Source organism: Heteronotia binoei, chromosome 14 (genome assembly GCF_032191835.1).
Source record: "Heteronotia binoei isolate CCM8104 ecotype False Entrance Well chromosome 14, APGP_CSIRO_Hbin_v1, whole genome shotgun sequence".
NCBI lineage: Eukaryota > Metazoa > Chordata > Lepidosauria > Squamata > Gekkonidae > Heteronotia > Heteronotia binoei.
In genome coordinates, this window is record NC_083236.1 from 33,912,521 (window position 1) to 34,034,416 (window position 121,896).

A 121,896-nucleotide genomic window follows, 5' to 3' on the forward strand; every position below is an offset into this window, starting at 1 on the left:
GACCCTGGGTCCATCAAAGTCAGTATTGTCTACTCAGACTGGCAGCTGCTCTCCAGGGTCTCAAGCTGAGGTTTTTCACACCTATTTGCCTGGGCCCTTTTTAGTTGGAGATGCTGGGGATTGAACCTGGAACCTCCTGCTTGCCAAGCAGATGCTCTACCAGTGAGCCACCATCCCTCCCCTTAAAGAAATCAGCTTTGTCAGAAGTGGGATTTGAACCCATGTCTCCAGGGGAGACTGCGACCTGAACACAGCACCTTAGACCACTCGGCCGTCCTGACTGGCTAAGGATTTCCTAATCCAACCCACTGCACTACACTAGCCTTCAAGAGCCAGTTGTGGTGATAGGATTACCAGGTCTGTACTGGAAAATACCTGGAGACTTTGGGAATGGATCTGGGAGAGGGCAGGGTTTAGTGAAGGGAGGGGCCAAAGCATAGTACAATGCCATAGAGTCCACCCTTCAAAGCAACCATTTTCTCCAGGGGAGCTGATCTCTGCCAGCTGGAGATCAGTTGTAAAAGTAGGAGATCTCCAGGTCTCACCTGAAGATTGGCAACTCTACATGGTTAAGAGTTGTGGACTCTAATCTAGAGAACTGGGTCTGATTCCCCACTCCTCCTCCACATAGGCTTGCCAATCCCCAGGTCCCAGCGGGAGTTCTTCTGCTTTCCCAGACTCCTTCCCACACCCAGTCAGCTGGCCAGCGGGGGGAAGCCCCGCCCCCAGAGGACCATTTACCTTTGTACCTCTGGAGGCTTCAGTCTCCAATTGAAAGGCTTCCTCTTGGGATGGTGTGTCTGTGCTGCTGTGAAGAAGTTTGCAGCAACTCGTGAGTAGAGAGGCCAATCCCCTGCTTCAGATTCGCCAGAAACGGGGTGTGGGGGAGAGGGAAACGTCTGCTGAGCACTTCATTATTCCCTATGTGAAGATCGATTCTCATAGGGTATAATGGGGAATTGATCTGGAGGTTTCGGGGGCTCTGGGGGAGCTGTTTTTTGAGGTAGAGGCACCAAATTTTCAGTATAGTATCTAGTGCCTCTCCCCAAAGTACCCCCCAAGTTTCAAAATGATTGGACCAGGGGGTCCAATTCTATGAGCCCCAAAAGAAGGTGCCCCTATCCTTCATTATTTCCTATAGAAGGAAGACATTTAAAAAGGTGTGCTGTCCCTTTAAATGTGATGGCCAGAACTCTCTTGGAGTTCAATTATGCTTGTCACACCCTTGTTCCTGGCTCTGCCCCAATGTCTCCTGGCTCCACCCCCAAAGTCTCCTAGCTCCACCCCCAAAGTCACCAGATATTTCTTGAATTGGACTTGGCAACCCTACCTCCACATGCAGCCAGCTGGGTGACCTTGGGCAAGCCACGGTCCTCTCACAGTTTTCTCAGCCCCATCTACCTCACAGTGTCTGTTGCAGGGAGAAGGGAAGGAGATTGTAAGCCACTCTGAGACTCCTTCGGGTATTGAAGGGTGAGGTATAAAACCAACTCTCTCCTTCTCCTCCTCCTCTTTTCTCTCTTCTCACTGCTTGCAATGGCTTCTGACAGTCAGTAAAGGTGGAGTAGGGATGCCATCCTCCAGGTAGGACTTGGGGATCTCCCCAAATTACAGCTCATTCCCACACTACAAGAATCAGCTCCCCTGGAGAAAATGGATGCTTTGGATGGTGGGCTCTATGGCTTTGTACCCCACTGAGATCCCTGTCCTTTCCATGCTCCATCCCCAAAACTCCAGGAGTTTCCCAACCTGATGGTGGCAACCCTCAACCCCCCCCCCCATCCGCAGCCTGTGGCTAGGGGGGACCTGGTGACCCTAGTGCTTTATATTGCTCACCCTATCCAGAGGATAAAAATCTTAGTTCCCAGATTTCTTCCCAAGATCTTCAAAAGGCAACACACAGCAATTGAACCTAGCATTAAGAAATAGGCGGGTAGCCATCAGGCACAGACTGACTGGATTTATTTATTTGTGTGGGCATTTTTTGACTGTTTATCTCTCTGAAGAAACCCAAAGGGGTTTACAAAAAAGGAAAAAAGAACCAAATTACAAAAATAAATAGGCAGATATCCTCCCCTCACCGCCGCACAAAGAAATCTGCCAAGGTGTTTCTGAAGGTCTGAGGCTTCAAACAATGAGCTAAGAGCCAAATGGTCAATTTATAGCTTGCCATGCTGTTAATATTCCTGGTTTTTCCAAGACCGTAGGACACAAATTGTTTGTTCAAAATGGCCACTTTGCAAATATACCGGAGATGGACTCCCACCATCTTAGATGAAAAGGGAGCATAGATTTGAACAGCTGCCTTTCTTGGAGCATTACAGAATGCTGTTCCTCAGATATTTCCAACCACATCATCAAAAACTCCTCTCCCTTAACTTCATTCTCAGATATATCTCATGAATCTACCCAGGTGCTGGATCAAAAACACTTGTTCAGAAAACAGCAATGTGCCTTCTTCTAGAATGGGCATCATTTATTTAAGTTTGGCTTCCCAGTTTTGCCATCTGCGTTGTTCTCTATCTACCCACCCAACTTAATAAAGATAAGTATTGGAGTGAGGGTCATATTTTCATACATTTGTTTTTCATGCTTTCATCTGACATCAAGAATCACAAAACTGAAAAACCTGTAGGAGAACATTTCAGCCTTCCAGGACATAAAATGAGGGAACTCAAAGTAGCTGTTTTATTGAAAAGAAATTTCAGGAACAGACTAGAATAGGAGATTACTAAATTATGAATTATTACAACACTCAGGATGATGGAACTTTGGGGCTTAACAGAGATATTGGGTTTTTTATCTCACTACACATGCTAACATTATCCAGTTCTCTTCTGTTTGAATACTCTTTTATGTTGTATGCTTTGCTGCTATTCACAGGTTTTGTCAATTGCCTTAATTCAATTTTAGCTATATTTACTGCTCATTTACTTATACTTCTTGGCTCTAATTAGCCTTTCCTGGCAGCACCCTTTACCTATATGTAATGGCTAGTGACTTCTGTGTATCTGAAGAAACTTGTATGCACACAAAAGGCTTATACCTGCTCATGCTGCCCAAATGTTTTTTGAGCTTATACCTGAAATAAAACATTGTTGGTCTTAATGGTGTCACTGGACTCAAACTTTGTTCTGCTGCAACACACCAACATGGTCACCCATCTGAGTACATTACTGAGCTAGACATCAATAATCCTGTGACCAGGGCTTTTTTTAAGCAGGAACAAACAGGAGTGCAGTTCCAGCTGGTGTTGCCTAAAATGCAAATAAGTTCCTGCAGGGCTTTTTCTACAAAAAAAGCCCTGTGTGAAACAATGGTGACATCAGGGGGTGTAGCCTAATATGCAAATGAGTTCCTGTTGGGCTTTTTCTACAAAAAAGGCCTGCGCAAAACAATAGTGATAGCAGGGGTGTGGCAAATGAGTTCCTGCTGGGCATTTTCTACCAAAAAAAGCCCTGCCTATGACTTTTTTGAAGCAGGATCATTTGCTGAGATTATCCCTGAACAAGTATTTTTCATCATTTCTCTGTTAGGCTTTAACTGGGTTTGATTCAATTGACTCTGTTTTAAGTGTCATCTTTACTTCGATATAATAATGCTCTACCCTGAGGTGGTATTGTTGTTGAAAAGCAAGGGTGGTGTGGGGAGACACATAAAATGTGGAATAATCCAATGAAGGTTTAACAAGCACTAAAAGAAAAAAGAAGGAAAGAAAGATCAATCCAAAATGGATTTCCTTTCTGGAATGGAAAATGGGCCTTGACTACAGAACCTTTTGTTTTAAACTTGTGTGACAGCCTGCAATAAGTAACTCTTTAATTCTGCCTTTGCAGGAGAATTGCTATTTCATTTAAGTGACCCAAACATGCTGCAATAACTAGCTGATAAAATGGGAAATTTAGATGGCATATATGATGGTATTGCATTTTAAGGCACTAACTTCAACAGCTGTGCCTTCAGGGCTTTTTTTGAGCAGGAATGCACAGGAACACAGTTCCGGCTGACTTGGTGTCAGGGGGTGTGGCCTAATAGGCAAAAAAGTTCCTGCTGGGCTTTTTCTACAAAAAAAAAATTCCGGCTTGTGTTCCAGCTGTTTCCTCCACTATGATGAGAAGGCAGGAGCCCTACTCATAGGTTACCATGAATGGATGGTGTACATTCTGTATGTACACATATATGAATATATACTTTTTCATAATGTGTAGTCACTTTACAAAGGAAATCAGGGACTAGCACCTGGATAAATACAGAACTTAAATCACACATTCAGCTGTACATGCATTGAATGTAACACAGGAATTACTCAGCACACGTATAAAGAAAAACCAAGTGTGTGCTGTACACAGATTGTATGTGCATTCACTGGTAACTTGTGAATAGGGCACACAATAAATAATAATTGCAAGATGCAGGAAACGCTTTGGGAGTATTCACAGACATTGTCTCAGTAATCATTTCAGCAACCCTTTTCTATATCATTTGCAAATTGTCAATGAGTAAAAATAAATTTAATGTGCACAGGTTTTACCCCCATACAACATGGATAGGATCCCACAGAACCTGTCCACTCACTCAGGAGCTCTGATGCCAACTAGAAAGACAAGGAAGCCCTTCCAAGTAGCCCTTTGCTTTCTGGCATCTTGACTGCATCCCATCTTGGTTTTTCGCTTGTACATGACAAATTGCAAATCATGACCTTTCTTCGATCGAATCATAGCACATTTCCAAACGGGTTTGTAATGCCCTCATCAAAAGGACCTTCTGTCTTTCGTACACGGTGACATTGATTTGAAATTTAAAGATCTATGCCTGATCTTACAGGCAGGGCTTTTTTTGAGCAGGAACACACAGAAATGCAGTTATGGCTGGTTTGCTGTCAGGGGTGTGTGGCCTAATATGCAAATGAGTTCCTGCTGGGCTTTTTCTACAAAAAAAAAAGCCCTGCTTACAGGAATGCATTCTTGGACAAATACAACATGGTGAGGGGAGTGTGACTCATTGCCTGGATTAACAAGGGTGAAAATAAGATAATATTCATTCATGTGGTCTCCTGACGACAGTACTGTTAAGAAATGTACATTTCTTTCTCTCCGACTTATGATTTTTAAAAGTTATTGTCAGTTCTGCTAAACATGCTGTCCCCTGCCTCATCTCATAAAACTCCTTGTCTCTCCCTCATTACTAATTATGACCAATGCAACTTGCTAGTAGAAGCCGGTGGATACCAGAAAACAGTGTGAGGGCACATTCCTTGGTTGGGTTGGATCCAACCAAATTTTTTGCTGGTAAAAAAAGAGAATATAATGGTCCCCCACAGGGTTGCCAACCTCCAAGTAATGGCTGGAGATGTCCCACTATTATATCTGATCTCCAGGCAACTGAGATCAGTCCACCTGGAGAAAATGGCTGCTTAAGACAGTGGACTCTATGGCATTTTATCCTGTTGAAGTCCCTCCCCTCCACAGGTCCCACCCTCTGGAGGCTCTGCCCCCAAAATTTCCAAATATTTCCCAACCTGGAGCAGGCAATTCTTGTCCCCTGTGTCCACCCAAAAAGGCTATACTGGAGATCATGGGAAGAAGAAGATGGTAGATTTATACCCCATCCTTCTCTCTAAATCAGGGTCTCAGAGTGGCTTACAATCTCCTTTATCTTCTTCCCCCACAACAGACACCCTGTGAGGTGGGTGGGGCTGAGAGAGCTCTCACAATAGCAACCCTTTCAAGGACAACCTCTTCCAGCGCTATGGTTGACCCAAGGCCATTCTAGCAGCTGCAAGTGGAGAACTGGGGAATCAAACCCGGATCTCCCAGATAAGAGTCCACACGCTTAACCACTACACCAAACGGGCTCTCCTGCATGGAGAATAGCCACATGGAACAGGTAAGGAGGAGAATGGGATGAAACTGACTAAAAAAGCTGACTGGATCCAGCCCCTTTCCCTGTCCCTCCAGTACAGCCATCTCAGAACTATGTAAAAGAGATGGATTTGTCCAATGACCATGGACAGGGTGCATTCCTACGGAAAGTACCCAACATCCAGCTTGGCATTGCAGTGCTTATGAGCCTCGGCTTCCATTTTAAGTCCCTTGGCGTTGTCCAATAAACATGCCTATTTGATGTTGCTTTAGTTGAAAATGCAGACAGAAAGGCGTATGCAACATTTATAGGCTGCCTATAAAATCCTTGGAGGCAGCTATGCCAAAATCCATTCAAGGCCACATCCAATCCATTTAATAAACACCTTGACAAGCTGGATGGATGAGCAGTTGCAGAAAAGCGCATTTACCTGATGTTCATCAACTTTGTTTCTAATTTCTCAGGGAAATTACTTTAATTAGTGGCACGAAAGCTTAAAGGGCTGCTGTTTGAGATTCCCCCTTTTAATGTTGTTAAGCAATGAATAAAATTCCATTTTTTAAAAATGAAAAAGCACATGGATACTGCAAAGTGGGTCTGAATGGTTCCTTTCTTGATGATATTAATTGTGCAGAATATTGATGAACACCTGGGAATTAATAGAGGTTATAGAAACCTTGAATGCATTGCTCTCATCAACACGGAACTGTTTCAGCAATTTCATAACTTTACGGGCTGGATAGGGGGGTGCAATCAGATACTGCTGATCCAGTAAAATGCCAGGTATCTTGGTACTGGATTGGATTACTGGTTCTGATATTACCAGTCCTGATCATATCAGAACTGGAAATACTATTGGGGAGGCAGGAGCGGTTAGGGAGGAGGAAGTGTTCCTCAGCTGGGTTCTATAGCTCTGCCCTTTAAAGTGTCATTATTTCCTACAGGTAGTAGACTTAGCCTTTGGGAACTGCTGTATTTGAGCCAGCACTCTGGGAACAGTGAGCAATATGGGTGTGCATGGAACTTATAATTACACTCATTTTTTTTAATTAATTTTGTCCTGTAATAATTTTGCCCGGTATTTTCTTTTAGTTTTGTGATTACACTTATTTAAAGACCTTCTTTCCTGTATTCCTCTGGTTTCAATGACAAACCTATCTCTGGCTGTCTTGGGACGAGGATTATAAACCACACATACCCATGGGATCCTGCCCACCAAACAGACAGGTTAAAGAATGCATCAAAAGCACACAAACAAAGGGCTTTGCTCCTGTGGTAGACTATCTGCTTTGCATGTAAAAGGTCCCAGGTTTGGTTTAGCATCTCTAGTTAAAAGAACTGGCTAGTGGGTGATGTGAAAAAAACCTTTGTTCAAGAGTCTGGAGTGCGAGTAAACAATACTGACTTTGATAGCCCAATGGACTAACTCAGTAGAAGGCAACTGTATGTATGTGTCCATTCTTGTTATATACTGTAGGTGCTTTGTTGGAAGGAATGTGGACAGTGCAATGTCACTTAATGCTAGCACGGACTTTGGAGTCTCAGGGGAGGGCAGCAGAGAGTTAGTAAAATGCTAGATAGGGTGTTCCCTGACCTTTCTTGGTTTTGGGTCTGCTCTGGCTGCTATCCCTTGGTTACCCAGAATGCTACTTCCAAGGGGTTTCTTTCCAGTCACTTCCCTTCTCTGTCTCTTTCTCTGTCTCTGTCTCTCTCTGTCTCTCTCTCTCCATCATGAGGGCTGGAGACACTTTCAACAACCTCTCTCCATCCTAGCTAGATAGTTAGAAGCATGTACTCTGTTTTCCCTATCTAGTATAGATTTTTCTTACAATAAAGAACTTCTATTTTTTTTCTAAGTAACTAGACCTAAGGCTGCACTCACGCATGCTACGTAATGCAGTTTCAATAATACAAAGAAAGTATTTAACATATTCAAAGTATTTTACTACATTTTGTGGTTGCTGGATACTTTGCACTTATGGGAACATTCAAGTATCTTCCCCACTCCTCCATCCAATGTATAATGTGACATTGCTAATTGTGTCTTTTTGTTCCTGACCTGGAGAACTTACAAATGTTCCTCAGATGGGAACATTCTCACTCTTCCTGCAAAACTATGACCCTGTTGACTGAACTCTCATATGCTTTCCCATCATGCTTAGACCTTTGCCTCAACAGCAGTCTCAGCACCAAACATGGGAGGGAAATTGTGGCAGAATTTGGTTTAAGGGAGACTTGGCCATTTATGTATCTTTTAGCAAAAGCAGACTGGTTTCTTCCCATGAAGTACTGCAGTATGTCTAATGCCTGTGTCTTAGCAGCAAAGCAGTGCCTGGCTGTGAACTCTTTCCCACACTTAGTTTGTATTTCTTGATTCAAAATGTATCAGCCTCAAGGTTGAACATCTAGAGATTACTGTGGTAATCTCTCCTGCTGTGGCCAGAGGCTTTTCACCTAACTGATCATCACTATCCAATGTATTTCTCTTTTGGCTGTACTGACATACTCAAATAGGGATATTGGCTGGTTATCTCATTATGTATACTAAACCCATCTTCCACTGTATGTTATTGTATTTTTCTTCTAATGGCAAACTATATGTATGTTACATGTTAAAAGGTAAATTAGTTGGATGGGGAAAAACTTCTGAGAAAGAAATGCCCTCATTTTGGCCCAGGCTTACAACAATAGAGTGATTAACAGACATTCTCACAATTTGACATGTTACTGTTTTATTGGCTTCTCACGCTCATGTTACCCAGGTCAAAGGTTTGCTCTATTTGTTAATTTTACTATTCTGTCATTGGATCTTAACTTTGTACCATTTTGCATTCTAAACCACTGCCTATGTAGCTCTGCTCACTGTACCTGATTCCTCGTCCGATGAAGTGTGCTAAGAGCACATGAAAGCTTACATTCTGGATAAAACTTTGTTGATCTTAAAGGTGCAACAACTACTTTGTTCTACTGCTTCAGACCAACACAGCTGCACACTTGGATCTATCTGATAACTTGTTGGTGAGTGAAGTTTATGGTCTTATGGTGCCATTAAGGTGAAGGGTCTGGCTATTGGAGCACTCATGACATTGCTATGGGATATTTGATGTATGTCTTTTTATCTTGCAAAAAGGTATTAATATTGTCAATGTTCCATTGTATGGGACTGCCTGTCCCAAAGGGGGGGGGGGAGCCTTGAAAGGCAGTCAAGAGATATCTCTTTCTTATTTGGCAAATCATGTACACTGCCTTTTAGGTAAATGTGCTGAGCTTTTCTGATATTTTGCTTAAGGTTCAATAAAATAGATCATAGTGCATGCTTGTGTCGTCTTCTCTTCCTACCTAGACTTGGTGTCCAGCCAGATTACAAAAGGTGAAGCTGGTACCCCAGCGGAAGCCTGGTGACCAGGTGACATTTTTTTCCCCTGAAACAAAAACAGGCTGCAAACCCATTGCCATAATGTAGTTTTTTAATGTAGTTTCAGATATAATTTTCTTTCATCACTCAAAGGGAGAAGAGATGATGTTACAACAGCCATTAATATGATGCTCGGACCCTGAAAAGTTCACCTGGCTGGGTGGACAAAAGACACTTTGCTTTGCCCCAGCAACCCTGGATAGCTTTGAACGAAGGAGGAGGAGGAGGTGATGATATTCAATTTATACTCCACCCTTCACTCTAAATCTCAGAGTCTCAGAGCGGCTTACAGTCTCCTTTACCTTACTCCCCCATAACAGACACCCTGTGAGGTCGGTGGGGCTGAGAGAGTTCTCACAGAAGCTGTCTTTTCCAGGACAGCTCTGCGAGAGCTATGGCTGACTCAAGGCCATTCCAGCAGCTACAAGTGGAGGAGTGGGACTTTGAAGTAAATGTACATAGTTTTGAAATAAATAGCATATATCTAAAGTTTTAAAATGTATTCAGAGAATTTCCCAAACATTAACTGGTTTTAAGTGCAATATGGCCTTCACCAAGATAACCAGGCTAGTCCGATCTCGTCAGATCTTGGAAGCTAAGCAGTAGTTGTATGGGGGACCACCAAGGAAGTCCAGGGCTGCTACACAGAGGCAGGAAATGGCAAACCTCCTTTGTTTGTCTCTCACATTGAAAACCAGACAGGGTCACCGAAGTCAGCTGTGACTTGATAGCACCTTCCCCCGCCAACTGTGAAAGGCACATCACTATTTATTGTCCCAATATGAGAGATGGGGAGCAGAGTCAGAGGCAGACATTCTTGCTCAAGGCTAGCTAAGTTCAGGACAGAGCTGCCAACTCTTAGAAGGCAATAACCTAGAAAGGGGAAGAGTCTGGCCCACTGCTCACTCACCTAGGGGCAGGATCATTGGGGTCAGGGGGTGAAACACAATGGGGTCAAAGGGCACAGGGAAAGAGTCAAGGACACAGTGAAAGAATCCAGTGGGTGAGCTAAGAGAAAATACTAATACTAATTCGTCTCAGGTGCACAGCTCTTCTTTTCTCTCTCTGGATGAAGAGATGTCAGGAGGGAAAGGGAGCAGAAGAGGCAGCCGGATACAGCTGTATCATCTAAAGAAGCTGCTTTTGAAGCACAGAAAGGCTTCCATAGAAAGTGAACATTAAAATTGGCGGCAAGCCTAGTGCTGCAGTGGTATTAAGGGCACAATGCAGCAAATTCCTTTGCTTTAAAAAGGGCTAAACTGTTGAAAACTGTTATCTCCCCCTATGCCCTCTGTTCTGTGAACAAACTTCATCAGGCAGAAATATGAAAAACTGTAAGGGGGAAACTGGCCAATGGGCAATTTTCTCTTTGTCCTTTGGCTACATGAATGGAATTGAGCATGAATGGAAGCAAGGGCATGAAGCTGAAGTTGGATCTGACATCTAACTGTGGGTCCTCTATCTGGGGAGGGGTTAAAAACTCCAAGGCAGTTGTCCTACTATGACAGAGAGCACATAAGTTGTTCCTGGCTGCTAGGACTGAGCAACTGAATGACCCGTCTACGCCCAGTGAATACATTTGATAAGGTCAGCAGTGCAGAACCTGTAAGCAAATAAGGGAGTGTGAGGAAACAGACTGGAGAGAAAGCTGTTGCCAGAGTCACCCAAACAAAGATATTTTGTCTGATTCTTGGATAGCTTTAAAGGCACAATATAGCCACACATACACACACACAAAAAGAGGAATCAGTACAGAGAAGCTGAACTTTACTTTATTTGATTTATATCCCGCCCTCCCCGCCAAAGCAGGCTCAGGGCGGTTCACAGCATAAAACCACAACAATTAAAATCCATACAATATTATAAAATTTCACATTCAATAATTAAAACAGTCAAAAAATGATTTGGTGCTAGCCTCTTTGATGTATAATTTCAATGGGGACAGTATTTCTTCAATTTCCCTACAGTACAAGGCTCAGCGTCAGTTAAAAGCCAACTGGAAGAGAGTGGTCTTGCAGGCCTTGCAGAACTGGGCAAGGTCCCACAAGGCCCTCACTTCCTCCGGCATTTGATTCCACCAGTAGGGGGCTGCTATCGAGAAGGAAGAAACAGGATGTTATGCATCCTATTTTCTTAATATGCCGGCATTTCTCTCTTGCCTTGGGTTGCCCATGACCTGGAGAAAAGATGGCCAGTCACCTTAACAAACACTGAATGAGATGTTATTTACTGGGTAATGCTGGATGCTTCCATGCTGTGAAAAGCTCCTTTTCCCCCTCTGCATTGTTGGCATCCCTAGCCTTGCCTCGTCTAGTTCTGCAATGAAGTGCTAAAAACCAAACACAGCGTTGTTGTTATTGTTGTTTTGAAAAAGCAGAATTAACCCCTGAATAAAATCTTTTTAATTCAGCCTCTGCAAGATGAAATGGCTGAAAACTGGTGTCATTTCTGAACATTTGTTCTGGCTGTTTTTATACCTCGAAACAATCATAGCAAGGTCACCCACAGCAGAGTCCACATGCCCATCCCTTCTTGTTAAAGGGTATGGTGCTTTTAATATGCATTCCTTGGACAAGTGCCCATTTAATTTTTTTTTTATAGATCAAGACCAATACTCCCTCTAAGCTGTGGAGTCTTGTGAGCAAAAATTCTACTTTGTGAGCTACTGGCATTAAAGTTGTAAGCGAGCAATTTGGCTACTACATCAATTAGTTTGCTTTGGGGGCATTTTTCCTGAGCTAAGGTAAAAATGTGTGAGCCGGAGGTTAAAAAACTGTGAGCTCACACTAACTCAGCTTAGAAGGAACATTGATCAAGACTCAAGCTGGCACAAATGTTAAATACACCAGACTGAAAATCACTCAGGCTTAGATCCAGCTTTAATTTCCACTGGTGGAAAGAATTTTCACCAATGGACTTCACTGCTTGCCCACCTTCTGTGGTAGCCCAGGATGCCCTCTGAATGCTCCCACGGGACAGGAGAACCCTAGAAACAGCGCGAAGGGACAGTCAGAGGGAGGGATGTGATAGAAACCCCCAAAACCTACTAAGGCTCAAGAATGTCACCCGATGAAAGATCATGAAACCCAGGAGAATTACATTAGAATGATCCTCTCTCTCTCTCTCTCTCTCAGCTTGGCTTCACGAACGAAGATTTAAGAAAGATGCAGTAGTCCACGTCTGCTGCAGGCTCGCTGGTGGCTGACAAGCCCAGTGGCTGCAGGGAAAAGTCTGATTTGGGGTTGGTGCTGTAGCAGCAGAATGATCCACTCAGTTCCATTTCACACCGGACCATCTTGGCAAACTTAATCCCTTTTAGACAAAGAACAACCCATTCAGCACCAGACCACCTATTTGTCATGGAAGCTGAGAGCCATTACCAGATGCTTGATGGAGTTGGGACTATATTGTATACAACTCTGATTGGTCAACTAGACTTTGACATCAGAGAACAAGCTTTGTACGTCATTTGCTAAAGCAGGTTGTCACTCTTAAGGAGGCTGGCTTAGATCCAATTCCATTGACCATAAATATTGGGGCCTCCCTTTGGGACTTTCCCTCATCTTCAGTTTTCAGTGGAAACTCAGTTCATAGGAGGTCCAACTGTATTGCTTTTCATTTGGACACCTCTGTGCTGCTGTTGTGTGTTTTCCCTGTTTTGTGTTTTTGCCCTTTTCCCACCACATTTTGTATCCAACCACCCTTTCACCTTTCCCCCCTTTTCTTCTATAATATTTTAATTTCCTTTTTTTGCTTTGTTTAGTATTATTTACTTCTCTGGGATATTTCTTCCCTGCATGCTAGACTGCATGGGTGCTACTGCTTTGTTATATGGTGTTTTCTAGGGTTTCTACCTTGTCCGTTTGCTATTGCTCCTGTTCTTCAGTGGAACAGTGCCTTCTCAGTGGGTCAGTCTAAATCAGGGGTATCAAACGTGCGACCCAGGGGCCAAATCAGGCCCCCGGAGGGCTCCTATCAGGCCCCTGAGCAACTAGCTGTCATCTGCTTCCTTCTCCCTCTCTCTCGTTTTCTTCTGCATCACAGCTTGCTTTGGACATGAACTACAATTGCACACGAGCTACAGAGCAAAGCCTCTATTTTCTCCATTGGCTAAGCTTCCTCCCTTGGAGAGGGAGGGGGGAGGGATAGCTTGCTTTGCCAGGCTCTCTCAATCACACAGCAGAGCTACTGAGCCGAGCCTCTCTTCCTTCTATTGGCTGAGGCTCCTCCCCCCCTCTTGGTCCCCTGGGGAAGGAAGGAAAGAGCCAGAGCTTTCTTTGTCCAGTTCCCTGGATTGCACATGAGAAATACAAAGAAAGCACCTTTAACACCAATGAGTACTAATGCTTTAAGCAGTTTTATTTTAAGGGGTTTTTTTTAAAAAAATCTTTAGTCGTGTTTGTCTTTAAAAAGTTTATATCTCTGCTACCTAATCTTAAATAGGTACACACATGGCCCAGCCCAAAATGGCCCAGCCCAACAAGGTCTCATTTATGTCAGATCTGGCCCTCATAACAAATGGGTTTGACACCCCTGACGATTTTCGCAGGCGGGCCTGAGTGGTGGCAGCTGGTTACCAGGGTACTTTCCATAGAGCCCTTGGACTAAGGATGTTTCCCAGCAAAGAAAGACACCATTCCCCCTGCCATTCTGTAACAGGAGGAACTAGCAAAAATCTCCGTTTTCCATTCTTGAAAATCCCTTCCCGGATCCTTCCCCCAGGGTCTGAAGTTACAGCGCAAGAGGAGGACTGTTCCCAAACAGTGCCCTTACCCCCATCGCTGCTTGATTCTGGTTAATTAGGAGCCAGCCAGAATAGCAGCAAAAATTACAGTGCTCCTGGAAAATACTTAGACCTCATTCAGTCATCACAAGAGTGATGTGGTTGCCACCGAAAACTACTTCCACGTGTTGGGGCTCCATGTGCCTGCCTTAATTTCAGGCCTGCTGGAAGTTTGGCCTTAGGAATCAAGCATTATATGCCCAATTTTTACTGCTGGAATGAGCATCGGCAGCTGGGAATATCCTCCAAGCACAGCAATGTCCCACCCCAAACCCGTTATTACCCTCTCCCTGCTGCAGCTAATTAAGAACATATTTTCATCTCTGTTCTCCTTTCCACATTTCCCTCTCCCTCCCCCTCCCTCCCCTATGCCCTGTGGAAGAGACACAGACCAAATGATGAGATAACATTTCATTGCCCAGACATTGCCAGTTAAATTGGAGATGACTTTCTCAAGCCGCAGAGAAACCTTGAATCGCTGCCTGCCTTTTCTTATGTTTCTGGCACCTTCTGTAGGCGCTCCAGTGCTTTGGCTTTCTCGGCCGACAACAACAAAGCTTCTGTCCAGCAGTTTCAAACCAGTACGGAAAATATTTACAGGAAACATCCCCCCTGGGACCTTGGAGCATTGAGTCACCGTGTCCCTCAAAGCAGAGTCTGCTGGAGACAGCCGCAGGAGTGCCACAGCCCAACTGATTTATTGCCAAAGGTCTTTAAAAATATATTTAAAAGCATAAACAGGCAGTGAAGTTACACTCAGAGACAAGGGCTGACATTCATGATGCTTGTCTTTGGTAAGAGACCACCCCGTTTGACTTGCAGAGATGTGCTTGACAGGAGGAAAAGGCATTGAAGGATGACCACCCCCATTTGCGGGTGACTAATGAATGAAAGCATTCACATGGACAGTTATTTTGGAATTGCCCTCCTGGAGACAGCCCATCAGATATAATTACAACCCTCCTCTTCCTCCCCCCCCACCGCCTAATGTCATTGGATCATAAGGTGCTACTGCCATGCTCAGTGCTAGAACTCATGTTTCACAGGCAGAAGAGTTCAGGTGCGACCCCCTTAATCTCACCACTTAAATCCCAAAGGGAAAGTCACATCTTCACTTTTAAGAGTAACCAAAGAACACAAATCAGTATGCACGTTTTCAAGCCCTCCAGAAATCTTTGTCAGGCTTTTTCCAGAGGACTTGAAAGCCTGCACACGGCTTCGTGTTATTTCTGTTGGTCTGATGAAGGCTATGATGTGGCTTTCACCCTTTTGGAATTTGCTTTGGTCCAAGATGGCTACTGGCATGTGCTCTGGATTTAAAGAATGCCAGGTATCTTGTACCGGAAAGAAGGGGCTTGGGAGAGCTGCTGCCAATCAGAGTAGCAATACTGACAGGCAGTGTGGTGTATTGGTTAGGATATCAGACAAAGATCTGGAAGACCCAGGTTCAAATCCCCATTCTGCTATGGAAGCTTGCTGGGTGAGCTGGGACCAGTCACACACTCTCAACCTAACCTATCTTACGGGGTTGCTGTGAGGATAAAATGGAGGAGGGCCTGCAAGACAGAGCTGCTCTGCCGGGCCTATGGTTGAGGTAGTGGGCATCCTACTATTCCATCATTCAGCCACATTGGCGTCCCAACTAGGGAGAAAAGTGGGATATAAATGAAGGGAAGAAAGAAATGTTGGCCCAAGTAGAACAATTGTTTGATATGTTGATTTCACCAAAAATATTGACAAGGGCAGATGGATTTTATGAATCCCAAAAAAGTTGATGTATACAAGAGGGGGAATCCACAAGATTCCTTCCCTCCAGTCCCCATTTCTCACCCTGTTGCTCAGTTTTTCGTCTTGATTCTGCTTCCCCTCACTTTCTGCTTCCTCATCTTTATGCCTGCACTCCTTCTTTCCCCCCACTTACCATCTCTCACATTCCTTGTGGAATAAATGACCACTGAAAATTCGATACAGCTACCTCACAATAGCTTGGCAGAGATTTTAGGTTAAGAGACAACCACAGATGCCAAGGCTGGGGTGCCCCTCCTTGCTTCTATTGGGACCATTCTAAAGCTACCAGAGATGTGTTCACCAGTCCCTCAGTGTCAAATCTAATTTGGCTCCTTCCATCTGAAGGCAGGAGAGAGTGAAGAATAACAACAAAGTGGCATAGTCCTCTATGAATTTTCATCTCTTGTTGTTATTGATTGACTTATATCTAACAGCCAAAGGCTCATCACCAGGGCTTTTTTTGAGCAGGAACGTACAGGAACACAGTTCCAGCTGGCATGGCACCGGGGGTGTGGCCTTATATGCAAATGAGTTCCTGCTGGGCTTTTTCTACAAAAAGAGCCCTGCTCATCACCATATGGATCAGAAAATCCACACAACAGGGGCAGGCACAGCTAGATATTATAGTTGTAAAAACTCAAGAAAAACCTGGGTCTGTAGGAAAAGATGACTTTTAAAAGCAATGTCATTGCATGCACAAACATAAGAGGAAGTGGGGTATATTGTGTTATTGTAGTACCCCAAAATGGCACACAGAGAAAGAGGAAGAGAGAAGGGTAGAGGGAAGCCGAACCAAGCGGAGGAAAGAAATCCAAAGTAAAGGGAGATCAGGGACCCCTACAGGGGGAAATAGTTTCTCTATAGTAATATGTGGATGAAAACAGATTTTTTAGAAGATAGAGAAAGTTCCTCCTATCAACCCCCCCCCACCCCCCACCCAGTGCCGCACTGAACAGGACAACCCTGTCTGCACATGTCAGGAACTAGGCTCCTATGCGTACTTAATAATTCAGCTGCTCTTGCTGGATGCATCCGCTCTGCCTCTCGATTAAGGGTAGTCCCCCTCCTTCTTTGTTAGGCATAAGTCGTCTGTACAGACAAAGAGGCACCATATGTAGAAAAACTTGCTGCGTCTTGTCTTAAGGCAGAAAATTTAACTCACAGAGCCTGACAGCCAGCTTGGCACACTTCAGTGAACTCAGTCTGAAGTAGCCCCATTGGTGTGTATTCCATTCCTGGCTCCCAAATAAACATACACAGGTGAAGCAACAGCTGGAAATTTCCTAGGTGCAGGGGGGAGGGTTGTGAGAAGTGGAGTGCCAGTGCACTGGAGTATGGGAGGAAGGGGGGAAATCAAAGAAGGAGGACTGCATACTTCTATGAGGCACAGTTGGATGACGTTGGGGGATTTCAAGGTCCAGGAAATTGCCTGGGGACCCCCCCCCCCTTCTATGGATTGGATTAAGACTGGCAAGAGAGTTTTTACAGAGAGAAACCCAAGAGAGTGGCTTTACCTTAAGCATCTATTTGTTGAATCATGAAGACCATAATGCAGAAACTTTTAATCATATAACATTCAAGTATGCAGCATACAGAATTAATCCAATTAATCGAATACCAAATTTTCTATAAAGGATATGTTTTGGTTATTCTGTCAAGACCAAATTAGTCCAGATCAAGAATGACTAAAAGAAAATCCAAACGTTTTTGTTAGAGGTTTTGTTCTGTAGCTCCTGTGTGATTGAGCAAGCCTCGTAAAGCAAGCTGTTACACAGGTGGAAGCAAGAGAGTGGGAGGAGGAAGCAGATGACAGCCAGTCACTCAGGGGCCTGATAGGAGCCCTCTGAGGGCCTGATTCGACCCCCAGGCCACATGTTTGACACCCCTGCTTTATAGGATTGTTGTGAACATAAAATGAAGAGGACCATCTTTTTCCTCCTAAGAACAATGGGATAAAAATCCACAAAGAGAAATAAAATAATTCAACAATATGTAATTGGACTGTATATCAAACCCTTGACTTATGTATCCAGGGTGGCTTACAAAATATGAAAGCAAATATTTTGTGTAAAAAAAGTATATTAATATCTTAGTTTGTTTAAACAGTTTGCATGCCTTCCTTTCAGCAGGCAAGAAAAATACAAATGACATTCGATGTGAAATTTCAGTTCTCAAAACCAAAAGCTGGGGATTTGAGGACCATTGTGTTTTGAGAAGTTAAATTTCATTGCATTTCGTATCTTCCCTTTTCATTTCACTTTTACAGCTTTTACTTATAATGATTCAGATCTGCTGATGCTTCCTAGCTCATCTTCTCCCTCTACTAAATGGAGGGATGTGAGTGTGCCAGTAACGCACCAGTTAGATCATTTGGTCCACCAGACATCTATACATGGACTAGGGCAGGAGTTCCCAAACCCCGGGGTCACGGATGGATCCTGGTCCATGGTCTGTTAGCAACTGGGCCGCCACTCCTGGCCCTCCGCCCCCTGCTGCCACTGCCCCCCACCTGTCCTTTGCAGCACCACAATGTGGTGCTGCTAGGGTTGCCAAGTCCCATTTAAAAAATATCTGGGGACTTTGGGGGCGGAGCCAGGAGACTTTGGGGGTGGAGCCAGGAGACACTGGGGTGGAGCTAGGGGGAAGGGGGGAAATGGCGCCGGGGAGCATGGCTGCTCCTCCGAGATGGGCTCAAGTTGGGCCCATCTCGGAAGAGCAGCTGCGGGGGGGGGGGGCAGCGGCGCAGCGGCGTCGCGCGCTCCGCCTCTGGGTTGGAATCGGGGGCTGCTGCAGGAGGGAGACGTGCCGGCCTACCGCGACCTGCTGGCCCAGTGCCTCGTGGGGCTGCCTGCCCCGCCGCCGGCGGCCGCTGAGCGCATGTCCCGCTTCCGTCCCTTGCAGGTTTCCAGCCCCCGCGAGGGGGTCGGGAGGGTGGTGGGGCGGATGTGCGCGCAGGGCAAGAAGAACATGCTGGCCTCCGGCTACGCCCTGCTGGCTGAGAGCAGAGCCCCCTTGTCCGGCTTGCCCGCCCTCGGCAGCCTTTGGCCCAACAGCGCCACGGAGGAGCAGCTGCGGGGGGAGGGGGTGTCGTCGCCCGCTCCGGGATGGGGCGGCTCGCCATGTTCGTGGCACCGTTTCCCCCCTCCCCCCGCTTCCGTTTTTTGGGGGAGCGGGGGAAGAGGGTGGAAATCCTGGCGTCCCCCACCAGAGCGGGAGGGTTGGGAAGCCTAGGTGCTGCACTCCATCGCCCCCCTCCCAATGAGGCTCAGCTCCCTGTCACTGCCATGGCCCATCCCCTCCCTTCCTTTCCCCAGCGCCACACTTTGCCCCCCTCCCCCATTCACGTGATCAGAGGAGCAATGAGGCTCAGAGTCGACCCTACCCACTTCGACAGGACCCGAGCTGATTCTAGGTTGTTTGAAGAGCAGGCTGGAGGAGGAGGAGGAGGAGTTTCACCCCTCCCTCACTTCACCTCCTTCAGCGCACTCTTCAAATATCTTAGAATCAGCCCAGGCCCTGTTGAAGCGGGTAGAGCTGAGCCCCATCACCCCCTCCCCCCTCAGCACCATCAGAGGGGTGCCACGACGAGGCTTGGGCCGCTTTGACAGGGCCCAGGCTGATTCTAAACCTAAACCTTGAGATTTCATCCTATTCCACATTTCACATGAATGTTCTATTCAAATGTTGCACCTATGCCTGGCATGAATTGAGAGGGATGCATGGGGGATGAGGTAGGAAGCTGCCAATGTAGGGAGCAGATCAGGAAGAAAACACTGCCCAGCCTGGGTGCTATGTTCCCTGTAATTTCCCCCCCCCCTCTACTGAGCAGAGTAGTTTACATCCTGGGCAGAATATAACAGCTGTAATCTTGCAGTGCAGCTCCAGATTGCTCCTGAGTAGGGCGTCCTGTGTTAATGAGCAGCTGCACACGCACACCACTTAGCGGAACAGTGCCTGGATAGACGTTGTTCTATAGCAACTACTAAGCAGATGTGAAGGGAAATGAAAGGAGGAGATGAGAGTTGTACTTGGCCAAGCGTACTGCATTTGTCATAATATAGATCTAGGAGTAAGGCCAGGCTACTCCAGAAATGCCAGCATCGTTTTGCTTTCAATGCACACACTTAGGAATGTCACTGCAAGGGATGAAAATAATACCTGCACAACATCTGCTCTGTGAGCAAGGGGGATCTAGTGGGCCACAAGGCATCAATAGGGGAATTTTCACTCCCTTTCCCTCTACCATACTTCAGTCTCTGCTTTTAAACAAATGCTGCTCTGTAGAAGGGGTCCCCTTATCAGTGTCTTGATGGTTTCCAGCCTGCACCTCAAGCCACAACCTGTATCTGAACTTGGGTCTCCCACCCTCTCGCCCAGTCTTCCGCCACCCTCCCTTCCAGGTGCATGTTCAGCCAAAGAAGAGAACTGGGAAAGATAGTGCCATAGGGAACACTCCATCTGCTCTATACTTTGGAGGTGGAGTGTTGAGGCTATATTTTCTCCAGTGGTTCAGGTGAATTATACTAGATAAGCAAAGGTGATGGGACAAAAGATCTTGGGTCCATCCAGCACTCAGCATCAAGCAGCCCTATGCCCTACTGGCCATAGTGGTGGCCTCCCTGTGATTTCATGACACCATCTTCTGCTCCTCAATGAAGCAGCAGTGCCATACATGCAGTTAGCAATGTACAGCATCCATTGTACACTAAGAGCACTGCTGTAGTGCTTCTGTGTAGAACAGCGCCAACCATTGGTACATCTGGCACTCAATGAGGTGGGCATTCACTGTTCACATTTTCAAGGGAGTCACTCTCAACAGGCAAACCTGGGGAAAGAGCTGGTTGTCTGCTTTTGTTTTCTGATCTCTTGACTCTCATCTTTTTCAGAGAAAGAGTGTGATAAAAATGAGATAGATAAGATTGATGCCCATTGCCATGGTATACCAGCCTCAAGAGATGAGAGTGATGCTGATACGGCATTTCAGGTATCACGGCCAACCACAGTTATGCTTTGCAAACCCACTTCCACTATCTATTTTGCCCGTCATTTACAAACCTGACCTCTCTCCATCTGTCCAGCCAACCCCTGGAGAAGAGGACCTCCTAACTAAACTAAGCCCCACCCCTCTGTATTAATTTCCCTCCCACTCCAAGCCTTTATGATTGCTGATTGGGTATGGCTGTTGATGGTTTCTCTGAGCTGCCAGCTGTTGTCAGCTTGAGCTTCTGTGCCTCTTTTCTCCATATCATCTTGCCCCTTCCAAGCCTCAGCAAGGCAGAGGAGAGCTTCTCTCCAGCAAGTGAGAGTCTCCTGAACATTGCAGGATGGGATGTTGACTTCATTTCAGGATGGGATGTTGTCTTCAGTGCCTCAGTCACAATGCCACCTGGAGATCTTTGGAAGAAAGATGGGATAGAAAACTAATACATATTAACTATGTTACAATTTTTTAAACACACACACACCAATTTGCAGGATTTCTGAACACACTTGCTTGTGTCATATGATAAGTTATATGGAGCAAAAGGATATTTCTTTCAAGGAGTGCAGCTTTCAATATTGTAATGCTGTGCTTGCACCAATTGCCAGATGTTTTCAATGCAGATCAAATGTTCGCTGCATGTCCCTGAAATCAGCACAGACACATGGTGCTCGGTTCCAGGAAAAGCTTATAGACAGTTCACTTACTGTTTTCTTTATGGCCAAATGCTGTTTCTGGAATGCGAGGCAGCTAGCCAAGACTTGGAGCTCGGCAAAAACCTTAAGAAGCACATGGCACGGGGTTGCCACATTGCATGCACTCTGGGGGAGAACCTGGAACAAGCCTGTGATTTTCCTACAGCTACTGTTGTGTGGATCAGCCCCATTAGAGAGGCATTCACGGAAATACATACAGGCCAGTTCTCGCATCCGAGTGCATCATTTGATTTCTATTATGACGGCTGTGACTGCTGGGATTGTTGATTTTAATCTAAGTTGTATTTAATGGTGATGTTAATTTTAAGCATTGTGACTCACCCTGAGCCCTACTATGTAGGAAAGGGTGGGCTATAAATAAATAATCTCTTTGACTGTTGAACGGCCACTGACCAGCATAAAAATTCAGCCTACGCAGAGTGGATATGTGGAGGCACTCATTCACACGTGCAAGCTAAGCAAGTGACGAGACTATGCAGGCCCCAGATTCAGCAGGAGCTCACAGGAGCACAGCTCCTGAACCTTTATGAGGGTTCCCCCTCTTCGTGCCCACCTCATCCATTGAATAGTAGGTGCAGCTGCATAACAATCCCTGGATGAGCTCCACCACCTATTTTTCTACAAAACGACCCCTGAGACTATGTATCCATGTGCTAGCCTAGAGGCTGAGTTCTTATTGAGGGAACAACTGGTTTGAGCTGCACTGCTTCAGTACGCAGGACGAAGCTGAGAGCCTCACGCATATAAAAGAGAGCATTCCTGCCCATGGAAAACTGGCTAATAAACTGGCCAGGGTGGAATCATCCACCTTTCAAAAGCCTAGTGCGGGAGACAGCATGATGTAGTGATTAGAGTGTGAGACAAGGATCTGGCAGACTTTTAAAAGCATCGTGGCAAGCCATGCATGCCTCCTTCCAGCTTTTCCTGGGAGAAGACCTGTTGCAAGAGGCTAAGAGTCACTCCACTTGTTCACAGGATTCCACCCTCCTCCTTGGTCTGCTCCAATATGCTACCAGCTGTGACGGCTTCAGTGTCCCTTTAAAGGAAGTGTTCCCACAGCAGCAGCACCTGAAGGTCAGCAACCTCTCTTTCCCCCTACAATGGCTTGCCCATTGGTCCAGAGAGATTCCACTAAAAAAGAAAAGGTAGTCCCTTGTGAAAGCACCAAGTGGCTACTGACCCATGGGGTGACATCACATCATTATGTTTTTTGGCAGACTTTTTACCAGGTGGTTTGCCATTGCCTTCCCCAGTCATCTACACTTTACCCCCAGCAAGCTGGGTACTCATTTTACCAACCTCGAAAGGATGGAAGGCTGTCAACCTTGAGCCAGCTACTGAACCCAGCTTCCACCGGGATCAAACTCAGGTCATGAGCAGAGCTTGGACTGCAGTACTGCAGCTTACCACTCTGTGCCATGGGGCTCTTTCACTTTCCACTACCAGACATTTAAATAACACAGTGAGGTTGAGGCATACGCCACGGTCAATATTAGATATTACTTCTAGCCTGGCTGATCGCAATGTGGTATGACTCGTAAGTCTCCAGTGGCCTGGCATTTTATGCCGGGAGACCGAGGACATGAGAACTCAATGGAACCTCCATATCCAGAGGCAGTATACCCTCAGCATACCAGGCACTGCCAAGGGGAGGGCCACTGCCTTCATTCTCAGTCTGTTGTCTTCCTACGGCGGAAAGAGAGCACTAGACTAGCCAGCCCTTTGCTATGATCGACCAGGAGTTGTCTCAGAGTGAAACAAGCACTTTGTGTACAGTTGGAAAATCTGGAGTAAGTGCTTTAAGGATTGCATCCCTCAGAGCCTTTTGTCTGCCAGCTTTAACTGCCAGAGCTTGGAAGTAGCAAACAAGAGTGCAATCGACTCGTGACTTGAGTTATTTGCACATAATTTTCTGTTCATTTACCAGCATGGCATGTCCAGAAGCCTCCCAATTTTGCTTTTAACATGTTGGATCTGTGTCAGGGGCTTTTTCTCTTGCTTTTAAAATGATCTTTCTCATGTGATGCTTGCGAGGCTCTGCCGGCCCCGCTGCGGCCCAGCCCTTTAGCTCAAAGAAGCCTGGAGAGAGCCAGACAGGAGCTGTAAGAGACGGCTCAGCCAAAGCTGTCTTTCTGAAAATTACAGCAGATGCAGACAAAGGAGGCTTGGGTAGCCTACTGGGGGAAAAGATAAAAACAGAGCTCTCAGGATCTCGGCAAACACTCATTAAGATGATTAGGCATGTTTGCTCATGCTTTCCACCAAAGGCAATTCCCTAGAACTTCACAGTTGGGCCCAGTTCTCTCCTTCGCAGCCATCCAGATAAAAATCCCAGGCGGCTCCTCCTTTGAGCCGACACCTCCGAAAGACGCAGGATGGGCTTCCTTGGGATGGAGCGCTCAGCAGCCACACCCCGCTGAAGCTGGCAGCTGGCCAGTTAGATTAACATCAACCCATCAACGGTGGAGTCTCCAAAATTACAGACAACCTTCTGAAAGAGGTACCAGCATGGCGTGTTCCCAGCAAGAGATATCACCAGTGATGCTCCCACTGACTTGAAGAAGGATTCTAATGAAGATTCTTTTCTTTGTGATGTCCTGACCTGGGTAGTTCAGGCTAGCCTGATCCCATCAGATCTCAGAAGCTAAGCAGGGTCATCCTTGGCTAGCATTTGGAAGGGCGACTTCTAAGGAATACCAGGGCCGTGACGTCAAGGCAGGCAAAAGCAAACCAGCTCTGAAATGTCTCTTGCCTTAAAAACAAGTCTAGCTTGCCACCCAGTAGTGCATAACGCTAAAAAAGAGCTAGAACCTCTGGCTGCCAGACAATTTAAAGATCTCCAAGCTATTCGACACACAATGCCATATGATAATTAATTCCTTTTGATTAAAAACAGCTCTCTCTTTTCCTCCCTGTTAAGAGTGGTTCGCTGCCCTTGGGGAGGGAGGATTCTGGAGACATCTTCCACTTTCCCCGCTACACAGTTCAGCTGCTGAACATCTTTTTCTGATCCATCCTGATGCAACTGAAGTTTCATAAAACAGATACCATTTTCGCACACAGCTTACCTCTCAGTCACAATCCTGTTCCCTCCGCAGCGTCCGGTCGGATTTTCCACCATCTGCACCGGAGTTACAGGAAGTGCCGCAGCTTTTGCGTAGCAAATGTAAACTGGGTTTTAGTGGTTTACATTTGCTACGCAAAAGCCGCGGCACTTCCTGTAACTCTGGTGCAGATGGTGGGAAATCCAACTGGATGCTGCGGAGGGAACAGGATTGTGACTACGAGGTAAGCTGTGTGCAAAAACGGTCAGAGTTAAATGGGTGAGGGATGTCAAGAGCATCAGATGCTGAATCCTTTGCCTCCCTCTCTTCATCTTTGAAACAAAATGGTTTGTTAAGGTCTGGGAACAGGTTCTCTGTGTCTTCCCCACTCTGGTACCATTGTTAAATATCCCTGTGTATTGGGGAACTGGGAGACTAAAATGTACTGGGTTCAAAGCATGAGGACGCCCAAGAGATAGTGAGTTCAGCTCTTTATTCAGTGATTCAGCATAGTGAGATAGGAATAGAACTGTCTGGCAGGACCAACAGCCCTGCTTATATGCATGCAAACCTCCCCATCCAAAAACCCATTACCATCACACAACTATAGGTTAATAGCTGGCCTAACAATCCCTGATGGAACTCCTTCCTGAATCCAGGTGGCTTTTGTTTTAGGGTCTCAGGCTCAGCCAAGTCTCTGCTGGCTCTAAGGCCAAACTCCAGTTCCAATACATAACAGAGATCTTGATCAATCAATGTTCTATCTCAGTATAAGGAAAATTCATTTATTTGTATACAAGACAGACCTTGGTCTATGAAGGTCACTCTTCTCCCCTCCAACCTGCAGCAACTTTCTGGGATCTCAGGTAGAGGTCTTCCAGATCCCCTAATACCTGATCCCTTAACGTGGAAATGCTGGGACCTTCTACATGCAATGATCCATGGATCTGCCACTGATCCATGGTCCATCCCTGAAGTATTTTAATGAGTCAGGTCCAGGTTTATGTAGCAACTCCAAAGGGCAAATAATTCCCCTTGGGTGATGGGAGCTTGAGAAAACAGCATGGAGTAGGAAGGCAGGAGCCCCTTCTCTCACCACACTGTTGTCCCAAGCTGAATCAGCCCTCCCTCCAGTTTTAAATTGATGTTCCTCAAAGCTGCTTGTCCTCTGAACCTGACTTGTCAAAAATTGTCTCTTGTGGTTTGGTTCTGGCCATGCGAAAGAAGCATCAGCCCTCAAGACACAGTGCTCTCCCTCTCTCCCTCCTTGTTCACATTTTTTATTCTTTTTTGAATAAAGTAGTAGGTCTTCAGCAAGCAGGTGTGTGTGTGTGTGTGTGTGTGTATTTGGTGGGGGGAGCAGAATCAAGGGATCCTGAAATTCAGGTGATGCAAGGTGAGGTGCTAAAACAGCACAGACTCCATTTGCACAAGAAACAATTGGCCATTTATCTAATTTTTATTAAACTAGGATGTGGTAGCAGAGGAAGATATATTCACTGTTGTGTGCTCTGCCATAGAGGCTTGCTGGGTGACGTTGGCTCAGTCAGATTCTCTCTCTCTCTTTCTCTCTCTCTCTCAGCCTAACTTACCTGGAAGGATTGTTGTGAGGAAATGGAGGAGGAGAGAACAGTGTTGTAAGTCACTTTGGATCCCTACTGGGGAGAAAAGTGGGTTGTAAAACCAAATTAAAAAAATAGAAAGTAGAGTGATTATTGCAAAGCCCACGCTGCCAGACAGGATCCTCCAGATAGCTCCCTTTCCCCATCTCACTCACTAAACTGATGGGGGCAGGGTGGAAATTCCATCCTCTTGAACAAATCTCTTTCTGTCCTCTCTGACTCAACCCACAGCTGTTTTGCTACAACACCGATGCCTGGCATGTCAAATATTTTTGGAGCTCAGATTTAGCCATGGACTCAATAAGCTCCTTGAAGGAATCGAGTGTCCCAATGAGGTCCGCATTCCCCATGGCCTTCCCCCAGCTCCTCCCTCGTTGCCTGGGGCTGTCTGAGTCCAGGAGTTTGGATGCCCATCATTTTGAAGTCTCCCTTTGTTCCCTCCCTGCTGGTGGTTGCAGGTGTGGAAGGCCCCAACCTTGACCTCTGCCCAGGACCCCAGCATCCACTAGGAAGGCCACAGTTGCTCAAAGTGTGGATCAGTAAGACACCATGTGCTCTGAAAGAACTCTCAGACAGTTGCTGTTAGGATAGGAATGTCTTTATTTACCGATGCCTCATCAGCTTGTGGTTTCGGGAATCAGAAACTGGAACTCATAAAGAGTTATTATACTATGCATTGAAATAAATAGATCACACATGGAGGCAGAGGACACCCAGTCCCGGATTCTTTGCCCTGGGCAGAGTCTCTCTAAGGTGTAGGTGGGCTAAAGCCACTCCGTCCATACTCAGGGATCAGCCGCATGCTAGGATCTGATTGCTGAAAAGAAGAGCCACTGCTCTGGGCTGCCTTGCTAGCTGCTGGGTGATGGAAAGGTTTGCGCTTATGTGGAGGACTCACGTTGGACAAGGCCTGCTGGAACCCCGTTGCGTATTTCTTCAGATCATTGCTGAGCCAGTTCACCATGTTAGATTCTTCAGAGGAGCCCTGTTTGAAAAGGCAAACCGTGTTGATCATGTTGCTTCTCTCATTGTCCTTGATCACAATTATGTCTTTCTCTTTCATGGTCTTTAAAGCCAGATCAAACTCATTGGAAGTGGGGGAGTCGATGCCGGACTCGCCTCCAGACTTCTTGGTGGTCAGCTCAATGTCCTTCAGTTTGGAGACATCGACGAAGCAGACCACCTCATAGTCCTTGTCTTTCGGGTGGTCCCGATCGTACAGGTCAACTTTGCACAAGCCTGCCTGGCTGTTTAGCCAATCGATATCCTGAGCCATTTTTGTGGAATGAGAGCTGTCACGGGCCCCACAGTGGTCTTTCTTTTTGTTGACTGGCGTGGGTGACCCTGCCAGACACACAGATACTTCCTCCTTCCGTCTACTTCCTCTGCTCCTTTGACAGAAAGCAATTTTTCCCCTCCTATGGACACTTAGTTTCTAGGGTAGCGGTGACATCACAAACCAACAGTAGCTTTCACCAACCAATCATGAGCTAGCCCTGTTTACACAAGTGGTTGCCACACAACCTCTTCCAGGAAAAATGATCAAACCAGGAAAACAACCCACGTATGCATATGAAAAAGTATGTTGCCTAATTATCTTCTAAACTAAGTAAAAACAATAAAGTATAATTATCGAAACAGTAACTTAAGAATTCTCAGTAATACAAGCCACAAAAACAGCATCAAACAACATCCATCAGCTTAATATCCATAAAGCAGTTCTCAAGTTAGAAGCAGACCATAAAAATAGCTTTAAACATGTAACCTCTCAGTTAAAGACCTGAGGGAAAAAGATGTGTCTTGGGGGGAAAAGATATGACTTAAAGAAGCAAAGGTGGGCACCAGGAAAACCTCAAGGGGTAGAGCGTCAAAGGATAGAGTGTCAAAAGGGGAGGTGCCACCACTGAAAAAGACTTGTCTCTTGATCATCACCTGCCTAACCTCTGCTGGCGGGGGTACAGAGAACAGGATTTGAAAAGAACTCTCAGACAGACTATAAGAGCCTCTGCTTGTGGAAAGGAGGACCAAGATCAGCCTTGCTTACATATAAAAGATGCTTATTTCTGTTTTCATTGTACTTTTTTGTCTGCTTGAGTGTAACTTCCTCTGGGCTGCCTTGGGTCCCTCTTTGCAGGATAGAAGCATTTGAAAATAAATAAAATTGGTAGGTGACAGGGGAAAGCCCATAGGCTATCATAAGGCAGCACCAGGCAACATGAACTCTTGGCTGGAAAACAGAAAGCCAGGAATTATTAAGAAAGGGATTGAAATACAGTGGATGATATTGTCACGTCCTTGTCTGGAGCTAAGGTGCAGCCTCATTTGGAGTACTGCGTACAGTCCTGATATCTCAAAATATATATTGCAGGGCTGGGGAGAGTACAGAAGGAGGCTGTGAGGATCTGTCTCTGTAAAAGAAGCTTGTCAGAAGTGGTCTCATCCCATTTAACTTGGCGTTAAATTACTTATGGACAGCTTACTTATGATTTAGACCCCCATCGTTCTCAACAAATTGCTTCCGTGAGTTTTATAGAAAAATGGCGTCCCTTTATAGACAAAGTGTTAGCTGATAACAATATTCCTAGTAACTCATACCATGCTATACTGATGTCATGTCAATTGTTGTTGTAATTTTGCTCTAAGATGGCCTATGGTGTACGCACCTACTTCCCTGTTCTGTATTGGTACTTGGTGCACACTTACTGATTTGTTGATGTATTTGTACCATGTTTCTCGATTCAATAAAGCATTTAAAAAAAAATTAAAAAAACTTGGTGTTGTTTTACTCTTTAGTTTACAAGGGCCTAGATCCATGTTTTGAGACGTGGTGTAGGAGAAGAATCTTGAGAGTCCCTTGGACTGCAAGAAGATCAAACCAGTCAGTCCTAAGGGAAATTAACCCAGACTGTTCCCTGGAAGGTCAGATGGTGAAGCTGAAGCTCAAATACTTTGGCCACCAAATGAGAAGGGAGCACTCACTGGAGAAGATCCTGATGCTGGAAAAGACAGAAGGCAAAAGAAGAAGAGGATGGCAAAAGATGAGATGGCTGGACGGTGTTACTGAAGTAACAAACACGAATTTGAGCAGACTTCGGAGGACAGTGGAAGACAGAAGGGCCTGGTGTGACTTTGTCCATGGGGTCGCAAAGAGTCAGACTCGACTGTGCAACTGAACAACAACAGATCCATGTTGCAATGGCTGCATAATAAACCAATAGTGTTGTAAAAATATGTTATTGAGAATACATGACCGCCGTATGGGAATGGGAGAACATTTAAATAGGGGGCAAGAAACACTTTATATGGGCCCTAGATCAGGAATGGCCAAACTTGCTTAACATAGAATAAATGTCAGGTGTTTGAGAGCCACGAGACCTGAGCAAATATTACATGCATGTCTTTATTAAAACTCTTTAATTCTTTATATAGAAAAATAAAATACATATATATGCACTTTACAATATGACCATGCTAGAAAAAGACTTTTTAAAAACAAAAGCTGGGAATAACAGTCCCTATAAGACCAGATAGGGAAAGAATAGGGAATTATTTTTAGCACCAGTGGGAGAAGGAAACAAATATACCCAGGGCTTTTTTTGAGCAGGAATGCACAGGAACACAGTTCTGGCTGGCTTGGTGTCAGGCGGTATGACCTGATATGCAAATAGGTTCCTGCTGGGCTTTTTCTACAAAAAAACCCCCTGCATGTACCATTTAAATCACTGGTCACCATTTGCATCATTATACATCTCTCTTCACCTTGACACCAAGGTTAGTAAATACAGCTCCTACGAGGCCTATGAAACTAAGGGGGAACCCTGCACCACCTTCTTTAATTGCATCCTCCTCCAAGTGGTTCCCTCGGCTCTTGCGCTCTCTCCCCCTGCTCTAGGTCTTCAGGCAACCTTTGTGGTGGAGGAGAAGAGCTTGCAAGCCTGTCTATTTTCCTTTCTTTCCCCACTTTATACACAGCAGAAATAGTCACCTACCGATGGGTCAGAGGCTGGCTGAGGTCCCAATGCTAAGCATGCTTACTTGAGAGTAAGCCTACATTAGGGTCTTCTGATTCTTCTTTGACCTCAGGGAGCCAAATAATATGTGTGAAAGAGCCACATGTAGCTCCCAAGCTGCAGTTTGGCCATCACTGCATTAGGCTAGATGATTACTGATAACTGAGGACACTGTTAATTCTTATCTATTAGCAGCATCAACCAAGTTAACCAGAACACCCCATGGTTATATCAAGAGATCACTTGACTTCCTAGAGAAAAGTAGGTGCTGGTTTATTTACATATGCTGGGTGCAACTACATGCTTGTTCCTGATTATTATTCACATTTTCTAGGGATGGCCATGCTAAAATACAACGTATTTAAAAAGTGATCACATGCATAAAATCTATTGTTGCTAGGCATGGCATATGTGAGACTGTTATGTCTAATAATGCACTACAATTCACAGCAAATGACTTCAAACAAGTTGCAGTCAGATTTAAGCATGTAACTTCCTCATTATCTATAATCTAATGGATTGATAGAAATGAATACCATCGATAAAGCAGATGCTACAAAAGGCTGCATAGCCTGAAGCTGATCCTCCACCCTTTTTGGCCTCCTGAATTACAGAGTAGCGGCACTAAAACATGGGCTATCTTAAATTGAACTTTTCTACAACAGGGCAGCAGAAATTAGGATCCTGCTGCCCATTTTTCCCTAGTCCCCAAGCTCCAATGAGCCCAGCAGAACAACCCAATTCAGTTCTCACATGAGTCCGCATACATAACAGCATCCCTAAATCCTAGCAGATACAGATGAAGAAAAATCAGCTCCAACAAAAAAATGGTATTATGAAGACTCTAAAGACCTTGCACCTCTATGTAAAAAAATGATAATGTACATATTTATGATGGGAAACTGTGGTCACAGTGTTGTGTACTGCCTCTATAAGAGGCTATCCCAGTAATCCTGGGAGCAAACAGGAGAGCAGAAGGCACTCTTCTCAGGCTCCCTGCTAGCAGCCTGCAGGAGTACATGGACTATTAAGAATCAGCAGAACCAGGTCAGGACAACCCTGGCCTAGAGCTCTAGAAACAGCTTAGTTAAGTGCTGTTATTCCTTATTCCAATAGCCAAGTTACCTGCCCTACAGCTACTGCTCATAAAGAGGCCTTCAGCCAAACAGAACTGGGTGTAGAGCAAAGTTGGAGTCCAGTAACATCCTCAAATAATACAGAAGGCATTTGCTGTAAATTCTAAGAGGAAACCAGATGGGACAGTTATTCAGCAATCTCAACGGAGGAAGATATGGAAGAAGAACTGGATGAACCAGATATTGTAGACTGTCAGGAACCAAATCAACTTGTACATCTAAGGGATGTCACCTAAAAAGCTCAGAAGAGACTACCAAGACACTGTGCCATTTATTACGAAACTGTAGAAAGCCTACTAGGTTAACCAAAGAATGTGCTGAAATGAACAATGATTTCCTGAGTACATTATTTAGGGGGGTTTTTTGCTATATTATTGTGATTTATGCATTTATTGATTTCAAGGAAAAGGAGATGGGAAGAGCTCTCTTTAAGAGAAGCTCATCAGAGTAATCTCATCCAGTTTTATTTGGTGGTGTTTCACTTTCCAGTTTGTAGGCCTAGGCCAAACTTTAACAGCAGCTGAATAAACCAGTTGTGTTGCAAAGTCACTCTGTGAGTACTCTGTGCTATAATGGACATTATGAGGGCAACCCATATGATTAAGGGGATCTTTCTTGTGAGGAAAGGCTGAAGACTCTGGTGTTCTTCAATTTAGAATAAAAGACAATGGGGGCACAACAGAGGGTTGCAAAATTGTTCCGGGACACCAAAAGGAGATAAAAAGAACTTTCCCCTCTTCTCCCTTAACCCTAGAATTCTGTCATACGCCATAAAGTTAATGATCAATAGATTTTGGACAGATAAAAGAAAGTACTTCACTCCATGAATAATTAAGTTGTAACGTTAGCTGTCAGTGGACATATTGGGTGCCACAAGTATAGATGGCTTTAAAGGGGGACTAGATGGGTTCATGAAAGAGAGGTCTCTGAATAGCTGCTAGCAAGTTATGGAACCTCCATATCAGAGACAACAGATCTTTGAATATTTGTGTTAGGAGGCAACATCAGGAGGAGGCTTTTGCTTGATGACCCTCAAGGGCACCTGGTTGCCCACTGTGTAAAGTAGGATGCAGGAGAAAAGGAGCCATTGGTCCAATCAATCCATTTTACGTTTTTAAGCTGCTAGTCTCAGGGTACCAAACTGGCAAAATCTTTACTTGTTTCTTAAAACCATGCGCCTGCATTTGGTAACCACAGAGCTACATATAAAGAACCATGTACATGTGATAGGACACTGGGGAGAGGCTTTCCCCTAGCTACACCCCCTGAAAAGCTGTGCCTGAGGGCTGAAACACCCTCTGAAATGGCATACAATGCACATGAGGGACTGTAGCTAGAAGCAAAAAAAAAAAAATCAGTCTTCTTTAGCAAGAAAACACTATGGTGTGCAGAGCAAGCTTTTTGGATCCTGGCCAGAGAGTGGCTACGTGCGGGAATTCAATCTTGCCCCTTAATAGGAGAAATGCTCATAAGAGTTTTTCTTCATCAAAAAATCATGTTTGCATTAGGGGTTCTTTAATAATCCATCAACAGGTCTCAGAGCTCCAAAGTAAAACGAGGGCCGGTTGCAACTCAGTTGCTAGCCAAAACTACAAAGATTTTTTTTTTTAAGTGAAAATGCATTTCTTAAATTACATCCAGTGGGCAAAAAGAAATCTCAGAAACACTCTTCTCTGGGGAGTCATTTACTTTTGGTACAAAGGCAATAAATGTATATCATTTTGATTTTGCTCTGGCTTTCCAAAGATATATCATTTCTCTCCTCTCCCCTTCCACTTAAATGTTATTAATTACCTCCCCACCCCTGCTGAAAATAACAGTATCCCTTTGCTTTGTGAGCTGGAGACAGAGAATGTCTTTAAGACAGCAGCAGCAAAACAAAAAAAGAAAGTGTTTCTGTTATTTCTAGGCTAAAGAATGTGACTCTCAAAATAATTCGGTACCTCTGAGTCTGGAGAGTTTTAAAAAACAAATTAAAACGTTATTTATTTATTTGATTAATTTATACGCAGCTTACTAGAGATGAGCATAAATCGAGAAACGAACTGCAGTTTGAGCACAAACCAGGCCGGTTCATGGTTCATTTTGGAACCAGTTCATTTGGTTGTTTCATTCCCAAACCAAAAAACGATCCGCCTTTTTCCCACGGTGATTCATTTGGGGTTTTTTGGGGGGTTTGTTTTCCAGACAGCCTGGTGCTGATCAATTCCTAGGCAACACTGGGGGTGATCTTGTGGAGAACCCTAGAAACATTCAAAGCACTTGTCCATAGCTTGATTGGCAGCTCTGAAAGCCAATCACGAGACTCCCATTCTGCTCTATGGGAGCAAAATTATATACCAGTATAACGCCACACCCTACCTCTGCTGTTTTCACTTTGCAGCACAAAGAGAGAAGAGTTCGTTCAGTTGTTGTTTGCTGCATGGCTGATTTAAGGGAAACTTTGTGGGGCACCTTTCCCCTCCCCCCCCCATACAGTGGGACAATTTTTTAAACACGTCTCCAGGCTGGGGAGGTGTTCCTTGCTGTGGCTTCAGGGTCCAAACCTTAAGCTAGAGCTGAGCTTTCCTGGGGGCACCTGTTTTTTTTGGGGGGGGGGCTATAACTCAGACATCCCAAACCCACTATTCGCCAGACTTGGAAGGCTGATGGAGGAGAGCTTGCTGAAGACTTCTTGTGAGTTTGGTGTCTCTAACTCATGAGGGGGCTGTTTTACCACCTCCCAAACCAAACAAGCCATGGACCATTTCAGGAAATCAAATGAATCATAAACCAACATAAATCATTGGTTTGGGCAATCAAGCAAACCATGATGAACCAATACGAACCATCATTTTTCTGGTTCGAGCCCTCCCCTACAGCTTATATTATTCTCCTTCATTATATTGTTACAACTACCCTGTAGTTTTGATGGTCAAGCAGGTCTTCTCTTTCAACCAGCTGATCTTCTGGTCATCTCTGAGCTATATCGCTAGGCTATGAGATGAAAGGCAACAGCCATTGGGCTCATGCCTCTGGGTATGCCCAGGTGTTATATACAGAGAGGAGTCCCAACTTGGCAAAGTGTTCTTCAGCTGCTGCTAACTAGCAGCATCCTCCCTTGGTCCTCCTCTCTCTTCTGCTTTGAAAGGCTGCCCCACAGAAAGAAATGAAACAGTGACTCTTCTTCAGTCACTTTATCTCCCTACTCAGAAAAGCTCATCCAGTGTCTTCAATAAAATAAGCTTTGTAGAATCATAAGAGTCAGAAGGTACCTCCAGGGTCATCTAGTCCAACCCCTGCACAATGCAGGAAATTCATAAATACCTCCCTGCCCATACCCCCAGTGACAGGATGCTGGACTACATGAACCATTGGTCTGATCCATGAGGGCTGTTCTGATGTGTTTATTTCTGTTGGGGTTTTTTTGAAAGGCAGCAGCACAGCAGTAATTGAACAGCTAACTCCAAGGTCTGCCCTGCAGCTTCTACTGAGAAGAAAAGTGACAAACTTCTCTGAAATATTAATTAAATCAAGGTGACAAACCACATATTGAAAGCAGAAGAAAGAGAATGAAGAAAAGAAGAGCTGGTTTTCATATCCTGATTTTCTCTGCCATAAGGAGTCTCAAAGAGGCTTGGAATCACCTTCCTTTCCTCTCTTCACAATAGGCACCTTGTAAGATAAGTGGAGCTGAGAGAGTTCTGAAACAACATTGGACTGGCTCAAGGTCACCCAGCAGGCTTCATGTGGAGGAGGGGGGAGTAAAACCTGGTTCTCCAAATTAGAATCTGCCACTCTTACCCAGGAGAGGGAGAGGGTGGAGAAAGCGGTAGAAGTTCTCTTTCAAGATGAACAATAGCTGAATATTGCCAATCAGGTGGAAATAAATGTAAGATGGGCTTGAATCCAATACCTCTAGGAAACAAGCAGCCTTCTCAAGTACAAAGCTTAGCTAAAGGCAAAGTGGGGGAAAATTGGAGACGGAGCACAAATTAATTGCCGTACAGGAGACTGTGTGGTTTTGAGCCACATCTGAAGGTAACTACCTAAAGGTGGAGCCAATTCTGACGGGAGGGCTACTTCACATATTAAAAAGACATTTAAAAGCAGTCTCCAAGAGAGCCCTACATTTTGAAAGCTTTCATTCCATGGCAGAAAAATACTTTCCTTAACTTTTTTTTTTTTAGCTGTGGAAACGGCTGCAGGAAAATTGCCGGTTTGGGGATATGCTCTTAATGATGTGCTGGCATATGAAGACTTGTCAGCATTTTGTTTTCTTCCAAACTCTGAAGTGAACAACAGCTCAGAGGTCCGTTTTGATGGGCCCACATGGCATTTGATCAATTGGGGCAATAGTCATATACAAAAAAGTAGGTTACCATGTTGGTTCAGATCAAAATCCAAAAACAAAAGCCATATAATACTTTTTATCAAGACCAATGGAAATAAGAACACAGTGTGCAAGCTTTCTAGCACCCCAGAACTCTTCACCCAGATGGAAGTTAAAAAACAGAGGAAGAGGGAGGAGGAGGTTGGATTTACACCCTGTCCACTCAGAAACCGTTTTCACACACAGCTTACCACGCGGTCACGTTCCTGTTCTCTCTGCAGCATCCATCAGATTTCCCACTATCTGTGCTGGAGTTACTGGAAGTGCCGCGGCTTTTGCATAGCAAACGTAAACCACTAAAACCCATTTTACGTTTGCTAAGCAAAAGCCGTGGCACTTCCTGTAACTCCGGAGCAGATAGTGGGAAATCCGACAGACGCTGCGGAGAGAACAGGAATGTGACCGCGTGGTAAGCTGTGTGTGAAAACGGTAAGAGTCTCATAGCAGCTTACAATCTCCTTTCCCTTCCCTTCCCCGGAACAGACACTCTGTGAGGTAAGTGGAGCTGAGAGAGCTCTGAGAGAACTGTGACTGGCTCAAGGTCACCCAGCTGGCTTCATGTGGAGGAGGAAGGGGGAATTAAAAATGCTTCTCCAGATTAGAGTCCATGTACACCACTCTTAACCACCACATCACTCTGGATTCAGGATTTCCCTGAATCTATTAAACCACACATTGAACACATGACACTGCCTTTTCCCAAGTCAGATGGTGGTTTACCAAGTCAGTATTTCCTACTCTGAATGGCACCTGCTCTCCAGTAGAGGTCTATCATATCGATATGCTATTTGATACTTTTAACTGGGGATGTGGAGGACTGAACCTGGGACCTTCTGCATGCAAAGAGGGTGCTCTGCCACTGAGCCATGGTCATTCAAGAAGCAGCTCACCTACACAAAGTCTACCCCCTGGTGTCTCAGGGTCAGCGCTGTGTCTGCTTTGACCAGCAAAGTGTCTCCAGCAGAAGTCTTTCACATCACCTGCTACTTGATCCTTTTAACTAGCAATGCTGGAGGTTCAACCTGGGCCCTTTTGCTGCCAAGCTAATGCTCTGCCATTGGGCCACAGCCCTTCCTCAATGTGTTGGTGCTCCACGCTATCCTTAATTAAAATTCTAATTATACTCAATGCCCTGAAGGTTTCTTTTTTTATAAGTCTCCTGTAAATGGAATTATTTTATCATCTGATCCAGGAGGAAAAGAAATATAAAGTGAAGAGAGCTTGGATCTTTATGAATTTCTGACACCCAGCCCTTGCCTCTTACCTACCTCTCAGGTATTAGCCACAAGTTTAGTTTGGACCACTGTCTTCAGACCAGAGAATATTTTTAGACACCGGTGATTGACAGATATTTGCAAACAGCCAGGGGGCAAGAGAAGCAAAAAACAAGGCAAAAATATTTCTTTTAAAGGAACACCAGGAAAATGTTTGCTGCTAGATCTGTTGGTCACACAAAACTACAAAATCTGTGCAAGTTGTGTTTTACTGCTTACAAATATATTTGAAGACAGCATGTGTCTGCCATGGGCCCTATCTGGCTGGCAGACTATCCAGCCCTGATGAAATGGAGACTTTCTGCATCTCCTGGAAACTGTCCAGCTCTCTGAATTTACGGCAGACTACTGATCACCTCTTTCCTGGCAAGACAGAGGAGGGGAAATCTATGGTTTCTTATCCCTGTTGCATTTGAAATGCCTCCAAATTACTAATTCAATATGGGTTCGGAAAAGCATGGGTGAGGAGACGGTGGCTGGAAAGAAACGTTTCTTCCCCTTTTGTAACCCTACAGTCCAATGAAATTGAGTAGATGGAACTTTGAGGCTGAAGAAATGCCCCCCCCCACACACACACACTGCATAATTTACTGACGGCATTCAGTAGAGTGTTGTGCTGTTCATTTGAGAGCCCGTTTTTAAAAAGGTGAGACAAATTTATCATGGACGGGTCCATTGATGGGCATAATACTTACATGTTCAGAAGTAGAATAATTTTGAATACAAGATGCTGGGGACAAACAACACGGGAAGCCTGTTGCCTTCATGCCTTGCTTGGACCTGGCCGGCCACTGTTGGAAGGCCGAACTATTGACAGCTTGAGGAACAGAGAATGGCAACAGCAGCTTCTGGAGTTGGTTCCACAAGAGGCTTGAGGAGAGGACTTCACTCATCGCTGTACCACCAAAGCTTGCTTTCTGCTGGCAGAAGGGAGAATGAGCAAGGAACAGAAAGCAAGAGCTGTCTGTCAACAGCATGGCTTGAGGGTGGAACCCTCAACCCTCCTCCTAAATGCCAACACTTGGGAGACTCGAAAGGCCAGAAGCTGTCACTGCAGCATCTGGATCAGCAGAAGGTATGGTGACAGAAATAAAACCTTTGGTGGTGGTGTTTTTTTTTTAAATTTGGGGTGGAGCTGTGGTTCAGTGGTGGTCCCTCTGCTTAGAAGACAAAAGTTCCCAGGTTCAATCCCCTGCATCTCCAGCTAAAAGGACTGGGTAATAGGTGATGTGCCCTGACCTGGATGGCCCAGGCTAGTTTGATCTCATCAAATCTCAAAGCTAAGCAGGGTCAGCCCTGGTTAGTATTCGAATGGAGATCACCAAGAAAGTGAAGCAGAGGCAGGCAATGGCAAACCACCGCTGAAGGTCTCTTGCCTTGAAAACCCTGCAGGGTTGTCATGTCAGCTGTGATGACAGCAAGAGAGAGAAAGAGAAGATATGCGAAGGCCTCTGCCTGAGACCCGGTAAAGCCACTGCCAATCTGAGTAGACAATACTGCCCAGGTCTTTTTTTGTAGAAAAAGTCCAGTAGGAACTAATTTGCATATTAGGCCACACCCCCTGATGCCAAGCCAGCCAGCCAGAACTGTGTTCCTGCTAAAAAAAAAAGCCCTGATATTAACTTCAGTATAAAGTAGCTTCATGTGTAGGGGAAAAACATCCTTCTGCCCTCATTGCCAGTGCATCAACCCCCTGAAGAATGCCACCATGCCAGATGAGAGGAGGATTCTCTTCTTTCCAAAAACAATATTCTCCTGTTCTACCATTCTGACTTGTGCAACATGCTCACCACCTCAGCCAAAGGCCTGGTGGAACAGCTCTGCTTTTCAGGCCCTACAGAATGAGAAAAGGACCTGCAGGGCCCTGATCTCCAATGGAAGCTGATTCAAGAAAGACCTAGCCTTGGTAGAGGCTAGACAGGTGTCCCTTGGACCGGGGGTAACCAGTAGGTGTTAGTCTTGTGAGCACAAGGCTCTTTAGGGCACATATGGGGAGAGGCAGTCCTTCAGATACGTTGGTCCCAGGCCGCATAAGTCTTTAAAGGTTAATACCAACACCATGAGGTGGATCTAGTACTCCATTGGTAGCCAGCATAAGTGGCACAATACCAGCCAAATGCATGCCCACACAGGCAATGCCATCAGTAGACATGTCATTGCATTCTGTACCACTGGGAATTTCCAGATCAATCTCAAGGGTAAGCCCACATAGAGCTAGTTACAGTAATCAAGCCTGGAAGTGACCATTGCATGGGTCATTGAAGCCAAGTCCTGGAGGGTGGGGAGGGAGAGGTAAGGAACCAATTGCCTGATCTGTTGAAGACAGAAAAAGGCAGACCTGTAGGATTGCCAAGTCCAAATCAAGAAATATCTGGGGACTTTGGGGATGGAGCCAGGAGACATTGGAGGTGGAGCCAGGAGCAAGGGTGTGACAAACATAATTGAACTCCAAAGGGAGTTCTGGCCATCACATTTAAAGGGACCACACACCTTTTAATGCCTCCCTTCCATAGGAAATAATGAAGGATGGGACACCCTCTTTTGGGGCTCATAGAATTGGACCTGGTCCAATCATTTTGAAACTTGAGGGGCGGTATTTTGGGGAGAGACATGGAATGCTATACTGAAAATTTGGTGCTTCTACCTCAAACAACAGCCCGCCCCCCAGAGCCCCAGATACCTGCGGATCAATTCTCCATTATTTTCTATAGGAATAAGTCTCCATGGGGAATAATAGAGTTCCCAGCGGACATTTTCCTCCCCTCCCCCAGCTTTCTGATGACTCTGAAGTGGGGGGAGGGTATCCAAACTGGGGGATCCCCACCTGGGGATTGGCAACCCTACAGACCTGGCAACTGTGATGACCTGGGCCTCCCTAGAAAGTGAGGCATCTAGGACCACCTCCAGGCTCTGCACCTTCTGACAGTCAGCCCCATCCCCCCCCCCCCCAACACTCACTCTGTCTTCGATGCATTGAGTTTCAGCCTGCTCTGCCACAATCAACCAGCTACAGCCTCCAATGCTCTGGTCAAATTCTCTGGGGCAGAGTCCAGGCAGCCATCTAATAACAGATAGAATTGGGTGTCATCCACAATACTGATGACATCCCAACCCAAACCCCTGGACCAAGTGGGTGCAGGGATGCATATAAATGTTAAACAACATTGGCAAGAGGATCGCCCCCAGTGGCACATCACATTTGTCAAGTGCCACCCTCTCTCCTAGGGTCGCCAGATCTGTGTTGGAAAATACCTTGACACTTTGGGGGTAGATCTGAGTGAGGGTGGGGTTTGGGGAAGAGAGGTGCTTAAGCATGGTACAATGCCATAAAGTCCACCCTCCAAAGCAGCCATTTTCTCCAGGGGAGCTGATTTCTGCCAGCTGGAGATCAATTGTAAAATCAGGAGATCTCCAGGCCCCATGTCTAGGCTGACAACGCTACTCAACCACGGAGGAAGGATGAAAACCATTGAAGGGCAGACAGAAGAAGAAGATGGTGATGATATTGGATTTATATCCCGCCCTATGCTCTGAATCTCAGAGTCCCAGAGCGGTCACAATCTCTTTTACCACCCCTGTACAACAGACACCCTGTGAGGTAGGTGGGGCTGAGAGCTCTTACAGCAGCTGCCCTTTCAAGGACAACTCCTACAAGAGCTATGGATGACCCAAGGTCATTCCAGCAGCTGCAAAATGGAGGAGTGGGGAATCAAACCCGGTTCTCCCAGATAAGAGCCCGTGCACTTAACCACTGCACCCAACTGGTTCCCTATGTCAATGAGGCAGTGGGTCATGAGCTCATAGCTGACCATGTTGAATGCCACCATTAAATCTAACAATAATAGCAATTCTTTGTATTTCTCCCATTGGATCTAGGGACCAGGAAGGAGAGGAGCTCAACCGATGGAGAAAATCAAGGTTTTGCTCTGTAGCTCCTGTGCGATTGAGCAAGCGTTGCAAAGCAAACTGAGATGCAGAAGGAAGCAAGAGAGGGAAAAGGAAGCAGACAAGAGCCAGTTGCTTGGGGGCCTGATAGGAATCCTCCGGGGGCCTAATTTGGCCCCTGGGCTGCATGTTTGACATTCCTCCTCTACAGGGTTGCCATTAATTAGTCTGCTGAGACTTGACAGCACTTTCCACTACCAAGCTCATTGACTACAATGAACTTTGAAGGATATAGCTGTTCTTAGGATTACAGACTGGACTAATACACTGAAACCTGATCTTCATGGCTTGCCTTGCTGGATCCTATTTATACTGGCAGCATGATCAGGGAATGTTCACTACTCCCAAATTAGTCAAGATATGCCCCCCTCATTTCATTTTAATTAAGATTTGTAAGCCGCCTTGAGCCCTGAGGAAAACTGGGATATAAATACTTGCATAAAAAAATACCAATAAATATATCCCCTCATTGCACTGGAGCCTAGAATCTTGCAGATGGGTTTTTTATTTACCTTTTTGCCACTTCCAAGAGCAAATGACTGGAAGAGTCCAGTAGCTTGTTTGGAACATCTGTTAACATACACTGCAGTGTTCATTCCATATTACATCATTGGGATGAATAGCCAGTTCTGACAGGATCCAGGCTGCATTCCATCTTGATTTCTGGTAGGACTGCTTGGCTTGCATTGATGAATGACTGCAATTCATTGAGGCTACTTTGTACAACATACCTGTTAATTCACTATTGTTGTGAATGAACTTGGCATTCCCCAAAGGAGCAGCCCAGAAGTTTGGGCTTCAATGAGTAAGGAAAGCAAGAGAGAGGAATGGTTTTCTGAAGAGAATCACACAATTGCCACAGGCAAAACTACAAGGAATCCGGAGATGGTACAAGCCGCAGGTTCTGTTGTGGATGCCCTGAAGACACCAGAGACCACTAAAGCAGAGGAAGGGCCCAGATCCATCCTCCATATCTCATCACCAGATTCACCACCACTGCTGTCACTGAAGAACACCTCTTGTTTGCAGCAAAAGGAAGGGGCAAAACCAGACTCCATTTATCTTCATCAACCAGCAAAGAACATCAACAGGTAGAAACTGGGGGTGAGGCCAAGAACAGTCATCCAGTTTCCCATGATTTCTTATGTTTCCAGTAATGTTTGTATTGGTTAGTTTACAACCTATTGGTGTTGCCACTATTTTGAGAGAGCCAAAGGAAGGAAGGAAGGCCCATTGCTGTTCTTGCCTAGCCCTTTAGCCCTTTGCTGAATCCTTCTCGTTCAGCCGAAAGGGCCCCCGCAACCTCCTGGCAGGGGAAGGGTTGCCATCTGTATCTCAGTAGGGCTGATGAACAATGATCTTGCCCCTGACTAGAGATATTATGGCCTCACCTGCCACCCTGCCTGGCTGTCTTTGCATTGGACAGAAGGAACAGATGCCCTGTCTGCACCAACCTTGACATCATTAGGCAGACCAGCTGCTGCCCAAGCACCCCCAATGTCTTCTGCAAGTACCTGCTTGCTTCCCTGGCCCTTTGGCCAGTGAGGCACCAAGACCTCCATGCACATTGTTGCTGAACTGGTTTGCTGAAACCCAGCCTTGGAAGCCAAAAGACAGAGCTCCACTTTGCTCTGCTGAGCTGCCAACTTTGCTCAGACTGGTGGCTGCTCTCCCAAGAGAACCTCTGTGCTTATGCACACAAATACCCACCCCCTCTGGATGGGTCTTTGACCAAACAATATTCTTTCATGCCTCCATGAGGACCAAGGGCTCTGGGCTTTTGACACAAGTTTGTGTGGCCATCCATGAGCTGGGGGGAAATGTTCAGATTCCAAGCAAGAGGCTGTCTTGTCGATTCATTTCACAATGGAGGGGAGGGAAGTACAGGAAAAACTAGTATAGGAAAGAATGGAGGGGGCAAAGAAAGACCGGGAGAACATAGGGATGCTAATGAACTTATCTGGACACAATTTTTTTTTAAAAAAAACCCGGTAGCATAAGGGAATGCAAATGGAACATTAAGGCAATCTGGAAAATACCACTGACTATAGCTTTCTGGGACTAGAAGAAGTTAATCAAAGTCCTGGGGGGTAGGAGGAGGAGGAGGAGGAAGAAGAAGACGAGATGATGATATCAGATTTATAACTCACCCTCCACTCTGAATCTCAGAGTAGCATACAATCTCCTTTACCTTCTTCCCCCACAACAGACACCCTGTGAGGTAGATGGGGCTGAGAGAGCTCTCACAGAAACTGCCCTTTCAAGGACAGCTCTGCCACCAGAGCTATGGTTGACCCAAGGCCATTCCAGCAGCTGCAAGTGGAGGAGTGGGGAATCAAACCCGGTTCTCCTAGATAAGAGTCCACACACTTAACCACTGTACCAAACTGGCTCTCACTACACTGTCCAGTGCTGATCCTATGCATTTGGGGCCTGCTTACCTTTACCTCATTTTGACCAGCCCCATTCCTTCAAGGAATCCTAAAAGAATACAGGATGTGAGTGTGATGGATAGGTGAATATTCCACTCTCTTTTCTCCTCTGTCAGCATTGACCAATTGGATTTAAATAGGCTGAATGGAACACTGAGTGGGGGGGAAAAACCTAAAGGGAGTTGAACTGCAACTGACAAACAAACAGGAGCTGGTTTGGGTGGGAGAAGGGATAAGAAGTATCCTGGACTAGGCAGAGAGTCCACTAGGAGGGACTGTGACTTTAGACAGGCCAGGTTGGGTGCTGTCTCTGGATAAAAACAGGAAATTGTAAAAGCTCCCTAGTTACTTTCTTTAAGTTTGACTTGCTAAAAGAACCAGCTATGTCAGCTAGAGAGGGAAGGCATTAGAGACTGTGATTACAAACAAAATAAGATTTTGCATTTTGTTCTTTATGTGCGTCCTGTGTTATCTTTCAACTATATAAGCTGCTATATACTCTGCAGGCCCCAGGGAAAGGGGATCTTAATCTGTAGGCGATGGGCTTTCTAGTACAGGATTAAGGAATCCTGTATGCAAACAAAATAAGAAACACTAATAAAAGAAATGCACTTTGCCTCACACACCTCAAGTTAACACTGGACCAGATACAATAACATAACAGGAGTGAGGGAGTGATGAGGTGGGTCACAACCAGCTGTTCCCTCTAAATTGAGTTAGCGTGAGCTAGCTCACAGTTTTTTAGCCTCTGGCTCACACATTTGTGTCTTAGCTCAGGAAAAACGGCCCCAGAGAAAAATTTATGCAGTAGCTCACAACTTTAATGCCAGTAGCTCACAAAGCAGAATGTTTGCTCACAAGACTCCACAGAGGGAGTATTGATCACAGCTCTCCAACCCAAGCGACTTATTATTGGCAAAGTGGTATAAAATAATACAAAGGTGGTATAAAATAATAAGGAAAAACCTAAAGTAGAGTTGCCAACCTCCAGGTGATAGCTGGAGATCTTCTGGCATTACTACTGATCTCCAGGTGACAGAGATAAGTTTCCCTGGAGAAAATAGCTATTTTGGAAGGTGGACTGCATGGTGCTATACCCAGCTGAAGTCCCTCCCTCCCCAAACCCTTCCCTCCTCAGGCTCCACCCCCCCCCCAAAAAAAATCTCGCAAGTATTTCCCAACCTGGAGCTGCCAACCTTACCAGATCAGGGGGTTGTCACAGTAGGCCATAGCAAAGCCCTTATCTGGGTAGGTTTTCCACATTCTTCCTACCACATTGAAATCAACCCCTGAGGCTGTCGTCAACTGAGTCAAAGCACTGGCAGCACTCTGCCCCTCTGACTGGCAGTGGCTTGGCCTCATCTTCTTCACAGGGTAGTTGCGAGGACTAAATGGAAAAGGTGAGATCCCTGTGCATGGCCCTGAGCTCCGTGGAGGAATCGCAGGATTAAACTGACAAGAGATTAAACTGGGGTCACAGTCAGGGGAGGGTGTGGTGCTTTCACCTTTTGCATGATCTACTGATTGAACTCAAAAGACCCAGGCTTGAGGTGGGTGGAATACATTTCACACTTACAGAACAACATTGTGCTTTGCAAATAGCCTCTTGCGTTCCACTTGATCTGAGAGTTGCTTGTGTATACATGCCACAGGGATTGGACTCTGCTTCAAATGTCACACATCAGTGGCTGAAAGCATACAGAGAGACGCCTTGTTGATTTTTCTTTCTTTTCATTCATATATGCCATCCATGGTATGTCAACAAAACATGACCATGCCTGTACCAAGTAGTTCAAATAAAGGCATCTAGACCTGCTGCTAGAAAGACTGACTACCCTTTTTGGAAATGCATTAAGTAAACATAGAAAATGTAAAAGGCCACATCAAGCTGTTTCATACTGGGTGGTTCTTCACTTGCTGTTTTATCTGAAACTGCCTATTATTCATTCAGTGCTTAAGGAGTATGCAGAGGATATTTTTGTCAGTCAGCTGCATTCCAGTGTTTTCTGATTTATTTATTTATTTAGATTTGTGGGGGTTTTACAAACTTTAAATGCAATTGCAGCACCAGCCTGTTCCACAGTGTGGAAAGTGAAAATGACACAAACATGTCCCAGAGTCCCTGACCTTTTCAGTTTTCCTCTTTTCTCTTTTCTTCCTACTTGTTGGGGTCAGGGCAGAGTTTTTTGGGGTTGGTTTTTTTTTTTTTACTTTGTAGCTGGCTGAAGTGACGTCACTTCTCATTTAATTTTTTTCATAATTGTTCTTTCATAAGCATATTGTTACAATCATAAATAATAGCACAAAGAAGTAGCAGTGACTTCGGCTATAAAGTAAAAAGCAGTACTTGTCGCAGGATTTAACAAGAACGGATAACTAATCACTGTGTAATGAGTGCCACACGAGAAATAGTCAATCTCAAAGTAAGGAGAAATAAATTAATTAGGCTGAAAATAACAGAACAGGAAGATACAGAACTTTTGCCGAATGGGACTTACTTCCAAGGAGACAAACAGTAGGATCTTGCTGTGATGACTGATTTTGTGTGCGACATAATGCTATTTTAAGTACCACTGAACAACTCTCATGTTGATGGACCCACTGAGTTAGATTGTGGTTCTCCAAAGTTTTGAGCAGAGTATTTCTCAGCCCTGGTTCCTGAGAACTGGTTTTATTGAGGATACTAAAAACTGAAACAGGGGGTCTTCTGAACACAAAGCTGAAGCATCATTTTTTTAAAAAAATGTTTAGGAATATATTGAAAGCTGGAACCTGTCACCTGCTGTCAGAAGTGGAACACAGGATTTTTCCACCTTGTTCTCCAGCATGTATTAACAAGGGCTTATATGGAAGGTGATAATAGCACCCTTTTCTGCTGGCTATATACTGGTCTTACTTGAGTTAGTCTTCCTGGACTCTGCAAAAAAATAGATCAGCATGAAATCACCTCCCCTGGGAGCCCCTTGTCTGTAACTGTTTGAAAACTACTTTTGCTTCTATTGCAAAGTTAGATGCATGGCAAATACTTATGGGTACTCTATTAAAAGGCAAGCTTTCTCTGGGGAAAAATTCAAGGCAAATAATGTCAACGCTCCGTGGGTGTGTTTGCATGTACCTTTTAATCCAGAACTAATTAGTGTTGTATTTTAATTGCTATACTGACTTGCTTATATCTGCACTGTAGCTCTTTGCTGGAGATATTCCTCATACTTTATCCTGTCTTTGAACTAATTTATGTGAAACTATCCCATAGCCTCTGGAAGCAAGAGGGCACATGAGGCAAAAGAAAGGTTTAATTTTGTGATTACAGTGGTTCAATTCAAAAGTAGAATGTCTTTTATGTTTTTGCAGCACGCAGGACAAAACTGCAGACATTGTTTTTTTCCTGATCAATATTTGGTTGTAAAGTTGATGCCTCTCACTGTATATCAATGGCATAAAAATGGTATCATTTTGAAGTCAGGCAAAGAACATCCAGCTGGAGCCATTTTGGCTCACGAAAAGTGGCATGGAAGAGAAGTTAGGAGGCCATCACTCCACCCTGCTGTTCTGAGCAGAATCAGGCTCCTGAGGAATTTTAAAAATACCTTTCCCAGCTGCTGCTGTGTGACTGTGAGGAAAGTATGTTGGGCCTGGAGAACCAACAAATATAACACGTGGTTTGATCCTCAGATATGCAGAACTGTTGTGAATTTTAAATGGAAGAAACAATTGTATACTCTGCTTGAGAACCTTGAAGGATGCGCAAGATAAATACCTGAAGGACTGTCTTTTCTAGCATAATCCCAACTGCCGGTTTAGGGCCTCTGATGCACATCTCCTAATATCTGACATGCAGGATTGCTAACCACCAGGAGTTTGGGTCAAGGGATGGGCAATGATGTGATGTCACTTCTGAGGAAAACCTGGAAATGATGTCATGCCTCTCTAGGGGTCACCTCAACTTTATGGTAAAACTCTATGGCAAAACAGAGCATTTTCAGGGATTCCTAGAGTGTACTGATATCACTCCCCAGAAGTGACATCATGCTGTTGCCCAACAGTGATTTTTCCTCTCACTGCCAGTAGAGCAGCAGCAAAAAAACAGGAGCAGAACCTTGTAACCCTGCCAATAGGTGAAGATTTCTTCAGTAACAAATAGAATTTTCTGGCCTAGAGTAATTCTGGCCTCTGGAAGAAACTGTCTAAGTTTGTTGGACCTCTAGGTGCTTGTTTGTAGAAACACAAAAGGCTGTGGTCTTTTGTAACCAGTTGGAGGAACATGATGCTGCTGACCATCTCTGGAGTGTGTTGACTGGGGCTGTATATTTCATATGGTTTTTTTCCCAGCTACTTCTGTCGTACATTAATGTATGTTTGAAATCACTTGGTTGTTTAGCTGCCTCAGCCTTAGGGGGGGACGGGATATAATTTTTCAAATAATCATATAGTACACAACATAGAAATGGCATAAAATTAATAGGACTTCAGCAAAGAGGTGGGCAGGATGAAAAGGCTCTTAACAAATATGTTGGGGAAAACCACCCCAGAACTGGCATATCTACCCATAGACAGTGCTTGCTGCTATAACTCTGCTACCATCCCTAAATATGTTCCTTTTCCTGAGAATGTCACATGAAAGATCCTTGAGTGATTAACATTCCAGGAGTAGACAAACTAGTTGTGGAAGAGCATTAAAAGTGTTAACAGGCCAGCTCATTGGTTATGGAGTACAGCTCATTGGTTATGGAGCCTGACCAACTTAGCTCCTAGGTTGAACATATGCCCACAATGGCACAAGAACCATGATAGGAGCTGGCACAGAAAAGAGAATAAGCATTGCTAAAAGAGCAGCTAATATGCAACCACTAAAACTGAGTTCCAGTGAATATTGTCACATGGGTGAAAGACTGGAAATCCACAGTCTGAAAACTGCGGAAACTGCGATGCCCATTTCCCACCATTCTGCCCTTTCAGTGCTTATCTCTGGATCTTTCAAGTTAACAGGACAAACTAAGAGTAGGGGTTCCACTATGGAAGCCATTAAATGGTGCCACCTAGCGGCACTTGCTAGAAGATAATTTATGTCCATTTGATGTACAAGATCATGAAGACTCTTCCAGGCTGAAGTGCATAAGGTATGGGTCTTTATTAATGATAACATTAATTCAGAAGGAGAGAAAGGCTGGGCTTATGAGAGAAGATTCCCATCCGTCCATCCTGGTGCATTTGTCACAAATCACTAAAAGGAAGGTATGCTTTTTAGAAAACCTATAGCGAGCCTGTCTTAAAGTAATATCACCAGAACTGGCCCATCCATTAAGCGTACCTATGCAATCACCTATGCTACCTTTCTGGAGAACTGTAGGTACACCATGCCAGCCTTCCTGGGGTGTCAGTGAGTGGCTCTGACAGGGCCAGCCCCAGACTGTCTGGCACTCTAGGCGAGGCTAACTTCTGCCCCCCCCTGCACTGATAATGTCACCGAGTCACATGGGGAGCGCCCATTTTGGCACTTCCAGAAGGTTGGCGCCCTAGGCAATTGCCTAGTTTGCCTAGTGGCAGGGCTGGTCCTGGGCACCGAACTCTATCGTTGGGTCTGGGGTGGGATCAGGAGACATGGCACTGCCACACTGATGCACCTGCACGACAGCTGGGTTTTCCCCTGTTGCCAGACCTGTGGCAGAATAGGGAGGCAAGCTGCACCACTCTGATGCCCTCTGGTGCAGACCCGGTTTGGTGGATTGTGCAAATTGGATAGGAGAACAAAGAGGGATGAAGGATTACCAGCAACAGAGATCTCCAGGAGACAGACAGATGGGCAGATCTCATACAAACTCCCGCTACTGGCAGATAATGATCATCCCATGAAGGCTGGATGTGTCTGTATTTTCTATTTTGAATGCATTCTTTGTTCCATGAAAATGCAAATCTGATTATGATCTTCAGGGCTGAAATAGTTACCAAATTTCCCCAGCTACTGAGCAATGTTAAGACAAGAATCTGTGGCCAGGACTATTCATAATGAAAGCAAAATTGGGATTTCCAAAACCAAGTTTTCAAAGCTCCTGGTCCATACATTCTATACGCACAAAGGAAAGTTCTATGAGAGAGGCCATTGTTCAGTTGTAAACAGGGGTCGTTTTATAGGGGGAAAAGGTGCAGCTCAGTAGTATATCTCATTTGCATATGTCCCAGGATCTGTGTGCAGCAGGGAGAGAACTCCCCACTGCATGCAAACCCTGGCTGGAGGTTCAGGAGCTGTGCTTCTGGGAGCTCCTGCTGAATTCGAGGCCTGGTTGCAAAGCATCTGCTCGGCACGCATAAGGCTTCAGATTCAATCTCTGGCATCTCCAGTTATAGGATCTTGGGTGGCAAATGTATTTTGGCCGAGACTTTTCTTTGCCTGAAATTCTCATGTGCTCTGAGTCAGCAGGGCAATGATCTGACTCAGGGTGCATTCACACTGCACTAAATAGTGTGTTTTGCAACTGGATTGTTACTGTGTAAGAATAGCAAAAATCCAGTTGCAAAACACATTTAGTGTAGTGAGAACACACCCTCCATGCTGATTTCCATGTTGCAAAGTCCACGTGGCAGACAAGCGGCTCCCACAAGCAATTTGCATCTGGCATGTACCTGGAGTCCATGCTGTGAACAATTCCCAGGTGCACATGGGTCCAGCTTGGATCAGGCCCCAGGGCCGGATCTAGGGGGGGGGCAGAGGGGGGTGCTTGCCCTGGGCGCCAACAGTGGAGGGGCGCCAAATTGGGTATGGAGTCCATTGTATTCTATGGGACCATAAGACAGAATGGCCCAAAAGGGGGCGTCATTTTTTAATCCCCCCCCCTCAAAAAACATGTTGATCCGGTCCTGTCAGGATCATGCAAGGAGCAGGGGCTTCAGCTTTCTCTCCTGTGCTGCTTTCCTCATCCAAAACACTCTGGGAGAGCCCCCATTTGCCCCATTGGGGAAAACCTACGTGTAACCATCATTAGACTGAAAGCCAGCATGGTGTAGTGCAGGGGTGGCCAAACCGTGGCTCAGGAGCCACATGTGGCTCTTTCACACATATTGTGTGGCTCTCGAAGCCTCCACCACTGCATTGGCCAGCTTGGAGAAGGCATTTGTCTCTCTCAATCACTCCTCCAAGCCAAGCCAGCCAGTGGCTTGGAGAATGCATTTAAAGTTAAAGTTGCTTTCTTTCTACCTCTCTCCATTTTCCTTCCTGCCGTCCTTGCAGCTCTCAAACATCTGGCGTTCATGTCTTGTGGCTCTCAAACATCTGATGTTTATTCTATGTGGCTCTTACATTAAGCAGCTTTGGCCACCCCTGGTGTAGTGTTTGAGTGGGATCTGGGAGATCCAGGTTTGAATCCCCACTCTGCCATGGAAGCTCGCTGTGTGACCTTGGGCCAGTCACACACTCTTAGCCAGGGCCGGCCCTAGACTATCCGGCACCCCAGGCAAGGCTAACTTCTGGCGGACCCCGCCCTCCCACACTGATAACCAATTTTCAAAAAACAGATGGATTGTGGGGGAAATGTGCATCCAATTTGGTGCCCCCCAAAGGCTGCGCCCTAGGCGATTGCCTATTTTGCCTAGTGGCAGAGTTGGCCCTTCTCTTAGCATAACCTACCTTGCAGGATTGTTGTGAGGAGAAAATACAGAAGAGGAGAATGGTAGAAGCCACTGATGAGAAAGGTGGGGTACAAATGAAGTAAATAAGTAAACGATGCCCCAGAGAGCAAATAGCTCACCCCGCCCCCCCCCCCCCCAGGCTGCTTCAAGTTGTCGAAACAGTGTGGATGGGAAAGCTGTGTGTTGAAGTCCTGACCCAAATCAGGCTGAAAGTAATAAATCGCTAGGAAAAAACAAAACCCCACTTCCGATATTGGCAGAAAGTTTTGCAGCCATTATGCAGAGACAATGTTAAATCGAGTCAATTATGTAAATTGGACTAGAGAACAGAGAGTGATGAAAGATTACTGGCAATGGAGACCTGGATGGATCTCCAAGATGATAGAGAGATTGGCAGATCTCCAGTGAACCCTCGCTGTTAGTGGATAATGTAGATCCTATAAAGTTGGACATGTCTGTATCTGCTGCTTTAAATATCAGATAATCCCTTCTAAAACAGGGCAAATCTGAGTGTGACTGAACTTTAGGTTAGAAATATGTACCAAAATCCCCAAAACTGCTACGCAATTTTACAACGAGAATCTATGACCAGAACTACATATAATGAAAGCAAACTTGGGCTTTCCAAAACCCTATTTGCATAAATTTTATGAACATTTCAGGATTTTTGTCAGTCTGTAGATTTATAGGCTGTTGCTGGCTTTTGACTGCATTGGTTTTATTTTTTTAAAAAATGTGTGCCAGTTGGTTGTTAATACCACATTATTTTTATTTTATGCCACATTATTTTTTATTTTTCACAATTTGATTGGTTGATGTATTGATAACAGGCTTTTATTTTATTTTTTATTACGATTGATTTCAGCATCCTGCCTCATGCAGTGGCCAACCACTCGTTTTGGAGGGCTAACCACAGGGCAGAGGAGTCAAGGCCTTCCCCGAAGATGCCTCCTAGCACTAGTATGCAGAGGTTTGATGACTCTCGTCATGGAAGTTCCCTTTAGTCACCATGGCTAATAAGCCACTGACAGACCTATCCTCCATGAATCTGTCTCATCTCCTACATCTTCTAGCAATGAATTCCGCATTTAAATCTGTCATTGACTAAATCATCTTGCAGGCCAACATTGGCTATCTCTGATCAAAAGCATTCTTCATTAAATTTTTTTGGGGAGCGGGGAATGGATGAAATGGGGTACAGCGCCACAATTTCTTTCCAAACCATTTCAAATGTTCACCTGCAAAGGCAGGGGTGGCCAAACTGTGGCTCTTTCACACGTATTGTGTGGCTCTTGAAGCCCCTACCACCCCATTGGCCAGCTTGAAGAAGCATTTCTGTCTTTAAATCACTTCTCTAAGCCTAGCCAGTTGGCGGTTTGGAGAATGCATTAAATTTGCTTTCTTTTCATCTCTCCCTCCCCATCTATTTTCCTTCTTTCCTTCCTCTCTCAAGCATCTGATGTCCATGTCTTGTGGCTCTCAAACATCTAATATTTGTTCTGTGTGGCTCTTACATTAAGCAAGTGGGCCACCCCTGTGCAAAGGGAACAAGTACTCCCATTTCTTGCATTGAGACCCCTGCACCTTGGCGGTGATGCAGGACCATTCCTTCCCAGCCTACTCAACCCCACTTGTATTATCCAGCTAAAGCTGACAGGTCATTTTTTGAATCAGAGGAGACTGAGCTCTTTAAATTTCTTGAATTATCTCAAATCACTCCCACGAGGACTGCGGTGGTCACTTGAGCCCATGAGGCTGTCTTATTACTGAATCAGATCACTGATCCTTCTGGGTTAGGACTGTCTCTTCAGACTGGCAGTGGCTCCCCAGGGTCTCAGGTTAGAGGTTTTTTGGGGTCAAATACTACCCTTTTAAGCTGTAGATGCTGTGGATTGAACCAGGGACCTTCCGCATGCAAAGTCATAGCTGCATCCCATCCTGGTCTTTGTAGTTCAGGCTGCTTTAGATTATAAAGGAGCTGTTAGTAGTTATCTAAGTGTTAGAAAATTGGATGGGTGTGATTGCACAATGCAAAGGGCTAAATTAGGTACCTCTTTCACAGGCATCAACCAGTCTAAATTCTGGAACAGCACACCAGTTAAGGTTTATTGGATTTATATCTCGCCCTCCCCGCCGAAGCAGGCTCAGGCCGTTTTCCCACTTAGCGTTTGCTCCCCTTATTCCCCGGCGCAATTATCTCCGGATCATTTTTCTCATTTTCCCACTAGTGACTCTTTGCGGAGTCGCCTTCCCTGAAGCCCCGGCTCAAATCGTTTTCCCACTGGCATCGACTTGACTTCAATGCCCTGTCAATCATTTTTTTTTTTAAGCGCAAGTCTGGTTGCGTAATGACGTACTAACGTACTAACGTAACATCGAGCTGCTCCCTCCCCTTCATTTCGTGGACAAACCGCATCACGTGTGCTGCTGCTGCTCATGGATTGGCTGCAGCTGTAGAATCCTCCACAGTCCTTTATGTATTAACAGAAGCATTCCTAGCACTATATTCCCCCCCCCAATTCTGAAGTTGCGAAATATCGCAATAACGAAGAGAGAGAAATCGAGGGGTTTGTGTGTGTGTGTGTGTGGCAGCTTCTTCCCTTCGCTCCCTCCCGGGTGGCGAAGCTGGGATTTCCTCCGCTCTCTTTCCCCTCTCCGGCTGGCGCTTGCAACGGGGGACCTGACTGATTCCTGCTGCCAGAGCTCCCCCCCCCCGCCCCATTCTCTCCTTCCCCTTCTGTGGCGGGTGTGAAGAGCGAGCTCCGTCTATTTTCTAACCGAGCGGAATGTAGCCAGGGAGAAGAATGCAGGACTCCAACTTCCCATTTTATACATGGCGATTTTGTGCAGGTCCAGAAATCCTGGTGGCACAGCTGAGGGAGGCATTCCGTTTTTAACACACACACATGAACGCTTTGGCCCGCACCGGCACTAGATTCCCCCCCCCAACAATGGAGAAGCGCCGCCGCCGCCAAATGTCTCTGGGCGGCTAGGCTCCCTTTGCCAAGGCGGCGGCGGCAGCGGGAAGCCGGCGGGGTCAAGCGGGGCGCAAATGGAAGTGAAGTGGGGGGGTTTGAGCTGGGGAGAGTCGAAGCTGCCGGGGCCCCTCCTCCGGCCCGCTGAAACCGCCTCCTTCCCGCTCGCCCTCCCCAAACTAGACCCGAAACGAACTGGCTGGAAAAGGCCTGCTGGGGGGGCTGCCGCGGTCCCCCCACCGGGGCCCCTAAAGGGAGAAGAGGCCGGGGATAACGCAACAGCGAAATAACGCAACTATTCCAGGAGGGTTTTTTTTTTCCCTTTGTTAATTTCGAAATATCGCTATTACGCAAAACTGTGAAGTTTTAAAAAAAAAGTGGCCGCGCCGGCACTTCGGGGAAGCGCCGCGAAAGGCTGATGATTGGCCAAGGGGGTGGATGGGGTGGGAGGACGGAAAGGGAGAGGGTGCCGCCCACAAAGCAGTCGATCCGGCGTGGATGGATTTCCCACAGCAAACTCCGCTGAGTGGATCCGGAGTGGATCCGGAGGTTTTCGGAAACTCCGGCAACATGCTGAAAAACATACTCCGGCGTAAAATCCCTGTAGCGCCGGAGCAAACCGCAGCGCCGGAGCAACATGTGCGAAATCCAAGAGAAGATCCGGAGGTAAATGGGGCGCTACGACGGAGCAAACGCTAGTGCGAAAACGGCCTCAGAGAATGAGCGATGGCATTAAGAGTCCCTGATGCAAACTCCCCAGATGGTCTGAGTCTACCCACTATCTTTTAGATGGAGACCTAGCTTCAAATAGCTCTTCTGCCACAAAGCACACTGGATGACCTTAGGCCAGGCACTTTCTGTCAGCCTAACCCACTTCACTGGATTGTTGTTGTGAATATAAAGTGGAAGAGGAAAGACTGATGTTGTAAGCTGCTTTGGGTCCGCATTAGAGGGAAAGGCAGGGTATACATCTCTAAATCAAAACCTGCAATATGGGCATAAATTATAGCTTTATTGTTTCATACACACTATTTAGAATTGTAAGGCAAAGTGAAATAAAAAGGTCTAAATAAACGAATGCTAGACTACCTATCTTGCAGGGTTATTTTAAAGATTACAAAATAGCAAAACAGTGAAAGCATTATACAAAGTAAGCATTAACCTAGAATACACAAGCAAGAAACTGAATGTACTTTTACTCTTTGCAAAGACTACCTTGCCTGTTCCATTCTGCATCTGTTTGATGTGCAATCCTCTTAACTGCTGTTAAAGAGGTATTCACATTATAAAGAATGACATTTTAGGCCTGGTCTACGCACACAGAGGAATAAAATGGCAAAGCGGTGGCAGTGTGGGAGGAGGGGTAAAATAGACAGTTCTGCTTCAGACCGCAGGGGAGAAGTTACATTGTTCATGGTTCCTGTAAATGGAGAACTAGCACAGCATGCATTCCCTGCCCACCCCCACCCCAAATATCTTACTTTTTAATTTTCAGGAAGTTTGCACTTGGGGAAACCTTAGAAAAGTGGGCCTCCCCCACCTACAATCTGGGATGTTATACTATAGCTCTTTTTACCTTGTTTGGAATTCTTTTCTCTGCTGCCTGGGTAGCCCAAACGAGGTGGTGGACTTTGGGAGCTATTCCATTTCACACTGCATGGGTGTCACATTTCTGAATGCAAGTGGTCTCATCTCTCTCTCTGCTTTTCTCAACAGTGGCAAAAACTGCAGCGGGGGGCTTGGCACCCTCATTGTCTATGCATGTGCACTAGCATCTGTTTCTTCCAAAATGAGCAAAAGTTATGGAGGCTCCAGCTAGTGGGGCTCTTCAAGGAACAAGGAGTGCAAGTCTAAACAGAGTTACACCTTTCTAAATTCATCCACTCCAATGGACTTAGGAGGGTGTAACTCCGCCGAGGACTGCAGTGTAAATTGTGAGATTCACTGCCAAAGGATGTAGTGATGGCCATGAGCATAAGAGAAACCATGTTGGATCAGGCCAATGGCCCATCAAGTCTGTGTCGCAGTGGCCAAAAAACCCAGGTGCCCTCAGGAGGTACATCAGTGGGATCAGGACACTAGAAGCCCTCCCACTGTTGCCCCCCACCCAAACACCAAGAATACAGAGCATCACTTGCCCCAGACAGAGAGTTCCATCAATACACTTCTTTCCTTCCTAATAGCCACTGATGGACCTCTGTTCCATATGTTTATCCAATCCCCTCTTGACGCTGTCTATGCTTGTAGCCACCACCACCTCCTGTGGCAGTGAATTCCATGTGTTAATCACCCTTTGGGTGAAGAAGTACTTCCTTTTATCCATTCTAACCTGAATGCTCAGCAATTTCATTGAATGCCCATGAGTTCTTGTATTGTGAGAAAGGGGGAAAGGACTTCTTTCTCTACCTTCTCTATCCCATGCATGATCTTGTAAACCTCTATCATGTCACCCCTCAGTCAACGTTTCTCCAAGCTAAAGAGCCCCAAGCGTTTAAAGCATAGGGCTTTAAAAAGGGATTAGTCAGATTCCTGGATGATCGTCTATCAGTGGCTACCAGCCATGGTGACTAAAGGGAACCTCCGCATTCAGAGGCAGTCAACCTCTCAATACCTGTGCTTGACAAGAGTATCCAAGGATATCCTTTATAGAACTACTTTGCATGATGTTTTAGTATTGAACTTTGAATTAATGTTGTATGCTGCATGCTAGATTCTTATCTGCTTGGAAGGTTTTGAATTATGATTTTAATTTTTAATAAATGGTTTTAACTTTGGAACTGCTTTCTCTTTCTCTCTCTCTGGAACTATAGGGTCACTGCCAGTCATCCCCTTCCCTTTCTGAACCTGGTAGGAATGGGAGTCCTAGGAAAGGTTTCTGCACTCCTAAATTCCCTAACATCAGGAGATAACATCAGGAGAAGGTCTTGGCCTCTGTGTTGTTCAGGGCAACTGGTTTTGCAATGGTTGGGTAGTTTATTCATATGCCCAACTTTTCAACTCAAGAGTAACCCAAAGCAGCTTACATCTTTCCCCAACTCTTCATTTATCCTCACAAGTCACAACAACCTTGTGAGGTAGGTAGGTTAGGCTGAAAAAGAGCAACTTGTTCAGAGAGGATGCTGAACTTAATCAGTGACTGGTCTGATCCCAGCAGGAGCACTTCTTCTGAGAGCCTGTGTGGTGTCATAGCAGCCAGAGTGTCCTACTAGGATACGGGAGACCCAGGCTCGAACGCCCACTGTGCCATCAAAGCTTGCTTGAATGACCTTGGGTGGCGCCGGATTAAACCCTGTGGAGGTCTCCAGGACAGTCGAAATCTGGCGGCCCCCCCTCGCAAAGTGCAGCTCAGTTGCTGGCTGCACTTGCAGTGTGGGAGGGCTGCAAGCAGGGGGGAGATGGGGGGAGAACTGACCCGGGGCCCCTAAAGGCATGGGGGCCCATAGGCCGGTGCCTACTCGGCCTATTTGTTAATCCGGCCCTGCTCGAGCCATCCACCCTGCCCCTGTCTCAGCCTAGCCTGCCTCTCAGGGTTGTTGTGAGGATACCAGGAAAGAAAAAGATGTAAGGTGCTTGCGGTTCTCCATCCTGGAGAAAGGCAGGGTATAAACTGATTCATTAAATAAACTAAGTTCTAGCCCCTGCTCGGGGTTGATGACGTTTTAGATGGAGCCCTGGGGACTTAATCCACCTACTGAAGAGCAGCTCAAATGAGCTACTGACCACCAGCAGCCACGCAATGGCCGCGGCCCACGCGGGTGACGAGGAGGTGGAGGCGGCGTGAGAACTTCTGCCTCGCAGTAGCAGCCGCGAGTCAAACCGAAGGCTGGTTGCGGCCCGTTGCAAGCAGGAAGCCGGAAACCAGCGAGACAAGGCGACTGTGTGTGAGCGTTGTGTGTGTGTGCGCTTGGTGGTGGGGAGTTGCAAATGACTCAACCGCCCCTCCACCCTCCTCCTTTCCCCGTCTTCCGCAGCCAGTCAGTCATAGGGGACAGAGAGCCCGATCCCACTACAGCTGCTTACTCAAAAGTCGGCTACTCGGCTTTCGGTGTTTCCAACCCCCTTACCGGAAAGCGCATCGGATTCATAGCAGCTTTAAAGAAGCCGCGCTGACACCCTTGTATAAATCCCGCTTCGGTCGCTTCTAAGAAGGCGTGCGCAAAACGGCAATACTAACGCCCTATGCATTTTATCGGGAGTAACTTTCACTGATTTCAGCTGGATTTACTCCTCAGTGGGCCTCTCAGGATTGCAGCAGCCGCCTTACAGCCCGATCCTAATGCTCATCATAGGCATAATTAGCCTGTCCTTTAGCACTGTTGATCCCGATCCCAGGATCAGGCTGCGCAAGGGTCTTGTAAAGCGGCTCCACGCTCATCTTTCTCCCCCAGCTCCCGGCAGCAATCCTGGGCGCACATGGGAACCCCTCTTGTTTCCGAAGTTTCAGGAAACTGACTTGGTCTAAAGACCCCCCCCCCACTTCAAAAAAAAAAAAAAGGCGTGAAGGTTTTGTTTTTTAATAAAAGCATCAAGACCAACCGAAACAAGACAAAACCAGCGTGCAAACTTTCGACTTCTCCAGAAATCTTCAGCAAGCTGGATGTTGGGGTTTTTTTTTGGGGGGGGGGGGAGGGGAGAAAAACTGGTATAGCAAGCCACGATTGTTAACGCTTGCAGACGCCAGACGCGGCGCCGGTCAGCCTGTGCACGGTTACCCGCGAGTAAGAGCCGTTAAAGTCTGCGCGTTTACTTCTGAGTAAACTGCTACCACCTTTTGCTCCCCTCCCCCCTCCCTTGATCATAAATCCCGCAGAAGTCATCGGACTGACTCGCTTCCGAAATAACCCCACGAGAAGACTCCAGCACTGCTGAGCCCGTCCATCCTTTGCACATTTACTTGTAAGTAGTCAGCCCCCTTGAACTCAGAGGAATTTACTTCCTAGTAAGCAGGCGATAAGGTGGTTGCAGAAAGCTCATCGTCAAAGTCAAAGGCAAAAAAAGTCCAGGATCCCGAGCCCTCCCAGGCAAACCGAAGGCGCAGGAGTTCCTCCCAAGGGAAGTGTGCCTATGCACATTCTTATATACAGACACGCAAAAACTCTGTGGGTGTGCATGTGTACGAGTCGGGATGTTTCGGGAGCAACCCTGCTCCCGAGAACGCGCCGCGCCGCCTCTGATAACCAGCGTTGCGACGCTTTCTGCTTCCCCACCCGAAAGCCCTGCGGCGCGCATGCGCCGGGCACCAGCCCATCAGCTCAGGCAGCCCCTCGCCTCGGAGTTGTGAATGGCGCGGCTGTTTGGCCGAACTCTTTTTTCCCCCTTCTTTTCTTGACGAGTAAGAAGGGAGGGGGGAAGCGAGAGGGGAAGTCGCGCGCCTGGAGCAGCAGGGGAGGGGGAGCCCCTCCCTCTCCTCCCCCCCCCCCCTGGCTCCACAGACGCCTCAGCGGCGGCGGCTGCAGTTAGCTGCGGCGCGAGGCTCGGCCGTTTGCCGCTCGCGCCAACTCTTTTCCGGGTGCTTCTCTCCCCCCGTTTCTTTCCTCTCCCGCCCCCCGGTCTAGTTTTCTCCCCGTGAGGGAAAGGAGTGTGAGGCTGAGCCGGAGCTCCCTTTCGACGCCGTCTCCCTTCTCGGCGACAAAAGCCGGCTTCGCCTGAGGTGGAAGAGGAGGAGGAGCCCGAGCCGGGCTGAGGGAAGCGAAGCGAAAAGCGGTCGGTCGCTCGCCCGCTGGTTTCCCTTCTCTCGGGTCCCCCGGTTAGACAGCGGCGGCGGCGGCTCTCAGTCCGCTCGCTGGCCGGCGGGGTCGGCTGCTGCTGCTGCCGCCGCCGCAACATGCCGCGGGTCGTCCCCGACCAGCGCAGCAAGTTCGAGAACGAGGAGTTCTTCAGGAAGCTGAGCCGAGAGTGTGAGGTGAGGAGCGGGGCGGAAGTGGAGCGGAGCGGAGCCCGGGCGGCGACGGGGACAGGGCGGCTGCACCCGGGCCGGGAGCGGGGGACTGCGCCTTTAACCCGTGGAGGGGGGGAGAGAATAAGAGAGGAGTGGAAAGAGTGAGGAGACGGAGCGGCGGCTAGTCTGCCCTGGGAAGGAGAGGAGGGAAAAAGTTCGCGCCGGCGAGCCGCTAGCCCTGCTGCAACTCCGGCCTCGCCCAGGCGCTCCGCTAGTTATCCCTCATCCCGAGCACGTTTACTCAGTCGTGAGCCCCTGCCGGGTTTGGACTTTTTGGGTTGTTGTTTCTCCCAAGCATAGCGATCCCAAATACGGATAGTATCCAAGTCAGCCCCTGCCCCAGCTGCAGAGGGCCGTTTTGCAAGCGTTGCGTATCGAAGGGAGCCTCTAGTCCAGGGGTGGCCAAACTTGCTTAACTTAAGAGCCACATAGAATAAACATCAGATGTTTAAGAGCCGCAAGACATGAAGGGAGGGAGGGAGAAAGGAAGGCAAATAGATGGGGGGAGGAAGAGGTGGAAAGAAGGCCACTTTAAATGCATTCTCCAAGCCAGCTGACTGGGCAGTGGGGGCTTGGAGAGCCGCACAATATGTGTGGAAGAGCCACAGTTTGGCCACCCCTGCTCTATGCTGAATGGTGGAGGACGTTCTTATAAGTATAGGGTACCAGAGGTGGCTCCTACTGAGTTGTGCGGGCATTTCCCCCTAAGCATAGCATAGAGATCCCAAATGCGGGTGTCAAGGTGAGTGGCATGAGTCTGGCTGACCAGTGGAGTGCACTCTTGCAAAAATGGGATCTCAAAAAGAGCCACTACCAAGCTGTCATGCAAGTGTTGAATACCAAAATGAGGCTTCGCTGAATAGTGGTGAATGTTCTTGGAAGGCGCCCCCCCCCCTATTTCCTGGGCGTGGAACAGGTGTCACTAGGGGTGTGGGAGGAGGTATTTGTGAATTTCCTGCATTGTGCAGGGGGTTGGACTAGATGACCCTGGAGGTCCCTTCCAACGTTATGATTCGATGATTAAATGTAGCACATCAAAATGAGGCCTTCCTGAGCTGCAGGGACCATTTCTATGAGTGTACTGATATTGAAGTGTACTGATCAACACAAGTCTACTGAACTGCAGTGCACTTCTTCTTTACAAGTGTTGCATGTTGCACTGAGCCCCTAGTGAGCTGCAGTGTGCTTTTCCCCTGCACATAGTACTGCATGTACCCCCAAGTACTAATTCCAGAGGGGGGGGGTTGTATGTGCACCTATATAAACTTCAGCCCTGGTCCTCTGTATGTTTATGCTCAGAAGTAAATTCCTGGAGTCTTGTTCCCTGAGGTAAGAATGGGTGCCTCTATAATTTCATATCTGCTTCTCAGTAAAAATGCAGCTTAGTAAACATGCAGACTTGGAAGGAACCTTGAAGGTCATCTAGACCAACCAAGAATGGACTAGAACAATCAAACAGCCCTGGAGCAAGCTGACTCAAGTGGTCCATGCAGCACCATGGGATCTGCTTGGCTCAGACATGGGAGTGGCAATGATCCCAACAGGTGTTAGCATCATTGCAATGACTTGGGTCTCACTGCTTCCAGTAGTGTGCTTTCCTGAATTGTAAGGGTCACTTCCAACTATTTTCTGGCTGTCGGAGGCCCTCCAGAGCAGTGACCCCCTTGGAAATTTCCTTGTAAGCTGGCAGGCTGGTCCCCCAGTGAGTCCAATGCCCTGCTTCATGCAGAAATAGTCAAGCTTAAATAGGATTTGCAGGATGGCTCTCATGCCTCACCAGGGTTGCTGTATAACATGTCCCCCAGCCATTTTACCATATAAGACTGCATAATTAAGGTAGCCTGGATCTTTTTGATATTCTGAAGACAGACTCCACTGTACTTCCAAGTAAGTATGCTGGAAGTCCTGTGTTCAGTGGGAGTGTATTATTAAGTCGATCTGCATTAGATCCTGTTGCCCCATTTAGGGACATTCCAAAGTGCCCCCCTTTCCTCCTATCTTTAATTCCCTGCTCTAAAGTGAGAAAAAAAACCTGCTTCTCCATCTTCTCTCTCCTGTATTTTAAGTATTACGTTTGGACTGGACATTGATTAATCAAGAATAATAAAAAACAGTTATTCTGAACTCTCAGTTGCCAAGACTAGTTAGAACTCATTCACAAGTACTTGAAAGGATGTCAAAATTATTCTTTAGCCTTTTTGGTTTGAACTATGACAGCAATGCTTAAGATCCAGTTGTGTCACAGTAATAATTCCAGATAAGTATCTGTTACATACATCTGACAAAGTGGTCTGTATTCAGCAAATGTCTTATGCTAGTATAAAAAATTGATAGTCTTCAAGATGTCACAAGTCTTCCAATCGTGTCACAGTTGGTGATCTTGATTAGTCGTAGCCTCTATGCAAATATAGAAAGGAGGGTGGGAAGTGCACTCTTATTTACTCTGATTTTGAATGTGAAATGGATTTTGGTGTTAAGAGGCTTATCAGTCCACATTAAATTTGCAATCCTAAGGACACTTTCCTGGCACTGAATCTTGATGAATAACATGGGGCTTCCAAATAAACCAGTTTAGAACTGCTCGCTAAGTGACTTGGTCCACAAGGATGCTATACCTCTCTGAACCTTTCTGTATTCATTCAAAGAAGCAATTTGGTGAAGGTGGTCTATTCCTGGAAAAGAATTGATGTACATTTATTAAAGATCACATTAATCCTGCTAACTACCATTGCACATGGTTAAAAAGTGCATTTTCCACTGCTCTCCAGTATCTTCTTATTTTGGATGCTATGGAAATTTCTAAACATGTATTTAGTGATTATACAGATCTAGGATGGCAGTGATTGTTTAATGTTAATCCTGCATTAAATGAATTTCCTTTTGTGTCATAAGGTTAATGTGTATTAGTTGCCCAATCAACCTTTTTGTCCTTAAATGCCAAATAACCAGGAGCACACGCTGGTGCTTAGGGTTAATTAGTTAAGAAAGCCAACCCTGTTCTATTTAAAAGCAGTGTGAGTCTAATGTTTGTGAAAATGAACTGTGTTTCCAGTACTGTATGTTGACATTAACCTTCCCCCCTTCACATTTATTAAATGTTGTAGCAAATAGTATACCATAAAAAGTCCACTATAAGATGGCAGCTTAAAACACAATATAGGAGAAAGAGTAGCAATTAACTTCCAGACTGTTGTTTACCATAAAGGTGAACTAGTTTGCCATTTGATTGTCAGGACAGACTTCGTTACAGTCAAATAGCAAGATCTTTTCTATTATCAGGTTATCATTAAAAATGAACAAAAAGGTTACTTTACCAGATAACTGACTTGCAAGGGTTTCTGAGCAGGCACACAACAGCTGTGTACCCTCAGTTTGCCAGAGATGTAGACCTCTTTTTAAAAATGGGAATGGCATGAGCAACATTTTGAGCAGTTATTTAGCACTGTATTTATTTCCTGAACAGAATTGTGTCAAGGCAGCATAATGATTTCAAAATTATTTAATAAAAGTATGAAGACATTTCTAGGATAATCCAAACTTTTATTAAATCTTTTCAAAACTAGATACCAGAAAGCCTTGTAAACTTCCCAGCTCCACTATTAATTAAACTAGCATTCTGACCACACCTTTTTAGCACTTGTCTGCAGCCCTTCTGGAGAATATATGTCTGCATAGGATTAAGTCCATAAACTGATTTTTTTGACACTTCACTGAAATTTAGCAGAGTTGGTTTTAATAAGTGAAATATGTTTTTGCTACACAGACATAATGTACTATTTTGTACTTTCAGGGTGTGCTCTTATGAAGATGTCACATCTTCCATGTAGAGTGTTTTTCACTGGAGCTTCTTGAATCTGAACCACATGTGGTCTTCCTGTTTCCCGTTTTCATTGTATACTCACCATGTCCACTAATTACTACCATTTATTGCCTTGTGTGCTACTGATGCAGTTAAAATAGAATTTCAATCTCTCTATTTTTTTTAGGCTTTAGCAATGGACACAGGGACTCTAATTATTGATGCTGAATTCAAAATTTGTGTGGTCCTTTCTGAATGTCCTCAAACAGAAAATTTTTCAAATGGAATAAATTCCATGTATTCTCCTATGCCTTGAACTCTTTGCATGACTGTACATCATGAAAGTTTATTAGTTGTCTGTGCAGTTATAGTAGTTTTTTATTCGTAATATGGATGGGGTTTGAAAGCAGCTTTATCTCCTACGATCCCCATAATCTCGTTAGAATATTTTAGAATGCATGCTGCAGTTCTTTCAGGTAAAATCTACTAATTGTGAAGTATTTAATGCCTCTCCCAGCTGTCAGTCTTTTTCATGGGGTCAGAGAATTGATTATCTTTTGTGCTCTGTGTCTTCCTGGTGATGATGTTTGTTTGAGCTTCACTTTTTTATGGCTGCTGTTCCCTTGCTTTTTGTAGCTCTTCTCAGGTATTTCTCTTAGAAAGAGCAGACCTGCTTGTGCAAGAATACTATCTCTGTTTCCTCTCCACCCCTCTTATTCTTCTGCCTGCATTCTTCCAGTTTGCAGCCTGAATGCTTTGTTCACAGTTAAACAACAGTAAAGACATTGTGTGATTTCAACATGTTGAATTATTCTTCATGCAAGGCATGTAAACCTTTTAAAAACATATTTGGGGTAGTGCTAAATTGCAGCTTGTTTGGGGTGTACTATCTGAGCTCAGCAAAGGGCTCACTTCGTGCTTCAATGCATGATCTCTGCTGTGTTGTCCTTATCTTCTACGCAGATATTGTAAAGCAGGAAGGATTCACTTTTTGATTTGGCTTGTATACTTTGCAGATTAAATATACTGGCTTCAGGGACAGACCACATGAAGAAAGACAGGCCAGGTTTCAGAATGCCTGCAGGGATGGACGGTCTGAAATAGTGAGTATCGTTTTAAACTAAGTTTTCATAAAATGTATTTAATTGTTGTGTTTTCTCTCCTGTTTTCCTGGATACAGTTGGGAGGCATAGCCAGTCTTATTTCAGACAAGGATTAACAGTTGGATGTTTAGAAATCATTCTGTTTCATTGTGCTTGCATTCCAGTATGAAATTAATATTCTAAACTGCTTGTTCTAATCTGCTGTCTTTACAAATGGGAAAGTACAGAATAATTAGTAAGCCTAGGTTTATAAATTTGGGAAGTCAGATCACTGGATGCAGATAAATAGTTCTGTAAAATAGTTGCAGATTTAAGATTTACTGGTTAACTGATACATATACTGTTTATTTTTAAACAAATGTAGAAGACGTTGTTAAAACAATTACAGAGAAAAGTCTTGAGTTGCTTAAGTACTCAATGGGGGCAGTTAGGTGGTTGCCAGTCTCTCTCTACATTAACCTGAATAAAGCTTATAGTATAGAGGATGCCTGGGCTGTTGATAAGATCCTTCCAAAAGTTAATTTTATCAGCCTGCCTGTTCATTTATGGAAGGCCTGAAACACCAGCTATCTTCCAGTTTATAGAAATCTCCCTACTTGATTGTTCCAGAGCAGTTCATTTTAGCTGCAGGTAGGTTGCTTTGATGCCTGACTAGACTCCCTACATTTTTCAGATGGTGGTGTTGCATGTTAAATTCATCATTGTTTTATTTATAAAGTGCCCAGTAGTGCCATCCTAAGCAGAATTATTCTTTTCTAAGTCAGTGAAATCTCTGGGCTTTAGAAGGGTGGAATTCTGCTTGGGATAGTACTGTAAAACTACTACGTAATCTACATAATACGTTTTGAGAAGAGTATAAAATTAATAGCTACTTTATTATTAAAAAAAGAAATATAAATTATGCTTGAACTAGGTGAAAGTTAGTTATTGATAGGCATTCATAACTGCAGAAAAGTGTCAGTGGGAAGAGTCCTCAAAATTAAATTGACAGTGCAGTCCTAGATGTGTCTGCCCAGAAGTAACACAGTATTCAGAAAAGGGTATGTAGGACTGCACTCTTAGTATCTCTGTGCAGGAAAATTAAAAGTACTGTTAAGTAGTTCAAATTCTAGCCTGGCCATAATTACAATGAAGAATGTAGTTAAGTACTAAAAACTTTTTGAAGGCAACAAGCTGATTCCAACTGCTGTAGCACATTAGTTTTACAGATTAAAATACTTGTTTCTTTTCAATTTAGTTACAATATGCTCACGTCTCAAAAATGTTATGACAGAGAGAGATTGCTCGCTTCAGTGCACTGTAATGTGAAACTACTGGATTTTGGTGTATCTCAAAAGAACTGCTTGGAACTTGATTTATTTGATTTCAGTGTCTTAATTTTTGCATGAAGCCCATGCACATTAACTGATGACCTGTTTCCAAATGTGCTGTTTTTGTACATCATGAAATCAACTGAAGTTCTGTGTTTGATTGATTAATTTTCTTTGTACACCCCAGACTATATGTGATCCAAATAACTGTGATTCCTATATCTGTTTGTTTTTAAGGTTATTTGTCATTTTCTCGGTTTATAGATTCTGAAGGTGTCTGATGAACATAAGTATAATAAAATCAGTAAGCAATAAATAATGAATATTAACTCTTGGTGATAGCTGATAAGTTTTAAATTATTTTTTCTTCTATCAGGTTGCAAAATCAAAACCATTCATTCCATAAACCAGCATAAAACTTCAAAACCAGTAAAACAGTTTTTTAACAAAGTGTAAGAACACAGGTCCAATTGAAAAAGAGGCAGTTTAACAAACAAGAGTAGGTTTGGGATCATTCAGATAAGTCAAAGAGAGGTGTGGGTAAAAGTTAATGTTTTTACTTGGTGCTGAAAATATGCTTGGTACCAGTCAAATAGCTGTGGGAAGGGCATTCAGAAAACAAGGTGTCATGACTGAAAAGGTCCTGTCCCTTGTAGCTACCTACCTCATGTCAGAAAATGAAGCACATCAAGGGCTTCCAATATCCATAAGTAGGCTCACATGGGAACAAAGAGACCTTTAGGCACCTTAGTCTTAGGGCATTAACGGCTTTAAGAGTGATAACCGCCCTGAGCCCATCTATGGGAAAGGGCAGAATATAAGCCTACAAAAATAAATAATTTGGGCCCTGAAGTATTTTTTATTTCATTTATACCCTGGCTTTCTCTTCACTGGGGACCCACTGGCTTGCATCATTCTCCTCTCCTCCATTGTGTCCTCACAACAACCCAGTGTGGTAGACTAGGCTGTCTATATCTGACTGACCCAAGATCACCTGGCAAGCTTCCTCAGCAGAATGTGGATTTGAGCCTTGGCCTTCTGAATCCTAGGTTAACACTCTTAGTCATTACACCATTACAAATCATTACTTTTATTGGATATAAGTAAATTGGGAACCACTGTAGCTCTTTCAGTATCTCCCAGAACAAAACAGTAGTCTTGTTGGTACATGTTATGCTAATAGCAGCTTCTAAATCATCTTCAAAGCCAGACCAGTATTGAGCACTGCAATGATCTAGATGTGATTAGAGTATGCATGACTGTAGCCAGGTCATGCCTCTAGAGGAAAAGGCTACACAGCTGGTTATCCAAATCTGATTAAAAGTGCTGGGGACTATAGAGGCTCCATCATTAGAACCAAATATAATGGCATCCCAGGGTATCTCTCAGTGCATGATATGTAGGTCTTGTTTTGATGTTTATAAACTTGGTATCCTAGTGCTAATGTGGTAGCTGTTGCTTGTTCTCATCTTCTAACTGCATAATGTGAATTAAACAATACATGGCTGCCCAGGATTATAAAATGGCCAGTGCTATTCCTTACTGACAGATCAGGGTGTGAAAATTTTATTCTAATCCTTGTAGAAATGGGTTGTATCTAGAGGTTGACCTCTGATAAATCCAGACTATCCATGTCTGCAGCCTGATTGAGTCCTAAAAGGAACTTCAAATTCTTTGCTGACTTTTTAAAGAACAGTTTAATTGGTTAGGATCCATATCCATGAGTTTAAAAGGTTTTAATTAAGTGCTGTAAAGTTCTGTGGGCAAATGTATGGTACAGTGAATTTCATGCATTTTGAAACAGCAGAATTCATTGGCATGCTTAATAAAACAAAGAATAACTTAAACTTCTATACATGTCCCGGGTTTGGGTATTGATTCTTTGTTAGATGTATTAAAAAAGAAACAATTCATTTTTTTTAAAAAAAACCATGGTGAATATATATATATATATATATATATATATATATATATATATATATATATATATATATATATATATATATATATATATATATATATATATATATATATATTCCCCCTTGGTAGGGGGTTATTTTATACTGCAGCGGGGGGAGGGGTGCATGATAACTGCTCTGCAAGGGGAAATCTTTCTGCCTGCAGAGCAACTGTGGGAAATCTAAGCCTTAGTCACCATCCCCATCTGAAGCGAAACCTGTGTTACTGCATAATGTTGATTTATATTTAGATATGCTAAGCTTCTTGAAGCATGGATCCATATTTTGCTTATGTCACTTTGTAAAATACTGATAATAAATAGCTATTTCACTTTAATTTATCTTCTCAATTTTGATATATCATACAGTTAACAAAGCATTCTTTTTATGATTTTGGATGGTGCAAGCTGTGCTTGACTGCTAGATTCACTCCTATAAGTAGCCTCTAGCAGCACAGTCGTGGTCCTTTTTTGTGTTCTAGGTAGGCAAACGTGCCTGAGTCCAGTCTGTAGTTTCAGTAGTTCTGAAGGCTGAAGATGTTACTGAATGAATTATAAAAGTCAGTTGCTGTGTTATTGTGTCTATCTATTATACTGCAGCAAGTGTCATAGCTTGTAGTTCATTTTAATTTTTGCACATGGATCTGATTGGTACAGCTGAACTGATAATTCATCAGATTTTAATCATTAGTATTAAATCTTCCAAACTACTGTTTCCATTGAGAGAGTAAAAAAGTAAGGCACATTTTAGGCTGTTCCCCTGCCTTAAATAATGTTGGCAGAATTTGTATTTATAATTTAAGGCAGTCTTTCTTAAAGACTAGTTTATTTAATGTAACAAAATGTTATTAAATGATCTCGGTTGCATATCTAAAGCTTGTAATTTGAGTAAAAAATTTTACTTTCAGTATCTGTATTTTATTTTCTTTTGATATTGCTGTAGTTCCTCTTAGTAGGTTTGTATAATGTGCACTAGTCCTGTATAAAGTCAATAATGTTTCTTTCAATGGAATATCCACTGACTTTCATTTAGTAATGAGTTTTCCACATTCTTCTAAACTGTGTAGAGTTAAGACTGTTTACACTAGGGAAATGCACCTCTTAAAGCTTTCTAACCAACTAGATTGACTTAAGCAGTAAGTTAGCATTTGCAGATAGTATTCTAAAATAGATTCTGATGTCTGCAAAAATAATTTACATTATTGATTCTCTGCTTTACCTTATAACTGAGGTAGCCAATGGCAAATGTTGTCAAAATGGAATCAGATGTTTGTAACTTAATACTTAAGAAAAATGATGAGTGCATGTTTTTTTCTGAGTGTTCTTTTATGCTCCTTGGCTTTAAGACAAACTGATGTAAAAATAAATGACTGCTTGCATAATTTATGTAATGTCTTGCTCCCTGATCCTGTTTGTATTGATTTTTCTAAAAGGCTTTTGTGGCCACAGGAACCAATCTGTCTCTCCAGTTTTTTCCGGCCAGCTGGCAGGGGGAACAGCGGCAGACACCAACCCGAGAGTATGTTGACTTTGAAAGAGAGGGAGGCAAGGTAAGGACAAAAAAGTTCACATCGTAGTTTTCCAGAGGCCTTAAGATATGAACTGAAGGTTATAACACAGAACTTTAATGATTCTGCTATGGACCTCTTTAATATGTATGTGCTATAGATCAATATGTACTTTATTTTTTATGGTGATGGTTTCCTGTTACTTGTTTAATTTGCGCACAAAAGTAGATTATGTTATGTGTAGCAGCAGCATTGTGGCTCTTAGATGGTTTCTGCAAAACTGCAGGATAATTTAGGGGAGGGAATTATATCTAGCCATATATGTGGAAGAAATTTATCTTCAGGCATATGGGGAAGCCTTCTCTTGCTGGGGACTTTGAGACATCACAGAGCACCAATAGATCATTGGAACAGGGACATCTAATTGGATTACTGTCCAAGTCTGTTGTATTTCTTTTAGAAAGAGTGTAGATTTTCTGCTTAACAGTCTTTTGAAGTCCTGCATTGGCTGTTCAGCCACAACACTGCAGATAAGTGATTATAAATAAAAAACAATCTGAGTGTTCAGTACAGTGGCATTGTTATTGAGGCCTTTGAATTGAGGGTGGGAACAGTGGCTCAGTGGTAGAGCATCTGCTTGGTAAGCAGAAGGTCCCAGGTTCAATCCCTGGCATCTCAAAAAAAAAAAAAAAAGGTCCAGGCAAATAGGTATGAAAAACCTCAGCTTGAGACCCTGGAGAGCCGCTGCCAGTCTGAGAAGACAATACTGACTTTGATGGACCAAGGGTCTGATTCAGTATAAGGCAGCTTCATATGGGCACAAATGTGTTTATCAACCACTTTTTGATAGGGCTTTAGTTGACACTTTATATTTAAGGTAGAAGTTATTTTGAATGAAAATCAGTAAGTCTTTTTTCTTTAATATTACTGTTTGAACTGAGATAAATTACCAAATACCATCATGTGGACATTTTCCCCTTTGGGATAGACAGAAGTGTTGAGTATCTGGGAAAAGAAATATTATGAAGTTTCAAAGGTAGTTGAGACCTTTTACTAATATCTAGGAAGTGCAGATCTCTAAGATCATATGGCACATGTATAAGAAGGGTCTTGTAGAAAAGTGAAAATATTCTGGCAAGGGTAAAAATCACACAAGTCAGTTAACAGTTTTTATGTTAAGGAGCAGGGAGCTGTACTAGATGGTCTGTATGGCCCCTTCCAGCTCTGTGATTATGTTACCAGTTATGCACTGAGATGTAGTTCCATTAGTTATTCATGGAACCACATATGAAAAACCTGTGAAGAGGAACACAGCAGAATTCTAGTATCTAATCATTCATGGGGAAAGTGCAATCCTATAGCTTCTATTCTGAGTTTGTTATGTTCAGTTTTGGCGGCAATTGTTAAATTTATACTTGTTGGAGATTCTGGCATGGTTATTTTTTCTAGATGAGCTTCTTGTTGAGTGAGGATTTAGATCTATTTTGACAAGTAGTTCTAACAGTGTATATCCACCTGCCTTTTAGTGTTTGGGGCAGAAGGAAAGGAGAAATATTATCTTCTATCAGCTATGACCTTGAGTTTTTGTAATATTTGAATGTCATTATTGATATTATGCTTTCTCTCTAATCCCAGAGGATATAAGAATTTTATGTTGATATCTTTGTTTTCATAAAACTATTTTACATCAAGCTTTGCCTAAAATAAAATAGTAAGGGTAGTGAATGGTTTAGATAAGTTTAATGAAACGTCTTCCATTTTGCCAAGGACGAAGCCTTCTTCTGGTGGAAGAGGCATGTTCCTGTGGAAGAAAGTTTGGTATAGTGGTTAAGTGTGTAGACTCTTATCTGGGAGAACTGAGTTTGATTCCCCACTCCTCCACTTGCAGTTTGTCCTTGAAAGGGCAGCTTCTGTAAGAGCTCTCTCAGCCCCACTTACCTCACAGGGTGTCTGTTGTGGGGGAAGAAGGTAAAGGAAATTGTAAGCCGCTCTGAGACTCTGATTCAGAGAGAAGGACAGGGTATAAATCTGTGGTTTTCTTCTTTGCACCAGTGGTAGTCTCCACTATTAATGTAATAGAACCCTTGGATCTTGTCCTTGGAGTTTCTGCACATGCTTAGTTTAATATTTTCCATCACTGGATTTAAATAAGCTTCCCTCTGTTTCAAGCTACATTGTTGGAATTTAGGTGTAGAAAAATAGTTGCATTAATGTTGAACAGCACTTACAGTTAATGACCGAATGTATAGCTGGGAAACAATAGATTTTTGAAGCAGGTGACTGTCTTGAGTGTTCTGATACAGAGTATCTATTCTTTCAGTGCTGCTTCAATATGAATTGTTCAGTTCCACAATAGACATTTTCAAACTCTACTGGGTACTTATTTGCTATATTTGTCAAGAAACTCTCTAAACCTAATAGTTTCCATGTTGTAGTATAGAAATTTGGAGATGGGGGTACAGGGTGATATATGATGAAGTTGAAGTAGGCTGTGGCAAAGAAACTTGATCACATGCTGCCCTTCTAAAATATATATTAATGCAAGGGTGTCAGATACACAGCCTGCAGGCTGCATCCGGCCCTTGCAGGGCCCCAATCCAGCCTGCCAAGCAACTTCCCTACCTCCTTCCTGTTTCTTGCATCACAGATCTTTTGCTCAGTCTCTCCTATTTCCTGCTTTGCAAAGGAGAGAAAGAAAGTCTTCCTTCAACTGGCTGTGTGCTCCTCCCCCTCATCTCAGGAGTGAAGAGGAGGGAAAGTACTGGGGGAGGGGGGTTGTGTGTGTGTGTGAGGATGGCATCCAGTGTCAGCAGACCAACAAAGCTTTTGTATGCCTGCACGCTTCTTGGGGGGGGGGGGTAGGGAAAGAGCCAGGGGGCGGGAATGGAGTCCAGTGTTTAAGACCAACAATGTTTTATTCCTGGTATAAGCTTTTGTCTGCCAACATATGTTTTTTTTGGGGGGGGGCAGCCAGAGAGAGCAAGCCAAAGAGAGAGAGAGAGAGTAAGAGGGACCCCCCGCTTTCAATTTCTTACAGATGGGAGAAACCTAACAGCACAGCTTGCGTTCTTTGTTAGGGGAAGGGAACAAGAGTCCAGCAGCACCTTAATTACTAACAGAATTTGTGGCAGGGCATGAGCTTTCATGAGTTACTGCTCACTTCTTCAGATACAGCTTAGAATGTGAGTCGATCTGTCCTTATATCTTGGAGAGTGAAGTAATTTCAGATGCCAAATGGCAATAGTAGGCATTGGTAATGAGAGAAGAAACCTAGGTTCCAGTCCAGTCCAGGAGGATGGATTGCCTTGAGCTTCATTATTAACCAATTCTAAATGATCCTAAGAAGCTACTCCGGCTTGGATGAAGGCTGCCCTATTTGAGAAAGGCAGAGTAGCAAGAACCTCCTTCCCAGTCAGTTATCTTTTTATGGTGTTGAATTGTTTGATATCTATAAATAGTGCCATTAGAGCCAATAAGGAAAGACTCAATGTACAGATTAATATTGAAGATGGGTAATAGATACCACATAATGTTTTGTTTTACACAGATTGAAATTGTGTCAGTGATATGTTCTTACTGTTGCTATCAAAAGAGTACAGAGGTGCATCAAATGCTGGTGATAGACATTTAGGGATAGATGTATTGAAATATTGTCAAACATATGTATGTACTTAAATATATTTTTATTTTCAAATTATAAGGATGTGGCATGTAATCTTTAGCATTAAATTTGCAGTCAAACAATTAGAATCAGTTCTTGATAGGTACAAGGCTAACATTGCTTGTAAAACATGATGATAACAAAAATCAATCCATAATTAATAGTAATTGATACATGGAAGCAAAATCTCAAGAGTATGTTTAAATTATCTTCCACTTTTCATCTCTTTTTTAATATACCTATCTCCTTAAGGATCTTTACAAATATGGAAAGAGCACTTTATTTTGAAATGTTACCCTAGGACCTGGAGATGTTTTCCATATCTAAAATAGATACTTTCCACATACCAAGGAGGTTTTTGACTGCTGAAATGTTACATATTTTATACAGTTCTTAATGTCTTTGTTGCAGAGTTTGTCAAGACAACAGAAATATAGGTACCGATGATGATAGGAGAGTTCAGAGAGGAAGTGTGTTGAAAACATTGCTTTCACCAGGCTCAATACCTAGCTTAGTTACATTCTTCCCTGTTTTTAAAACCCAACATATTGGTAATGGTAGAGTGAAAGATCAAAAAATGCTGCTTCAGAATCAGGCATGCATTTCAGCACTTTTTATTCCCAGTATTTAGTGTTTGCAGGTACTTATAATATTCCATACATTATGTTCTCTTTTTCCTTTCAGATGGTCTGCACAGTGACCCAAACTATGTCTATTTATATGAGTTAACTTAAATTTTGCCAAGAGAGTACTGCCTTTGAGCTTGATTTTGTGTAAAAAAATTGTGTAAAAAAATACACATTTTAGAGAATATAGTAGGCACATGCAATACAGATGTTGTTGGTCCTCCTTTGTTCAGGAATCTCAGCTTAGTTAGCTGATATGTGTCTAGTTTGTTTACATTATTGATTTTGGGTTGGCATGCTTCATATACAGCTTGTATACCAGACTTCCTACAGCGGGCACAGGAGCTCTGGATGAAAAGGTTCCTGCAACAGTTCTGTTTTACTGATAGAATTGTATAGACATGACATTAGGAATAGGTATCATATTATTTGGTTTATAACCCCAGAGGTGTTAAAAGAGCATTTGGCCAAATGTAGTTGAAATGGATGAGGACAAGAGGAGAGACTATCTTCTTTTTTTCCCTCTTAAGAGAAGTGAGACGTAACCCCTTGCTTGGGAGTTTAACTCCCTCCATTGTGTTTGGCTAGCTGCTGAAGGTAAATCAGGTATCCTGTTTCATTTCCTTATTCTTCTGTGTTTCTAGTTACTTGCTGGGAGAACTTCCTTGTTTTTGTATGTCCTCTCACTACTTTCTGATGAATACACAGAGCAAAGGCTCCAACAATTTCACGAAGCTTTTGCAGTAGCCAAGAAGGAGCCTGTCAGTACAGACACGCTGACCCAAGCGTTCTAGGAAAATGTCGCATTACCTGCCTCCTTTTTTAAAACTTGAATTTTCTGTGGCAGACAGAAGCCTTGTTTTGGGATGGAGTTTTAATACTCTCCTGTTAAATTGTAACACAAAAATACTGTAGAAAAGCTACATGTACACTTGTCCTCCACCCCAAAAATATAATTCTTCCATCTTGCTGGTTTTATGGTGTTCTTTTGAAGTATGTGAACTTAGTTCATATATTTGTGCTCTCAAGGCACAGATGTATTATACTCGTGGATGTTTTAGCATTATTTTTAAATTTTGGGTAGACTTCTGGACCACTGTTAGCATTGTGGCTGCTTTTGTCATCAGATGTTAAGGGTTAGAATGTGATGTGCATAGCAGTCCTTAAAATGCCCCTGTAAAGTAGGTCAGCAGCATTTCTTGAATTTGTGATTGGGAGAGGCTTGAGTTGAGAGGCACTAGCTTGTCTGATGCTACCTAATAAACTGTTAAAATTCTGTTTCCATCTTCTATATGTGTAGGCAATAAGTCATTCAAGCTTCTGCCTGACCTTCTGTTACCATTGTCCATTTCAGTTTTTAAGCCTCTAACCACTCTAGCAGTCAGCCTGCTTCCTTTGCCCCCCCAAACCTTCCTCAATATTCGCTTCTGTATCAGAAGTGTCTTAAGACACCAGCAGTTTTCATTAATCTGACTGCTGCTTATGACACAGTCTTCAGGGCTGATCTGCTGTACAGGTTTTTATAAATTTTCCCTTACAGAACATTATTTTGACTTCTAAATAGACACACTGAGCAATAGAACTTTCCAAGTCAGTCAGTCAGCAAGCAAATGAAACTGAATAATGTTCTACCCCAGGGGTTGGTCCTCACTCCAATTTTTTTCAAACTACAGATCTCTGATGTTCCCAAGCAATGTTCAATCTAAGCTGCAGAGTCTTGTGAGCAAAAATTCTACCTTGTGAGCTACTGGCATTAAACTTGTGAGCTACTGCATAAATTAGTATGCTCTGGGGCCATCCTTCCTGAGCTAAGACAAAAATGTGTGAGCTGGAGGCTAAAAATCTGTGAACTAGCTCACACTAACTCAGCTTAGAGGGAACACTGTTCCCAAGATGATATCTAGGAAGTTTGTTTATGCCAATGACTTGTTGATTGCAGTAAGGCACAAAGCAGTTGAGGGACCTCAAAGTGTTTGCCAGTTACTACTGTAAATGGTGGCTTATCCCATGTCCATGAAAAACAATATGCCTATTTCCATTGCAGCAATAATCTTACCAACCGTGAACTGAATGTATACCTTTACAGCACCCGACTTACACACAACCATACACCTAAGTGCCTTAGCATTACCCTGGACAGGATTTTGAGCTATAAAACCATTTTACCAATCTAGCATAGAAAACCTGCATGTGAAACAACATTCTCCAAAAATTTTGTGGTACTAAACTTGGGGTGCATCTGCTACAATACTTAGATACTCAGCTTTGAGGTTGGTGTATAGTACTGCAGAATATGGTGCTTCACTGTGTCCCGGCAGCCACCCTGTCCACAAACTTGGTGTTCAACAAAATACAACAATGAGAACCATCCGTGGATGTATTAAACCCACTTCGACCTATTGGCTACCCACATTGTGCTAGATCATTCCCTGCATCTCCAAAGATAAGATGCTCTTAGTTGTGAATATAGAAAGATCACTGAAAACAAAGAGTTGGCTATCCACAAAGACATGGCTGACATGGGTTTATCCAGATTAAGATCCCAACAGCCAGCAATAAGATCTGTACAAATCCTGCAATCACATTTTGATCTAGGGAATGAATGACTGTGAACATGGATGCAGTCAGTTCCACCCAATATCCATAATCTGATAAACGCCAACAAGAGGCCTGAAGGATTTTTCACATAAAGTATGGAAGATGGGTAATAGAATATGAACAAATGTTGGCAAGTGTGCAGACCTGTTAAATGGGGCAATATACCAGGACTCAAATGTGATTGTGGTGCAGCCTGCCAAACTATTTTCCATTGGTCACAGGAATGTGAGTGTCATGCGTTCCAGGGAGATGTGACAGAGCTTTATCAACTCTCCCCAGCTGTGATTGAGTGGATATTTGTATTTAGTGGGATTGTCCAGTCTTTCTATATACCTCTTGTATCAACTTGGTTACATATTTTATGTTATTATTTGCTTCCTGTGTGTAACTCTGCCATATGATAAATAAATACTTCTGCAAATCTTTTGTGAGGCTTCTTACAGCCTCACTACTTGCTTTTGACCCCAAAAATACCATTATTTCCTTATATTCCCGAATTTCAGTATCGGTATGGTATTGGGATTTGGTAAATATTCGGGATACTGAATTTATTCAGCTCCATTATACCCTAGTATGTTGAGTTCAAATACCAGCTAATTTCCTAAAGTGTATTGAAGAATGTTGCATAGCTACCTGCCTGTTCAGATCCATGCATGCAAATATGTGTTTTGTTTGATACACAGTGTGCAAAAGTTGGGTTAAATTTCAGAGATGATCATTACATGGGCTTTTTTCTCACCAATAACATTTTTTATGGAATGGGAAAGAAATAGTAACTGGAATGGGGCAAGAAAGTAGGAGGCAGATATGGATGTGGGTTTGAATTTCGGTTCAGTTACAGGCTTGCTGGTTGGTCTTGGGCGCCATCTTTGTGGCTGCCCCAGTAGTCTACTGATGAAATGGCAGGAATAGTGAACCACCTCACAGTGTTTATTTGGATAAAGGATAGTAAAAGTGCTAATGGAACTCTCTGTCTGGGGCAGTGATGCACTGTATTCTTGGTGCTTGTGGGGGGCAGTAGTGGGAAGGTTTCTAGTGTCCCGACCCCACTGATGAACCTCGTGATGGCGCCTGGGTTTTTTGGCCACTGTGTGATACAGAGTGTTGGACTGGATGGGCCATTGGCCTGATCCAACATGGCTTCTCTTATGTTCTTAGTACAAAAATAGAAGGATCTGATAGTTTATATAATGTAGCTTGTAGAATATCCCTTGAACTCATTGGCAGTAATAGTAAAACCTGTAAAAGAATGGCAGTGACTAAGCTCCTGTCTTGAGTCTTAGCCCATGGCTTGCAATGTGTGCTTTTGTATGAGCCAGCCATTGAATCCAGAAGCAGCCCAATACATAGTATTGTTGATTGATTGATGCATTTAAATTGTGTTGTTTACCTTTGTAAGCCACTTAGGGCCTCTTGAGGGAAGAAAATCAGGGTATAAATATATAAGGTTATACAGGTTGCATTGTGTAGTTGTGTAATGTTGTATGTATATATACTTTGTTCTAGAACAAGGGTGTCAAATGTCCAGCCCATGGGCCAGAACCAGCCTGCCCAGGATTTTAATCATGCCCGTGGCCGTTTTCTCCCTCCCTCCTCACCCTCCCATCACCGTTTGAAGCTCCAAGGTTGCCGATGTTCCCAGTTCCTTCTGCCTTGTTTTTATTGGCTTTAGCAGGAAACTCTTCTGGGCTTGCAAAGCTGTGGAGAAAATGCAGAATGGATTTTCCATCAAGGTCTCTGCACCCAGATAAAGATTTTTATGGAAGATCCATTTCATGTTTTCCTTCCAACTTTGTGTTGCAGCATGTTTCAATGGAGTGGAATTCAATTTCACTTTGAAGCATTCCTATGGACAGCTGAAGCTGTTGCTTCTTGGAGTTGCCTCCGTGCAAATTAAGGGTTGATGCTTTAAGCCAGCTTGTCTCTGCTGAATGGACCTGAGAACTGGTGCCTAGTGAATACTCTAACCTGGGAACCCACAGACAAGGGGGATATTACACTGGAAAGCCATTGCCAATCTGACTAGACCGCAGGAGGGGGGGAGAAGTTTGAAATGCCCAGCCACTTCATGTTTTGCTAGACTCAGAGCATTTTATATTTTTAGTTTTCTGCCGTGGTCCTTGTGATTTTTCTTGATGTTTTATTTTTTAAATTGCATTGCCAAATCCCACTATTCGCCCACCTTTCCATTTTAAGCAAAATATCGCAAGAGTTTTAAGCATGTTTGTATTTTAAGTAAAAATAATACCTTTAATTGTGCTTATCCGTATCCTTTATAAAGTTTGTATTTTATACCTGGCATTACATTTTATGATGCTCATGGCCCGGCCTCACAAAGTCCCATTTATGTCAGATCCATTTCTCATAACAAATGAGTTCGACACTCCTGTTCTAGGAGATCACGTCATGTATTGACACCTTCATAAGACTGATTCACACATTACTTTTGGCCACCAAAATCATGACTGTGCTCTGTTTGGTGAGAGTAATATATTGCATGAGCTCAGCTGAGAATGTGCAAATTCCAGCTGTAAGAACTTTTGTGATCTCACACTGTAGATCAAAAATATACTTCAAATTGTAAAAGTTGTGATGGCTGAAGTCCATGAGCTCTTGGCTTGCAATATTAAGCTACACATGGCTTGAACTTGCTCATTTAAGAATTGTGACCTATATCTAAGAGCAAGAGAAAATAACGGGGAGAAAATCCAGTATTATAAAAGAAAATGCTTAAGGGGACCACAACTGTGATTTGTATACTAAGTTTTTTTAAAAAAATACATATTGACAGGAAACGCTGATAACAGTATAGTGTTGTTTGTTTGCCATCAGGTTGCAGCCAATTTATGGGGAATCCTTAGAGCAGGGGTGGCCAACGGTAGCTCTCCAGATGTTTTTCGCCTACAACTGGGGCTGATGGGAGTTGTAGGTGAAAAACATCTGGAGAGCTACCGTTTGCCATCCCTGGCTTAGAGTTTTCAGGGCAAGAGATGTTCTGAGGTAGTTTTCCTAATGCCTGCCTCTGAGCAGCAACCCTGGTTTTCCTTGTGTTCCTCCATCCAAATACTAACCTGGGCCGACTCTGCTTAGCTTCTGAGATCTGATGAGATTGGACTATCCTGGGCTGTGCTGTTCAGGATTTTAAAATAGTGGTTTGGGCAGGGGGTCAAATGTGTGGTCCATGGGACAGATTTGGCCCCTCACAGGGCTCCTATCAGGCTCATGAGCAACTGTCATCTGCTTCCTTCTCTCTCTCTCTCATACTTCCTTCTGCGTCTCAGCTTGCTGTGCAAGGCTTGTTATACCACGACTCTCCTGGGTGCGACTGGGTTCCCCCCCCATCACTGTATTTGTGCCCTCATGATCCAGTCTTTCTCAGTATTTAGATTAGGAATAACAAGCCATCAAGGTGGATTAGTCTAAGAGTGTGTGTCCAAACGAGGTTCACCCAGCACATTTCCTTTTATTTTTCTTTCAGATTTCACATTTTTCTCTGATTTCCTTTGATTTATCTGGGATTTTGAACTTAGACTTCTAAGATAGTAGACTGATACTGATCACTATACTGACTGCCTCTATTGTTGTACTTCATAGGATTTGTAGTTATTTCTCTGGGGAACACTATAGTTTTATAGACAAAAACCTAGTTCTCAGTCTGTGCCATGGTGCCTTCACATGTTCTTGGCCAGCATGCAAAGCAACTTGTGTAGAAAAGCTTACAGTGCCCAGCATTTCATGTTTTCCCCTGGGTCTTAGGCTCAGAGCACTGACCATGAGATTTCTGTAATGATTGTCAATAAATCGAAAGTAGGTTTGCAATTTACAGATATATACCTGAGCAGCATACTCAAGATTGATACAGTACGGACATTGTCTTCAGATTTTGATGCAATAATTCAGAGCAAGAGTTATCAGTTATCCCTCACTAGCCATACTGCTGCAATCCATATCAAAATTTTCTTCATCTTCACTTCTCTTTAAATCTCACTACCAACTACCACTTGTGAGTAACTATCCACCTTTCTACAGAACCCCCAGGCTAAGAGCCACAGGCCATGAGCCCTTTGGCTTGTGCCTCTGGTAAGGATGAGCCTTGCTAATTAAAGGCTCAAGCCCCCACCCACCTCTGATTCAACAGCCAGAGCAACAGCAGAGGGTGGTGCCAGAGGGTGAGGGTGACCCTGCCACTTGAATGGCAGCTGCCTGATAGCCTGAAAATGGGTCAAACTCAATTGGCTTTTTTGGAGTTGAGATAATATCACACCAATTTCCCAATGTGTTAGCACCCCTGGTGTGCACATAGCCATACTCAGATTATTACCAGTGCTTGACAAACAGGGGCGTCAGAGGGTTTAGGCCCACAAAGCTAGGTCCACTATCTTTTGTGACTACACTCTTACCTAATATCTTAAACACATGAATGAATCAGACCTTTGGTCCATCCAACTCAGTATCACCTACTCAGACTGATAACAGCTGTTAAGGGTCTTAGGCTGAGGACTGTTCCACTTTCAGTTTATTATTATGGCCAATGGCCAGCACAGATCAAAACAAAGCAATCCACACAAAATACAAAAAGTGCATGGCCAACAAAAGCATCACAGCACAACATACAGGGACCCAAGAAGGAGGCATTCAAGGGGAGAGGGGATCCCACAGCACTCTCAAAAGTGGGGGGGGGGGAAGGGAAGAAAACAGGAAGAAGAATGCAAAGCCTAAGGGACATTTTTATCACTCCGTTGTGTAGTCTTTGCAAATTCTAAAGGCTGCAGCCAAAAATCTGGAGCAAGCAAGTGTAACTTGGGAGTCAGAATCTTCCAGAAGTATATTTCTTAATTCAGAGTCTGGAAGTCCCATAAATTTCACCAGTAAAGGCTGGATAAATTTGGTTCGTGTTTCTTTATAGAGACTACACACAAGCAGAGTATGTTCGATAGTTTCTACTTTACCTGTGCCACACAGACAAACATGTTCAACCATAGGCACCTTTTTATAGCGACCCTCTATGACTGCAGAAGGGAAAGTGTTACATCGGGCCATAGAAAAGGCCCTTCTATGGGATGAAATTACCAGATTCGATAGATAGGGGACTGGGAAAAACTACATATCCCTTCTGGAGGGGAGTATAAAATCTCAAAACCATAGCGATATCATTCTGTCTCTCAGTGTCTAGTATTCTCTGCTCGACTATGGCCCTTGCTTGGTCTAGGGCCATTATCTGTAAAGACTCAGGTGAAAAGCCAAGCATAGACACCTTCTGGTGAATAGCCCTAAACCAGGCAGAACAATATCCCTGAGAATTAAAGATGTGATAACTAAGGGACAATGGCTAAGCTTAAGCCAAGTGTTGATTGAGTTGAGGTTTACTTTAGCCTCTGTTCTTAACATACCAGTTTCCAGCCTTAGCATGGCATTAGAAATGCTCTTTGGGAAATGAAAAATGGCTCTTAAAAATTAGATTGGATTTTCTCAAGGGGGGGGGGGGGCAAAATTTGATGGAACTGAGCCCAGCACGGTCCCATACATAAGTTGTGGTACCGTTTTAGCAAGTTATAATTTGAGGGCTGCTGGTATAAATTGTCCCCCTTTTGTAAAGAAGAATCTAACAATGGTTTGAGCTGACTTGTGACCAGAATTTGAGGTATATTCAATGTGAGCCTTGTTCGTTCCTGAGGCATGAATCATAACCCCTAGATATTTATAAACTGCCACCTGTTGTAGCATACGGCCATTTGTACTCCATTCCCTTATTTTAGGTTTAGGTACAAAGGCCATTACTTTTGTTTTTTGGTAGTTAATCTCCAGGTGGTAAAGGTCACAATAAAGGCCAAATTGTTTTAATGCCCTCCTAAGGCCTACCGGTGTCCTAGATAGTAGGACTGTGCCATCTGCAAAGAGCAGGGCTGTTAGGTGACTATCCACCAGGGAGAGAGGATGGGTGTCAACTAGGCTGAGATGATTAATCAGTTATCAGAGACTGTTAAATAAACAAAATAGTTCAATGGTGCTAATATTTTAAACATGTTTTATTTTAAGTTTTTTAAAAAAATCTTGTGTTTGTGTCCTTTATAATGTTTACATCTCCACTACCTGGCATTACGTTTTATAACACACATGACCTGGCCCAACAAAATCTTATTTATGTCATATCTGGCACCCCTGGGTTAGGATATCAAATTTGTGTGAGGTAAACCTGTTCAGCTCTGAAATTTGCTAGATGACAGTGAGCAAGTCAAATTCTTAGCCTAATCTGCATCACCCATCCATGGTGAGGATAAAATGGGGAAGGGGAGTTCATTAAACCAGGGGTGTCGAACTCATTCATTATGAGGGTCAAATCTGACATAAATGAGACCTTGTTGGGCTGGGCCATATGTGTACCTATTTAAGATTAGGTTTTTAAAAACCCTTAAAACATTAGCACTCATTGATCTTAAAGGTGCTTTCTTTGTATCTCTCCCATGGGATCCAGGGAACTGGGCAAAGGAAGCTCTGGATCTTTCCTTCCTTCTCCAGGGGACCAGGAGGGGGAGGAGTCACAGCCAATAGTAGGAAGAGAGGCTTGGCTCAGTAACTCTGCTGTGCAATTGAGAGAGCCTGGCAAAGCAAACTCTTCCCCCTTCCCTTCCTCCCCAAGGGAGGAGCCTCGGCCAATGGAGAAAATAGAGGTTTTGCTCTGTAACTCCTGTGACATAGAGCAAGTCTTGTAAATCAAGCTGTTATGCAGAAGGAAGCAAGAGAGAGGGAGAAAGAAGCAGCTGACAGCCAGTTGTTCAGGGGCATGATAGGAGCCCTCTGGGGGCCTGATTTGGCCCCCGGGCCACATGTTTGACACCTCTGGTGTAAACTGTCCTGAGTTCCTATGTGAGTGAATTGGATAAAAGTTTTATGAATGAATGCAGATTGGCATTGGTAGCATCAATGTGAATGGCTGAGCTCTTGGCAGAGATTTATTGGGATAATATAAACTTAATAATGAGCTCAGCTTTTTGGTTCTCTTATTTTTGGCTATGTGAAGTAATGAAATATTTATTCATTTTTATTTTATTTAACTTATATCCTGCCCTACCCCACAAGTGGGCTCAGAGTGGCTCACAACATAGTAAAATCACAATAAAACCAATAAAATCCAACAGTCACTCAAACAATTTGAAATAAGATGATGCTAAAATACTAATAACCCAAATCTCCTTCAGTATTTTACAGGCATTGGTAAGTAGCCTGAATCATAGTAGTTTTTAATCAGATGGTGATGGTACCCTGTTGTACTGTGGTACCTCATAAGCAACATCTAGGCACTGGGCAGGTGCCAGAAAGCAGGCGAGGTTGAGATGGCTCAATATCTGCCACCTCATCCAAAGGCCTGGCGGAACAGTTCTATCTTACAGGCCCTGTAGAACTTCAGGAGCTCTCTCAGGGCTCTGATCTTGAGTGGGAGAATATTCCACAAGGCTGGGTATTAACAGGAGATGTTGGTCTGCAGAGCGCAAGGCTCTCTCTCGGGCACATGGGGAGAGGCAGTCCTGTAGATGTGTTGGTCCCCGGCCATGTAGGACTTTAAAAATCAGCAGCAGGACCTTGAACCAGATTTGGTACTCTATCGACAGCCAGTGCATTTGGCGAAGCACTGACCAAATGTGCGCCTGCAGAAATACTTCTACTCCACTGAAGCATATAGTATATGTCTGAATCGCCTTTAAAAAAATTAATATGAACTAATATGCAATGTGAAGCTTTTAGGGTAAAACTAGACTTGATGTTGGGAGAACCATTAACAGATTTTCTCAATCTTTAAAAAAACAATACCTTTTCGAGGCCCAATTCAGATTGGAGATGCTGTTTGGGTATAGGTGTTAACCATTCTACCCAACGTTTTACTGTTTAAATATGGAAGGGGGAGAAAAGCCTTTCTGTTTTTCCTTTCAGGGCTAACAGAGTATTTGGGGGGCCAGTTTCAAAGATGAAGAGTCAATCTCTTCTCCATAATATTGCCTCTTTTGGCCTTGCAAAGGTGTTACTTCCATTTTTAAACACATTCATTCTCTCTCTCTCTCTCTCACTCTCTCACACACACACACACTTGGAGGGAAAGCCCTTCATGGATCTCCATGTCTAATCTAGTTTGACTCAGTTTAGGAATGTGGTAAATGCATGATACAGTATAGGCATTCCTACCTTCTGTATTATGGTAAATGACTAACTGAAAAGAGATAGAAGATCTACATGAGAAGAAAGGAGTTCAGTTGCGGTCTCTTACTTTTGTCTCACCAGATATTTTTTTCTTTACCCTGGTCTGCGAGCAGTATCTGTTGAATACATAGCTTCATCAATTTGATAGCTGTGTTTTTAATGAAAGCATGGGCACAGCTGTTCAAGGTCTCATTGCATTGTATGTGAAATCTAGGGCTGCACTGAACCACTAGGCAGAAGTACCGTATTTCTTCTTATTATCAGCTAAGCAGCACAGCAAAAAATTCTGTGAAAGAAAAACTTTAAAAGTTTGGAGCAGATTTTTTTTCATAGTCTTTTCCTGGGTTTTCTAAGGGGATGCATGAGCTAATGTGCAGCAACTGGCAAGCTACCTGTAGGAGATTCTTAGTGAAAGGAACACAAAACTGTTTACATGGGTGCCATTTGTACTTTTTCAAAGTAGCCCTGTGAAGTAGTTTTGACTGAGAAATAATAACCAACCCAAGGTCCCTAGTGAGCGTCATAGGTAAAGAGTTTGAAATAGTTTCTCCTTGTTTCTTGCGTGGTGGGTGCATTGCCTACTACATCCAACATTTTAAAGCTATGTAGTCTGAACTCAGGTCCTGCTATTGTGAGTGCATCCTATCAATTACATCACCATCTTTAAAGGAGAGCAGCGTGTGTCCCTGTTTCCCTTGCTTCCTTTTTTGCTATTCTAACGAAGTAGGGACTATATAACTTCTTTGTATAATTACTGTTGCTTAATATGGTGTACATCTAAATAGGTAGGTGGCAGCACAATTGAGAAGGTTGTGAATTCTGGGAAACCCCAAGAAGGGAAAGAGTTTGAAGATATTCTTGGGAAAAAATTGTTTGCATGTGGGTTTAAATCTCCACATTTATCTAGGAAAATTAGTAAGGAATAAGTATTGTCTTTGGGTTACAGTTTTGTGTTTGGTGAACAAAGGTTGTGTGTATTTGAAAGTATGCTAAAACATTCATGCTTGCTTACTCTTTTTAAAGATTGGTTTGTATCCATATATTTCTTTTGAGGCAATATGCCTGCATTAATCCCCAGCAGAACCCCTCTGGTATGCAGTACAGAACCTTCTATTTTTAGTAGTCAAAATGTCTGTTCTTGAGTGACATTATTTCAGTGGAGTGTAGAACTCTGGCTATTCCTGAGTGGTTTGTTGTCCAGATGTAGGGCAGAATGCCAGTTGGCAATCATGGTGGTCTTGCTATGAATAAGTGCTTAAGGGAAAACATTGCAATTCGTCTGTAGACTTTTACTCATTTCCTTCTCCCACCCCACCTCACTGAGTTACGCTGCTCCTTGTATTTATAGAGTAGAGGAAGCCCTTTTAACAGTTTTAAATTAGAATCTGGTTTTAGAACATTTTAAGAAACTTAAAAATAAAAGTCGTATCTCCTGACTAGTTTCTATCCAGAAAACATTAGTTGCAGTTAGTGTAGCATTACAGCCCCTTTTGTATTAACTAGCTTCAGACATCTTTGTGACTATTAGTTTTTGTTTTTGTAGCTCCTTTCAGTTCTCTGTGGTACACTCTAGTAGCTTAGAACTACTGTATTAATTTGGCTGTATGTATGCTGTTTTTCCAGAAATAGTACTGAATTATGGTATCTCTGTGTAAAGTAAATGTAATTGAGGAGGGGGAAGGAAAAAACAGTAACAAATGGTAATTAAATCACTCAGTTTGAAAGGCAATGTTTAATTTTCTGTCATTTAACCCAGCCTCCGACTTTCTTCCCCTGAGGTATTTTATAATATTTCCAAATGTTTAGGTGAAAGCTCTAGGAAAACTCTGAGGGAATAGTTGTTATAACTTTAATGGAAGGGAGGGCTAATGCTGGACCCAGCAACAGTGTGGTATTTATTTCTTTACTTCATGTATATCTTGCCTTTCTCCTTAGAGGACCCAAAGTGGCTTACATCCTTCTGTTCTCCTCCATTTTATTATCGCAACATCCTTGTGAAGTAGGTTAGGCTGAGTGACGTGTAACTGACCCAAAGTCATGCAGAATACATCCATGGCACAGTAGGGGCTTGAAACTGAGTTTCTCAGATCCTAGTACGGCACTCTAACTGTAAGAGAAGGGAAATAACTTTATATGGCACTGATTCATTTCCCCAGATCCAGAGCCTTTCATTTTGAATTTGCATGTATATACAAGACAGTAAAAATCTCTTTGCTTCCCAACTTCCTCATTGCCACAAGGCACACTGCCTCTCCATATTCCTGGTAGGTGAATAGAGTAGCAGACAAGTAGTGGGGAAGTAGCACAGAAAGCCTGTCAGAGTACAAGATCCAATTTTGGAAGTTTCTTTCTATGCACAAGTAAATAAGCAAAACCAGTAGAAGGAACTGAATTGGAAACACAAAACACAACATTTTTTTTAAATTTCTGACTAACTCATACAAAATTTCTCTTATAGTTACACCTCTTCTTGAGGGAGGGTCAGCGAGTCCATACATTGGAGTTGAAGCCACATAAGATTGACAAGGGTGGTGATGAGCTTCCTTCTTACTAGACCATATTTTAGAGTTTACCCATGGAGAAAGGGTTTACTTTTTTACCAGTCAGAAAGTGGGGATCTTATGCAAATATTCCCTTCCCAGAAGTTGTACACTGCACTTTTAGGGTGGTTTGCAGAGTATAAAGGAATCTCTTAGTCTGGAGCACCAGAGGTATTAGACTAGAGAGTATTCTCTTGATCTCCTTGGGGTTGGGTTTTCCAGGCCACAGTGATGTCTGTGTATGTGTAAAATCTGGGATGCCTTCATGCTCATTCTTGAAGGAATGGTGTGGGTTCAGCTAAGATCTGCATACAAAATCTAGGCCTTTTTTCTCAAATAGGTACATTCCTGAAAGCAAACTTCATGGCTTGTTTGCAGTCTCAGATTATAGCTGTGTATGTGAATTGTAACTGTGCATGTGCAGGTTGAATATGTGCTTGCCCAGAAGATCACTCAGTGAATAAACACAGGTAAGTGCAGCCCTGTTTTTTGTTTGTTACATAGCTTGTTTTCCATGCTCATGGGTTCCCTTCCCTCATATGCGAACTGTGATTGAAAGTTTTCTGGTTTGGGAAACCTGGTGTCTGAGTGCAAGTGAATGAAGTTGTTTCCTCCCCGCAGAGAGGAATTCTAAAGTGTATTCATGCCTATCATAAAAAAACAAAGGTTTGTTGTGACCTCTGATTGTAACCGTTGAACAACAGTTGTGTTTTATTCTAGCCTTGCATTGGACAACAGCAGGGAGACAAAAGATTGAAAGTATCTATGCTCTGTCAACTGCACCACTAACCTGACATGTAGGCATAATCTCTGTATAGAGCTCCTTGCTTTTATTATCTTGGTTAGTAGCTGCTAAGCCTTATCCACAGAGTCAGACCGGCTGAAATCAAGGTAGCTAAACATATGAGACTTTCCTTGGACTGTGTCCATATTTATATCTGGTGTAAATGTGTCTAATCTCTCTTTGCTGTACTACTGAACTTGACCTCATTTTGGCACAGAATTTGAAAAAATTACTTCATATTAAGCTTGTGCTTACAGCCATTTGCCATTTGAATAGCAGTTGTAATAACAATCTTATGAGGTAAGTTAGGTGAAATATCAGTCTCCGCAAGCCTGCCTGTTGAGCGTCATAGCTGAATGGGGCTTGAATCCAGATATTCTCCCTCAGAGGTTGTCGGACATCTCTGTGGGTTATTCCTACTGTTCCTTCAGGGAGGCAGGAAACACTTTTTTCACCTTCCTGTTGGCGCCTTCGGAATAACCCCGCCCTCAGTTTTGTTCCTGCCTCTACAGGGAGCAGCAGCACAAGGCTAGGCTAAGCCTTTTTTCTCTTTTTCTTTTCTTCACTTATCTCTTTCCCTTCCATATCTATTTCTCTCCCTCCCCTTTCTCCTTACCTTCGCTGAGCAAGGACAGCAGAGGAGTTTAGTTTGGGCCGTTTTTAAAATGGCTTGTAGCAAGGACGGCTTTCTGTCAGATGAGGAGGGAGAGTCGCGCGCCGCGCCTCTCACAGCGCCGACCTTCGTTGAAGGTGCCGACCTGCCTTCGCGGCTTGTTCGCGCCCTTCCCAACGCGGCCGCAGATGACTCTGCTGCCAGCGCCAAGAAACGGCACGTAATGGAGGCCCCAACTACGTACCTCGGGGCGGCAGCAAACAGCGGTGGCCATCTTGGAAGTGCGGAGCCTAGCTCTCAGACCTTCCAACCCCTACGAGCAGGCACTCCGGAGGCTCGGAACTACCTGCAGCCGCGAATGGAAGGCTTCCAGGACGGGGGTAATGTACGAATGAGCAACCCTCTGGACCCAGAGGCTATGCTCTTTATTAGGCGAGCTATGCAGGAGGAAATGGGATCCTTTTGCGCCCGAATGGGGCTTCTCCCTCAAGGTCCACCCTGTCGTTTAGATCCTCCCCGCTCCTTCTCCTGGCCCACTAAGGCAGCGCGCAAGGCCCCATTGCATTCTTCCCAGTCCTTACTTTTTGAACCTGAATCTATAGCGTCTGGCTCTGATCAGGAGGATAGGGAAGAGGGGGAATGCTTCTCAGAGGAGGAACAGGAGGAGGTTAAAATACCTGAGCAGGCTAGTCGTTTCTTCCATCAGGAAGGTTACCAGTTTCTGTTAGCCAAAACTCTTTCAGCATTAGAAATTGAGGAGGGGCCCATTGATGAGGAAGCCAAGACAGCTAAATCAAAGAAGTTCAAGTTCAGAACCAGCGGAAATTCTGAGTTCTTACCCAGGGGGGAAACTTCTGAACAAGTCTTCCCCTTCCCAGAATACTTTGAGAAGCAGGTTAGAGCGGAATGGGAAAAGCCAGCCTCCCTTAAGCAGTTCCCTCACTTAGTGAAAAAAGTTGTTCGCACTCCCTGCTTATACTAACGAGTTGTTACTACCCTCAACTGTGGACGGTCCAGTAGCAGCTCTACAGTCCTCGGGACTGGTATCAGAGGATGGCCAGGGTTCTCTTAGAGATCCTCTGGACAAAAAAGCTGAGGCAACCTTGAAAAGATTATACGAATCTGTGGCCTTGATCGTGAAGGCATCCTCTGCGGCCTCCCTGGTCTCCAGGGCGTCCATTGTTTGGGTACGTAAGCTACTCCAGATGTTCCAGAGGACAACAGACGCATGTTAGAGGGCGCCTCACGCATTCTTAAGGCAGCGTCATTCTCAGCTGATGCAACCTTGGATATTCTGACTTTTGCCTCCAAGACAATGGCGTCCACTACGGTGGCTAGACGCCTTCTTTGGCTTCGGGCTTGGCAAGCTGATTTTCTCTCTAAGTCTACAGTGGCAGCATACCCTTTTCAGGGGGATCGTCTCTTCGGGGACGCTTTGGACAAGATCCTGGTAGAGACTAGAGATAAGAAGAAGGCCATGCCCAAATCCATTCGGAGAAATGAAAAAAGGGGTCCTCAGTCCTTTCGGACTCAGCATTCCTTGGCCAGATATCGCACCGACTCAAAAAAGTTTAATTGGGAAACGCCAAAGAACTCCTTTAAGAGAGGTTCATTCGGCTCCAAATTCAATCATAATAACTTCTCCAAGATGGACAAGCCTGACAGAGAGGCCAAGTCCAAGCAGGCATGACTACAGTCACATACCGGTGGGAGCTCGACTACTCCATTTTGCAGAGACTTGGAAAGCCTCTCAGGCAGACCAATGGTCTTTAGAAATTGTACAAGAGGGGTATTCAATAGAGTTCCACCGCTTTCCACCAGACAGATTTGTCAAATCACCTACCCCCAAGCAGAAGCACAAGCTTCTTATTACTACAAAGGCAATCCAACATCTTCTCGACATTCGAGCAGTAGAACCGGTCCCAGGGTCGGAGAGGGGGAAAGGTGTGTACTCCATTCTTTTCACCATACCCAAGAAGAATGGCGACTGGAGGGCCATCTTGGACCTCAAGTTTCTGAATCGCTACGTCAAGGTACGTCATTTCCGAATGGAAACTTTGAGATTCATCATGGACTCACTTTTGACAGGGGAGTACCTCACTTCCATAGACCTGACCAAAGCTTATCTCCACATACCTATCCATTCTTCTCATCGTCGTTTTCTAAGGTTCGTGGTACTGAATCAACATTACCAGTACAGGGCCTTACCCTTTGGCCTGTCAACAGCGCCCAGAGTTTTCTCCAAGATTTTAGTAAACCCAATAGTCCAGCTGAGAAAGCAGGGGGTCCACATTCACCCCTATCCGGACGACCTCTTACTCAGATCCAACAGCAAAGAGAAATCTCTTCGGGATACAGCTCTGGCCATTCAGTGTCTCCAGTCACACGGGTTCTTGGTGAACATAGCAAAGAGCCGAGCCAGAGGTTGGAACATCTAGGGGCAATGATCGATTCCATGTGCAACTCGCTATTTCTGCCTCTGTCCAAGGCCAGGACCATCAGGGATTTGGCTATCAGGGTCATCCAGAGCCAATCATCACGACTGATGTTGCTTGCCAAACTAATGGGACTTTTGATTTCGACCATAGATATGATACCATGGGCCAGATTCCATTCCAGACCCCTTCAAATGTTCCTACGGCCATTTCAACTTCAGATCATGGAGAGAAAGGACATAAATCTGATAATTCCGTTAACTGTCAAGAGGAGCTTGCAATGGTGGACGGACTTGTCTCATCTTCGCCAGGGCAAATTGTTCCATCCTCCCTCATCCCTAGAGCTGTTCACAGATGCCAGCCTGGGGGGTGGGGGGCCACTCTTCAGGACAAACCAGTCCAAGGCAGGTGGTCTCAACCCGAGGGTCTGCTTCCCATCAATCTCCTGGAAATCAGAGCCATTCGTCTAGCTCTGATTGCCTTCCGGACACAATTGTATCAGCAACACGTTCTTGTCAGAACGGACAACATAACAGCCAAGGCATATCTGAACAATCAAGGGGGCTCCAGATCCTCGCAGTTGCACAGGGAAGCATCAAAGATTCTGACATGGGCAGAAAAGAATCTGGCCTCCCTAAGGGCAGAACACATCAGAGGCCAGGACAATATACAGGCAGACTGGTTAAGCAGACAGACAATTTGCGAAGGCGAGTGGGCCCTCAGCACAGGCATATTCAATATCATTTGCCAACGTTGGGGTCAACCAGAGGTGGATCTTTTAGCTTCAGACACAAACGCAAAGCTACCAAGGTATTTCACGAGGTTCTTCCATCCAGAAGCCGAACAGACAGACGCCTTGACAGCCACATGGCCTCCAGGTCTCTTGTATGCGTTCCCTCCGGTCCCTCTGGTTTCTCGGGTTCTGCGGAGGGTGAGCGTTCTACAGGCGGAAATCATCATGGTAGCTCCCTATTGGCCATGGCGTCCGTGGTTCTCAATGTTGACAGAGCTATCAATAGACCTTCCGCTGTCGCTGCCAGTATCTCCCGACATGCTCCATCAGGGTCCGGTGTGGCACCCCGACCCGGAGTGATTTCAGTTGACCGCGTGGAGATTGAGCGGGAAGCGTTCAGAAATCTAGGCTACTCACCTGAGGTGACAGACACTCTGCTAGTGTCAAGAAGGCCTTCCACTGTTCGTATATACAACACAACTTGGAAGGCTTTTGTCCAATGGTGTCGTAGGAAAAAGGTTTCTTCGCTTACTCCTTCCATTGCGGAGATACTAGCGTTCTTACAGGAGGGCCTAGAGTCTAGGTTAAAACCAGCTACGCTAAGAAGGCAGATAGCTGCCCTGTCCACCGTCTTACCGGTCGTTGGAGGGTATAGGCTCTCTCAACATCCACACATCCAGTTATTTTTGCAGGGGGCGAATTTGAAGTCACCTCCGACAGTCCATCGTTTTCCATCTTGGCGGCTCCATACTGTTTTATCAGCGTGTTGAGTATCGGACTCTGCACCCGCGCCGCGCAAGCCGGGACGTCCTCGGGTTACCTGGCGCAGCGCGGGAAAAGTCACCGCCAATCAAGACCAAGCGCGGGAAGTTTAACTGGCCAGGATTGGGCTGGCCAGCAGGGGGGTTGATCCGGGGTGCATGTATATATTAGCGGACCCGGCCGCGTGTTTCCCAGTTCTGTAATGTATCAGCGATTAAAGACCAATGCCTTTACCACGTCTCGTCTCCCAGTACATTACACTGGCGACGAAGGTGGGATCTAGATAGGTCCGGCCGGAGACGAGGAAGGCGAGAGACCGCAGGATCGGGCAGCCCGCCGCCACCATGGCGAACTCGAGCGTAACGACGGGCCATCTTGCGGAATTCAACCCGGAGCACCCCGAGAGATGGGAGACCTACACCGAAAGGGTCGAGTGCTACCTGCGGGCGAACCTGATCGACGATGACGAGAGAAAGAGAGACGTCCTGCTGAGCGTCTGGGGCGAAGAGACCTTCGAGATCGCACGAGGTCTCTCCGCTCCAGCTAAGCTGACGGAGAGGACCTACCGGGAAGTCGTGAGGCTCCTCACGGGCCACTTTTCACCCCAACCGTCCATCGTCGCCCGCCGATTCCTCTTCCACAAGAGGGACCAAAAGTCGGGGGAGACAGCGGCGGTCTACCTGGCGGCCCTTCGGCAGATCGCCGGAAATTGCAACTTTGACAAAAGGGACGAAGCCCTGCGGGACCGTTTCGTCTGGGGCCTCCGCGACGAGCGATTGCAGCAGAAGCTCTTCGCGAAGGAGGAGCTAACGCTACAACAAGCCTTCAACGAGGCAACGGCCTTCGAGAGGGCCACCAAGGCGTTCGGCCAGCCACGAGGTGAAGCAGTCCACCAAGGGGAAACGGAGCCAGAAGACCGAACAGAGGAAGAAGCGTTTCAACTCCGGCGGCCCCAAAGAACGGACACAAGGGCCCCCACTAGACAGCGAGCGACGGAGAGGGCCACCGCCACCACCGGTCCCAGATGCGCCAGCTGCGGCGACCCCCACGAGCGCCGGGACTGCCCGTACCGCAACCTGGACTGCCGCAGCTGCGGAAAGACGGGCCACATCGCTCGGGCTTGCCGGGCCAAGAACAGCCGCCGACAACCATCAGCGCATCACGACTCCCTGGACACCCACACGACGGCATCCACCACTCTGCAGGTATTGAACTTGCCCCTATCGGCCCCAGACAAGGTCAAAATGTCGGTCCTAATCGAGGGCGCCCCCTGCACCATGGAAGTGGACTCGGGTTCCTCCATCTCCATCATTTCGGAGGAAACCCTCAAGAAACTATGCCCCCACCGCCGCCTTCAAACGAGGCCAGCGGACTTCGTACTGAGGGACTTTCAGAAGAACCCAGTACACATCGTGGGGTGGGCCCGGGTGCATGTGGAAAGAAGGGGTTTCAGAGGGCCCCTGGACATCCTAGTGGTCAAGCGCCAACTGACCACACTTCTAGGGTTGGCTTGGTTCAATCCCCTGGGGATCCAGCTGGTGGGGGTGGACCACTTGCAGGCAAGCAATTTCGACGGGGTCTGCCATGAGTTCCCCGAGGTCTTTGATGGGTCTTTGGGGAGCTATAAGGGTCCGCCCATCACCCTACCGATTGACCCAATGGTCAGGCCCATAAGGCTTAAAGCGAGGCGCGTCCCGTTCGCCCTTAAGCCGAAAATAGAGGCAGAACTGGACCGCCTAACGGCCCAGGGCGTCCTAGAACCGGTAACATACGCGGAATGGGAAACCCCCATAGTAACGCCCGTCAAACCCAATGGGGAGGTGAGGATCTGCGCTGACTACAAGTGCACGATCAATAAGGCGCTACAAGACAACCCCTACCCAGTCCCGGTGGTCAGCCACGTCCTAGCAGCGCTAGCCGGGGCGAAGGTTTTTGGGAAGCTGGACTTAGCACAAGCATACCAGCAACTGCCGGTCGACGCTAAGACAGCGGAGGCGCAGACGATCGTGACCCACAGGGGCGCGTTCAGGGTTAAACGGCTGCAGTTCGGGGTCAGTGTGGCTCCGGGGATATTCCAGAGCATAATGGACTCTCTCCTTAAAGGGATCCCCGGAGTTCAACCCTTCTTTGACGACGTTTTAATCGCCGCCCCCAATGAAGGAGAGTTCTGCTGCCGCCTGCGCGAGGTCCTCAGGCGGTTCCAAGCGGCGGGGCTGAGAGTCAAAAAGGAGAAATGTTTGTTAGGGGTCCCGCGAGTGGAGTTCCTGGGGTTCGCCGTGGACGCGGCGGGGATACACCCGACGGCAGACAAGACCAGGGCCATAGTCCAGGCTCCTGCGCCCAAATGCAAGGCAGAACTACAGAGTTTTTTAGGATTGTTGAACTTTTATCACACGTTCCTACCGCACAAAGCCGCCGTAGCGGAACCGTTGCACCGTTTGCTGGATAAACAGGCCCCGTGGGTCTGGGGCCAACGCCAAGCCGCGGCGTTCCAAGCGGTGAAGGACCTCTTGGTCTCTAACGCGGTACTTCACCACTACGACGAAAACCTACCCCTGATCCTAGCTTGCGACGCCTCCCCCTACGGAGTAGGAGCGGTTTTGGGGCACCAACTCCCGGACGGGAGGGAAGTGCCAGTCGCGTACTATTCACGGACTCTATCTCCAGCGGAGCGGAACTACGCTCAAATTGACAAGGAGGCCTTGGCGATCGTGGCGGGGGTGCACAAGTTCAACGACTACCTCTACGGTAGGCGTTTCACCATCGCCACGGACCACAAGCCGCTCCTGGGCCTCCTAGCTCCAGACCGTCAGACCCCCCAAATCCTATCCCAGAGGGTCCTGAGGTGGAACCAGTTCCTGAACTCCTACACGTATGAACTGATCCACCGCCCGGGTAAAGCCATGGGACACGCCGATGCCCTCAGCCGCCTGCCGCTCCCCATGACAGAACCGGATCCCGCCCCTGCACATGGGGTAATGCTCATTGAATCGCTCCCCGAGCGCCCCCTGCACGCGGCGGAGGTGGCTCGGGCAACAGGGAGGGACCGCATCCTGGCACGGGTCAGGGACTGGGTGGGGAGGGGGTGGCCATCAGGCAAAGTCGAAGACGCGTTCAGGCCATTCGCGTCCAGGAAGGACGAGCTATCAACCCACAAGGGGTGTGTGCTTTGGGGCAGTCGGGTGGTGGTTCCCCCCCCCTTGCGCAAGCAGGTGCTGGAAGACCTCCACGAGACCCACCCGGGCATCGTGAGGATGAAAGCCCTGGCCCGTAGTTATGTGTGGTGGCCGGGCATGGATGAGGAGATAGAGGGGTGGGTGAGGAGGTGCCAACCCTGCCAAGAATCCCGGCCCGATCCCCCATCAGCCCCGGTCCACAGATGGGAGTCTAACAGGCGACCATGGTCCCGCCTCCACTTAGATTTTGCAGGCCCGTATCAGGGCCAAATCTTTTTTATACTTGTGGATGCCTACACAAAATGGCTGGAGGTGATTCCAGTAGCCTCAACCTCCACAGCAGCAGCCGTCCGGGCACTCAGGAGGGTCCTATGCACGCACGGGATCCCAGACACCCTGGTGACGGATAACGGTACTGCATTCACCTCCCGGGAATTCCGGGAGTTCACGGAGAGGTACCTCATACGACACATAAGATCCGCACCCTTCCATCCGGCCACCAACGGCCAGGCAGAGCGGATGGTGCGGACCACCAAGGAAGCACTGGGGAGAATAGTACAAGGGGATTGGGACCACCGCCTCTCAGCCTTCCTGTTCCACAACAGGATCACCCCAAACCCTATAACGGGATCCAGCCCCGCAGAACTGCTTATGGGGAGGAAACTGACAACACGCCTAGACAGGCTGCACCCCGACCGGGCCCCCGAGGTCCGCGGGTCCCCAGAGGTCCGGGAGGCGGTGCGGGGGTTCTTTCCGGGTGACCCGGTATACGCGAAGAACTTCGCAAGCGGTCCCGAGTGGGTCGCGGGGAGAGTCCTTAGGGTGACAGGTTCCAGGTCATACGAGGTGACCACCGAGGGGGGCCAGGTACTAAGGCGGCACATAGATCAGCTGCGCCGCCGCACCCTACCCGAAGAAACAGAGGAGGTAGGGAATAGGGATCCGCGGGCAACCGAAGGTCCGGAAGGGCGCTCGCCAATACAGGAACTACCCACTTATGACGCCCCCAGAGACACCGAACCAGAGCCGGAGCCTGAAACAGACCCCAACATCCCGCAGCCAGAAGCAGCATCGCCCACAACGGAACCAGCCTCCGCACCAAGAGCGACCCCGAGGAGATCGACACGGGAACGGAGAGCACCGGCGTACCTCCGGGACTATGTGGTTTAAACTAAGGGGGGAGGAGTGTTGAGTATCGGACTCTGCACCCGCGCCGCGCAAGCCGGGACGTCCTCGGGTTACCTGGCGCAGCGCGGGAAAAGTCACCGCCAATCAAGACCAAGCGCGGGAAGTTTAACTGGCCAGGATTGGGCTGGCCAGCAGGGGGGTTGATCCGGGGTGCATGTATATATTAGCGGACCCGGCCGCGTGTTTCCCAGTTCTGTAATGTATCAGCGATTAAAGACCAATGCCTTTACCACGTCTCGTCTCCCAGTACATTACACAGCGCTTACAAAGAAGCCGTTTGAGCCTCTTCGAGAGGTGGACTTAAAATGGGTGCGAATGAAAACTCTCTTCTTGGTAGCCATAACGTCTGCACGTCGAGTTTCGGAACTGGGGGCCTTATCAGTGAAGGCGGGTCTTTGCGTGTTCCACAAAGAAAAGGTGGTTCTGCGCACGGATCCTTCCTTCCTTCCTAAGGCTGCTTCCAGGTTCCATCGCACACAAGAAATTTACCTACCCACTTTTCGTCCACAACCCAAACACACAAAGGAGATAGTTTGGCATACCTTAGATGTGCGCAGAGCCTTAAAGATTTTTATTCTAAGATCTGAGTCGATTAGGAAAACTGACTACATGTTTATCAACATCTCGCCTCCAAGAGCTGGGGATAAGATGTCTACTTCGTCAATTAGTGCAGTTCTAAAGGCCTGTATCAGTGAAGCATATAGGGCATCAGGGTTGCAGGTTCCTAGCGGAATTACTGCCCATTTGCTTAGAAGTGCCTCCACAAACGCGGCACTGCTGAATCGGGCTTCAGTCGAGGAGGTGTGTAGAGCTGCTACTTGGTCCTCTCCGTCTACATTCATAAGGCACTATAAGATCCATTCCATGGCATCAGCAGATGCAGCATTTGGGAGAAAGGTATTACAGCATGTTTTGGGGGAGGTCAGCGATGAAGACCCACCCGATTAAAGGGGACTGCTCTGGTAGGTCCCACAGAGATGTCCGACAACCTCTGAGGGAGAACGGCCCATTGGACTTACCGTGAGGGGTCCTTCTCCTCAGAGGTTCGGAGGACATCTCGCCACTCCCAAATTTATCTTCATCGCTTATATCTCATTAGGTTCTACTTACTTCAGCTTTTCTCCCTTGTACTGCGTTACTTTCAGTACTATCGGAGTTCAAGGTTACAGTTTATATTGTAGTATAAGTTGTTAGTTGTGTTTATAGTCCTTCTAGTTAGAGGGAAGACGATACTGCTTTCGGAGTCCCACAACTGAGGGCGGGGTTATTCCGAAGGCGCCAACAGGAAGGTGAAAAAAGTGTTTCCTGCCTCCCTGAAGGAACAGTAGGAATAACCCACAGAGATGTCCTCCGAACCTCTGAGGAGAAGGACCCCTCACGGTAAGTCCAATGGGCCGTTCCCAGTCTTAACACCCTACATCATCCCCTTAAACTATGCTGGTTCTACATTCACTGCATCAGATAATATGTTTAATGGTTCCAGTTACTCCTTCAAAGACCATATGTTTCTGGCAGTCCATGGCAGCCCAGCACTATTTCCAGCTTTAGCTGCTAAGGTGCAAGGTAGGGTATATACCTAAGATGGCATGCTGCAGTTTACTGGGAACAGAGCTGAAGAATTCTGCTTTGTTTCCTATAAAACCCAACCATTACCTTAACCTTTTTTTGCTACTGTTATGTGATTACTAAGTGGGTAGAACTGCTTTGAAGGCCTATGTGTTTTAGCTCCCCCACAAAAAACTTCCTCCTTTAGGGTGTTTACTTGGTGCAACAGTGCCAACAGCAACTGTTGTCTGAGACAACAGATAAGTCCTAGTGCTGCTAGAACCAAGGGACAAATTGCCCTCTTGCACTTTTATTAGCACTTGATCATATGTCCTCCTGCTGTGACATATAGGGTAAGGCTGAGCACTAATAAGGATTGGTTGCTGTCTTTTTAAACAGCCCTTGATTTAATAGCTTCTGAATTTTGTTGCCAGAACAGCAATAAAATCTGGGTGTCCATTACATTTCCTTACCTTGTCTATAATACAATTCTGATGCAGCTATCTATAATATAAATGTAAGTGTCTTACGTTCTATAGTATTTAGATTCATTGTGTTTGGGGGCAACAGACCAGTCTCTCAGGAAGTGAGCAAAGGCTAATGGCTCATTAGTGCATTCCCAGAGTGGCAATGAAGTCTGGGTGTTCATTTCCGCACCTGGTCGGTAATAAAAATTCTGATGCAGCTATCCATAATATAAAAGTGAATATCATACATGCTGTAGTGTACAAATTCATAGTGTTGCTTACTTCCTGAGAGATTTGTCTATTGCCCCCAAAGGCTAATAGCTTATCACTGCATTAAACTGATGAATTCAAAATGTCCATTTTCTAAACGCTGTTGTTCCAGCTGCATGTCATGGTTTTAAAATGGAAGCTTCCATAAGCTAAAGTTAACCTTTTAACTTAATAGGTGAGTCACAGTTGATATACTTGAGAATTAAACTATTTTTTTCTTTGCTGTAGATAAAATGCACTAATAAAACTTTGCCTGTTATTATTCCTTCCTACGTTTTAGAGAGATGTGCATTCTGAAATGACTTATATGCATTATAAGGCTTGGGCACAGGCTTGCTAAATGTATCTTTTATGCCATACATAACTATTTTAGGTGCCATAGAATTATCCTAATCCTCAACATTTCAAGCAAGTGCACTGATTATTGCTCTGGGAAGATCTAGAAAAAGATTCTTAGATATGTGTCTTCTTATTGGACTTCTGAAACAGTCAGGAGACATAAGGCTGCTCAGCCCAAGCCAGAGAGGCTTCTATATTTAAGAGCTGGATAGAAGGGAAAATGGTGCCAGATGCAGTTTTTCTAATCACAGGAGCTCTGTGAGGAGAAAAGCCACATCAGTTGATGAGGTGCCCAAAGTTGTCAACTTGAGAACTCTGCAGAGATGGCAGGTGAGATGAACCAACTAGGACAATACATTACAGAGGAAGTAAGGCAAGGTAAATTCTGGACCAGCCTAGGATTTGGTTATCGTTCAGCCAAGCTCCTTCTAGGGCACGAGAGAACAGCACGACGGGCATAAGGTTTTATTTTGTTTCCTTCTCGTACTCATCTGAGGGGTTTTTCTTACAAATAAATTTGTGCTTGTTATGCTCATGAGTGGCTTGGAACATGAGAGAATGTGGAAAATATTCAACCCCTTCATGAAGAAGGTCTCTGAAGTGGACTGATAAGCTAGCCAGCTCCATTGAGGTAGTTCTGAGATGTCCATCAACTGATTCCATATTGGCACTTTATTGATATTGAAATTTTGCACAAGCACTTTATTGTATTGCATTGCATTAAGATAAAAAATTCAACTTTGTATTGGAATAGATATTGTAACTGTAACTATAATAGATTTGAACTTCAATGAATTTTCTTCAAGTTTGATAAAAAATTTTGTTATTAGTCATTTGTTCACGGTTTATTTTTGGTTATTTGGCTCATTCTGTGTGCCTCTTAGTTGCTATTAGCCTTCCAGAGGGGCCTGGAGCTCTTCTGGAATTACAATTTATATCCAGAATGCAGAGATTAGTTCCCCTTGAGGAAAATGGAAGCTATGGAGGGAGTATTGCATGGAAGGATGAGGAGAAAGGAGTGGCAGGACGAGGACAGGAACAACAAGAGAAATAGAGGGAAGGTGAGACTAAGGCAGCAGGATCATGTGTGAAGGACAAGGCTGAAGCAGTAGCAGTATACTAAAATCCATAAAATATATTAAAATAGTTAGCTGGAGCAGTAAAATTAGACTCTAAATTCATGGGTAGGCAAAAGATGTTTTGACTTGGATATGATAGTGAACTGTCACAGATCAGCTGTCAGGCAGGCCTCTAGGCAGAGGACATTCTAAAGACACAGCGCCATCACCAAGAAAGCCCTGTATCTAATTGGCATTCAGTTTGGTTCCATGGGGCAGAGCTTGAGATGAAAGTTAACTGGTGAGCAGGATGGTGGTGGAAGGTAAGCCTTCAGGTGCCCGGTCCCAAGCCATTTAGGGCTTTAACAGAGAACACCAGCACTTCAAACTACACCCAGAAAAATAGGCTGCCAGTGTAAATTTTCAGCAGGGTATGATATAATCCAAGGATGGCCAACGGTAGCTCTCCAGATGTTTTTTGCCTACAACTCCTATCAGCCCCAGCCGTTGACCATGCTGGCTGGGGCTGATGGGAGTTGTAGGCAAAAAACATCTGGAGAGCTACCATTGGCCACCCCTGATATAATCCATCGAACTTCTGCCAGGAACCTGGTTGCAACATTTTGTATTAACTTGAGACTTCCTGACAGTTTTCAGTGGCATCCTTATGCAGAACATATTACAGTAATCTAACCTGGATGTGATTAAAACATTGATTAAAATGTGGTGAAAGGATATCTCCAGAGGTTAACCAGTATACATATGGGTATTCCAAACACTGTTGGGCAGCATGAGTTATAAATAAGCTCCTCTTGTTTCTTTTGTGAACTTAATCTGCATTATTTTGTTCACAATGCTGTTCAGTAAAACTAATTCATTGGAAAATGGAATTAAAACGTTTATTGTTTGGAATGATTCAGGGACAGGTGTGTTCCACACTAATTGGTGTGGTTAACAAGCAGACAAGCATTTGACTATATACTTATGAATGTGGACGATGCATGTGATGAAGCTTGTGCAGTGACTCACACCTGACTTCTGTCTTCAAGAATGCATGATGGGCATGTATTCTGGGAATATGACTGAAAACAAATCCCAGTGCTGTAGTATGTTCTCCCCCTCTACCCTACTGTGGTGACTTTGTGAGTATGCTGACTCACTATGGGTGGCTGAGAACTGCATGTTAAGTTAGAAATGATTCAGTTGTTTAAGAAGAAAAACATTTCTATGGTAACTGTGTGAGATGGATTGACCATTTGGACTAAAAAAAAGTTAAATCAGAAGTATGACATTTTGAATGTAGATCTTCCATTTATACAGGAGTATGATTTCTTTTGAAAGTTCTATAAAAGTACAAGTTTTAACTGGAGAGTATCGTTTTATCTTGATAAATCCGGGAAAAAAAATCTTTACTGAAGATGTAGAATTCATGAATTTTAGGTTAAGACTGAACTATTTGATTTGGGTTCCAGTTTAACATAACACATCTACATGCACCATAAGATCTAAAGGTCTGTTATAAGGTACAGTATCTTACAGTAGGTTTTTTATTTATATTTTGACTGTTAAGTTCAAATAGATCCTTTGTTTAGAAAAGGCGATTTGTTGAAGTTCTAAGCAAGCAGCTTTCTTCTCCGCCTCCCCCTAGGTAGTTTGACAGTGCATGCCCAAAGTATCTTTGTTTGCTGTAAGAAATCTTGGTAACATTTGCTTTATTCGTCACTGGATGGACAGTAGTTTTTAAAGGCCATTTGCTGATAGTCAAGTTCTAAGCAGGCAGTTTTCTTCTCCCCCTCCCCTCAGGAAGTTGGGCAGTTTGTGCCCAAATATCATTGTTTGCTGTAAGAAATCTTGGTACCATTTGTTTTGTTTACCACTGGATGGAAAATGGCCAGGTATTGTTTTTAGTTATCTTTAATGATTGTGAAGGCACATGCATTTAGGTGAGAATATCTTTTTGGTAGACGTGCCACTTTGTATTGACATAGATATAGATAGTTCATTATGGCACCAAGCCAGTACATCATATAACTAAAACATATAGCCACTAATAACACAGCTGAAAATTACATAAAAACATAGGCAAGTATGGGTACTAGTTAATTATATCAATCTAGGACAAATTTTAAGGACCATTTCGAATACAGTAAAAAGCAGCACAAAATTTAGCTACAGCTTTAGTGATCAGCTGGTTTTGATCAGATGAAATATGCTTAATGAAATTGGTTTCCATCCAGCCAAACATTGCATCTTTCAAGGGCGCTTTGTACTTATGATAAAAACATTTAGCTTTTAATCACCTCAAAGAGCCCAATCAGCTTTAACCTCTCAATAGAGTACTAAGAAATGAGTCCTGCTCAGAATTTCATACTTTATCCGTAGCAGAAACCTTCAAACGTTAAAGTTGGATCTGGCCAGTTTTTTCATGCATTCTCATCCTTATTATAGGCTCTAACACACATGGCTTTTGATCATGTAGGTCCCATAGCCTTTTTTTGGTAGTCAGAGAAGAAACTCTTCCTTTTTTCACCAGCAAAAAAGTCATTTGTATCCAATCCATATTCAGTAGCCTTAGTAGATTATAAATCCTGAAATGGCAAACTGTTATCTACCCATAATGGGGGAAACCCCCTCCCCTTTTTTTTTGCTATGAAGTCACATTAACCTATGGTGACCCCCGTCAAGTTTTCAAGACAAGAGGTGTTCAGAGGTCTGCCTCTGCATCATGACATGACCCTGGTATTCCTCGGAGATCTCCAAATGCTAGCTGGGGCTGACCCTGCTTAGATTTTGAGACCTGACAAGATCAGGCTAGGCTGGGTTATCCAGGTGAAGAAAACTGGGTTATCTGGGTCAAGAAATGTATGGATTCACCCAGCACTAACTGCATCTGCAGCTCTCCCTAAGCCTTATTTCTGTACTCTTTCTTTCCATTTGTCCTAATTCATAATTTATACCAAGGGTGCCAAACATGTGACCCAAGGGCTGGATCATTCCCATGGAGGGCTCCTGTCGGACCCATGAGCAACTCACTGTCATCTGCTTCCTTCTCTCTCTTGCTTCCTTCTGCATCATAGCTTAGAATCATAGATTTGTAAGGGGATCCCCAGGGTCATCTAGTCCAGCCCTGCTTTGCCAGGCTTGCTCAATTGCACAGGAGCTACAGAGCAAAGCCTCCATTTTCTCCATTGACTGACCAGCACATGAAGCAAGTTATGTACAAAAGCTGGCCATGCTCAGAGATCTGAGCCATAGGTTTATAACTTATACACAACTGAACACCACCTGAAGAACATACTCAAGTTTGCTACAGCACAGACATTGTCTCCAGATTTCGATGCAGTAATTCAGAGGAAGAGGTGTCAGTTATCAGAGACTGTTAAATAAACAAAATATTGCAAGAGTGCTAATCTTTTAAAAAATCATTATTTGTGTTTGTGCCCTTTATAATGTTTATATACCCGTGTCCTAGAATTACATTTTATGACACACATGGCCCAGCCCAACAAAGTCTCATTTCATATCATATCTGGCCCTCATAACAAATGAGTTTGACACCTCTGATTTATTTAGTATTTACTCAAGTTGTAAGACTAGGTTTTTTCACAGGTATATCATCAAAATAGGGGGGGGTGCATCTTGCATGCAAGTTAGTTATGTCCAATAATAATTTATTTCATGTGTGTAACATTTTTAAGGGAGTTGACATAGGATCATCTTCCCTTTGAATAAGTATGGTATTTCAGGAATACCAAGAAGATATATATACTAGACCAAGGCTTGCTTTCCCTTTTATATCAAATAGAAAAATGCTTTTCTTGAACATAGTTGTAGAGATCTCTGAAGTATAGCTTCTAGCCTTGAAAGTGTCTTTTCAAGCCGTGTAATCCTTGTTAGGAGACTTAATTAATATTTCAAACTGTACTTTTCTCCTATTTACACTAGAAAATTCAGTCCAATTTTTATTTATATGATATTTTTAAAGCTGATCAAATAGAACAGCTTTTCAGAAAATATGCAAGAGCAGATTTCTTATTGTTGTTATTCCTAACAAAATTCATCCTTAGCATAATTTTCATGAGATACTAAAACCACTAGATGGTTTTGGTGGTGGCTGTTGTCTGGTTTATGGTGGCTCAGATATCTGTTCAGGTGACTTTGTTTGATGTATTAAAATTTTTAAAGATAAAATTGTTTTGGTGGGTGGTATGACAAGTATACTACCAAAACTAGAAGTGTAAAGGAAACAGCTTTTATCTTAGAGAAAGGAAATGTGGCCAAACGGTTTCAACTGTAACAGCCAACAGTTTCCTTTCTCCAGAGTGTGGCCCTTCATTTTTCCCCCTGACAGAGGAAATTGCAGTAGTATGATTTAAAGCAATGTTTTGATGAAGACTAGGGAGCCAGAGAACATGGTATATGTGCTTGCTATTGCCAGTAACAAGAAACAAAGCTGTTTACTGTACAAAGAAATCATAGTGGAGTGCAAGATTTGCTGCAAGATTCAAAAACTCATTCTCCAGTATAGTCAGGATTTTAGCAAAGATGTCAACACAGATTAAAATAGGAAATATTTCTCTTTCAGCCATAATTACAAGAAATGAAATGTAAAATCATGGCATGAAGCAAGCCATAATCTTGTACAATCATAGACTGTAGATGTCTCTAATACTTAACCATTTCTAACATTATTTTGGCTACTGCAAAATCATCTGTGAATTTTATGAGGATGACAGTGATTGTAACAAAGGAAGTTTTTTTGTTTTGGTGTCTGAAAAAGGTATCCTTAAAATATTTTGCTGGTTACAGATTCTATAGATTGGATCAACTGAGTCTTTTAAAAATTTGATTCCATGTATGCGATAAAATCTGAATGTGTATGTCTTGATTTCCAAGGGCCATTTTTATAGTTTCATTCAAGAGTGCCCCATCACTATTGCAGAGAAGTAGTTTTGTTTACATTTTAACCTGAATTTTTGTGTTAGCCATTTTTTGCTAAACCCCCTCCCCCTCCTTAGAACCAATGTGGTGGAGTGGTTAGTTTTTAGTTAGGATCTAGGCGAATCAGGCTTGAATCCCTGCTCTGCCATGGTATTTAGCTGGGTGCCCTTGGGCCAGTCATCTGCTCTCAGCTTAACCTACCTCACTAGGCTGTTGTGAAAGAGACAAGAATTATTTAATCTACTTTGGGCCCACACTATGGAGAAATGCAAAGTATATAAATGAATTAATGTACTCTTTCTCCCCCTCTTCATTAAAGCATTTTCACTTTCCCCCCCCTCCATTGCTAATGCCTGTACATCAGTCCTCATTATCTGTGTCTCTTTCTCCACTTACAGGTCTCTCTTCTGCACACACACACACACACCCCCGGCGAGTCTCTCCTCTATTCCTGTTCTCTCCTCTCCCCCATCTTTTCTCACTTAGGCAGAAATATCACCCAGGGGTTTCATTTTTCTTGCAATGTGTTCATTAAAGGTAGCTTGAATAAAGGTTGCCCATGCAGTTATTGGTAGATGGCTGAAAAAGCTCAGGCCCACCACTGCACTCTCCCTCGTCGCTGCCTACCTCTGCCACCCTTCTCTGCCTCACTGTCCAGTTGGAGCCCCTTGGCTTGGGCCCTCCATCACTACATTTGCCCTCTCTGCCTACCTCTCCATTGCCCTCCTCCACCTCACCATCCAGCCTGGCAGCCTACTAAAGGTGCTGCAGGCAGGGAAGGGGTGGGAGTGGCACAGTGGAGATTCTCAGAGGCACAATAAGTCCGCCCGCCTGTTCCAGGCAGGAGAGGGGACTCAGGCCAGCCAGCATGCTCTCCTGCCCCTGTCCAGCCCCATCCCTTAGGCACACACTGGGATTGGAAAGGCCTGGATTTGCCTACAGGTGAGGGGCGAGGAAGGGCGCAGGCAGCAGGGCAAGAAGTCAGGGGTAGACTTGCCCAGGGCACCAAAAAACCTGCCGCCAGCCCTGAGTATCTTCTGCATAGTAGTAGAATAATAATAGAAGCATGTTTTGTATAGTGTTTCTCTTAGTTGAGGTGGAGTGGTTATTGGTAAATACATGTGTCTTTTAGCCATAGTATCCTTTTCTCTTTTTAAAAAGTTTCCTTGTGAAATTCTTAGAATGGGAGAAGTTGTACTGAATGTGCATCTGGGCCAACTCTTCTGCTTCTGCTTATGAAGCCACAAGTAATTGCACCTTGTTTTTCCAACTGTTAGGGAGCATAGGGCTTTTTTTGAGCAGGAATGCACAGAAACGCAGTTCTGGCTGGCTTGGCCAGGGCTTCGGCTCAAAAAAAGGTCTTCAGCAGAGGGAAGGCGCTATGCAGCGAGTGTATTCCCAGACTATACACTCCGTCCTCTCTGCTGCCTCCAGCCTCCAACAGGCTTGCAAAGAGAGCGAGAGATGTGGAGCTGCCCATGAGCGCCCCCTCCCAGGAGAAGCTGGGTCTGCTGATGCCTGCTTCGCTGCACATGGCTCTCCCTCTCTGGCTGTGTTGGGGCGGGGGGGGGGATGAAACAAAGTCTCTCATTGGGCTGTGTGAGAACACACATCCATGAACTACAGCTGATGGCACTGTACCATTCTGTGTCAATATGTGGAAAGTAACCTACTGAATGGGTGATGTCACTTCTGATGACATCAGAGAGTGTGGAATATGCAAATAAGATCCTGTTAGGCCTTTTTTGTAGAAAAGCAATATGACACAAAACTATGGCTTTACATTGTATTGCTTTGAGTAGAAGTGTCTGTTTTAGATTGCAGAATAGTTCATTGTTCTGTAAGTGTAAGTGTAAAGTCTAGTTTATTGGATATATTATACTATTTTAATTGTACAATTTAGTTTTATTGCATTGTATGTGCTACACTGGTCTTTATTGTATTGCTTTATAGTCCTGTAATCGAACCTTGAGTCTCAGCTAGGGCTTTTTTGCATGCTCAATTAACACCTGATTTTCTTGGCATTTGGTTCACAAGCAATGAAATTGCTTTGGACAGGGTTCTTCTGCATGCCTGCTCTCCCTGCATTTTCACAGTTGTGGAGTCCTTTTTTATTATTTAAAGAAAGCAAGTCCTAGCTCCTTTCCTTGTGGTGATCTGCCTTTTTCCTTATATCTCTGCAAAGGAAAATGCTAGAGACTTATTGAAAAAAAGAAGAAATAATGAAAGCTGGGAATTCAGAGACCCTGCTTAACATCACAACAACATATTTGATATTTTACTACCTTTTTTAAAAATCAGGAGCTAAACCACTCGTTTTTGGGGCAAGAGGAGAGGGAGTAATTTGACAGTAACAGTCCAGTCATCAAAAGTGGGATGGAAGTGGGTGGTACAAAGAAAACCAACAAAAATGTTACCTATTAGGAAAGAGGCTACTTTGACTTCCATAAAAAGAGCAGAATAAAGTTGGTCTCAAAAGAATTGGGGGGGAAACCAAACAACAAAGCAAAAATGAAAGGCACAGAAATGCATTGGAAATTGGAGGATAAACTGAAGCAGTATGGCACCAGAACTCATGGGAGGGGGAACCCATGTGGAAAAGCTCCTGGAAAGGCAGATGATAAATGAAGTTAATAAACAATTTTTAATTGCTTCAATGCCCCTAATTAAGAGTTGTGACAATTATCTAGTTTCAAGTGTGCCAGTGAGTCAAAGGAGGGTTTCAGAGTGGGCACTGCTATGCTTCCACTTAGTCTCACATCCATTTAGTCTCACAAGTGTTCCATAAACCTTCAGAGGAATAGTTCTAACCATGTAGAGCAGGGATGTCAAACATGCAGCCCGGCGGCCAAATCAGGCCCCCGAGCAATTGGCTATCATATGCTTTCTTCTCCTTCTCTCTTGCTTCCTTCTGCATCACAGCTTGCTTTGCCAGGCTTCCTCAATTGCACAGCAGAGCTAACTGAGTAAAACCTCTATTTTCTCCATTGACTGAGACGCCTCCCTTGTGGAGGAAGGGGGGAGGCATAGCTTGCTTTGCCAGGCTCTCTTAATCCCAAAGCAGAGCTACTGAGCCAAGCCTCTCTTGCTTCTATTGGCTGAGGTGCCTCTCCCTCCTGGTCCTCTGGAGAAGGAAGGGAAGAGTCAGAGCTTCCTTTGCCCAGTTCCCTGGATCCCATGGGAGAATTACAAAGAAAGCATATTTAAGACCAACATGTGCTAATGTTTTAAGTTTTTAAAAAATCTTTGTGTTTGTCTGTGTTTATAAAGTTTATATCTCTGCTACCTAATCTTAAATAGGTACACACATGGCCCGGCCCGGCAAGGACTCATTTATGTAAAATTCGGCCCTCATAACAAAATGAGTTCAACACCCCTGAGTAGAGCCTACATCTGTATGATCCCCTCCTTACCTTGCACTTGTGTGCTGTAGTAATATTTTTTTCTAGGTCTTAAACATGTTTTTCTCTAGATCCTGAACATGATTCATCTGATTGTTGTCTCCCAAATTTGAGAGAAGGTCATATCATAGTGAAGCCTGTGTGTACGGGGTTCCATATAATTGTCTCCTGTTTGAATGTGACTGCAGTGCCCAAATAACAGTTGTAATAATCGTAGCCAGAGGACCAGATTGTCTATTGAATCTTGAGTAGCAGGTTTTAGTGTGTCTGTTTGCCTTCCTAGAGTTTATATTTCATTCCTGTAGAGGCTTATTTGAGAAAACATGGAAAACACTTGTTGATGGTTTTAGAACCTGTATTTTGCAAGGCACTATACCTCCACATACCAAATTCTTATTAGCAAGCAAAAGATAGCCAGTGCCTTTAAGCACCTGGCTGCTGCTCCTGAAATCCAAGACTGAGATACAAAGAGCTGCTAAGGTTCACTCAAGGGGCTTGTACTAGCCGACTTGAATTCTTGACACCCCCCACCCAAACAGCTAACCCCAGGCTTTGAAATTCTCCTTTCTCCTGGGAAAAAAGGGCTGCTGCTGAAACAAAAGGAAACAAAAGTTACAAAACTAAGTCCTCACTGAACTCACCAAATGAAATTGATGATTCTTGGGATGTAGCCAAAATTCTACACTTGCAGAGCTTTTGTCTCATCTACCAAGGCAATTCTTGAGTTAGCTGTTCCTCTTTTTGAGATGAGGCCCAGGGAAACATAGTGGTGTCACTCTGACAGCTCTTCAGCTATGTGCAGTCAAGACTGCTGACCACTTTTACAAGACTTTTCTGGGAACATCATTTACTGTGCCAAACCTCATTGCAGGAATAAGTTGTTTCATTAGAGTAGTCATGATTGGAAGACTTCAGAAGAATTTAATGCCTGATAAAGTAGCTTTCTATTCATCTGATGAATGACTGTTTATCTCATTATTCTTGTTGATTAGTTCCTTTACATTAAGTGCAGTAAGCAAAATTTGTATGCACGCCTGTTGGAGAAATGTTAGTGATTTGTCAGTTCCTTATTTATGCTATGGAAACAATCACTATAAATCTCTGTATGGATTTTACGTATACATAGTTTGTATCATCAGTATATGTCTTTTAATTTTTCAGGTCTACTTAAAAGCACCTATGATTCTTAATGGTGTTTGTGTTATTTGGAAAGGCTGGATAGATCTCCAAAGACTAGATGGCATGGGCTGCCTGGAGTTTGATGAAGAGCGGGCACAGGTATGGAAAGCCTCTTAAATGTTTATTTTTGCACTTAAAACTGTAGTGGTGGTATGCTACTTCTCAATAATTTTGGAAAGGAAAAATCATATTCTTTCAGAGAGACATAAAACAAGATAGTATAGAGTGAAAAAAAAACCATTCCCTGGGATGAGCAGATTGAACTGAAGAATGCTGATCATTTATGGCCAGAGGTTCTGCACCTTAGCCTTCTGAGTAGTTCTTTTTCTTAGTAGATGCTGGATTCTTTCCCTCTTTTGTTTCTGGCTTTGTGAGTCCTGGTTAACATGCAGTTGTCATATTTAAACATTCACACATTATCTACCACGGGAAATAATGTCAGTAGTGATGATCACAACTTTTAAGCAGACGATGAACCAAACAGGCAAAAGTGTTAAAGAATGACGAGTCCCTCTTTCTTACTCCATCTTTTTTTTTATACTACTTGGCTCAGCTCCTTTGACTCTTCCTCCTCCACAGCTAGCTCTGAGTTTCTAGCATGCTTCAGTTTTAGTGCTGTTACCTTTCTAACCCCTTCTCCCTCTTTTCATTCCATAGAATTGTAGAGCCTCAAGCAGTGGCTGGGTGTGAAGCTTACAGATAATAGCCAGAGTTTAACCTTTTGCTAAAAGATGACATTGTCGTAGCTTGATTTTCTGACTTAAAAATATTGTTTGCAGTTTTAAAACATCTATTTTTAAATAACCCCATCTTATGAATCATCTTTGTATCTCTGAAATAATGAAATTATTCTTTAATGAAAAAGGTAAAGTAACTTTTATCTATCTATGGTCTTTTAAAAGAATGATCCTGCTAACACATATACTGTCTTCTTCATTGTCAAAGATCAACTTCCCCCTTTTTATTTTCATACAAGAAATAATTTGTTATGTTGTAGTACCATAAAAATTACCAGAGACAGACTGATACACCACATAAAAGTAAAATTTAATGTCAAATATGCACATTGCCCTTTACTGTACATTCCTGGGGATTTAGCCGATGTTTATTGATTGACAGATGTTTGTATTAAGCAAAGCAAGGCCACAAGGGGCACTTTTCCACATCATTTCACAAAATAGCTTTAGGATATAAGATAGTGCCTTAGGCAAAAAACGCAATTTGGCATTCTCTCACTACTGACTTTTTAAACTTTAAATTTAAATTTTAATGTGCTTTAGTCCCTTGGTGTATTAAAATGTATCTGGATTCTCTGGAGCAGGATATTTTTAGTTAGGTTTAGACTTTGCTGTTAAAGGAATACCCTTCCTTTTGAAAATAACACTGTATACCTTGGCGATTTCAGCTTACAGGTGCAATTAGCATAAAACTATAAAATGTGAGTGAATGAAGATGAAAGGTGGTAATATGTATGCAAAGGAGCATAATTCTATATGGGGCAAGAATTGCTTTTCATAGTATTTTATCATGTATTCTCAGACATGTAGGTTCTCAATATTGTCTGCCAATCAACTTCTTATTGGGTACAAAGACTTAAAGTGAAAATGACAAACCAATAAGTTTTTGAAAACAGTTTTACTGAAATGGTGTATTAAGGGAGCAGTTTTAACCAGGTCTACTCAGAAGTAAGTCCTATGTTGTTCAGTGGGGCTTGGTAACAAGAAAGTGTCCTAAGGATTGCAATGTTAAAATGCAGTCTTACTAGAGTTATTTTAGTTGAAGCACATCGATACCACATTTTTAACAGTGCTAAGCACTGGAAGCTTGTTGTGACCTCTGAATGAGGCCAGTATTTGCATAACCTGCTCTATTTGCACTTTTTAAAATTTTACATGGTATTTTATTACTTCCTTTTTGCATGTGCTTTTTAATTATATCCTTTGGCTAGCCGATAAATTGACAGTTGTGTTTTAGAGCATTACTGATATAAAGCATGATGATCCAGTTCCTTCATATATGTGACTGTTATCACCCATAAGTATTGTCCCCTTCTCCCTCAGTATGCACACAGGCAATGTGCTAGGCATGTAAATGCTTGCCATATGCCCAGCTATCCCTCCTCTGTCTGATGCAAGTCACCTATTGTTGTTCACTGTGCACATTACATGTGCATGCTGACAGGAGTGAGCAGTGGATTGCTCTGTCAAGGACCAAGGGAACCCATGTGTAGGTGCTGCCCATAGAGGACTGCATCATACTCCTATTGTACAATAGTTAATTTTGCAAAATAATATTTAAATATACTGAAGAATCTTTTCGTGATGGTGGTTCTTCATTATCAGTAGCTCTCTTGTTTAGTTTTATTTGTCTTGTAACTGATAGCCAGAGAAAAGCAGCCATAATTTAATTCAAAAGAGAATATACTGCTGCCTAATTGAATCTGTGTATCTGTAGCAGGAGGATGCATTGGCACAGCAGGCTTTTGAAGAAGCACGGCGAAGAACTCGTGAATTCGAGGACAGAGACCGGTCTCATCGGGAAGAAATGGAGGTGAGAGTTTCACAGCTGCTGTCAGTTACTGGTTAGTACTCTACCAAAACCTTCAATCACTTCTCTGTTGAGAGCATAATGCTAAAGTCTTATGTCTTGTTTGGATGTTGCAATTTAACAAGGCCCATTTGGACAAAGAGTATTAGTAGATTATGCATCTTTTTCTTCAAAGCAAGAATGCTGCTCAGAAATAGTTGTTTAGGAATGAAGAGACCACCTAATTAAAGTGTTGAAATTTAAGCTGATTTAATCTGTCACTGTTACTTTCACTCTCCTCTCAATGAGAATTCAGACAGGATTTTTCCTATTCATGTGCGCACCATACTCGGTTGGATCCAGCTAGGTTTATCACTTAGTCTCGCCCAATTCTTTTGCTTATTGCAGCCTGTGCCCCACATGGCAGAATGATAAATATAATAAAGGCTACAATTTACATAGACAGCATTCTGGGCTGATTCAGAGTTGCAGACTGGCTCAATGAGCAACCTTTTTCTGGTATCTGTGAAAGCAAATTTTTTTGACTGTAGGGGCATTAGTAATGTCATTGAAGCAAGAGGATAATACAACAAAGGTAAGACAACAAAGATTCTTGTAGCTGTTTCTGTGGAATTATACAGGGTATCGAGGGGCCTGCCAGCAATACTCATGGGTGTGTGTGTGTGGAATCTCATCTCCCCTACACACTTTCTCCCCAGGCTCCCTTCAGCTGCCAGGCCCATTGACTCCCTCCCCCCACCCCCCGTGGCTTGTTTGGAGCTGCTCCAGACAGGCTCTCTGAGGCTTCCTTCCCTCCCCTCTCTTGGTGGCTCATTCAGAACTGCTCTAGACAGACTTCCTTCCCCCACTTCCTTCTCTTTGCAGCTCTTCCAAAGCTGCTCCAGGTGGGTTCACCAAGGCTTCCTTCCCTCCCTTCTCCATCTCTCACCGGCTCATGTGGAACTGCTCCATGCAAGCTTTCTGAATTGGCATTCCTCCCCTTCCTTTCAGACTACATCCAGGCCCAGAGCAGAAGCTGGCATCCTCTGCTGCAGCGACTGTGTCCAAGCAGCCAGCAGGTCTCCTTGAGCTGCGCCACCATTGTTTCCAAACCCAATGCAGCTCCCTTGTCGCGCTACCAACCTTTAATTTGGGGGTGGGTGGGGGTGGGATGTAAACACTTCCATGGTTTTTTAAAATTTTCCAGATTTTTCTGCACACCTGGGGAATGCCAAATGTGCAGAAAAATCTCTTACCCTCTATGTGCCCCATATTTGTGGAAATAAGTATATATAGATAATATACATTGTGTAAGATAGGGTTGCATGCTGTTTAAATCCACGTAAAATATATTCATTAAATGTGCAAGGACAATGTCTCATTGATTCCGGAAGTAATCTGAAATATAGACATAATCTTCCATAATCAATAGTAATAAATTGTATTCTATTTTTTAAAACTTTTGCTGTGTTTAAAAGTAATTCTTATTGTGGGATTTGTGAAAAGAGACCCTTGCTGAAGAATATTGAAACATGTCTTGTAAACAGTCATATTTTCTTTTTGTAATAGAATGGCTTTTTAAACCCAAACCAACCAAAAGCCTTGTGCTTTCAGTTTATAAAGTTCTTATGTACATATTTAAGGGCTGGGAGGTTGAAAGTCCCGTTGTTAGAAATTATACCCTGGTTGATGCAAAATCTGCATTTTTTAAAAAAAAAAAATCATGCTAAATGGCTTTAATAGATACCACATTTGAGCTCAATAAAAGAGGAAGAAACCCTTGCAGTACTTGGTCTGCCCCATCCAGAAGAAAGGCGCCAGCTCTTTGGAAAAATTCAGCAAACCTTGGCAGCCTATGAAAATGACCACAGATTTTACTCTTTATTTATACTATTTGCTTTCCTGGTAGAATGTTCTTTATTTTCTGACATACTGTATATACTTTTTTAAAAAAACGTAAGAAACTGATAGAAAGGACCCACTGAAACATTCAAATATACACAGTCTTCATATTGTTAGTCAAATCTGACTTTGGCTGTTTTTAAAGGATAAGAATAATCTCAGTGGCTATGGAAATACAGTAGCTGCTGTTAATAAAGGCATGAATCACAGAGTTTCTCCAACAGAATGACATTTTCACTTGTAGGAAAAAAAGCAGAGATGTCTGCTAATTTTTCTGTCTCTCACATTGCAGACCTCCACTTTGCCCCCCATGCCATTCCTGGAGGTCTGCTGTTCCGTCAGGATCAAAAAATTCTGCAGGCTTATAGACCTGCAACCAGAGAGAGAAATAATTTACATAGGTGAGGGGACAGTGTGTTCAAATGGTCAATTTTTGCATAAGACAGTTTGCATATACAACACCAGAAATAACCATAATATGCAAGCAAGGCATGTTTAATCATGTGCCCATCTACTTTAAAATGTTTTCTAATTAGGTATCCAACCAGCGAATCCTTCCTAAACTACTGATTTGTCTAACTCTTAACCGATTGCATTTACTGTACATATTGTAAAACCCAAAGAATACCTTTTTGAAGATCCTGAGGGAAAAGAAACTTTAAGTCAGGCTCACTGGTAACTTGCCCAGTGTGCTGAGGTGATGGACCTTCCTGCTGAGCCTTGTGAGACTCATACTGAGTGAGGAACTCTTGCCACCATCTTTAGAGGGTAGCTGGCTCTGACCTAATGAGAAGAAACCAGTCATGCAGTAGTACTTTCTTTTTACTTGGCTCGTGCAGGACAGGAGCTAGGCAGGTTCAGCTGAGAGGTGCAATGTCTTCACGTTATCAGGGGCCATTGGAGAGCCTGGCATGTTGCTGTGAAGTGTCCCAGCTCAGCAACTGCATCCTCCGATTCTGAATCTTTTTTCTCAAGGCCTTTCTGTATGGAGGCTGGTTGAATTTTAGTTAATCTGCAATGGTTCATCATCTTGCTTCACATGATATAGGTGTCAGCCTTGCCAGTGAAAAGAGATCCCAAGGTGTACCTTTCGTGACCTTACTGGTTCAGATTCTCTTTATTATGTTTGTAGTGTGGAAACTCCCAGTTTCTCTTTGGATGATATTGTGTATTGCCTGAAGCCATGTTTTTGGGAATGAGAAAAGAGAAATGGAGCTCAGGCTTTGATCCGCTAAACACCTGGAATATGTGGCAGTATTTACATATTATTTTTCCCATTCCTGTTTGCACTTTTAGCATTATTTGGAGGAAATGTGCATCTAAATTTACCCCTTAATATATGATTATGTGTTCAGAAGTCAGCTCCATTAGGCTCAGTGGGGTTCGCTTCCAAGTAAGCATAAAATTGCTGCTTTTGGCTGAAAGGTTTATAGTTTATAACTTCCAAAATAGAATATTTATGTGTTGATTATAGATTATTCTGACTCTTAAATTTGAGGACTGGTTTCTTGATCCAAAAAGTCTGTTGCGGACTGGCCCAAAGCCTATTCTTCCTAGCCTAGAGGGCTAGAAAACATATGCATGTTTAAATGAAAGCTGAATCATTTAAATATTCAAATCTTAAAGGAAAGAGTTGATATATATATGGCACCTCAGTTAGCATCCCAAGAATTTAAAATTTTGTATAATGAAAAAAGCCAGTATTTAATATTTAAGGTTGCAATAGTACATTTGTAACTTGATCAGCTACGGTGGTGAGTGCTCAGAGGATGCTGGGGGTGAGGAGGTTGGATGAACTCAGTTTCTAGTGATCCTGGAGATGGGCTTTAATATTTTGCATAGCTTATTACCCTCTTGGATGACTAGTCAAAAGCAGAAAAAAGGTTTGTGTATAACTTAATAGGAGTCATAGAGTTCAGGCTTTCTTTGTCCAGAATGCAAAAATGTTGGGTTTTTGTGATACCAGTTGACCTTGCTTTGGGCAAAAAGGGTAACATTTGAGAACAGTAAATATTATCTAAAGGCAACCCCCCCCCCCTTCTTTAGTCAGGCTGCTAGCTATTCTTCAGTAAACACAATGTGCAAGGCTGCTCTGACCAGACCGTCACAAAGGCTTGGTTTACTGGGTACGCTTTAACCGATGTCACCGAAAAGAGGTTTCCAGTGTGCTTGGTGGTATTCCTGTGGTGGCTTTGTCTCACCACAAGCCTGGTCCTACCGCTGAGTGGGGATTTGAGGAATGGTTGTGTGTTTGCATTTGTTGGAAGGCAGGAAGTGCTCTTGGCGCTTGAGTTCCAGAAACATTCTTAGTGCGTTCTTAGTGCTGATTAGGCATATTGTGTGGTATAATTCCAGCATTTTACTTAAAGTAAATGTCTTCAATGTTGAATCGAATAGGAAGAGAGAATTCAAAATGGCACAAATATGACATTCTTTGTTGGGTTAACAGTATCAGGAGAAAGCTTTTATGCTGTGCAGCAGCCTGGCTATTTGGGGGAGGGACGGGGGCTCTGTCATGATTTTCAGCAAACCCAGTGGTCTATCTGTTGTTGCCATTTGCCCTTTTCAGTATAGAGTGGAAGAGGCATAGTCTACACATTGAAGTATATGAGCACTGGGAAATTATTTTGCATGCTTTGATATACCATAATTACTAGTTAAAGAATGTTTGCAGCAGCTTTTTCTTTCAAAAGGGTGTGTGAAATTACAGCTTCTTGGACCCTGTAAAATGAAAACCTAGCCACTAATACTTTTTTCCCAGTTGCCAGTATATTTCTGTCTTTATATTTCTGTACAGAAGATTGCTAAAAAGTCTTAGCTTTCCATGGAACTTCTTCAAAGTGAATGGACACTTCCATTTGAGAAAATATTGTTTCATGGCCAGTAGAGATGCTATAAATATATAATTACTATTGATTGCTGTCAGTCGGTATTTTGCTGTTGCTCATCCCCTTTCTAACCTGCATTGACTGAAAGAAGATGCCTATAATGGAGTATTGCTTGACTTGCAAAATTGATCTGCTCTGTACTGCACTCAGCATTAATTTGGTGTGAAATGTAAAATGTTGTCTTGGTATGTTTATTCAGTGACACTTCAGTAGTCTACCACTTGCTGCTCATAGTGGCATATCCCACCCTTTTTTGGTACCTTTGAACAATTAAAGCTATGCTAATTTGTGACCACTGCACATGAAAAAAGCAAAAGTTGATCCTGCATTAATTGCATGGTATTTTGTACTGCATTTCTAGCCTGGAAAAATTAACAAGTCCTTATTTAGAGTATTACTCCTTTCTATTTAAAATTGTCAGTGTAAAACACATTGAATTACATATTAGTTTGGTTTTGTATTACTTTCATGTTATTGGGTTGTGTGAAAATCCTTAATGGAAAAGATGTGTATTAGGGAAAGATCTGATGAAAATGAGTGTAGTGCTATCACGCATGTGTTTTAGGAGCTGGTTCTTGGCAGAAGGAGGAGCAAGGGAAAAGCAGTGGACATGTATGAGCAGGAGACCTTCAAATATCTAAGGGTTATAGAACTGGAGGAGCAAAGGTCACAGTAATTAAAATATAGTAGTTGAAATAAAGGAGAGTGAGGACAAGGGCAAGGAGTTAGGGTTGTGCTGGATCTGGGAAGGGGTGTCATGGTCAGTATAATGAGGCAGGCAGATGGTTTTAACAGTAGAGTTCTAAAGAGAGGTGAAGAATCAGATATATGACTGTGTAAGACCAGAGAAAAGTGGCTGCAGACTGAAGGGAGATGCACAAAGGAGAGAGAAGAGTAAAAGCCAAAGTGACATTGTCAATGAATAGACAGTTTTGAAGGAAAGGAAGGCTTTGGGGGATGAAATACAAGACAATCTTGGAATATATTGGATTTCCAGGCAGACATCTCAGATGGAAAATGCAGGATTTTGAATAGAGAGAGAAAGATCAGCTGGGTATCATCAACATATAGGTAATAGTGAATGCATTTGGTTATTGTGAGATCATCCTAAAGTGTTTGGAGAGAATAGAAAGAATCCAAAAACAGATTCATAGATACCCAGTAGAGAGAAATGTATAAGAGCTTCACCCTTGTGAAACACTGGATCAAGCAGGTAGGAATTTGAAGGTCATATGGTGTCTTGGAAAAAATTAGAAATGAAGGCATAAACTGCAAAGTCCAATTAATGAGAAGAGGAAGAAGGAACAGTACTGGGCTGTAAAAAGCCATTGAATTTGTAGATTGCAGGTAACCAAAGGAGGAAGAAGTTGAACATAAGGAAAGTGGAAGCTAAGCCGTGCTCAAGGAACTCAGGTAATAGTGAAACCTAGGGTAATCCACAGCAGAGAGGCCAGGACAGAGAAGCTCATGCTAAAGAGAATGCAAAGCAGTGTGTAGGTATAGTGTCATCTTAGTCTAGGCTGTGCTGGCCAGAAAGAGACCACAGGGGTGGGGGAGAGCTGTTTCAAGACACATATGAGGAACGCCAAAGTAACTTCCATTTTGGTACGTTACCACTTTTTTAGTATGTATGGGTTTGAATCAGTAGTTTAAACTAGAGTCTTAAAAATTCAGTTTATTTTAAAAGGCTGCATGTGTAAGTGACATCGAAATATTTCTCCAAGCAGTATATTGTGTTCTGAAATCTGCTGCAGTAAACTGCTCCCCCCCCCCAAAAAAAGTTAATAATTAGGCTTCAGAATTAGTTTCTTTTCCCATTTTAGAGCACTTAATTTTTTTGTTTGTTGAAAGCACCAAACTTTACTCTCAGTGACACTATGAAGGGCCAAAATAAAATTTAAAAAATCAGTCTTTCAGCTGAATTTGTGCTGGGCTTATTTCTTCGTTGCAATTAGTGTTCATCACTTAGCACTATTGTATAAAGTGTTTTTACAGCATCTGATAGTTTATACTCACCCCAGTGAATGAGATCAATGATTCCACATTAGACTATAACTGATTTGACACTGATTTCCAGTTTTGGTTTGTAAGGGGTGAACTCTAGATTGCAGATTCAGATTTCACTGCAGATTAGTATAAATTCTAAATTAAAAGAGAGCAGGGAGTGCTCAGTTGCAGTTCCTTTCCAATCCTCCCAACTGTGGTTTTTGGGAGGTCATTTGTTCTTGAAGTTTGTGATCTGAGCATGAATGTTGGCTGAATCAAATTTAGAACCTACTAATCAGACAATTTGGTTGAGTTGCTTATGTGATCCTAGATAGAGCTTAGTACTGAAGCTGTGTATAGTTAAATTGTATTCTATTGGATTTTACAGAGAAATACCTAGTGGTCAGTCACACCATGACTGTATGAAAACACAAGAAATATAAGGGGTCAATGAACTGAACAGTCTTACATGTTTCTTCAACAGAGATACCCAAGTTAAGAATCTTTTTTTGCTTAATGAGCTGGTGGAAGTTGTTGCTTCCTAATGGATATTCCTACACAATTAATGGAGATGTCTCTTGCATTATTTTTGAAGCCCCTTCCCCTTGAATTAGATGGAGGAAAGTCAGGATTGACTTCTTGTTCTAGGGAAGAAATAAATTGGGAGATTCATTGATGAATACTATTTATTTATTGTAAAACTTTTTATATGTGTCTTTCTCCTGAGTAACTTGGGGCCCATGGTTACCTCATGGAAATCACTGCACTGGAATATTTGAGTGATTTTTAAAATTGGAAATAAATATTACCCCTGCTTACAGATAAGTAGAAATTTCCTACAACCTAGCAGCACTCGAGCTATTCCTGTCTTTTTTTTCTTTAGAGCAAGACCGCTGCAACATGGAAGGGGGGGGGGACTCAGCACCATGTTCTTGTTTGGAGAAGGAGGGCCAGAGTAATAGTTAGGGGCTCAGTGGGTAGGAGGCCAGCAGATTGCAGCTATTCATTAGCTATTATGGCTGGTTTAGAATTAACGCTAAAAATTAATGTCGTTTTAAATTTATTGTTTTGTCTTTTAAACTTCTAGACGTATCTTACTTTCCTCTTCCCTTTTTTTCTTTCTCCTCTTCATCCATGCTACTTTAGGCAAGAAGACAACAAGACCCTAGCCCTGGATCAAACCTAGGAAGTGGCGATGATCTGAAACTACGTTAAAAGAAGTGACCAATGAGCCACACATGCTTTTTAATCTTGGCAAATGATCGCATTAAATGACCAGAAACTGTGATATCTGGGGATATACAATAGTCTATTCCCTGACCTGTGGCAGCCAAACTATCATGTACTGCCATAGTTTGCACTATGTTTGTGTTACAATACCTGCATTTCTGTTCTTTAAGCCTGTTGCCAGTGCAAATTTGAGATTCTTGTTTTCTATGCAAGCTTATAATTTTGTTGGCACTGTTTTAGTGAAGACAGAACTTTATGCAGCTATAAAAATGACTCCTTAACTGTAATATTCATTTCAGACTAGGTCAAAACATTGCAGAATAAAGGTTTTTGTGAATTTACTAAAAGCCAAAACTTTCTAAAGTAATTTTTATATGGGCTTTTGGAAGTTTGGTTGTCATTTGTGTTCTTTCTTTTAAAACATACATTCTTTGTAGGTTTTTTTAGGGGGGGGGGGTGATTTTTTTCCTCTCTAAATTTGCAATACATTTTACCCTAGTAATACAATATTGTTGTTTTACTGAATTATGTATTTGTAATTTTCAAAATGGTAAAATCCCTTGATCAATTGTCTGCATTTCATTATGTTTTATATGGCAAAACATCAAGATTTCAATCACATTTTGTTATAGTTTCTGTTCCACACGTATTGCTGATGTTTAATGTATGCTCTTGTACATATAACCTGCTGAAACTCTTTACAGCCCAGCTTTGTTTTTATTCAGGGACTTCTTAAAAATAGATCTAAAACGGGATACTGCAACTTTCATGATTAGGCTGATGCTAAAAGTGATATATGTTTAATACGAACATGTTGAAATAGCTGCTGTAGGTGTACTATATCTTTTCCTTATTCTAACTGAAGTGAAAGTATGAATTGGGGTGTTTGAATTGTATGAAAAAAAAACATACTGGCCAAAAGAGATCTTTATGTTTTGTTATTAAGGCTACTTTATTACATAATACTTTCTATCAGGATAAGATCTGGGAAGAACTAATTAATGTAGTTTACTGCCAAGTTGAACTGTTCAGTAGTGGTTCAGTGTGCAGACGCTTATCTGGGAGAACCGGGTTTGATTCCCCACTCTTCCACTTGCAACTGCTGGAATGGCCTTGGGTCAGCCATAGCTCTCATAGGAGTTGTCCTTAAAAGGGCAGCTGCTGCAAGAGCTCTCTCAGCCCCACCCACCTCACAGGGTGTCTGTTGAGGGGGGGGAAGGTAAAGGAGATTATGACTACTCTGAGATTCAGAGTATAGGGCGGGATAT

General features: G+C 44.0%; 1 protein-coding gene and 1 non-coding gene across 3 annotated transcripts; one reads left to right on the forward strand and one right to left on the reverse strand.

Moving 5' to 3' along the window:
• Positions 1-198: 198 nt before the first annotated feature.
• Positions 199-281, reverse strand: TRNAL-CAG (transfer RNA leucine (anticodon CAG)). Its single transcript has one exon. It is a non-coding gene; the product is annotated as a tRNA-Leu (tRNA).
• A 59,425-nt stretch (positions 282-59,706) lies between these two features.
• On the forward strand, positions 59,707-121,569 carry CBFB (core-binding factor subunit beta). 2 transcript variants are annotated; one of them, XM_060254037.1, is made up of 6 exons: positions 59,707-59,877; positions 64,729-64,815; positions 69,516-69,632; positions 110,079-110,195; positions 112,551-112,646; positions 120,545-121,569. In XM_060254037.1, the coding sequence occupies exons 1-6, from the start codon at positions 59,800-59,802 to the stop codon at positions 120,611-120,613; spliced, it is 564 nt and encodes a 187-aa protein (XP_060110020.1). In that variant the 5' UTR covers positions 59,707-59,799; the 3' UTR covers positions 120,614-121,569. The 2 variants fall into 2 exon arrangements, with proteins under 2 accessions (XP_060110020.1, XP_060110021.1); XM_060254038.1 differs by having other exon boundaries at positions 59,735-59,877; positions 112,551-112,677.
• The last annotated feature ends 327 nt before the right edge of the window (positions 121,570-121,896 follow it).

Coding starts and splice junctions, on each gene's coding strand:
- CBFB (XM_060254037.1), top strand. CDS start 59,800: ATGCCGCGGGTCGTCCCCGACCAGCGCAGCAAGTTCGAGAACGAGGAG. Junction 59,878..64,728: donor AGCTGAGCCGAGAGTGTGAG/GTGAGGAGCGGG, acceptor TATACTTTGCAG/ATTAAATATACTGGCTTCAG. Junction 64,816..69,515: donor GGGATGGACGGTCTGAAATA/GTGAGTATCGTT, acceptor TTTTTCTAAAAG/GCTTTTGTGGCCACAGGAAC.